At 41.1% G+C, this 126,670-nt stretch overlaps 6 protein-coding genes and 1 long non-coding RNA gene across 15 annotated transcripts; 2 read left to right on the top strand and 5 right to left on the bottom strand.

Annotated features, from left to right (window-relative positions):
- Window positions 1–6,653: 6,653 nt before the first annotated feature.
- Window positions 6,654–39,568, bottom strand: LOC109888671 (tetraspanin-15). 2 transcript variants are annotated; one of them, XM_020479834.2, is made up of 8 exons: window positions 39,361–39,551; window positions 31,428–31,613; window positions 29,671–29,745; window positions 26,917–27,012; window positions 23,590–23,706; window positions 17,156–17,206; window positions 13,482–13,598; window positions 6,654–6,976 (listed from the first exon to the last, which is right to left on the bottom strand). In XM_020479834.2, exons 1-8 carry the CDS (start codon window positions 39,442–39,444, stop codon window positions 6,803–6,805), a joined length of 900 nt encoding a protein of 299 aa, XP_020335423.1. In that variant the 5' UTR covers window positions 39,445–39,551; the 3' UTR covers window positions 6,654–6,802. The 2 variants fall into 2 exon arrangements, with proteins under 2 accessions (XP_020335423.1, XP_020335425.1); XM_020479836.2 differs by lacking the exons at window positions 26,917–27,012; window positions 29,671–29,745 and having other exon boundaries at window positions 39,361–39,568.
- A 1,236-nt stretch (window positions 39,569–40,804) lies between these two features.
- Window positions 40,805–42,300, top strand: LOC116357467 (uncharacterized). The gene is made up of 2 exons (XR_004205455.1): window positions 40,805–41,057; window positions 42,085–42,300. It is a non-coding gene; the product is annotated as an uncharacterized LOC116357467 (long non-coding RNA).
- An 897-nt stretch (window positions 42,301–43,197) lies between these two features.
- Window positions 43,198–51,219, top strand: LOC109888672 (neuromedin-K receptor-like). Its single transcript, XM_020479837.2, has 5 exons — window positions 43,198–43,750; window positions 46,163–46,357; window positions 47,609–47,759; window positions 48,385–48,581; window positions 48,863–51,219. The coding sequence occupies exons 1-5, from the start codon at window positions 43,350–43,352 to the stop codon at window positions 49,020–49,022; spliced, it is 1,104 nt and encodes a 367-aa protein (XP_020335426.2). The 5' UTR covers window positions 43,198–43,349; the 3' UTR covers window positions 49,023–51,219.
- Window positions 51,098–90,136, bottom strand: LOC109889444 (hexokinase-1-like). Of its 3 annotated transcripts, none has more exons than XM_031804962.1 (18): window positions 75,803–76,085; window positions 71,571–71,733; window positions 63,127–63,275; window positions 62,082–62,201; window positions 61,758–61,853; window positions 61,527–61,626; window positions 60,460–60,643; window positions 60,090–60,245; window positions 59,717–59,950; window positions 58,950–59,254; window positions 57,909–58,057; window positions 57,557–57,676; window positions 55,524–55,619; window positions 55,099–55,198; window positions 53,565–53,748; window positions 53,314–53,469; window positions 52,976–53,209; window positions 51,098–52,688 (listed from the first exon to the last, which is right to left on the bottom strand). In XM_031804962.1, the coding sequence occupies exons 1-18, from the start codon at window positions 75,863–75,865 to the stop codon at window positions 52,541–52,543; spliced, it is 2,757 nt and encodes a 918-aa protein (XP_031660822.1). In that variant the 5' UTR covers window positions 75,866–76,085; the 3' UTR covers window positions 51,098–52,540. The 3 variants fall into 3 exon arrangements, with proteins under 3 accessions (XP_031660822.1, XP_031660824.1, XP_031660823.1); XM_031804964.1 differs by lacking the exon at window positions 75,803–76,085 and adding an exon at window positions 90,022–90,136 and having other exon boundaries at window positions 51,182–52,688; XM_031804963.1 differs by lacking the exon at window positions 75,803–76,085 and adding an exon at window positions 79,409–79,483 and having other exon boundaries at window positions 51,182–52,688.
- Window positions 90,137–99,154: 9,018 nt separating this feature from the next.
- Window positions 99,155–100,351, bottom strand: LOC109889445 (hexokinase HKDC1-like). The gene is made up of 2 exons (XM_020480875.2): window positions 100,229–100,351; window positions 99,155–99,947 (listed from the first exon to the last, which is right to left on the bottom strand). The coding sequence occupies exons 1-2, from the start codon at window positions 100,283–100,285 to the stop codon at window positions 99,807–99,809; spliced, it is 198 nt and encodes a 65-aa protein (XP_020336464.1). The 5' UTR covers window positions 100,286–100,351; the 3' UTR covers window positions 99,155–99,806.
- Window positions 100,352–103,319: 2,968 nt separating this feature from the next.
- Window positions 103,320–111,710, bottom strand: LOC109889446 (ATP-dependent RNA helicase SUPV3L1, mitochondrial). 3 transcript variants are annotated; one of them, XM_020480876.2, is made up of 15 exons: window positions 111,242–111,710; window positions 109,549–109,626; window positions 109,311–109,418; window positions 109,072–109,186; window positions 108,570–108,738; window positions 108,295–108,406; window positions 108,040–108,117; window positions 107,818–107,909; window positions 107,456–107,636; window positions 107,146–107,239; window positions 106,499–106,718; window positions 106,297–106,377; window positions 105,995–106,171; window positions 104,591–104,739; window positions 103,320–104,399 (listed from the first exon to the last, which is right to left on the bottom strand). In XM_020480876.2, the coding sequence occupies exons 1-15, from the start codon at window positions 111,525–111,527 to the stop codon at window positions 103,991–103,993; spliced, it is 2,349 nt and encodes a 782-aa protein (XP_020336465.1). In that variant the 5' UTR covers window positions 111,528–111,710; the 3' UTR covers window positions 103,320–103,990. The 3 variants fall into 3 exon arrangements, with proteins under 3 accessions (XP_020336465.1, XP_020336466.1, XP_031660817.1); XM_020480877.2 differs by lacking the exon at window positions 111,242–111,710 and adding an exon at window positions 110,309–111,206 and having other exon boundaries at window positions 103,798–104,399; XM_031804957.1 differs by lacking the exon at window positions 111,242–111,710 and adding an exon at window positions 110,142–110,274 and having other exon boundaries at window positions 103,798–104,399.
- An 818-nt stretch (window positions 111,711–112,528) lies between these two features.
- LOC109889447 (vacuolar protein sorting-associated protein 26A) lies at window positions 112,529–124,141 on the bottom strand. 4 transcript variants are annotated; one of them, XM_031804960.1, is made up of 9 exons: window positions 124,047–124,139; window positions 117,299–117,448; window positions 116,531–116,606; window positions 115,878–116,034; window positions 115,509–115,673; window positions 115,228–115,334; window positions 114,950–115,018; window positions 114,623–114,765; window positions 112,529–113,740 (listed from the first exon to the last, which is right to left on the bottom strand). In XM_031804960.1, the coding sequence occupies exons 1-9, from the start codon at window positions 124,047–124,049 to the stop codon at window positions 113,627–113,629; spliced, it is 984 nt and encodes a 327-aa protein (XP_031660820.1). In that variant the 5' UTR covers window positions 124,050–124,139; the 3' UTR covers window positions 112,529–113,626. The 4 variants fall into 4 exon arrangements, with proteins under 4 accessions (XP_031660820.1, XP_031660821.1, XP_031660818.1 ...); XM_031804959.1 differs by lacking the exon at window positions 112,529–113,740 and adding an exon at window positions 114,058–114,285 and having other exon boundaries at window positions 124,047–124,141; XM_031804961.1 differs by having other exon boundaries at window positions 116,531–117,448; window positions 124,047–124,131.
- Between the last annotated feature and the right edge of the window lie 2,529 nt (window positions 124,142–126,670).

Genomic DNA, 126,670 nt, shown 5'->3' with positions numbered 1-126,670 from the left:
GACAGGGACACAAAAGAAGACTGGTGGCTGGTATTAAGCATTAGGTCCCAATTGGTTTAGTCATTGTATTTCTGGGCACGCTCCATTCTCTCTAAATATGGAAATGTCACTGAGTGCAGTAATTGGTCTTTAGATAGATAGACAGATTTGGTGTGCATATTCAAGTGGCAATAAAGTGTGAAAGAAAAACAAAATGTCCCTTCTGTCAGACATGATTATCTGTGTAAGACATCAATACTGTAGAAAAATAGGCTCATATTTGTGATTGTGGTGATGCATTATATTCAAATTTTTAGACATTAAACTGGTAATCCTCCCTCTCTCTGGGGTTTGTCTTAAAGTTGTGCTTTACGGAGAGTTAGACAATTCTAGTATAACAGTATCCATAGAGCCCTTTATAAGATGATTATTTTAACAAATATTCTTGATTCTGCTGATGTTTAACATTATTTCAGCTAAGAAGGCACCAGACAGATGCCAACTTGGGTATCATAAGTATTCAACCCCCTTGTATTCTTTTCCAAATTGCGTTATTGTGATTTTTTTTTGTTCATCTACACAAAATAGTCCATAATGTCAAAGTGTAAAAGAAATTCAACTTTGTTATTTTATTTTATTTTTGGGAAATTAATAAAAATGTAATATCTCAAATATAGTATTTTTATTTAGGCAACCTAAATTAGTTCAGGAGGAACATTTGGCTTTACAAATTACATAATAAGTTACATTAGGCTCATTCTGTGTGAAATAATAGGGGTTGACATGATTTTTAAAAATGACTACTCCTTCCTCTGTCCCCCATACACACAACATCTGTAGGGTCCCTCAGTCAACTATTGAATTTCAAACAGATACAACTACAAAGACCAGGGAGCTTTGCGAAAGCCTCAGAAAGAAAAGCAGTGATTGGTAGATGGGTAACAATAACAAATCAAATATTGAATACCTATTTAAGCATGGTCAAGTTAATAATGATGCCGTGGATGATGTATTAAACCACCCAGACACAAAGTTGTCCTTCTGAACTGAGCTGCAGGACAGGAAGGAAACTGTTCAGGGATGGCAACATTGAGGCCATTGGTAATTTTGAAACAGCTACAGAGTTCAATGGCCGTGATGGGAGAAAACTGAGGATGGATCAACAACATGGTAGTGACCTAAATGACAGAGTGAAAATCATCAACATATATAGAATCTAAATATTCCCAAACATACATCCTGTATGCAACAAGGCACTAAAGTGATACTACAAGGAAACACAGCAAAGGAATACACTTTTTGGCCTAAATGCAAAGCCTTATGTTTGGGGCAAATCTAACACACCACATCATTGAGTAACAGCCTCCTTATTTTCAACAGTGTGTGAAAACCTTGTGAAGACTTACAGAAAACATTTGACCTCTGTCATTGCCAACAAAGGGTATATAACAAAGTATTGAGATAAACTTTTGTTATTGACCAAATACTTATTTTCCACCATAATTTGCAAATAAATTCATAAAAAATCCTACAATGTGATTTTCGGGATTTTTTTCTCTAATTTTGTCTGTCATAGTTGAAGTGTACCTATGATGAAAATTACAGGCCTCTCTCATCTTTTTAAGTGGGAGAACTTGCACAATTGGTGGCTGACTAAATACTTTTTTGCCCCACTGTATTAGGCTCCCACTATTTGTTTTACAGTAGCCATAGCACCATCGCCACAGATGAAGATGTCTCTTTTAGGGCACGTACAACATCATCAGACAAACATGACAAATACGATGACTGACTCCACCCCACTGAGTGAAAATCTCCAGCAGTACCATGGGGTTATCAAGCTGTATCGCAACTGGTCGTGATTGGGAGTCCCATAGGGATGCGCACAATTGGCCCAGCGTCTTCCGGGTTTGGCCGGCCATTGTAAATAAGAATTTGTTCTTAACTGACTTGCCTAGTTAAATAATGGTAAAAAAAAAACTCCTGATAAGAAATATCACATTCATTTATAGCCAATCATTTACATGTTATTTTTCAAGACATGACTGGGTATTTACAGTAGTATGACACACATTGGATACTTATATAAATATGTTAGATGTCATTCTACATGCTTTTTGTCCTCAATGCATTTGATGTCCTCTAAAAGCCCATCAGTATATCAGTGGTGGTTGGGATGAGGATGGGTGTCCTACAGACAGTAATGATGAATAGGAGTCCTCGGGAAGCAGAGCGGATGAGTGTTGTCTGAGATCTATAACAACCCCGAAAGAGGTGCCAAATTTCCACTTTAAAAACCATTTAACTGCAGACAAAACAAGCCATTTGTTCCCACAAACTCTGTTGGTAATCTGGAAGACACCAAGGCTGTATATGATTGAGTGTGTGCCATCCTTAGAGCTCATCTCCTTGATTTGTGGTGTAAACAAAATAACAATTGTTTGTTGTGCCACAGAAATCCTGTGGGTACAGGGCACCATTTCTGAAATAAAAAAATCAATTCCCAATTAGTATCTCTCAAATGTGACAGCAGAAGGATAGCTTGAGGGCCCAATTCTTCCTCTGGAAAGAAGGGTACAGATTTTAGCTGCAGGCCATTTTCAGAACTTACCTGATTAAAATAGAACTTCTCCAGATGCTCTGTTGTACAAAATCCAAAAGCTGACAAAAAAAATTTTCACTGTCATTTTACGGGTTTCTTTTTCTTTTGTATTTCTTTCCCTATATATTATTTACCTAATACCTATTTTTTACTTATTAAAAATTGCACGGTTGGTTAGGGCTTGTAAGTAAGAATTTCACTGTAAGGTGTGAAACAGTGAAAGACCAGGGAGAGAGAGGGAGGGTACTGGACGTGCTTTGATGTCATGACAAAGACCATGCAAGAATGTCTACACCTATTGTATTTGGCGTACGTGACAAACTTTGATTAGATTTTTAATGTTTTGCTGTTAAAATTGCAGTGTTGCTGGCAGGGCCAAATAATGACAGGCTATCACACATTTGTACAAACATTTGAATAAGTGTACCAAATCCCGATTCATACATTACGTAGCATAAATATCAAGTGAAATGATCCTGTCGTTAAGGGGTCAAGTGCTGAATAGTGTCATCACAAGCTATAAAGTACTTTCTAGGTGTCCTTCATGGTCATTTAGATGTTTCATCTGTACTTATGGCCATTTACCCATTGGAGCACTAACAGTACATAGCATTTTACCTCCGATGTTAATTGTGAGTGAAGGGTAAAGAGATAAAGAACAGTGAAAGACCAGGGAGAGAGAGGGAGGGTACTGGACGTGCTTTGATGTCATGACAAAGACCATCTAAGAATGTCTACACCTTTTTAAAAAAAGGCTCAGTACACAGGGCATACAGGGCATAGGAGAAATGTCAGTATTTGTCTTAAGAAAAACTGAAGGCATCATGGAAAAAACTAACATGGGTTTTGTGTTAGAAAGGTGTTTGAAAATGTTGAAGAGGGTAAAGTATACTCATGATGACTGTAATGGGTTTGTAGTGGGACAGAGAATAACAATTACACCAAGGGTTATTTTGGGTGGGCTGGGCTCCATGAAAGAGTAAAATATTTAGTGTCACAGCCGGACGCCCTCTGCATAGGCAGACAAACCAGCAGGACAGGAAGAGCAACGAAAAACACCACTACCGAGGCTGCTCAACAGGACTGTAATTATGATTTATTTATTCACCAGATCGCTATATAATGCTCAAAAGTATTACAGTGAGCTCACACAAAAAAAATAAACAGCATAAAAAAAGACAACTTTATAACCTCCACCACAACTGAACAGTAAGAAGATTTCAAAGCAAGATCTAAAAAAATTATAAATAAATCTGATGGCACCTTAAAAGTTTGTCACAAATACATAATCAATAGTTTTGACTGACATTCATTTGATGTAATTTGAGTCGAAAATTAGTTTGAAAACAAGTTGACCATTTGTTTAACTTCCCATTTGGTGTGGATGGATTCAAATATGAAGTCATTCATCGTTCTGTCTCAGGAGAACCATCACATTTAGTCCTTTTCCATAGAAACAGGCTGCGGATTGCACTTGTGGTCTGGATAAGTATGTAACAGTTAGCCTTTAAAACTAGGCATGCAATCCCATACGACCATACTTTTAACAGACATACAGTACCAGTCAAAAGTTTGGACACACCTACTCATTGAGGGTTTTGTGAAGACATCAAAAAACTATGAAATAACACGTGTGGAATCATGTAGTAACCAAAAAGTGCTATACAAAATCTAAATACATTTTGGATTTGAGATTCTTCAAAGTAGCCACCCTTTGCCTTGATGACAGCTTTGCACACGCTTGGCATTCTCTCAACCAGTTTCATGAGAAATGCCTTTACAACAGTGGAGTTCCCACATATGATGAGCACTTGTTAGCTGCTTTTCCTTCACTCTGCCGTCCAACTCATTCTAAACCATCTCAATTGGGTTGAGGTTGGGTGATTGTGAAGGCCAGCTCATCTGATGCAGCACTCCATCACTCTCCTTCTTGGTCGAATAGCCCTTACACAGCCTGGAGGTGTGTTGGGTCATTGTCCTGTTGAAAAACAAATGATAGTCCCAATAAACCCAAACCAGATGGGATGGTGTATCGCTGCGGAATGCGGTGGTAGCCATGCTGGTTAAGTGTGCCTTGAATTCAACATAAATCACTGACATTGTCACCGGCAAAGCACCCCCATACCATCACACCTCCACCTCCATGCTTCACGGTGGGAACCACACATACAGAGATGATCTGTTCACTTACTCTGCGTCTCACAAAGACTTGACGGTTGAAACCAAAAAAATCTCAAATTTGGAGTCATCAGACTAAAGGACAGATTTCCACCGGTCTAATGTCCATTGCTCGTGTTTCTTGTCCCAAGCAAGTCTCTTCTTATTATTATTGGTGTCCTTTAGTAGTAGTTTCTTTGCAGCAATTCGACCATGAAGGCTTGATTCACACAGTCTCCTCTGAACAGTTGATGTTGAGATGTATCTGTTACTTGAACTCTGTGAAGCATTTATTTGGGCTGCAATTTTTGATGTTGGTAACTCTAATAAATTATGCTCTGCAGCAGAGGTAACTCTGGGTCTTCTTGTCCTGTGGCAGTCCTCATGAGAGCCAGTTTCATCACAGCGCTTGGTGTTTGCGTCTGCACTTGAAGAAACGTTCAAAGTTCCTGACATTTTCCACATTGACTGACCTTCGTGTCTTAAATTAATGATGGACTGTCATTTCTCTTTGCTTATTTGAGCTGTTTTTGCCATAATATGGACTTGGTCTTCTACCAAATAGGGATATCTTCTGTATACCACCCATACCTTGTCACAACATAACTGATTGGCTCAAACACATTAAGGAAGAAATTCCACAAATTAACAAGAAACACCTGTTAATTAAAATGCATTCCAGGTGACTACCTCATGAGGCTGGTTGGGAGAATGCCAAGAGTGTGCAGAGCTGTCATCAAGGCAAAGGTACCTTGAAGAATCTCAAATATAAAATGTATTTAGATTTGTTTAACACTTTTTTGGTTACTACATGATTCCATGTGTTATTTCATAGTTGATGTCTTCACTATTATTCTACGATGTAGAAAATAGTTTTAAAAAAATAAAAAAACCTGGAATGAGTAGGTGTCCAAACTTTTGACTGATACTGTATACAATCATTGGCAGGAATACCAAGTACATGATGCTGCTCTGCAAAGAGCTTAAGAGGCTCACTAGCAGATCCCACAACAGGTAAATGTCACTGACTGAGCAAAGCCATAAAACGCTTCCAAACCATTTAACAGTACAAAATCCTAATAAAATGTGGGCAATAGACCATGTGTATGCTGTACATCATTAACAACGTTGGTATTCTTAACTCAAATGAAGCCACATTGTGTGACTGATCATAAACTTACTGTAAGTTCATTCGATTTTTACTCACCTAAACCATTAAAGGGATAGTTCGTGATTTTAGCAGAGGCCCTTTATTTACTTCCCCAGAGTCAGATGAACTCATGGAAGTCCAGTATAAAAGGACTTTAATAGGTAGTTTCGCGAGCCAAGGCTAACTAGCGTTAGCGCAATGACTGGAAGTTTACGCAAACAGCTAGCATCCAGTCATTGCGCTAACGCTAGATAACGATTGTGCTAATGCTAGTTAATAACTTCCTTAAAACTGCACGCAGGTACATACAAATGGTATCCACCAGTTAATCGGACTCTGGGGAAGTAGATGGAGGGCCTCCTCATTACCAAAATCGTGAACTACTCCTTTAAATGTGTTGAACCCATGACATCTCCAATGATTATGAAAAATCAAGGTAGGTACCCTCCATAAAATTCACCATAGAAAATATATCTCTTTGAACAGCTAAAAATGTCCCATTTAATTAATTGGCATCAATACAGGAGTCTGAGGTAATAATGATTGAAATATTGGTATTCCTATGAGGGGCTGGCTAGTGAGCTACATATTTGTATTTAGTATTACAGAAAATGTTAAATGTTTTTGCTGTAAATCTATATATAAAATCGATACTTCACCAATGAGGAAAAATAATAAAAAGCCATTTATTTTTCACACAGCACAGGCACATACCGGTATGTATACCCTTCCATCCTAATAAAACCTTAATAAATGAGCCCCTGAAAAAAAAGAATCCCTGAATAGAACCAAAAACACACACTAAAAAGGTCTCTGAACAGTGGTTGTAAAACTCGAGCTGATAGCTCCAGTGTGTTGGAAGGCTGAGGCAGGCACAGCAGTGTTTTAGGCTAGTTAGATAACATGAGGCACGCTCAGTCGATCTCTGGCATGCACCTGCAACATTTGGCCATTCTGCTCTGCTTCTTGGGTTCCCTGAAGCCATCACTGTCCCCTGCGTCCAGCAGTCCATCCTGGTAGTTACCATACTCAGCAATGGCATCCTCCACTCGTGTGATGTAGAGCCAGCTAATGATCACGCCCAAGAACTGCAAACACAAGGAGATTCAGAGATGGGAAATAGAGTCTTGAACTACACCCTTGTGGAAGATGACCTTGCTTTAGCAAGCACTAGTTCAATGTCAAATCGGCATAGGCAAGGTGCAATAGATGGTATAAAATACAGTATATACATATATGAGTAATGTTAGATATGTAAACATTATTAAAAGTGGCATTATTTAAAGTGGCATGGTTTAAAGTGACTAGGTCTCAGTGTAGGCAGCAGCCTCTCTGAGTTAGTGATAGCTGTTTAACAGTCAGATGGCCTTGAGATAGAAGTTGTTCTTCAGTCTCTCGGTCTCTGCTTCGATGCTCCTGTAACGACCTCGCCTTCTGGATGGTAGCGGTGTGAACAGGCAGTGGATTGGGTTGTTGTTGTCCTTGAGTATCTTTTTTGCCTTCCTGTGACATCGGGGTGCTATAGGTGTCATGGAGGGCAGGTAGTTTGCCCCCAGTGATGTGTTGTGCAGACCACACCACCCTCTGGAGAGCCTTGCGGTTGAGGGCGAAGCAGTTGCCGTACAGCCCGACAGGATGCTCTCGATTGTGGATCTGTTAAAGTTAGTCAGGGTTTTTGGTGACTAGCCACATTTCATCCTCCTGAGGTTGAAGAGGAGCTGTTGCGCCTTCTTCATCACAATGTCTGTGTGGGTGGACTATTTGAGTTTGTCGTTGATGTGTACGCTGAGGAACTTAACTTTCCACTTTCTCCACTGCTGTCCCTTCGATGTGGATAGGGGGGTGCTCCCTCTGCTGTTTCCTTAAGTCCACGATCATCTCCATTGTTTTGTTGATGTTGAGTGAGAAAGATTGGGGTACTTTGGATCTACAGGGCATTTACCAACCACTGCCTTTTTTCTTTGGGGGAGGTGGTTGTCAATAAGCAATTTGTTCTGTTTCACATCATGACATTTTGTCCTTGATACAAAATACATTTCAAAAACGTTAACAAAATTGTCTGAAGCATGCATTTAACCAAAAGCACAGACCTGAGACAGACGAGAGCTACAATGATCTATGAACAGACAGCCACAGCTTGTGCTGATTCTAGAGCTTAAGCTACATTATGTTCTCTTACTGCCAGCAGCCTCTTAGATGGAATCCTTGTGGGTGTATGTTGAAAGTATTCAACATAACATCAGTAGAAGAGCTGTAGCCAGCAAGTCAAGTCAGCTATATCATTTTAGTTTCATAACTCATTGACTGAGGGGTCTGAAACTCAGACATAAGAAAAGTCTTGAACAGATGGCTAATCAAATCTAAGGCTGTCTGTCCACTTGTTCAACCTTGGCCTGTTTCAAATAAACAAGTATCTGACAACTTCTAGAAAACGATGTGCAGAAGTCCATGTGTTGTTGTGATTCTGGATGGCCAGATAGAGAGCAACAATGACAAGAAGCTGCCATGTGAGGAATCGTAGGTGCCTCGTTTCAGCTAGTTTTATCTTGTTGTTGATGTCTTGTTTTGAAGTGTTTTAACTCAAATTCGCTAACTAGCCACCAATTGTAACAATGTATTTGAGAGACAAGTGCTGATTTGTGCAAATGTAATTACATTTTCATTGTCAACAATCTAAACCAACCCTGTCTGTTTAGCCCCATAGTCGCGCATAAAACGAGTTTGCTGCTCAACAACCAACCCGTCTATGAAAACCAACCTCATTTTATCAGACAGTCTCAAAGTATATAATGTACAGTATGTGGGAGGATTGCTCAAATGACTAGATTACATTGAATGATTAATCCTGTGGCAACATCAATAAAGCATTAGTAGCTCAATCGAAATACCCTCAAATCAATAACATATGGGATCTCAGGGAAAGACTTCATTCGACGACTCACTTTTGCCTAGATGTACTATAGCTTCAGGTGATAGAGATCATCATTTATTCCCAGAGACAGGCAGCCACAGCTCCTTCCAATCAATAGAAAGTGAGTAGACAATGGACTTATTGATTAAAAGTGCCAGTCAGAAGACTTAACCCTTTTTACAGCCCTTACTGTGAAAAATAGCTGTCTTTGGTCAATACCGTCTTTGGTCAATACCGTCTTTGGTCAATACCGTCTTTGGTCAATACCGTCTTTGGTCAATACCGTCTTTGGTCAATACAGTCTTTGGTCAATACAGTCTTTGGTCAATACCGTCTTTGGTCAATACCGTCTTTGGTCAATACCGTCTTTGGTCAATACAGTCTTTGGTCAATACCGTCTTTAGTCAATACCGTCTTTGGTCAATACAGTCTTTGGTCAATACAGTCTTTGGTCAATACCGTCTTTAGTCAATACCGTCTTTGGTCAATACAGTCTTTGGTCAATACAGTCTTTGGTCAATACAGTCTTTGGTCAATACAGTCTTTGGTCAATACAGTCTTTGGTCAATACCGTCTTTGGTCAATACAGTCTTTAGTCAATACCGTCTTTGGTCAATACAGTCTTTGGTCAATACAGTCTTTGGTCAATACCGTCTTTGGTCAATACCGTCTTTGGTCAATACCGTCTTTGGTCAATACAGTCTTTGGTCAATACAGTCTTTGGTCAATACAGTCTTTGGTCAATACAGTCTTTGGTCAATACAGTCTTTAGTCAATACCGTCTTTGGTCAATACAGTCTTTAGTCAATACCGTCTTTGGTCAATACAGTCTTTGGTCAATACAGTCTTTGGTCAATACCGTCTTTAGTCAATACCCTCCAAGTTGTGTTCCCTCCAATGCTACATGTGATTGTAAATATGGGGAACCATCTACAGGGCCTTCAGAAAGTATTCACACCACTTTACTTTTGCCACATTTTGTTGTGTTACAGCCTGAATTTAAAAGTAATTCAATTGGTCACTGGGGCTTACCATAATGTCAAAGTGGAATTATGTTTTAATTTTTTTTATTTTTACCAGTTAATTCAAAATGAAACAACCCTGAAATGTCTGTAGTCAATAAGTCTTCAACCCCTTTGTGTAGTAAAAATAAAGAAACCGTGTAAGGAGTAAGTGTGTCCAAACTTTTGACTGGTACTGTATATAGTTATTAAATATGAGGATGTTGAATCAACGTAGAAAACTGTTTGGATATACTAAAAGTAAGGGAATATAATATTTTTTTCACCCAACTTTGAACCTAAATCCAATGTCATGGTGACATTTTTTGTTGTTTTGACTTGAATTCAGGTTACTTGACAACTGAACCGAATGTAAATCAAAAATAGACATCTGATAGACAAATGACATCTGTGCCCAGGGGGTTGTGTTTTGAAAGGAGATCTGTAGTATTTTCTTAATTGGCTCGAGGTGAAAATGTAGCGGCCAATAAAGATTTCTAATTATTTAATATTTAAAAACAACAAAAGTCCCTCTAGATAAACTTAAAATTGTATTTGTATTCCTTGTTTTCAGAGGAACAGATTGCATTTGGACACATAATTAACATGTGACGTATTCTGTCCTTCACAACAAAGTCTCAAAGACACTGACGCATACAATTTTCAAACTTTTTGGTAACCAAAGAACAATCTCCATCTTTAAATATCTACAAAAGGTGTATCCCTGTAGCGCTCTCCATCCCTTTTTCTACAAGATACAAGTGGTAATATTGCTAATAAAACATAGCTAATTATCAGGACATTTTATGGAGCATGTGGTGAAGCAAGGCTCGTGGGACCATTATGAAACACCTTCTCATCTGCATCTTCACCTTCTCATCCGGAGAAAATGTTCCTTCCGGACTTAAGTGCCTAACTAATCACAGCTATGGTAGATGAGCATGTAACAAGGAAGCCCTTCAGGTTCCCTTACTCATGAAGGTCACACTTCAACAGAGAGGCTTCAACATCGAACCTACATGGACAACAATAGATTTCTTCAATGCATTCAGCTCAAGTCAGTTATTGAGAAGATTCTTGCTTATGTCCCCCAACCTCCCTTACCCCAAAACGGCCTCATGATTAGTTCTAAGCTGTAAGGGTGGAACAAGTTATACACTCATCGAGACTCACTGCTGTGGAAATACTGCTCTGTCTCGGCCCATCTATAAGACACTGTGGAAAACAACAAATTAAAGCTATGTCTCCATAGGGAATTCATGTGTATGGGGAGATCAACCAAATATGTATTCTATGCAGTGGAGAAGCATTCCTAACTGGGAGGCCCATCCAGCATGCCAAACACACTCATATTCAGAATGTATATACAGCGCATTTGGAAAGTATTTAGACCCCTTGTCTTTTGCACAGTTTGTTACATTACAGCCTTATTCTGAAATGGATTACATTTTAAAACAGCTCATCAATCTAGACACAATACCCCATACTGACAAGGTGAAAACAGGTTTTTAGACATGTTTGCAAATGTTTAAAAAAACAATACCTAATTTAGACCCTTTGCTGTGAGACTTAAAATTGAGCTCAGGTGCATCCTGTTTCTATTGATTATCTTTGAGATGTTTCTACAACTTGATTGGAGTCCATCTGTGGTATATTCAATTGATTGGATATGATTTGGAAAAACACACCACTGTCTATATAAGGTCCCACAGTTGACAGTGTACGTCAGAGCAAAAACCAAGCCATGAGGTCGAAGGAATTGTCCGTAGAGATCAAAGACAGGATTGTGTCGAGGCACAGATCTGGGGAAGGGTACCAAAATATGTCCGCAGCATTGAAGGTCCCCAAGGACACAGTGGCCTCCATCATTCTTAAAATAAAGATATCGTTTGGAACCACCAAGACTCTTCCTAGAGCTGGCCGCCCAGGCAAACTGAGCAATCGGGGTAGAAGGGCCTTGGTCAGAGAGGTGACCAAGAACCCGATGGTCACTGACAGAGATCCAGAGTTCCTCTGTTGAGATGAGAGAACCTTCCATAAGGACAACCATCTCTGAAGCCCTCCACCAATCAGGCCTTTATGGTAGAGTTGCCAGACGGAAGGCACTCCTCAGTAAAAAGGCACAAGACAGCCCACTAGGAGTTTGCCAAAAGGCACCTAAAGGACTCTCATGGAGCCCTGTTTCATAATATTACCTTTTATCCGAGCTGCTTGCCGTAGTTCTGAAGTAATTGCGAGAAGAAGAAAAAACAGGCCTTATTTCAGGGCATTTTTCACCCTGTCACCTCCTATTAGTTACATTTGTGCCAACAGCTAGAATAACTCAAAAAGCTCTTAATACGATCTGAGAAACTACGCTCACAGAATTTGAAGGTGTAAATTCAATGTTGCACATTTGTCCCATTTTCCCTCTGTCCTTGATAATATGGACATGGAATTGGAAACCAATAGAAAGTGTCTAATGTGCCAATCCATGACTTGTTCTGAGAGTCTGAGTTTAGAAACTGATAAGGAGGATGCATCCTCCTCTCTAGTCGAGATATGAGACCACTATAGATGAGACCATTATAGATATAGTTGAAGTCGGAAGATTACATACACCTTAGCCAAATACATTTAAACTCAGTTTCACAATTCCTGACATTTAATACTAGTAAAAATTCTCTGTCTTATGCCAGTTAGGATCACCACTTTATTTTAAGAATGTGAAATGTCAGAATAATAGTAGAGAGAATGCTTAATTTGAGCTTTTATTTATTTCATCGCATTCCCAGTGGGTCAGAAGTTTACATACACTCAATTAGTATTTGGTAGCATTGCCTTTAAATTGTTTCACTTGGGTCAAAAATTTCAGGTAGCCTTCCACAAGCTTCCCACAATAAGTTGGGTGAATTCTGGCCCATTCCTCCTGACAGAGCTGGTAAATCTGAGTCAGGTTTGTAGGCCTCCTTGCTCGCACACACTTTTTCAGTTCTGCCCACAAATCTTCTATAGGATTGAGGTCAGGGCATTGTGATGGCCACTCTAATACCTTGACTTTGTTGTTCTTAAGCCATTTTGCCACAACTTTGGAAGTATGCTTGGGGTCAGTGTCCATTTGGAAGACCCATTTGCGACCAAGCTTTAACTTCCTGACTGATGTCTTGAGATGTTGCTTCGATATATCCACAATTTTCTTTCCTCATGATGCCATCTATTTTGTGAAGTGCACCAGTCCCTCCTGCAGCAAAGGACCCCCACAACATGATGCTGCCAACGCCGTGCTTCACGATTGGGATGGTGTTCTTCGGCTTGCAAGCGTTCCCCTTTTTCCTTCCCCCAGTTGTTGGAAAAATGACTTGTGTCATGCACAAAGTAGATGTCCAAACCGACTTGCCAAAACTATAGTTTGTTAACAAGAAATGTGTGGAGTGGTTGAAAAACTAGTTTTAATGCCTCCAATCTAAGTGTATGTAAACTTCCGGCTTCAACTGAAAATTATAAAGATGAATCCATTATAGAAACCGATAAACTCCACCACAAAAAAACACATTTTTTCATACCATTATGTGGAAACCTGTACCTGCCTTCTGCTAGAGCCATTAACCAAGGTTCTGAGCCCATGACATCGCTGTGTTAATCATTAACTGTGTAATATTGGTGAACATCAAATGTCAGTCTGACATGGTGGTTAACTCTTACCTGGGGGAATAAGATGCCAAGCAGCAAGCCAGCCATTATCTTATAGTTATCCATGAGCCAGATGAAGACAGCATCAGTACAACCTCTGATGTAGATGACATTCTGCAAGGCCAGCCTCTGACAGGAGGGACAGAATGTAGTGTAAACATGTGAATGGCAGGCCTTTATGGGGATAGGGGTTTGCAGCATCCTCAGCACCACTACTTGTAGCCTTCCTAACAAAATACATGAGGTTTTTAACTTGGTCAACATAAATAATATTCATCATTTTGGCTTTGACCGAAACGCATTTAGATGCATCTGTAAATGATGGGCAAATTAACATTCATGGATATAGTCTACTGAGAAGAGACAGGAATAGGAATGGTGGGGGTGGAGCACTGTACATTCAGAATCATATACCTTTTAAGAGAAGGGATGACCTTAATGTATGTCAAATAGAGGCACTATGGGCTCAGGTACATCTGCCTCACCAGGCACCCATATTGGGAGGATGTGTGTATAGACCAGATAGGTGTCCTATCTGGATAACTTATGTACTGGGTTTGACCAGGCCACAGATACCAACAGAGATGTATTTATATTGGGTGATTTTACTATAAATTGAAAGGATCACAATAATTCGAATATAACAAAATTGATGAGATATGCCAAGAACTGTGATTTGAAACAAATGGTTAATGATACTACTAGATCATCAATTAAGCAGGGTAGCCTAGTGGTTAGAGCGTTGGACTAGTAACCGAAAGGTTGCAAGTTCGAATCCCCGAGCTGACAAGGTACAAATCTGTCGTTCTGCCCCTGAACAGGCAGTTAACCCACTGTTCCTAGGCAGTCATTGAAAATAAGAATTTGTTCTTAACTGACTTGCCTAGTTAAATAAAGGTAAAATAAAAAAACATGCATTGATCTGATTTTCTGTAATATACCATTGCAATGCTTATAATCCAGATCAATGCCAGTGGGCTGGACAGACCATAATATTGTGACCATAACCATGAACACCAAGGTTCCAAAGAAACCCCCTAGGATTATGGTTAAGAGAAATGTTTAAATGTTTTATCATGAGCTATTTCTAAATGATTTGGCTGCTGTACCCTGGGAGCTGATTCATCTAGAGGATGATTTAAATCACGCTACAGAATGTTTTATTGATTTGCTCATTGAGGTAATGGACCATCATGCCCCTATAATAAAGAGTACAGTTGGTGCCCGTCCATCTCCATGGATTGATGATAAACTGGGTGAGGCTTTTTCTCAAAGAAATATGGCAAAAGTCTTAGCAGTCAAGTCAAAATTAGAAATTGATGAACAGAATTATAGAACATTACGTAATTATGCAGTTAAATTGAATCGAAAGGGGAAAAAAGTTATTTTACAGCAATGCTTTAACTGATTGTAAAAATGATTCTAAAAAGGTATGGAACACATTTAAGGGCTTACTTGGTACATCTAGCTCATGCCCATCTAGTGTGGAGGTTGACGGGAAAATAATAACAAAACCAGTTGATATTGCCAATCATTTTGCAGATTTTTTAACAAAGAACATGTATTTACTGAGCAACAATGTAAACATACATTATTCCAAACAAGCTATTGTCCAATGGATTGATGATCATATTATGAGCAACAAGATCTGCTCTTTTAGTCTGCAAACGGTGTCAGTGGAGGAGGTGTTAAACCCATTAAAGTCATTACCTGATGGTAAATCTACAGGTTATGGTCTTATGGACAATTTTTTGCTTCGCTGTGCTGCTCCACAGATTGCAGTTCCACTGAGATACATATTTAATTGGTCACTGGAAAAGGGGATGTTTGGAAATGTATGGAAGCATGCTAAACTGTCCTATTCCGAAAGACTGCAAAGAACCCATTACTCCTGCCAATAGTCGACCAATTAGTCTACTCCCTACACTCAGTAAGATATTGGAAGGTATTGTGAGTAGACAAACATGGGAGTACATGGAAAAGAATGATCTGATTACAGCCAATCAGCATGCTTATCGCAAAAACCATTCCACTACCACTGCATTGGTGGACATGACTGACCAGTGGCTCAATGCTATGGATAATGGCAGGTTCGCTGCATTGGTTGACATGACTGACCAGTGGCTCAATGCTATGGATAATGGCAGGTTCGCTGCATTGGTTGACATGACTGACCAGTGGCTCAATGCTATGGATAATGGCAGGTTCGCTGCATTGGTTGACATGACTGACCAGTGGCTCAATGCTATGGATAATGGCAGGTTCGCTGCATTGGTTGACATGACTGACCAGTGGCTCAATGCTATGGATAATGGCAGGTTCGCTGCATTGGTTGACATGACTGACCAGTGGCTCAATGCTATGGATAATGGCAGGTTCGCTGCATTGGTTGACATGACTGACCAGTGGCTCAATGCTATGGATAATGGCAGGTTCGCTGCATTGGTTGACATGACTGACCAGTGGCTCAATGCTATGGATAATGGCAGGTTCGCTGCATTGGTTGACATGACTGACCAGTGGCTCAATGCTATGGATAATGGCAGGTTTGTAGGTGTACTATTTTTAGATTTCAGTGCAGCATTTGATTTAGTGGATCATGAAATAATTTTGACCAAATTAATGCATTATGATTTTAAGGAGGTAGCATTGAATTGGGTACAGTCATATCTAACTAACAGGAAACAGTCCACCTATATCAATGGTTAATTTTCTTCCCCTCATGTGTTAAACTGTGGAATAGCACAGGGCAGCTGCCTTGGGCCACTTCTCTATTTCATATATACCAACGACCTTCCCTATACCTTAGCCGAAACTCAAGCTACTATATTTGCAGATGATACTACAATTTATGGAGCAAGACAATCGGTTCAACAGGTACAGCAAGCTTTACAAGGAGATTTGGAGAATATTAGGGAGTGGGTTTGGATTGTTTTAAGGTGGAGATATGGTTCTTCTGTTGCAGTCATGTGCAGTGTTCTTGGTTGGTCATCAATCAACAAGATAATTGAAAAAACATGCTTATTTTATTTCATAATTTCATCATTTAAAATGGCCATGTTCTATTCACAACGGTATTCAGTTGGTAAGAGACAGACATTCCGTAAATACTAGGAATAGATTGTCCACCATCTATGTGTTATCCAGACAGAAAAAAGAAATAGGCAAAATAACATTTTGATTTAGAGCAATAAAGAAATGTAATAAATTAACTGAGCAAACTAGAAACCTTTAAATATATACATGTAAACATTATTTTAAACCTATTTAAATATAATACATAGAAATGCTGTGGGACTGTAGTAGATGAAGAATCAATCTTTTTTTAGATTGAGTATTTATTGGGTCATTATTTTATAGTATATTATGTATGTTTGTAATAGTGTGTTATATGTGAAAATGTGTTTGTATTATAAATTGTATTTTAATGTTTAAGGACCCTTGGAAGATTAGTCCAAATGGGGACTAAAAGAGATACAAATCAAAGGAAATAAAAAAATGAACTATGAATACATGTGATATGGTCTTTCAGACATGTTTAAAAAGCAAAGATTCATTTGACACTTTGGTTATTGGTCGCCACTGTTCCTGACAGCGGTACACATAGGTTTCACATTTAGACTTTCACATTTAGAAATTGAGCAGGTGAGAGACATTGAGACAACATTTCGATCAGACAGTCTTACCTCATTTTCAAGGACCTTATATCCACATAGTGTGTTGGCAACTTCATTAGGCTGAAAAGGAGCAAGATAATACTATGTTAAACGGATGTAACATATTTCTGAACATTATTGGCAGGTTACACAAGCATATTTGAAGTTAGGATACATCTTTTGATGAGGATTATCCAAATAATGTGGCATTTAAGAATCAACAATCTCCACTTGCTTTTCTCAAACAGAGAATCAAACAGTCTGATGCTTGTGTGTAAAAAGTTGTGGGAAAGTGAATAAAATGTCTAAACGTGGGAACCCTTTGACTTGTCGATCTTCTAAACAGATGTTAGAAATATTAGATCTCATGTCAAAACAGGCTCAGAAGCCCTGGTGTAGTTGAACTATTTTAGAAGTTTGGTCCTTTGGGATGTAGCCTGGGCAAACATTCCACTCTTTGTCATGCTAATTACACAGAGTACAAGGAGTGGAATGTCAGCAAAACAGGTTCTGGATTTCAGGCTACTTGGCTCATGGGAGTCCAGCTAATAGCTATTATCCTTCAGAGAGAGAGCGCACAAAAATCAGTCATCGCATTAGGGAACGCAAAACTCGGCATGTTCATGTTATTAAATGGACATGTAGGCCAATATCCAGCCAGAGGACAAACTCAAAAGAGCAATCAATAAACCTAATTTAAAATATTAGCTAAGACCTTGATTTAAATATTAGTAAGCAATGCTACAGAATGCTCAGTTTTTCAACATTTTTGAAAGAAAAGGCAAGTTGAAACAAGTTGTTAAACATTGCCAAAACCACCGCTGGGGCCCACAATCCATTAAAAGGTACAAACAGTAGATGATAATAAGTGAGGGAAAACACACAACCCATCAATGCAGCCCTGAATGACCTACACCAGAGAAATCGACTGTCCCTCAAAAACAGACACCTACCTCTTTTTATAGACAAAATGATGCTGTTAGAACTTGTCCATTATATTTTACTTGAATGAATTCCACTTGAATGATAAAAGGTATACATTATTGAGGGTATTTTGACAGAAATATCCCCGAGCAACTGTGGTCTTTCAATCTCTTGCTCATTAATGACAGCTACCGTGGAGGAGGAAATGTGTGATATGATAGCCAGCCCATGGGCATTTTGACAGGCATTTATTTTTATTTTTTGGAAACTTCAGGAGAGTTGTCAAGTACAGGCATTTCTCAATAGACTGAATTTATGCTTGGCATAAAACGACAAGAACTAAGATAGACATGGTCCAGACTGTTTTTTATTCCTTTCAGAGACCGGATTTGAATTGTGGACAAACAATGCAAGATTTTTTGTCTCACGCTTTTCTGTGAAGCCTTGTGAGGTGTCAATATCTGGAGTTTAGAGATGAGAGAATACATTAAGCCAGATAGGTAGGGGATTTTCCCTGAAGTTTCTCTGCTACTATATCTCAGATCCCAGCGACTGACTGAATATATATATATATATTTTTATTACATTTTTTTTATTTAAATGCAACCTTTAACTAGGCAAGTCAGTTAAGAACAAATATACAGTATATCACAAAAGTGAGTACACCCCTCACATTTTTGTAAATATTTGAGTATATCTTTTCATGTGACAACACTGAAGAAATGACACTTTGCTACAATGTAAAGTAGTGAGTGTACCAGCTTGTATAACAGTGTAAATTTGCTGTCCCCTCAAAATAACTCACACAGCCATTAATGTCTAAATCTCTGGCAACAAAAGTGAGTACACCCCTAAGTGAAAATGTCCAAATTGGGCCCAAAGTATCAATATTTTGTGTGGCCACCATCATTTTCCAGCACTGCCTTAACCCTCTTAGGGATAGAGTTCACCAGAGCTTCACAGGTTGCCACTGGAGTCCTCTTCCACTCCTCCATGACGACATCACGGAGCTGGTGGATGTTAGAGACCTTGCACTCCTCCACCTTCCGTTTGAGGATGCTCCACAGATGCTCAATAGGGTTTAGGTCTGGAGACATGCTTGGCCAGTCCATCACCTTTCTCTCAGCTTCTTTAGCAAGGCAGTGGTCGCCTTGGAGGTGTGTTTGGGGTCGTTATCATGTTGGAATACTGCCCTGTGGCCCAGTCTCTGAAGGGAGGGGGATCATGCTCTGCTTCAGTATGTCACAGTACATGTTGGCATTCACGGTTCCCTCAATGAACTGTAGCTCCCCAGTGCCGGCAGCACTCATGCAGCCCCAGACCATGACACTCCCACCACCATGCTTGACTGTAGGCAAGACACACTTGTCTTTGTACTCCTCACCTGGTTGTCGCCACACACGCTTGACACCATCTGAACCAAATAAGTTTAGCTTGGTCTCATCAGACCACAGGATATGGTTCCAGTAATCCATGTCCTTAGTCTGCTTGTCTTCAGCAAACTGGTTGCGGCCTTTCTTGTACATCATCTTTAGAAGAGGCTTCCTCCTGGGACGACAGCCATGCAGACCAATTTGATGCAGGGTATGGCATATGGTCTGAGCACTGACAAGCTGACCCCCCACCCCTTCAACCTCTGCAGCAATGCTGGCAGCACTCATATGTCTATTTCCCAAAGACAACCTCTGGATATGACGCGGAGCACGTGCACTCAACTTCTTTGGTCGACCATGGCGAGGCCTGGTCTGAGTGGAACCTGTCCAGTTATACCGCTGTATGGCCTTGGCCACCGTGCTGCAGCTCAGTTTCAGGTTCTTGGCAATCTTCTTATAGCCCAGGCCATCTTTATATAGAGCAACAATTATTTTTCTCAGATCCTCAGAGAGGTCTTTGCCATGAGGTGCCATATTGAACTTCCAGTGACCAGGATGAGGGAGTGTGAGAGCGATGACACCAAATTTAACGCACCTGCTCCCCATTCACACCTGAGACCTTGTAACACTAACAAGTCACATGACACCGGGGAGGGAAAATGGCCAATTGGGCCCAATTTGGACATTTTCACTTAGGGGTGTACTCACTTTTGTTGCCAGTGGTTTAGACATTAATGGCTGTGTGAGTTATTTTGAGGGGACAGCAAATTTACACTGTTATACAAGCTGGTACACTCACTACTTTACATTGTAGCAAAGTGTCATTTCTTCAGCGTTGTCACATGAAAAGATATACTCAAATATTTACAAAAATTTGAGGGGTGTACTCACTTTTGTGACATACTGTATATATGGAGAAAGGTCAGAGGTGCACAGCTGGAGAAAATCATGAGCTTGAATTAGAAAACATGCACATTTTGACTTGCTATTTCAGCCACAGGTTAAAACTTGAAATCTTTGAGACAACATTAGATAAAAAGGTTTGCATGTCCATAAGCAATTTAATAAAATAGACTGAGTCTTTTTTTACCTTGCCATTTAAAATCAACACAACATATTAGGGTTGAGAGCCATCAACACAACATATTAGGGTTGAGAGCCATCAACACAACATATTAGGGTTGAGAGCCATCAACACAACATATTAGGGTTGAGAGCCATCAACACAACATATTAGGATTGAGAGCCATCAACACAACATATTAGGGTTGAGAGCCATCAACACAACATATTAGGGTTGAGAGCCATCAACACAACATATTAGGGTTGAGAGCCATCAACACAACATATTAGGGTTGAGAGCCATCAACACAACATATTAGGATTGAGAGCCATCAACACAACATATTAGGGTTGAGAGCCATCAACACAACATATTAGGGTTGAGAGCCATCAACACAACATATTAGGATTGAGAGCCATCAACACAACATATTAGGGTTGAGAGCCATCAACACAACATATTAGGGTTGAGAGCCATCAACACAACATATTAGGGTTGAGAGCCATCAACACAACATATTAGGTTTGAGAGCCATCAACACAACATATTAGGGTTGAGAGCCATCAACACAACATATTAGGGTTGAGAGCCATCAACACAACATATTAGGGTTGAGAGCCATCAACACAACATATTAGGCTTGAGAGCCAGATCCTCGTACAGCAGCATGTCAGCATAAGCCCCCTGTCCCCACCTGCCTTATGTTCTCTTTGTACTTTTTAAGAGCACAAAGTGGTGAGTGACACCCTACTCTCAGAGAGAGAGGGAGAGGAGATGGTAAAGGCTCACATCCACAGACCACATGTTTTGTGAGTGCTACGTCTCCCCTCCCAGAGGGCCGGCGCACCGTGCCTGAGGACAGCCTGACCTGATGATTCCTGGCAGTTCCTGTTGCCAGCTGTTCCAGCTGATGATCCAGGGCTGTTTTTACCTGACTGCAGCTGTGCACCCCTGACCTAACTTCACCTGGCGCGCTACCTTGTCCCGGACCCCTGCTGATTGATGGATTGTGCGTACCTTACTTAAACATTCAATTGCTTTCTCAGCAAATGAATAATGCAATGTTTTTTCACAGTCAGATTTTTTTTGTCAGAGTTCACAACATTAATATTTTCAATAAATGTTTCTATTTAGCTATGACTGAGAACCAACTCACAGCCCCATGATATTGATTAACAAAGATCCCGATGACCCTCTTTCCCCATGTGGAATGCTTCTGGCAATGGTTGATGACATTAAAACAAGTAAAATGTTGACTGCTGCCTCTCACCAGATAAATTAAAAGCAATACAATTGCAAGTATTGCAAGCTGTGATAGTGAATTGTGATGGCATTTGAGCCCCTCGGCCTCAGAAACAATGAAAAACACTTTAAAATGACTGGTTTGTGTTTATATGGAACTGTTAATCAATAATAAAACATAATGCAAGTCCTTTATACTTCAAAACCTATATGTTGATGCATTGTTTAAAGTACTAAGGGCAAGCAAATTGGCTTGTCCCAGTAGTGATGAGTTCTAGTGACATTTTTCAGATTTAGAGATATTTATTTTAAATGCTAGAAAATAAACAATATATTGTATAGCTCAATAAAAGCAAATAAAGCTATTAAAATACTTTAAAACAAACATATGTCCAAGTTGTCATTGGTGTTACCAGGGGCTCCCGAGAGGCACAGCGGTCTATGGCACTGCATCTCATTGCTAGAGGCGTCACTACAGACCCTGGTTCGATTCCAGGCTGTATCACAACCGTCCGTGATTGGGAGTCCTATAGGGCGGTGCACAATTGGCCCAGTGTCGTCCGGGTTAAGGTTTGGCTGGGGTAGGCCGTCATTGAAAATAATAATGTTCTTAACTGACTTGCCTAGTTAAGTAAAAGGTTAAATAAAATACTGCCTTGAAAAATCACTTATTATAAAGGTATACAAGGACCTTGAGCATTCCCTCCAGTGGCAAACTTATCAGAGGGGTCTTTACTAAAGAAATGCATTAGTTAATCCCAGCCTTCTAGTAGGTCATCCATTTGAGGATTCCATTGATAATTTGGTGTGCCTAAATAATTATTTTTGGTGTTACTCAATTTAATTGAAGAGAAATTATATTGTGAGCAAAATCATTAAATCATATCACTTTAGTAAATTATTTTGAAATGGTTACGGACCTTAGATTTGAGCATCTGTGGCCTCCATTTAAGAAAATCCTCAATTACCTATTTGTTATTGTCGTTACTACTCCTACTGGTGACACAACGTTATCATCATGATAACAATAGTCGATTTAGAATGGGAAGAGGTACCCAAATAAATTACAATGAAAAGAATGCAATGCCAAAATGCCACCGCAATTAAAGAATGTGTTGTTGTTCAACATACTGTTGAATGTAGGGCTCAGAATAACAGAGGGGAACAAATGTCATAGGAGGCATCTAGAGATACAGAGATCAAATCTAAGCTACTGATGAATAGTTTTCGACAAGTATGCAAATGTATTAGGGGACATACAGTGCTGCTATGGATGTGGTCTCCAACAAGGCGGCAGGTAGCTAGGCGGTTGGAGCGTTAGGCCAGTAACCAAAAGGTTGCTGATTCGAATACCCGAGCTGACAAGGTGAAAAATATGTCGATATGCCCCTTGAGCACTTAATCCTAATCTGCTCCAGAGGTGCCATATGACTATGGCTGACCCCGTAAAACACATTTCACTGCCCCGGTGTATGTGACAATAAAACATTCTCTGCTGAAACAATACAAGGCTAAACAGTTCAGTTGAGTGTAAATAACCAAAACCTGATTCAGTTTTCTTTCCACCAGACACTTGTCAGAAGAAAATGTGAAAATGTGAAAACGGAGGGTTGCTGGCATCATTATCCCCTATGCTACCTACCCGCTGTTTTGTCCTTAAGCAAGAAACTCAACCCCCCAAAACTGCTCCACGGTCACTGCTCTGCTGAGTTGACCCCAGCCTGTCATGTGTGTTTGGTTGGGTACTGTGACAGATTTATTATATATTTTTTTCATCCAAATTTGCATTAAAATGGATTTAAATAACAATCTATTATATTGTAATTTGCATTATGAGCTCTCGATGGAAGAGCAGCAGAGACCTTGTTTTCGAGGCAGCAGGTGTAAGGCACTCCACAAGCCAGCGGTCCAGGAGCTGTACAGTTATGGTACATGTTCACTTCCCAGTCTTTGTACTCCTGCCCTCCACAACATTTGAACTGTAAAGACAGAACAACAGACAGAAACAAACATAGTTGTATTAACAATCAAAACAGTTATAGAATGGTAGGCCGATAGCAATATTCCAAAACATCCTGTTTGCAACAGCACACTAAAGTAATACTGCAAAAAACATGTGTTATGTTTGGGGTAATTCCAATACAATACTGAGCACCACTCTCCATATATTCAAGCATAGGGGTGGCTGCATCATGCTATGGGTATGCTTGTAATGATTAAGGACTGGGGGGGGGGGTTTCCAGGATTAAAAAAAACAAACAGAATGAAGCACAGGCAAAATCCTAGAGGAAAACCTGGTTCAGCTTGCTTTCTACCACTAGGAGATGAATTCACCTTTCAGCAGGACAATAACCTAAAACACAAGGCCAAATCTACACTGGAGTTGCTTACCAAGACAGTGAATGTTCCTGAGTGGCCGAGTTACAGTTTTGACTTAAATCTGCTTGAAAATCTATGGCAAGACCTGAAAATGGTTGTCTAGCAATGATCAACAAACTATTTGACAAAGCTGAAGAATCAAACAAATAATAATGTGAAGATATTGTAATATCCAGGTGTGCAAAGCTTTTAGAGACTTACCTAGAAAGACTCAACTGTAACCGCTTCCAAACTGCGCTACGCCACTGGCCTATACCTTGATCCCGCTTTAAAAACACACAACTTTAAAGCCTTAATTAAGAGGTCAAAAACTATTTTATGCCTACACAGATACACATACTCAATATGTTTTTAACAGGTCCTTACATCATGCACAACAAGTGGCATAACTCTCAGCTTTACCACACTCTAGCATGCCATTTGCTTATACATTATTTTTGAAGCATAGAACTATAGCCTTATAAAGGGCTTCAAATCGTTGTTAGTTTGAACTTCAAGTACAATTTCTAACTTTTCTGCTCTGGTACAGCACGGTTGGTTACACGTTGAGCTTTTGCAATTACTATAATTTACAAGAGCTGAGATACACACTGTGGGTCTGTTTTGTCTTCAATACCTTAAAAAGGCTCTTAAAAACACGTAGAGCAATTTGCTAGTACCTATTTCAATTAGCTGGATAGGATTCTCTGAAAGTTTTAAGTGTACTTTGCCAGAAGCTATAGCATGATGGGTGTGAAACATCATTTGGTCATTTAGAACCCTGTAAAGTTTCAGTGAAGGGATCAAAATTAAAACTTATTGAGAATGTCCAGAGGTAAATTCCATATTTTACTTGAATAATATGGATATTCACTATTCTGCATTCATTCATTGAGCCAACTGCTCTCATGGCGGAATGTATGAATAAATATTAGTCCGCTTTTTTTAAAAAAATTTACGAGCAGCAGGATTCCTATGGCAGTCCCCCAACTCATTTGAATGTCTCTCTGAATCTCAAATGCAGCTAGGGTAATTACCTCAGCATTTAGATAGTTCCAGTAAACTAGACACTCTTAGTAGAGTGGCTTTTTAAATGGAGATTGTAAGAGAATCATTTAGAAATCAGGGCATCTTTACATATAAACATATTTATTCCTGAAGAAACCCCCCCCCCAAAACAACATGGTTGTAATGATGGAGAACTAATGAGGTGGAGTGGCTCTGACATGATTGAGTTACAAGCACATGAGGTAGAGAGCTTGTTTGTGCTTAGGGAGATTAGCAAGTAACCTTTTTCTCCAGCAGATTCTACAAGCGCTATGCACCAACTCAATGGTTCACCACAGAGACCATGTAGGCAGTACAGACTAACATCAGAGTGTAGGAACTAACCCAAGCTAAAGCAATACTAGGCCTACTCTAGAGATCAAGAAACAAAAACCGGCCTGTGCTAAAAGTCAAATGTTTGTTTTGGACACACGCAAAACCTTGAAGCGAAATATCACACCGCGAGCTAGAAATCTAATTCAGCCATCTAGGGTTCTGGCAAAGAGGCTTGAGATACATGCATCCATTTGAGTGCTATTAAAATACCCTGCTATAATTACAGCCATTAGATACATAAGCAATGACTTGGAATAGCAGAGACCTTTGCTTAAAAGCATAAAGACTGTCATTGAACATTCACAAATGTTTTGCATGTGGTTGCAAACTCATTTTAATAGTGTACCTTTTCACAGTCCTGTGAAGTGAACATTTTTTATGCAAATACATTTGCAGATGCCTCAATCCAGTGGCAGAAAGTCACGTCTCCCTAAAAAGCTGTGCCTCGGACGCCACTAAACCCATCATGAAAGACATCCTACGGTACACAGTACAATCATTTCCCCCATCGAACCTGCTTCCATCCGAGTGACCACTTCCAGAGGCCGTCTCCAACTTGGCTGGCGAAACGCCTCCGAGTTAAAAGCAAATTGAACTACACTTACTCCCTCGCACTCTAAAAATAAGTCCAACGTAGACTCAAACACTGTCTAATCTGAAGCAGTTCAACATCTCACCATAAACCTGCACTTAAGAAAAAAAAAATCTGCGAAAATCCTGTCAAAGTACCTAGGGGGGGGGGGGGGGGGCTACTACAAACTCTTATTCAATAGTCAGTTTAGAAACAGTTTTCCTTTCTATTGACTGGAAGGGTTTTCAAGGCTATAACAAGGAGACAGCAGCATTCACTCAATGCAGTTGTATTGATTTACCTCCCATCAACAAGTCCAAACTAACACCACTACCTTCCTCAGTGGGGATTGTCAAAGCTCCTGTGTTTGACGTGGTTCAGGATATGGCAAACACGTCACAGTTGGAGAGAATTGAGACAGAATGACACATTAATATTCTATTATGGGAGACAGACCTGTCCTCCAACATTCACAGAAATAAGTAGTTATTTCCTTCAACGTTTTCCATCCTACAAATGGCTTGGTGTTTCTCATGGAATAAAATATTTATAAGTATAATGCTCAAAATAAATCCCATTGCTTGTGTTTGATTTAAACATAGGTGACTTTTCGATCATCAGTAGTGAAAAAGAGTTCAACACATTTGGTCAAGGTTAGGTGTGAGAATGAGAACTCCAAACGCTGCATGGACAGCATCCATCGCCCTCCAACCCAGTAGGAATCTTCTAATTACAAACTGCTCTTCGCCCTTGAGTTGGGCAACCATCATGTCACAAAGTGAATAATCCCAAATTACATTTGATCAACAGAAATGGAGGGAAAAGTTGGCAAACAGTTTCAAAGAAAATCCACTTATTTTTCAAACAGAAATCTTACCTTTCTCTGAACAAAGTCCATGATGTTTTTGAAATCCAGATCATCGTAGTAATTCACCATTCCTTTGCGAATGTTTTTGTTTAAGAGATCCACTGTCTATGGTGGGAAAGTAAAATAGAGGGTGAAATGTATTAAGACTGTAGGATTGAGATATTAGTGTGTAGGCAGCATTATAACAATTGAATAATTTAAAAAATGGGGAACTCTTTACTGACAGACACTCTTCCTTTATTCCTCCTCTCAATGAAAATTATCCTGACTTATGCATTTGACCATTGGAGGATTAGTTACTGTTGAGATTTGAAAATGGCAATTCTCTCTACAGATTAGACTAGTCATTGCTGTTTAAACATTTACCTTAAATATTTATGAAATAGTGAAATGCTGTGCTATTATTTTTTTCTATTTGTTCTAGAACTTTCTCCCTTGTTTTTCATCTTCTCCCAAAAAGACTACTAGGTTTTCTACATCTAATCTTCAATACAGATCAAATGGAAGTGTGCTTATCACACTGATCTTGTTCTTGTCATTGACACATCAGGAAAGGGTCATAATACAAGAAAAAATATGAACTCGTTGATTTTGTATTATTGATATCAGCAGATCAAATTAAGGGTCTCACATTCTCAGAAGTTTGTGGCTTAACAATGTAAAGGCCAGAATTTCAAAACGCAAATGGTAATTGGAATATCATAGACAATACATTTGAAAATGCCCCTACATGGAAACCACAAGTGGCAATCTGATATCAAATTTGCGGTCAGTATCCATGCCTGAAATCAACAACTGATTTTGTCCCACTACGTTGACATATTGTAATGTATACGTTTCATAAACTTGTTGGCTCTCCAATGTAAAGTGGCAATCAGCAGTAGAAACAATAACAAAGTGTCTCCCAGCCACCGTTTCGGTAAAAAGCTGAAGGATGGGTCTGGAAAAATATAATAACACTCAAAGTCAGACAGAGCCATGCAAGGATCCATGATATGAACATTATAGTTTTCACCATCTTGAGGCTATATAGTGTTTGTTTACATTCACTTTGTTTACAAACACTGGAGTAAAACAAGCTTATATTTTGGGCTCTCATGAGGCATTTAGAAGTTATATTCTTCAAGAAGAAATGTGTACATATCATTAATGTATATGTCCAAAAATGGATGTAGCAGCTGGTGATTGCCCCTTTAAAATCAGAACTTTGCACAAGCCCAGGTAAATGTTTCCAATAAGAGACAGCATGTATATAAATACAAAGATAATTTGTAAGAATTCAAATAGCGTCACAGATCTTCATTGTAAAAGGGTTTAAACACTGTTTCCCATGCTTGTTCAATGAACCATAAACAATTAATGAACATGAACCTGTTGAACGGTCGTAAAGACACTAACAGCTTACAGACGGTAGGCAACTTAGGTCACAGTTATGAAAACTTAGGACACTAAAGAGGCCTTTCTAATGACTCTGAAAAACACCGAAAGAAAGATGCCCAGGGTCCCTGCTCATCTGTGTGAACGTGCCTTAGGCATGCTGCAAGGGGGCATGAGGACTGCAGATGTGGCCAGGGCAATAAACTGCAGTGTCCGTACTGTGAGACGCCTAAGACAGCGCTACAGGGAGACGTGACGGACAGCTGATTGTCCTCGCAGTGGCAGACCACGCGTCACAACACCTGCACAGGATCGGTACATCCGAACATCACATCTGCGGGACAGGTACAGGATGGCAACAACAACTGCCCGAGTTACACCAGGAGTGCACAATCCCTCCATCAGTGCTCAGACTGTCTGCAATAGGCTGAGAGAAGCTGGACTGAAGGCTTGCAGGTCTGTTGTAAGGCAGGTCCTCACCAGACATCACCGGCAACAACATCGCCTATGGGCACAAACCCACCGTCGCTGGACCAGACAGGACTGGCAAAAAGTGCTCTTCACTGAAGAGTCGCGGTTTTGTCTCACCAGGGGTGATGGTCGGATTCGCGTTTATCATCGAAGGAATGTACTTGTACTCTGGAGCGGGATCGATTTGGAGGTGGAGGGTTCGTCATGGTCTGGGGCGGTGTGTCACAGCATCATCGGACTGAGCTTGTTGTCATTGCAGGCAATCTCAACGCGATGCATTACAGGGAAGACATCCTCCTCCCTCGTGTGGTACCCTTCCTGCAGGCTCATCCTGACATGACCCTCCAGCATGACAATGCCACCAGCCATACTGCTTGTTCTGTGCATGATTCCCTGCAAGACAAGAATGTCAGTGTTCTGCCATGGCCAACGAAAAGTCCGGATCTCAATCCCATTGAGCACGTCTGGGACCTGTTGGATCAGAGGGTGAGGGCTTGGGCCATTCCACCCAGAAATGTCAGGGAACTTGCAAGTGCCTTGGTGGAAGAGTGGGGTAACATCGCACAGCAAAAACGGGCAAATCTGGTGCAGTCCATGAGGAGGAGATGCACTGCAGTACTTAATGCAGCTGGTGGCCACAACAGATACTGACTTTTACTTTTGATTTTGATCCCCCCTTTGTTCAGGGACATATTTATCAATTTCTGTTAGTCACATGTCTGTGGAACTTCTTCAGTTTATGTTACAGTTGTTGAATCTTGTTATGTTCATACAAATATTTACACATGTTTAAGTTGGCTGAAAAAAAATGCAGTTGACAGTGAGAGGACATTTCTTTTTTTGCTGAGTTTAGAGATTAAACTCGTAATCATAGATTTTCTCTCAATAACGTGATATAATTGGGATTTACAGTACCTGATGCCTGAAAACCAGAGCCAGGATGCCACCGAGGAGCTCCAGAATAAGACAGACTGTCAAGGTGTAGAGAAACTAAAAAAACACATTTAAAAAGGTTAATCCACAGAACAGTCAAGTTTAAATGGTTTAATGGACATTTGGTTAGAGTCCTTTTGATCTGACACAGCACCAGCTGTGCCATCAGAGACTCTGGGTTCGCGCCCAGGCTCTGTCGTAACCGGCCGCGACCTGGAGGTCCATGGGGCGACGCACAATTGGCCTAGCGTCGTCCGGGTTAGGGAGGGCTTGGTCGGTAGGGATGTCCTTGTCTCATCGCGCACCAGCAACTCCTGTGGCGGGCCGGGAGCAGTGCGCGCTAATCAAGGTTGCCAGGTGCACGGTGTTTCCTCCGACACATTGGTGCGGCTGGCTTCCGGGTTGGATGCGTGCTGTGTTAAGAAGCAGTGCGGCTAGGTTGGGTTGTGTATCGGAGGACGCATGACTTTCAACATTCGTCTCTCCCAAGCCCGTACGGGAGTTGTAGCGATGAGACAAGATAGTAGCTACTAAACAATTGGATACCACGAAATTGGGGAGAAAAAAAATATATATATATTTTTTAATTTTTTAAATAAAGGTCGTCTTGATAAGATACTATAGTGTATATTTGGCCTTGTGTTTTAGGTTATTATCCTGCTTTAAAGTGAATGTGTCCCAGTGTCTGTTGGAAAGCAGACAACCAGGTTTTGCCTGTGCTTAGCTCTATTACATTTATTTTTATCAACAACAACACAAATATCCCTAGCCGATGACAAGCATACCCATAACATGATGCAGCCACCACCATGCTTGAAAATATGAAGGGTGGTACTCAGTAATGTGTTGTGTTGGATTTGCCCCAAAACATAATGCGTTGTATTCAGATCATAAAGTTAATTTCTTTGACACCATTTTTACAATTTTACTTAGTGCCTTATTGCAAACAGGATGCATGTTTTGGAATATTTTTATTCTGTACAGGTTTCCTTCCTTTCACTCTGTAATTTAGGTTAGTATTGTGGAGTAACTACAATGTTGTTCATCCATCCTCAGTTGTCTTATCACAGCCATTAAACCCTGTAACTGTTTAAAGTCACCATTGGCCTCATGGTGAAATCCCTAAAAGGTTTCCTTCCTCTTCAGCAACTGAGTTACAAGGACACCTTTATCTTTGTAGTGACTGGGTGTATTGATATACAATCCAAAGTGTAATTAATAACTTCACCATGCTCAAAGAGATATTCAATGTCTGCTTTTTTTTTTTAACTCATCTACCAATAGGTACCATTCTTTGTGAGGCATTGGAAAACCTTACTGGTCTTGGTTATTGAATCTGCTTGCAATTCACTGCTCAACTGAGCGACCTTACAGAAGATTGTATGTGTGGGGTACAGAGATGAGGTAGTCATTGAAAAATCATGTTAAACACCATTATTGCACACCTAGTGAGTTCATATAATTTATTATGTGACTTAGTAAGCACATTTGGACTTATTTAGGCTTGCCATAACAAAGGGGTTGAATACATTTAAAAACATAATTCCACTTTGACATGATGGGGTATTAACACATTTTAAATTCAGGCTGTAACAAACCAAATGTGTAATAAGTCATTGGGGTGTGAATACTTTGAAGGAACTGTATGTATTTGAACCAGGTCTGATGTGTAGTGAACCTGATAAACCTCAAGCTTTATATCCCAGTCCTGCATGCAATTGTGTGAGTCTACTACTCACCACTTTGAGGAGCAGCAGGTTGTCCCTGAGGGAGGCTAACACACCGATGAAGGAGACAATGAACATCACCACCCCCAGGACGATGAGGATGATGGCGGGGGCCAGGAACACCCCCTGCAGGGTTTTGTAACGCTGTCGCTCCACCTCCGCATAGATACCGATGGCTAGGACGAACCCCCCAACCAGCTACCGGAAATAGAAACATGGAGATCAGAGATATTAGTATAGGGGACAAGTATGGTTGCCTGTACTGAAAGGTTACTTATAAAATGGGTTGATCCACCCCACCGGTATCCATGTTCCATGCCCTTTTTGACTGGTGTAACTTAGTATTATTTCACCTAATTTTAAACATTCTGTCATAAAGAGCACATATTCAACTTAATAAAAAACAGATTTTTTTTATTAAGTTTAGACCGCAGCGCCACTCTGGATGCCAATTTGAATTATTTTTGAATGACAATGACATGAATATATTCAGCATGACATTCATGTGAGTATTATAATATAATTACACAACCCAAAAGTAACATGAAAAGTAACATGAAATGCAATCATAACTTGACAGCAACATATTTAGACTACTTTTGTCTGTGCTTGCTAGCAGTAGCCTGTAGCAGCCAGAAGCCCTGGGCGGAGCATTGCACCCTGGGAAGTGAAATGCACTCTGGGAATCGTAGTATACGTTTCGTAGGCACCAACTCCGCTATGGTTCGCTGGACATGGGTAAATGTATTTATTTAACTATTTTACACGTTTTGTTTAATGAGATTAAAAAAAGGCACAAAGGCGTCACAATATATACAGTGGGGAGAACAAGTATTTGATACACTGCTGATTTTTGCAGGTTTTCCTACTTACAAAGCATGTGGAGGTCTGTAATTTTTATCATAGGTACACTTCAACTGTGAGAGACGGAATCTAAAACAAAAATCCAGAAAATCACATTGTATGATTTTTAAGTAATTCATTTGCATTTTATTGCATGACAAAAGTAGGGAAACCTGCAAAATCGGCAGTGTATCAAATACTTGTTCTCCCCACTGTATGTATGTATGTATGCATGCATGCATGCATGCATGCATGTATGTATGTATGTATGTATGTATGTATGTATGTATGTATGTATGTATGTATGTATGTATGTATGCATGCATGTATGTATGTATGCATGCATGCATGCATGCATGCATGCATGCATGTATGTGTGTATGCATGTATGTATGTATGTATGCATGTATGTATGCATGCATGCATGCATGCATGTATGTATGTATGTATGTATGTATGTATGTATGTATGCATGCATGTATGCATGCATGCATGCATGTATGTATGCATGTATGTATGTATGTATGTATGTATGTATGTATGTATGTATGTATGTATGTATGTATGCATGTATGTATGCATGTATGTATGTATATGTATGTATGTATGTATGTATGTATGTTCTACTAATTATCAACACATTCAATGTAAAAAAAATATATATTCTGTCAATTTAGCTAATACACTTCCTTTTTTTGCCATTGTATCGTCTCAGTATCGAGAATTGTGATACTAAATCTGGTATCGAAGTAAATAAATCTGGTATTGTGACAACACTACCAAGTGGTGATGCAGCCAGTCAAGAAGCTCTCGATGGTGCAGCTGTAGAACTTTGAGGACATGAGGGTCCATGCCAAATCTTTTCAGCCTGCTGAAGGGGAAGAGGCATTGTTGTGCCCTCTTCCAAGACTGTGTTGATGGGTTTGGACAATGATAGGTCCTTAGTGAAGTGGACACCGGGGGACTTGAAGCTCTCGACCCGCTCCACTACAGCCTCTGTGATGTGAATGGGGGTGTGCTCGGCTACTTTGTCTTGCTGACAATGAGGGAGAGGTTGTTGTCCTGGCACCTCATAGTTGCAGAGGGTAGTGTTTAGTCTCAGGGTCCTTAGCTTAGTGTTGAGCTTGGAGGGCACTATGGTGTTTAATGCTGAGCTGTAGTCAATAAACAGCATTTTCATGTAGGTGTTCCTTTTGTCCAGGTGGGAAAGGGCTGTGTGGAGTGCAATAGAGATTGTATTATGTGTGCACCTGTTGGGGCGGTATGCGAATTGGACTGGATCCAGGGTGTCTGGGATGGTGGCGTTTATGTGGGCCATGACCAGCCTTTCAAAACATTTCATGGCTACAGATGTCGCATTGGAGATTCTGGCCTACTTTACCCATATTTTATTTTATTTTTGCAGGGGGAAAAAAGTGTGTAGTTCCAGTAGTTAGCTACATGGCGAGAATATAACTAACTATGTGTATTGGCTGTCCATTGCCATTTCAATTAGCTGATTAGTTTGCTAAGCATTAGCAGAAAAGCAATACATCTGATCTTTTACTGAAAGTGTCAAAATAATTCCAGCAAGGAGAAGGGCTCACTCTTTAAAAGTAATGAAAGTTAATAGGAAACAATCTATTTAAAATCACTTATTCACAGCACGTTAATGCAAGAGAAACACATTGGTTTAACAGTAAGTGAAAGATCACATTTTCTTCCAGCTTCACTGTTGGTTGGAAAGCAACTGCGAGGTAGTGATAGTATTCATTTTCCATTGGGAATAGTAACTCCTGCAGCACTAATGAACCAGTATGTAATCCTGATGTAGTGTTACAAAGGTGACGTTCTCCGGTGTTCATTAGATCTTATACCTGTGACAACTAATCAGTGTCTCTGGGTCTATGAATGTCTGTTTCCCCAGGTGGCAGGTGGGCCACAGGCAGCTGATTGGACAGCTTTCCCCACTTCAGGGCCAATTAGATTTTCTCTTCAAACATCAATGCAGCAATTCTGGCTTTGTTAGTAATTCAAAGAAACTGGCTGTGCACATAATGCCAGAGGTTTTAATTGCAAGTAGAACACAGCTCTGCTGTTGTGATTGTGACTGTTCTGATGCTACAGGTGGTCGGTAATTGAAAGAGACACACCAAACAGCTATGAGGCGGCACTGCGTTCTGAACTGACATTGATACCACAATGTAGGCCTACACAGGAAAGTACAAGGCTTTTCGATCCCTTGATACCAGTCCAAATGGAGGGCGCTATATGTGGTTGCTAGGTAAAACTCCTCATCTACATGCAAACACCTAAGGGAGGAACAGAGTTTGGCAGTAAACAGACCATAGGCCTATAAAGTACTGTATAATACAGTCACTATACAATCCATACAAAACACGATGGCTGTCACTCTCAGTGCCTTTCCCTTACAGTTTTGAAACTGCAGTAAAAGTGCAGTAACTGCAGTCAACTGTGGTATTTTGGATGCAGTAATTTCAGAATAACTGCAGTGTGAAGCAGTTGAACTGCAGTTATACTGCACTGTAACTGCAGTTACACTGAAAAAAAGTACTGCAGTAAAAAAAAGTTATTTTGGATGCAGTATTTGTATACTACACTCTGACTGGAATTTTCTGTAAGGGTTTGTATTTGTTTCTGTGCTCACAACACATTAAAATGTTGTCCTAATGTCAAACAGACCATGTGGAATTGTGCACCAAAGGGTAAGGCAGCTTGTCTGTCTGCTGGTCTAGACAGGAACATCAGCAGGGACAAGGGACCATGACATCAAGTTGTTGTGAGTTGTAGAAGTTGTAAATTAGCGGAATCTAAAAGGCAGTACTCAAAGACAGTGCTGGTACGCATGAGTGTTCATCCAGGGAAAAAAGTGCAATCTACCCTGCCCTGTCCTCTCACTGTCCTCTTAACAGAACCAATTTTAGTGGAACAAAATACCATCCTTGGTTCTATTCATGAACCTCTTGATAATAGCGACTTGCTTTTTAATGACTTATGTGACTTTATATGGCATGAAGGCAGGCTACTAAAAGCATCCAAGATGTAAGCATTGACGTCAGAGTCGGAACGTTTCAGTGACTGTGTGAGTGCATTAAGCATCACTACTAGATATATTTAACAGGACACTCAAGGCACATAAAATAACACAAATTATTCTAATTGCTGAGGAATATAAGAACCTATTGACTCGCATGTGCATCAGATAATCACGTCAAATCCTTAAATGAAACACATCCGTAAAAGACATTTAGCTTCTCTTCTTTGATATCTGAGTCGTAAAATAATACGTTTTGCTGCAAATACTAGATTTCTTTCCACAGGTCAAACTGTAAAAAAATATATAATATGCATATCTAGTTGTTGAGCAAATACGCACACTGTTGTTTAAAACAATACTGACAAATCCATAATCCAATACCTATCTGGTATTAGAGGGGCTAGCACGTTGACTAGCACGTTGGTATGGCGCTGTGGATTCTCAACTATCTCCAGGGGCACACATTCATCAGCATGATTTTGTGGTCTGACTCTCTACTTCCCCATTCTTCCCTATGGCAAAGTACTCAGTAACTGTATCAACAGTGAGCAAAAATAATACAAATAAAACTAATAAAGCATGTTTCTATTAAAAAAAATGGACATCAGCAGAACTACTACTATCCATGCACACACTGAAGCCTTGTACCTATTGCCATAGAGTCAACGGACTGGAACACCCTGACAGAAATGCCTGCGAGGAGAAATCCAACAGATTAGTGAGAAAATAATGTGGGAGGTCCTTGCAGCCTTTTGTTTATGTTCACAGGAGGTTGGTGGCTACTTCATTGGGGAGGACGGGCTCATGGTAAAGGCTGGAGCGGAGTCAGTGGAATGGTATCGAATACAGAAAACACCTGGTTTCCATATATTTGATGCTGTTCCGTTCCGGACATTATTATGAGCCGTACTCTCCTCAGCAGCCTCCTGTTGAAGGCCCCTAACATGTGTATGCCTGCTTCCTGATGGCTCTGCCGTTAAGGAGCAGCGAGGGCAATCAAAATAACATTCCTGGTATTAACAAGCCCACAATACGAAACATGAAATTATAAATCATTATTGGACTATAGGCTTTTCGTGCAGGATTCCTGATGGATGACCTGCAGGATTTCCTGTCAATTTTCCAAACACTCAAAATCACAACAATGGGTGAATTCGTCACTGAATGCAGTCCCTTCTTTGAATAACTGTTTGATTGTTCAGATAATCTACTGTGTGTACAATAAAATCAAAAGATATTTCCAACCAACTTGAACTTTTAAAGTTTGTTATGTTGCCAGACTTGGCAGGTTGTTCCGAGCCAATAATAAATAAATTAAATATATATTTATATAGATATGTGTGTGTGTGAGAGAGAGAGAATGTGTGGTAGAGAAAGCACTAAAGATGCCCACATTTGAATCCATTATGCCCAGTAGTGGCCCACACAGCCATTATCAACAAAATACTGTGTAGAAATATTGTTAACCCTAACAATGTAGAAACCTTGATCTGTTCAGGCTCAAATCTACAGTTGAAGTCAGAAGTTTACATACACTTAGGTGTATTAACCACTTCACAAGTTTCTTGTTAACAAACTGTAGTTTTGACAAGTAATTTTTCCAACAATTGTTTAGACAGATTATTTCACTTAGAATTCACTGTATCACAATTCCAGTGAGTCAGAAGTTTACATACACTAAGTTGACTGTGCCTTTAAACAGCTTGGAAAATTACAGAAAATTGTGTCATGGCTTTGGAAGCTTCTGATAGGCTAATTGACATCATTTGAGTCAATTGGAGGTCTACCTGTGGATGTATTTCAAGGCCTACCTTCAAACTCAGTGCCTCTTTGCTTGACATCATGGGAAAATCAAAAGAAATCAGCAAAGACCTCAGAATAAATATTGTAGACCTCCACAAGTCTGGTTCATCCTTGGGAGCAATTTCCAAATGCCTGAAGGTACCACGTTCATCTGTACAAACAATAGTACGCAAATATAAACACCATGGGACCAAGCAGCTGTCATACCGCTCAGAAAGGAGACACGTTCTGTCTCCTAGAGATGAACGTACTTTGGTGTGAAAAGTGCAAATCAATCCCAGAACAGAAGCAAAGGACCTTGTGAAGATGCTGGAGGAAACAGGTACTAAAGTATCTATATCCACAGTAAAACCAGTCCTATATCAGCATAACCTGAAAGGCCGCTCAGCAAGGAAGAAGCCACTGCTCCAAAACCGCCATAAAACAGACCGACTATAGTTTGCAACTGCACATGGGGACAAAGATCATACGTTTTGGAGAAATGTCCTCTGGTCTGATGAAACAAAAATAGAACTGTTTGGCCATAATGACCATCGTTACATTTGGAGGAAAAAAGGGGAGACTTGCAAACTGGCGAACAACATCCCAACAGTGAAGCACGGGGGTGGCAGCATCATGTTGTGGGGTTGCTTTACTGCAGGAGAGACTGGTGTACTTCACAAATTAGATGGCATCATGAGGGAAAATGTTGGATATATTGAAGCAACATCTCAAGACATCAGTCAGGAAGTTAAAGCTTGGTTGCAAATGGGTCTTCCAAATGGACAATGACCCCAAGCATACTTCCAAAGTTGTGGCAAAATGGCTTAAGGACAACAAAGTCAAGGTATTGGAGTGGCCATCACAAAGTCCTGACCTCAATCCATTGGAAAATGTGTGGACAGAACTGACAACGGCATGTGCGAATAAGGAGGCCAACAAACCTAACTCAATTACACCAACTCTGTCAGGAGGAATGGGCCCAAATTCACCCAACTTATTGTGGGAAGCTTATGGTAGGCTACCTGAAACGTTCGACTCAAGTTAAACAATTTAAAGGCAATGCTACTAAATACTAATTGAGTATGTAAACTGCTGACCCACTTGGAATGTGTTGAAAGAAATAAAAGCTGAAATGGTTCTCTACTATTATTCTGACATTTCACATTCTTAAAATGAAGTGGTGATCCAAACTGACCCAAGATAGTTTTTACTAGGATTAAATGTCAGGAATTGTAAACTAAACTAATACTAAATCAATGTATTTGGCTAAGGTGTATGTAAACTTCCAACTTCAACTGTATTTGCTTTATTGAACCCAAATATGGACTGTTTCACCCTGTACAGTCTATTTGAATAACTGAAAACTCCTGAGCAATGATTTTCTTTACTATGCCAAGCATGAATTTAAGGATCACCAATAAATATTTAAGTACATTTGGATTCAGATCATCCATCAAGATCACAAAACATTGGTTCCATTGAACTGTTGAAGAAAATAACCATGAAAGACATGTATTGCTTGTTTAACGAATTTAAATGGCAACCTTCTGAGAGTATAGCAGGCATAATGCACTTTGTGCACTAACAATTTATTCACAAGCCATTGTAAATCTCATTCTACTGACAGATAAAATAGGATGGACTTTAAAGATATCCTATGGACTAACTCTTTTCATAATCCTCTATTTATCCAAACATGACATGGCATTTATTAGCACTTCTACTGTTCGACAGCACACACTGTAAAATGTGCATTCCACTAGACTCAGGAGTGAGGCACCAGCAAAAACAAACATTGTACCAAATTAATACCCATGGCATTTTTTTAGCATAAGGTATTGTGTATTGGCAAATGCTCTAGAAAATGCCATTCCATGAGACCATCTATAGGCCTACATTTTTTGTTTGTTATGGTAGCGAAACCTATGTGATATTCCTTCAAATGAATCGTGTGTATCACGACAACAGTAGCCAGTGTGCAAAATGTCACTTCCAGAGGGTGTGGTTACGATACGACGTTCAGATGCCTATCAAACCACTAGCCCCAAAATGAACCGTGTGTAGACTACAATATCGGACACCTGTCGATCCAAACTAACTTTTAAGTTATTGACAATCCTAATAGGCAATTGGATAATATTTTGTGTTTCAAACACCAGCAAGGGCGAATATTAATGTGTTTTTTGCGGAATGCGCGAGTCCGTTTATACGCCCTCTGTTATTTGCATCGAGTCTGCCTGTATTTGGCGACACGGGGGATATTAAGCATAGACTACTCACCCAGAAGATAGTGGAATATACAATGAGGGTGAACTTTAGGAAGACGTAGGAGAACTTCTCACAATATCTGACATCATTGGACATGTTTGATCCCTCTTTCGATTCTGAAAGATGAACTTCCTGTTTCTCGTCCCACACACCTGGAACTCTGTTAAAGCACCACCTGCCAGCAGTAAATATTTTTTGACTGATAGTCAGACGCCCCAATTAGGACACTGCGAGGAATGAATGTGAGCACTTCTGCCACTGTGGCTTCTGTTTCAGTAGGGTCATTTAGTCGGTTTAATTCACAAGTTTCCATTTTTGCGTTTCCCTGAAAGTGCCTGTATTCCAGTTGTTAAGGCAACATATGACGTTTTATGTTGCACTGTTGATATAAATTCAAAGATGTAGCCCAATGTTTCTACATTACAGACCAAACATATTTACTCGTAATGAACCTTTTAGTATTTTTTTTATATACACAATGTAGGCTACATCCATATAACGCCTGGTTTTAATATAGGCCTATACCAATACTATTGTTGCTTCCCCTGAGTTATAGTTCATATAAGGAAATCAGTAATCTGAAATGATATCTATAGATTTCACCTGACTGGGAATACAGATAAGCATCTGTTGGTCACAAAACCCTTTTTAAAAAAGGTAGGGGTGTGGATCAGAAATCCAGTCAGTATCTGGTTCGACCACCATTTGCCTCATGCTGCACAACACATCCCCATCGCAGAGAGTTGATCAAACGGGTGATTGTGGCCTGTGGAATGTTGTCCTACTCCTCTTCAATGGCTGTGCAAAGTTGGCGGGGACATTTTCAGCTTCCAGGAATTGTATACAGATCCTTGCAAAAGGATCATGCTGAAACATGAGGTGATGGAGGTGGATGAATGGCACGACAATGGGCCTCAGGATCTGGTTACGGTATCTCTGTGCATTCAAATTGCCATCGATAAAATGCAATTGTGTTTATTGTCCGTAGCTTATGCCTGCCCATACCATAACCCCACCGCCACCATGGGGCACTCTGACAATGTTGACATCAACAAACTGCTCGCCCACACGACGCCATCGAATGTGAGCATTTTCCCACTAAAGTCAGTTACCACGCCGAACAGCAGTCAGGTCAAGGCCCTGGTGAGGACGACGAGCACGCAGATGAGCTTCCCTGGAACGGTTTCTGACAGTTTGTGTAGTAATTCTTCAGTTGTGCAAACCCACAGTTTCATCAGTTGTCCGAGTGGCTGGTTTCAGACGATCCCACAGGTGAAGAAACCGGATGGGGAGATCCGGGGCTGGTGTGGTTACACGTGGTCTGTGGTAGTGAGGCCGGTTGAACGTACTGCCAAATTCTCTAAAACAACATTGGAGGTGGCTTATGGTAGGGAAATTAACATTACATTTTCAGGAAACAGCTCTGGTGGACATTCCTGCAGTCAGCACAGAATTTGAGAGAAATAAGCTTTTTGTGCGTATGGAACATTTCTGAGCTCTTATTTCAGCTCATGAAACATGGGACCAACACTTCACATGTTGTGTTTATATTTTTATATGTGGTTATTTGTATAATTGTCTATAGATGGGAAAGCGGACAATGTCACGAAAACGATGCACACGCTTCAATTGGGCAGAAGTCTGTAAATTGTGATTCTGGATGGCTAGATAGCTACCAACAATGACATGAAACTGCCATGTGGGGAATTGTAAGTAGCTCATTTCAGCTAGTTTCATCTTGTTCTTGATACCATGTCTTTTTTTGGTGTTTTGACAGATTTCATGTCAATACTAATATAGCAAAAATTCGCTAGCTAGATAACCAACTGTAACGATATATTTGCAAGACAACAAGTGCTCAATGTGCAAATTTGTTTATGTTTTCAATAAACATTGGAGACTAAATATAGTTTACATGTTGTCAACCATCTAAGCCAACCACACATGTTTTGCCCCATAGTTGTGCACGTATCGGTTTTGTTGCTAAACAACCAACATGTATATAGCGTGGTGCCTCGCGGGCATCCCTTTTGAAGGCCCTCGGATCAATTTCCTTATAGTAATAATCTAATTACCGCCTGGGGGTCCCCATTGATTTTGTTAGTCAGTCTCACTCAGATATCATATTAAAAACTGCAAACATTTATCTCCACCCTATGGCAAATGTGTGGAATTGCAAAGAATTTGCTGTAAAGCAGCTGGTGGCTCAAATGCGGCACATTATGATGAGTTCAGAATTATTTGTGGCCCCCATCCCAATCAAAGTTGCCTATGTCTGGTCTATAAGGTACTGTCAAATGAAAATGTAATAGGGTAGGCCTACTGTCAAATGTGATAGGGTAGGCCTACTGTCAAATGTGATAGGGTAGGCCTACTGTCAAATGGGATATGGTAGGCCTACTGCCAAATGTGATATGGTTGGCCTGCCAAATGTGATATGGTAGGCCTACTGTCAAATGTGATAGGGTAGGTCTACTGCCAAATGTGATATGGTAGGCCTACTGTCAAATGTGATATGGTAGGCCTACTGCCAAATGTGATATGGTAGGCCTACTGTCAAATGTGGCAAAATTAGATCCTATTTTGAATTTAGACAAACCAAAACTTGAACTTCATGCAGAAAGGTCTTGCCCATTTTCCAATACCATGTCAACAGAGTTACTTTTCAGAGAAAATTGGGAATTTCACAATGTGGCGGAACAATATCTAAGGATTTTTTTATCTATTTTAACCCAGGTATTCTGAAAGAAGTCTGCTGAACCACTAGACCATGTCAACAATTCTATCCTTCTGTTTTTCCTGGATGGGAGGATTCATCACAGATCTATTTTGATTCATTTTGGCTTGCTGGTGTTTGTCTCATGTATGGATGGTGCCCGGACAGTGGATTAAATATTGTTGATTTTAGACAGTGAGTTGCAAGACACTATCATTAAACCTTTTCTAGCCACATACTGTATTGATTTTATGAGATGTTTCAGTTCTGGCAAGCTACTTGAAATAGAATGGCACTTATCTGGTATGCTGAGCCTGAGGCATTGGGGAGTAGTTGGACTCTGTAGCCTCCTCTGCATTCAGATATCATGTTTGGCTTTTCAAAACAACCCGGACATAGCACTAATCCCCAGACGTGTATAATCTAATATCAATCAATATGACATGCTATAGATAGACAGACAGTTATGTTACTACATGCATGATGACCCCGGTCTGCTCTGTTGCTACCTCCAGAATTAATTCCATTATTTTAATCAAATCTCATAAAGGAATGAAACTACCAAATTGAGGGCTAACCCAAAATATTCTAATGCTATGCTACACTAATGCAGTAAATCGCTAATGGCTTTAACCCATTTGAAATGGAGAAGTTCATACCTGAAGAAATTGCCAAATGTCAGACTACATGGAATCAATAGTGCAATATTAACCCATGGGTTTAAGGATATTTGGCCACATGATGTCATTGTGGTTAAATCTCTTCACCCCTATCACTTAGAATGAATGGAGCCATTTGGCCGAAGGAGCCCATTGCAGACTAATGTCACTCCTATCTGTGTGCCTGTTTTGCTTCATTGTGTTCTGGATGTTCCTGGACCTCTTTTGAGTGAGGCTATATTTGTAGGCTATATGTTATTGACAGCACTTCTAAAATCAGATGCTATTGTTGAAAGTGTGCATCTGTGCTATCACAGCTGTTGTATTATACTGAAACGTCAAACCCTACACTTTGATTACATTGTAGGTTCGTGCGCACATTCCAAACCGCTAGCTCTCCAATCACCGCTGGAAGCTCAGCTTTACGCACGCAGCCACTGGCAAGTCTGACAAAGTTCTGTGGCCATGAAGCGCATTTCAAAAATAGCAGGAGAGCCGGAGAGGGTCCTTGGACTTCACAACACCTGAATGGTTTTGAATTGCGATTTTTGTTCAAGAAGCGGACATCGGAACTAATCATTCATTGCCCAAAACGCTAAAGGGATTTTGTCTAGTGTGATATAGAGATGGCTACAACAACGTCGGAACCGGTCAACCTTTCAACAACCATACATTTTCAGGGTTATGGAAACAAGACGACAAACAATCGTTTTGAACAGCCGGATTGGCAAGTGGCATTGTGGGCAATTGCTTATTCACTGATAGTGATTGTGTCCGTCACAGGAAATGTCACTGTAATTTGGATAATTTTGGCCCACAAAAGAATGAGGACAGTGACTAACTATTTTATAGTAAATCTTGCATTCTCGGACTTGTCAATGGCTACTTTCAACACTGTCTTCAATTTTGTTTATGCTACACACAGCAACTGGTACTTCGGGTTGGGATACTGTAGGTTTCAGAACTTCTATCCCATCACAGCAATGTGCTCAAGCGTTTATTCTATGGCAGCTATTGCGGTTGACCGGTAAGAACATACGAGACTTGCTATTTACGTGAAACAGACTGATCTAGTCGGTAGAGACCACATAATTGTCAAGGGAAATAAAAAAAATTGCAAACCATGGTGAATGTCTTCAAATTACGCACGTTCCCAAGAAGACATATAATCAATCTTATCATCAATGTCTGTATCACTCAGATACATGCCAAATGAAGCTGAAGTGGACAATAATCCAATAATCTTCACATGCAGATTTTTAAATTATATTTCTGATTTATATTAATATTTTTTTCCAATATAGCCTACAGAGCACTGGAGATGATAAGAGTGCAATACATTATAATTCTGATACTGTTTTAATTTGCTTAACAACACGAGATTCTTTTTATATATTCAATTTATCGCTTCACCGGGTTTTATCGTCTTGTGTGTTCACCACAGTGCATGTCTGTGCGCGCATAAAAGAGCGCCCTAGCCTACCTAAATACACATATTCTGTTGATATCGGGACAATTCGTATATTATTCTGCATATAAATATGGATATACGCTGTTTAACTTTTGTGTTATACATTGGCTTAAAATCTCTCTCTGTTTCTCTCCCACTCAACGTGTGTGTGTGTGTGTGTGTGTGTGTTTTCACGATATTAATGACATTCAATCAGATATTTCGTTGACAGCCGGTTAATTCTGGTTGTAACATCACCCTTAAATCAGTACCACGTCCTTTTTGTATTCAATTATAAATATGTTAATGAGTTCAAACTACGGTTGTATTGTAGACATTGGTGTTTTCAAAGCTTTCATGAACAGAAGTTATGTCATGTCATATAAACTAACATCCCTTTTTCAGGACCCTGGTCTTTCAAAGATAATTTGTAAAAATCCAAATAACTTCACAGATCTTCATTGTAAAGGGTTTATACACTGTTTCCCATGCTTAAACAATTAATGAACATGCACCTGTGGAAGGGTTGTAAAGACACTAATAACTTACAGACGGTAGGCAATTAAGGTCACAGTTATGAAAACTTAGGACATTAGAGGCCTTTCTACTGACTCTGAAAAACACCAAAAGAAAGATGCCCAGGATCCCTGCTCATCTGCGTGAATGTGCCTTAGGCATGCTGCAAGGAGGCATGAGGACTGCAGGTGTGGCCAGGGCAATAAATTGCCAGGGCAATAAATAGCAATGTCCGTACTGTGAGACGCCTAAGACAGCGTTACAGGGAGACAGGACGGACAGCTGATCATCCTCGCAGTGGCAGACCACGCGTAACAACACCTGCACAGGATCGGTACATCCGAACATCACACCTGCGGGGCAGGTACAGGATGGCACAACAACTGCCCGAGTTACACCAGGAATGTACAATCCCTCCATCAGTGCTCAGACTGGCCTCAATAGGCTGAGAGAGACTGGACTGAGGACTTGTAGGCCTGTTGTAGTAAGGCAGGTCCTCACCAGACATCACCGGCAACAACGTCGCCTATGGGCACAAACCCACCATCGCTGGACCAGACAGGACTGGCAAAAAGTGCTCTTCACTGACGTGTCGCGGTTTTGTCTCACCAGGGGTGATGGTCAGATTCGCGTTTATCGTCGAAGGAATGAGCGTTACACCGAGGCCTGTACTCTGGAGCGGGATCAATTTGGAGGTGGAGGGTCCATCATGGTCTTGGGCAGTGTGTCACAGCATCATCGGACTGAGTTTGTTGTCTTTGCAGGCAATCTCAATGCTGTGCGTTACAGGGAAGACATCCTCCTCCCTCATGTGGTACCCTTCCTGCAGACTCATCCTGACATGACCCTCCAGCATGACAATGCCACCAGCCATGCTGCTCGTTCTGTGTGTGATTTCCTGCAATACAGGAATGTCAGTGTTCTGTCATGGCCAGCGAAGAGCCCTGATCTCAATCCCATTGAGCACGTCTGGGACCTGTTGGATCGGAGGGTGAGGGTTAAGGCCATTTCCCCCAGAAATGTCCAGGAACATGCAAGTGCCTTGGTGGAAGAGTTTGGTAACATCTTAGAGCAAGAACTGGCACATCTGGTGCAGTCCATGAGGAGGAGATGCACTGCAGTACTTAATGCAGCTGTTGGCCACACCAGATACTGACTGTTACTTTTGATTTTGATTACCTTTGTTCAGGGAAACATTATTCCATTTCTGTCTGTGGAACCTGCTCAGGTTATGTCTCAGTTGTTGAATCTTATGTTCATAGAAATATTTACACATGTTAAGTTTGCTGAAAATAAACGCAGTTGACAGTGAGAGGACATTTCTTTTTTTGCTGAGTTTATTACAGAATGAGGACCCTCCCATTCATTCAGGGTTTTCAGAACATTTCAGTCTTCAGCGGTCTAAGCAGCCAATGACATGCACTGTTATAGGTCTCGGACTGTACCTGACCTTTGCTTGGTTCTCTTCCACAGATACATGGCCATAATCTACCCTTTGAAACTAAGGCTATCCTCCACTTCTACCAAGATTGTGATTGGTGTCATCTGGGCGGTGGCATTCTCCCTGGCATTCCCCCAGTGTTACTACTCTGTCACCGAGTACTATCCACCACGGACTCTCTGTTTCGTCAACTGGCCTGATGACTATGGTGGGAAACACCATCTCACGTGAGACACCCACAGTACCGTTCTCAGTAATGTGTCTGTCTAGATCAGGGATGGGCAACTCCAGGCCTCAGGGGCCTAATTGGTGTCACACTTTTGCCCCAGCCCCAGCAAACACAGCAGACACCAATAATCAACTAATCATGATCTTGAGTTTAGAATATAATTAGTTTAATTAGCTGTGTTTGCTAGGGATAGGGGGAAAGTGTGACACCACTCCGGACCCCGAGGACTGGTGTTGCCCATCTCTGGTCTAAATGTAACAGTATAACTTTAGACCGTCCCCTCGCCCATACCCGGGCGTGAACCAGGGACCCTCTGCACACATCAACAACAGTCACTCACGAAGCATCGTTACCCATCGCTCCACAAAAGCTGCAGCCCTTGCAGAGCAAGGGGAACCACTACTTCAAGGTCTCAGAGCAAGTGACGTCACCGATTGAAACGCTATTTAGCGCACACCGCTAACTAGCTAGCCGTTTCACATCCGTTACATAAATGTACACTCTTAGAAAAAAGGGTTCCAAAAGGGTTCTGCGGATGTCCGCATAGGAGAACCCTTTTTGTTGCCAGGTAGTACTCTTTTTTGGGGTCCATGTAGATTATAACCTTATGTGGAAATGGTTCTATATGGAACCCAAAAGGGTTCTGCCTGGAACCAAAATGGGTCCTTCGAAGTGTTCTCCTTTGGGGACAGCCAAATAAACCTGTTTGGTTCTAGATAGCACCTTTTTTTGTTTGTATTTTTATTTTTATTTCACCTTTATTTAACCAGGTAGGCTAGTTGAGAACACCTTTATTTAACCAGGTAGGCTAGTTGAGAACACCTTTATTTAACCAGGTAGGCTAGTTGAGAACACCTTTATTTAACCAGGTAGGCTAGTTGAGAACACCTTTATTTAACCAGGTAGGCTAGTTGAGAACACCTTTATTTAACCAGGTAGGCTAGTTGAGAACACCTTTATTTAACCAGGCAGGCTAGTTGAGAACAAGTTCTCATTTGCAACTGCGACCTGGCCAAGATAAAGCAGTGTGAACAGACAACAACACAGAGTTACACATGGAGTAAACAATTAACAAGTCAATAACACAGTATTGTGTTATAGTCTATATACATTGTGTGCAGAAATACATGCTTAATTTTTTTATGTTCAATACTTCAAATTCTCCAATAGAAAAGGATGTTTCGAGCCCAAGCCCACGTTATCACATATTTGTGTCTGTAATACTTGACCTTCAACATTTGTCTCACAGATACCAGATAGCTTTGATCATACTGATCTACCTGCTCCCCCTGCTGGTGATGTTGGTCACCTACAGCCTTATTGGCCAGACACTGTGGGGCAGTGAGATACCGGGGGAGGCCTCAGACCACTTCCAGAACCAGATCCAGGCCAAACACAAGGTCAGCTATGTCATATTGATGCAAAGCCTTGACTGAATAGTTTATAATAACCTGTGTTCTCTATGTATCTCTATTTACTGAAAGTACTGCATCTAGTATTCTACCAGTATGGTCATTGCATATGCATACCAAACAAAGACAAACACTTCAAATGCTTGAGCTGCACTAAATCAAGAGTTTAGACCCAGGTCTGGTGCATGTATATGCCATGGTATCAGAGATGCTCTGCTGTCTCAGTGTGTTGTCTCAGTGTGTTGGGCTGTCTCAATGTGTTGTCTCAGTGTGTTGGGCTGTCCCAGTGTGCTGTGTTGTCTCAGTGTGCTGTGTTGTCTCAGTGTGTTGGGCTGTCTCAGTGTGTTGGGCTGTCTCTGTGCTGGGCTGTCTCAGTGTGTTGGGCTGTCTCAGTGTGCTGGGCTGTCTCAGTGTTCTGTGCTGTCTCAGTGCTCTGTGTTGTCTCAGTGTGTTGGGCTGTCTCAGTCTGTTGGGCTGTCTCAGTGTGTTGGGCTGTCTCAGTGTGTTGGGCTGTCTCAGTGTGTTGGGCTGTCTCAGTGTATTGGGCTGTCTCAGTGTGTTGTGTTGTCTCAGTGTGCTGTGCTGTCAGTGTGTTGTGTTGTGCTCCCTGTAGGTGGTGAAGATGATGATAGTGGTGGTGACGACCTTTGCCCTGTGCTGGCTGCCCTACCACATCTACTTCATCCTGGGCAGCTTCAACATTGAGATCTACATGCAGACATACATCCAGCAGATCTACCTGGCCATCTTCTGGCTGGCCATGAGTTCCACCATGTACAACCCCATCATCTACTGCTGCCTCAACCAAAGGTAAAGCTAGGCCACATCACAACCAAAGGTAAAGCTAGGCCACATCACAGCTAAAGGTAAAGCTAGGCCACATCACAACCAAAGGTACAGCTAGGCCACATCACTACACTCATCTTGTGGAAGTGGTATGATACTGTATCATAGATTCAACAACCTAAAACCTACATTCAAGCTGAACTTTTATTAATGAAGCAGAAATAATTCTAAATGTTTATCAAAGTTAGCTGGCTAACTTGCTGATCTTGCTTTGTGATATTCACATTGGAATCTCTCTTTTCTAGGTTTCGCTCGGGGTTCCGTCACGCTTTCAGCTGGGTCCCTTTCATCAAGGTGTCAGAGGAGGACAAGATGGAGCTACAGCACACACGGACCTTCAGGATGACCCGTAGCTATCGCACTGACAACACCAACAGCACTGTGGTCCACCACAACTCCACCTAACAAGATGACCACACCCCAGTCAAGATCATGAAAAGCTGAGGACATGAGGACATGCTAAAGCTCATGAGCTCAGCTGCTAGGAGAAGTGAAACAAATCATGTTATTATTGTGTACAGTCCATCAGTCAGTCGCACCAAACACCTTTATCGTCACACACACCAGATAGGTGCTGTGAAATGTGTTATTTTACAGGGTCAGACATAGAAGTACGGCCCCCCTGGAGCAAATTGAGGATAAGTGCCTTGCTCAAGGGCAGGATTCATTTACTGGCCCAACACTCTAACCACTAGGCTACCTGCTGCCCCAATGGGAAGGAAGAATAGGAAAGGGAACTCCCATGGTATAAGCACCAAGCCTTATCTGTTGCAGTATTAAGGTAGTGTTATTATTTGTGTTGTTTTTGTGTAATATTGGTTTTTGTTGTGTGTCACCTGACTTTGTAGACCATATTGTGAAATGTGCAAGTGAACCCAGGTTATTATTCCAATAACAGTACAGGCAGACAATGAGCAGTGAGCACTTGCAGAGCAACATAGGACAAGAAACACGTAGCAGACAGACAGAGCAACATAGGACAAGAAACACGTAGCAGACAGACAGAGCAACATAGGACAAGCAACACGTAGCAGACAGACAGAGCAACACAGGACAAGAAACACGTAGCAGACAGACAGAGCAACATAGGACAAGAAACACGTAGCAGACAGACAGAGCAACATAGGACAAGAAACACGTAGCAGACAGACAGAGCAACACAGGACAAGAAACACGTAGCAGACAGACAGAGCAACATAGGACAAGAAACGCGTAGCAGACAGACAGAGCAACATAGGACAGGCAACACGTAGCAAACAGACAGACAGAGCAATATAAGACAAGCAACACATAGCAGACAGACAGACAGACAGGCAGAGCAACAGCCTAAAAAGAAACAAAACAAATTGATAAAAGCAGCAGAGTGTTTCCACACCTCACAAGCTACAGACAACAGATATCATGGAAAGCTACAGACAACAGATATGGAAAGCGGAAATACACAGCTCGGGATTATGTTCACAAGTCGGATTGTCCTATAGCCATGTCTGCAACCTCTTCTACAGCCATATAACTGTCACCAAAATCAATATAGCACAGAACTTGACTTGTTTCGAGGCAACAACTTTTAAGTCGTTTTTAGATAACTCGAATTGGAAACCGTTGAGCAGACAGATTTTGTGGCAAGCAGATTGAAAGAGTTCTCAGGGACAGATGTCGTGTCCCATAGAGCCTATGTTTGCAGCTATGGTGTCAAATGTTGAAATAAGCTTTTCAACAAGTGTTTGTCAGTGCAAGGAAGTACAATTGAAATAGTCGTGGGGAGTATTCAATGGCGCAATGAAGTCAGAGAAAAAACATCAATAATTGTGTACAACATGAAAACAGCCAATCACAAAGCATGTGAATTTAAAAAGGATCATGTGATATTTGGTAAGTATTGCCTTTGTTGGATGTCACAGTGTGTATTTAATTTTAGTTTTGTACCATAAAGAGTACTTTCAATGTGTCCTTGCGATGTGCTCAAAAATTGTAATTTACATTTATATCCCACTACATGTTTATGTCAAATGATGTAGGTTTTGTTTTGTGTAGTTGATATTGATATAGTGTAATGTAGCATAGAAAAGTCACCCCACTGAGGAATTGTTCAATTTAAAGTATTGTAAAATGTTACACTGTGCATTATTATAATATGCTGGTGACTTTAGAAATGAATTACGTCTGTTGATAATAGACGATTTAAGTGAGATAACTTTCCACCTTAAGATAGTAGCATAATGCCAGTGTATTTCATAAATTACTTTTGAGTGTAAAGTTCGTGTTAAGTTATTTCTTTATAACATCTTGCTCATATACAGAATGCTATTTTAACGTAACCATAACTGAAAAATATATATAGCTTTAGACATATTGTAAGTGAAATTATTTCACAAAATAACAAAAATATGGCTGTTGCTAACATAGCATCCTTGTCCATGAGTTTAACTGTCTGTATTATATTATCAATGTCCTAACTATAACATCACTGGAACAAAAGCTCAGAAAGGAAGTCGACCTTTATTGGAAAAAAGTATTGCCATGATAATTAACATAGATATTCAAAGATAAGTAAAAGCTTCATATTTGCTTGCACATCAAAATAAAGTTTCATTTAATCCCATTTGCATCATTTGGACCAGCTTTAGTGCATCTCTATAATTGTACAAAATAAATGTATTCTAGACATCTGACACCAAATAAGGTAAGCATTTATCATGTTCTATCATTTATCATGTTCTATCATTTATCATGTTCTATGCATTTATCATGTTCTATCATTTATCATGTTCTATCATTTATCATGTTCTATGCATTTATCATGTTCTATGCATTTATCATGTTCTATCATTTATCATTTTCTATGCATTTATCATTTTCTATGCATTTATCATGTTCTATGCATTTATCATGTTCTATGCATTTATCATGTTCTATGCATTTATCATGTTCTATCATTTATCATGTTCTATGCATTTATCATGTTCTGTCATTTTTGTACAGTAAGACTCAAACATTCAACTGCAGTATGCAAACGTATACTCTTATTTTGTTCCCTTTATTCTGTTATAAGCATCTTTTTTTTATTTTACATTGTACACTGTTGGAATTTAAGTCATTATCTTGTTCACAAAAGACACTTTTATTGATCCAGTTGCTTTAGAGAGCTGGTTTTCAGGAGGAGTTGTTAGGTAAGAAGCATGATTTTTTACATTTACTTAATATGACTAAACCTGAGAGGTTTCACAAAGACTGCCAAAGCAATGTATTAAGGAACAAATCCTACAGGGTGGCTGTATAGACTTTTGAACAAGCTTGTGCAATGAAAATATACTCAAAGATCAAGGAACAATGGTGCATTCATGACAACCCTAGAAATTCTATCAAACAAAAGAAAAGTTGACATTTGACATTTTGGAAATACTTACAGAAGAATGCAATGTTAAAAATAAAAATAAATTTTGCAATAGAGATCTTTAACCTTACAATGATTATCCCCTATCACTCATTATGTCAAAACATCCACACTGTAAAATAAATAACATTTTACATACCTAGGCAAGGTACAAGACATTCAACGCAGAAATATTCCCTTTCTTCTCTTACATTAAAGCCCCAAATACCTACAGCAGTGTTCTAACATCACAAATAAGACTGAATCAAACAGAGCCCAGTTCCTTCCATCCGGTACAGCAGACCAACACAAACAGGAAAAAGGCTGGTAATAGCAGATGTAAGATTTAAATGGTTTAGAAGCATGTAATGTTCCGTCATTGGTGCCCACAACGGGTTGTGTCTGAAGCAGAGTGGCAGACACTTGAGCAGCGTCATCGTTAAATCAAATCATAAAATCTAATTTTATTGGACACATACTGTAGCATACCTCTCTAACCATGTGTAAGGAGAGGTGGAAGAGGACGAGGAGGGGGGCAGGCCAAACAGACTCAGCTTTTCTCCTCCTGCTCACGCATGCGACATCCCACAGCGGTGATGAGGGCTGCACCCTTGCCACTCCCGTCCTCAGAGAGAAAGAAGTTGACATTGCACTTAGGGGCCAACTCTTTCACTGTCTGGTTCATGATCCCCGAGAAGCTGTGAATGGATAGAAAAAGACATGGTTGGTCTCGCATAACACACTTAACTTTGTTCATGCTATTGTTACACTGAAAGTAAATGAATGAAGATGTAGAACTTGATAAACGAGAATAGAACGAAGATGAGCTATAAACATTTTATTTTATAACTGCAATAAAACTACACAACCATTGCTGGCCCATTCTCAACATTCACCATAATATCATTGTCAACTCGAATAACTCAGTCAATGACTGTGATACATGTTATTACAAGCCAATTGCAATCACATCATTATTACTCACTGTGGATGAAGCTTGTAGAGCGTTCCGTCCACCCCCACGGTGATGTCCATTTGGTCCAGCCCGCGGTTCTCTCGTATTTTGTCGACGACGGCGGCCATTCCAGCTCCACAGAGCTGGGCTGCCCGGTGAGACACTGTACCACACACCTCCTTGACAATGATACTGTCATCACATGTGCTGTCCAGACCTAGCTGCTGCAGAATGGACCTCACCTGCAGTAGCGCCAAGCGGTCACTGAAGGGAAAATGAAGACATTTTGTTGAGACCATTACACAACAAAAGGTAGTTATGACACAATCAGTTACCATTTCAATCGCAGATTCAATATGGCTGCCAACCTTTCAATCTGGGAGAGGAATTTAGTTTCGAAAATGCCTCTGGTCTTTAGGGTCTCTGATATCTGCCCTCTGAAGAGGAAGCCACGCTTCGTCAAGTCGATCAGGATGTTTCGCACAATCTCCCCTAGATACATACCGCTGCACATCTTCTCATACCTGAGATGAAAAAAACAACATAATCAATTACATATATCTAGATCTCTAATAACAAGACTATTCAATATCAAATAAAGAGAGAGCAGCCCAGTCACCTCTGCTTGCCAGGGTTGAGTGATAAGTCATCCACAGCTCTGTCATATTCTGTTCTGATGTCATCCAGACAGCCGTTGTCCCCGAAGGCGCCCCACTCCATGTTGACACACATCCTCCCCACATCTCCCTCCACCGTCTCAATGTTCCTCATCTCCTCCATGTAACAGGCGTTGCTGCCAGTTCCTGAAACCACAAACCATACATGTTGTTATGACTGTCCTGTGATGATCACAATGGGTCAGATCAGCTTGGCAATGATTGACAATAACCAGACCTTCGCTCACCCACAGAATAGGGGAAGAGGGAGCTGGGCCGGTTTGACAGGTCACACACACCCGGTTGTAAATTGCAGGAAGAAGGGGGGGGGGGCTCTGTCTCCCCCTTTAGTATCAACCAAAGGAATGTCTCTGTCTCCCCCTTTAGTATCAACCAAAGGAATGTCTCTGTCTCCCCCTTTAGTATCAACCAAAGGAATGTCTCTGTCTCCCCCTTTAGTATCAACCAAAGGAATGTCTTTGTTTCACAGACAGTTTTCATGCCAAAATTCGAACACGGTCAAAAGTGGAAACTGGAACAATATTTCTAACATAACAATGTGGGGAATGGTCAGTGATTACATAACAAAATTGTATGGACAAAATACTGTAACTTGGAAAGTGTATCCCCTTTATCTGTCAAGTTTCCATCCAATACGTTGTACATATAATATGAAACATTTGTTAAGATTAGAATGTGATTTTATGGGGGATAAGAGAATCTATCTCCTATAAACTGTTCATAGTATGTAGCCACGCCCCGAATGAGGTCAGAGAGCGTATCAGACTGACAGAACCATCCCCTTTTGACGAGAGTGCATAAAAGGATTGGCAACAGAAAGTAACATTAGACCAAGAAAGACAGGGAGTTGCAGCCCACGTCTAAAGTGGTTTAAACGTTGAATCTCAGAGACCAGGAAATGTGAGCCAGGAGCTACATTTTTTAAATGGTTGGAATTTTAGACCTCAACACGAGGTGAAGAAATAATCTCACGAGCGCAACTCTTGTCCATTGTGGTCCAAATCCTGAATACCAACACAAGGGTAAAATAAACTCCCGTCTCAGACAATCACTGTTACATCTGATTAGCTGTCCTGAGTCAAATATCTCAGCCTTTCAGAGGAGGGCTGGTTCCGACCAAACACAATAATAATAATGTTCTGTAGTTGTCTAGATATAGTGACATTGTTACTCTCGCAACCAGCTGTAATTCTGATAATTCCTACTTTCACTTGTCCTCTCCGTCGCTCAAATCTATATTGCCATGGTCTAGAATTAGTTTTGAAAGTACTGCACTTTGCCAGGTGCAGGAAACAAAATGTACATTGTAGAAAATAAATCGATACACCTGGACACTGTTGAGGGCTCCACAATACTTTGCGAAGACACAGGAACAGTCAACAGTGTGTGCGTGTCCATTTCCTGCCCATGCTCTATCATTAGGCAGAAATCATTTCGAATCAGCAATATGAAGGTGTCTGAAAACAGATGACCAACCTGCAATTAGGCCAACCTCACAGGTGGCTTCTTCATATGCACATGTCATCATGGTCCCAACTGTGTCGTTCACTACTGCCACTACGTCCAAGTCAAACTCCTGAAGTAAACACAGATGTAAAATCACATGTACAGGACGTCTTTGGGAAACATATGCAATGGGGAGATGAGCAGAACTGAATTTATAGAAATACCACTGACAAATATTGTATCACAACTTTCTAAATCATGGTAAAAACAAACAAAAAGAGCTGCCTCCAGCAACTTTTGATTGTCAATATATGCCCATAAGATCTCAGCTTGTATATATTATATACCCAAAGAACAGCCCCTTACAGCAGGGGCCTTCGTTATATCTAGGGCCAAGAGATTTTCCTGCTCAGGTCCGGGCTGAGGTTAAAGAATCATGCCACCTCTCCACTTACCTCTCTCCGTTTAATCCCCTCTCTGAGAAGCCCCACAACATCCTCCCCTTCACAGTCAGTGGCCTTGAATCCTTTGGTCCAGGTGACCAGGATGCCCTGAACAAAGACACAGGGATGTTCTATTAGTGATTCACACACACACTGACACACACACACACACACACACACACACACACACACACACACACACACACACACACACACACACACACACACACACACACACACACACACACACACACACTGTGTCAAGATTTAGAGGTTTGTTTGACACTCAATAAATAAATATATTAGCTACTATCTTTATAAAACATGCAACAGGACAAACAATGCACTTCTTTTGAGCCTAAAATGAAGAAAATCGGCGCAAAATTTAAAATGGGGATCCTGCCTTAGTTTTGTGGCGGTATTAAATCTCTCTCTCTAATATATATAGAGAGAGCGATATAATATATATATATATATATATATATATATATATATATATATATATACATACATACATACATACATACATACATACATACATACATATACACACAGTAGCTGAAGTCGGAAGTCTATATAGACCACAGCCAAATACATTTAAACTCAGTTTTTCACAATTCCTGACATTTAATCTTAGTAAAAATCCCCTGTCTTAGGTCAGTTAGGATCACCACTTTATTTTAAGAATGTGAAATGTCAGAATAATAGTTATTATTTATTTCAGCTTTTATTTCTTTCATCACATTCCCAGGGGGTCAGACGTTTACATACACTCAATTAGTATTTGGTAGCATTGCCGGTAAATTGCTTAACTTGGGTCAAACGTTTCAGGTAGCCTTCCACAAGCTTCCCACAATAAGTTGGGTGAATTTTGGCCCATTCATCCTGACAGAGCTGGTGTAACTGAGTCAGGTTTGTAAGCCTCCTTGCTCGCACACGCTTTTTCAATTCTGCCCACAAATTTTCTATGGGATTTGTGATGGCCACTCCAATACCTTGACTTTGCTGTCGTTAAGCCATTTTGCCACAACGTTGGAAGTATGCTTGGGGTCATTGTCCATTTGGAAGACCCATTTGCGACCAAGCTTTAACTTCCTGACTGATGTCTTGAGATGTTGCTTCAATATATCCACAATTTTCCCTCATGATGCCATCTATTTTATGAAGTGCACCAGTCCCTCCTGCAGCAAAGCACCCCCACAACATGATGCTGCCACCCCCGTGCTTCACGGTTGGGATGGTGTTCTTCAGCTTGCAAGCCTCCCCCTTTTTCCTCCAAACATAACGATGGTCATAATGGCCAAACAGTTCTATTTTTGTTTCATCAGACCAGAGGACATTTCTCCAAGAAGTACGATATTTGTCGCCATGTGCAGTTGCAAACCGTAGTCTGGCTTTTTTTTCCGGTTTTGGAGCAGTTGCTTCTTCCTTGCTGAGCGGCCTTTCAGGTCATGTCAATATAGGACTCGTTTTACTGTGGATATAGATACTTTTGTACCTGTTTCCTTCAGCATCTTCACAAGGTCCTTTACCTTTGTTCTGGGATTGACAGAACACATCTCCTTTCTGAGCGGTATGACAGCTGCTTGTTCCCAAGGTGTTTATACTTGCGTACTATTGTTTGTACAGATGAACGTGGTACCTTCAGGCATTTGGAAATTGCTCCTAAGGATGAACCAGACTTGTGGAGGTATACAATTCTTTTTCCTGAGGTCTTGGCTGATTTCTTTTGATTTTCCCATGATGTGAAGCAAAGAGGCACTGTGTTTGAAGGTAGGCCTTGAAGGCCTTGAAATACATCCACAGGTACACCTGGAATTGTGATACAGGGAATTATAAGTGAAATAATCTGTCTGTAAACAATTGTTGGAAAAATTACTTGTGTCATGCACAAAGTAGATGTCCTAACCGACTTGCCAAAACTATAGTTTGTTAACAAGAAATTTGTGGAGTAGTTGAAAAATGAGTTTTAATGACTCCAACCTAAGTGTATGTAAACTTCTGACTTCAACTTTATGTATGCATGTACACTAATGCATGCTCACCGCATCCAGGCTGGTTTGTCTACACGGGAACGAGAAGGTGAAGCCCAGAGGCAGGCGGGTGTTCTTCATGCCCATGTAGTCCAGGAAGTCAGAAATGCACTGGACAATGTGGTCAAAGAGCTAGAGGGGGGAAATGAAGGGTATGTTTCAACAAGCACATGTAACATTTACTTAAGTTACATAGGTAACAAAGGTTGTCTGTTAGAATGTGCTTAATGCGTGTTCTATTGTTTCTATGGAAATATAATAGAAGCTGTTGCGTTTACCTTTTCTAATATGTGAGAAAATGTTTATTGTTTTGGTACAGAATGAGATAAGTCCATACTCTATTGAAACTCCAAAACTAACTCACCTCCTCTCCGGTCCCTTGCATCACCTCCATAGGAATGGCATATATTTTGTTATGCATCTCTACTGTCCGCCGCTTGCCACTGCGGATCTTTACTAACAGCACTCTAAAGTTTGTCCCTCCTAAATCCAAAGCCAAGAAATCACCCTTTTCTGGAAAACACAACATAAAACAAAATAATATTGGATTTTCGATTTCATTTATGAGGCGACATAAGTGATTATAAATGGTTCATAAAAGCTTATGACAAGTCTTACAATGCATTGTACTTGTTCACTTTATGTAAAGTGTTACCACTGTCATAGCCAATTGAAATTAGGGCTCAGACAAGCAGTGTGTTATCAGAGTTTAATCTCTCATTAGAATTGGATTGATTTACATCAAGGTGTGGGAGTGCTGTGCAATAATTGTGCTAGTTTTAGAAACACATTGACCTTAATCAGGGCACTGCAAGAGGGGCTGAGCCAATAAAATGCACAATGTAATGTCCTTACATGGAAAGAGGCCATCATTATACAGCAGTGTGGCAAAGCATTAAGGATCTGTTAACCTGTTGATGTGGTTTTATACTGCATGGCGATCTGTCAACCTGTTGATGTGGTTTTATACTGCATGGAGATCTGTCAACCTGTTGATGTGGTTTTATACTGCATGGGTATCTGTCAACCTGTTGATGTGGTTTTATACTGCATGGGGATCTGTCAACCTGTTGATGTGGTTTTATACTGCATGGGGATCTGTCAACCTGTTGATGTGGTTTTATACTGCATGGGGATCTGTCAACCTGTTGATGTGGTTCTATACTGCATGGGGATCTGTCAACCTGTTGATGTGGTTTTATACTGCATGGGGATCTGTCAACCTGTTGATGTGGTTTTATACACAGCAGGCAGACCAGAGGAAGTGTAAAATTCCCATTGAGTTATAACGCATGTAAAATGTAATTCATCTCTAAATGTTTTGTCACAGAGCTAAACCACTGTGTTCAACAGGTAGAATCACAGCCTGGCTAACTAGTTTCAATCCCAGTTGAACTTTTCTTACCTGATCCATCCGGTGTGCTGCGTACATATGTGGGCCACATCTTGACGGTGGCGCTGTCATGGGTCTTTTTCCCCAGGCCGTTCTGGATCTCCGTTCTCATCCTCTTCTTTACCTCCAGCAGCTGGTCGTTGGTCAGTCTGAACTCATCCAGGGTCTCTGTGATCTGACGACGCTGGTCAGCCAGCCGGTAGGCCACGGCGGTCACCATGGCAGCGCCCTTGGAGCTGCCACTCTCTGAGAGCAGGAAGCGGACATCTGACTCGGGAACTAGGCGGCGGACGGTTTTGTGGAGACGCCGGGCATATCTGAGGAGATGGGCAGGGAGATTCTTAGCCAGACCAAAATCCTGACCTTAGACTCTCACGTGTAACTCAACCTTTCATGCAACTCAACAACTCAGACTTTTTGCCCGAGTACTTAAAATATAACGTTGATATCTGTATCAGTGTCTCTTTTTTCAAAGTTCATTATAGTATACCCCTAAACCATGACAGAATCACATATCTTCAAATCAAGGTACACAATTAAGATTCACAATAAGAGCTAGGTACATTATGCCTTGTATCCAGGGGGCCCTCTAGTGGTATAGGCTAATCACTGTATCCACAGGGCCCTCTAGTGGCACATGCTAATCACTGTATTCAGGGGGCCCTCTAGCGGTATAGGCTAAACACTGCATCCAGGGGGCCCTCAAGCCGTATAGGCCCTCTAGCGGTATAGGCTAATCACTGTATCTACGGGGCCCTCTTCTGGTATACACTACTCACTGCGGGTGCATCTTGTAGAGAGAGCCGTCGATTCCCACAGTAGTGCGAAGACGAGGATTCCCTTTGTTGTCCTTTAGCCTGGAGAGGATGCCTCCCAGAGTGGCAGCAATGAGGTTGGCTGATCTGTGGGAGACTATGGTGCATACGTGCTGCACGGCGATGCAGTCATCTGCAGATGGTTCTACACCTAGGCGACCTAGGATCTCCTTGGCTTTGGTAAGGCCTTCTTTACTCCTGGACAATGACAGGTACCGAGAAGGGATGAGCTCAGTGGTGGTAAATAACATTAAAGGTGTACAGTAGTAGTGTGCAGTCTTAAAACATGATACAAGTCGTCTGGACCCAAAGGAAAATAAAACTGATTGACACCTACTTTTCAATGGCAGAAACATGTTTTGTTTCAAATGTCCCTTTGGTAAGAAGTTCAGGGGTTATCCGACCCTCAAACAAAAATTCTTCTTTGGCCATCTTGACCAGGATGAGTCGCACAAGTTCGCCCATGTACATCCCACTGACCATCTTCTCAAACCTGGAGAGAAAAATATACAATACATTACTAAACACTGAGAGACTAAACACTGAGAGACTAAACACTGAGAGACTAAACACTGAGAGACTAAACACTGAGAGAAAAGGTAACACGTAAGACAACAACTACTACCAAAACACTAGACTGATCTTTTCAAGTCTTCAAGTCATTTGGTAAGATCTACTTTATAGTTTAATAATAACAGCAGACATACAGCTGTTTTCCTGGATTCAGAGATCCCCGGTCAATCTCTCTGTCAAACTCTGTGCGAATGTCCTCCAGCATCCCATTGTCCCCGAAGGCTCCCCACTCTGTGTTGATGCACATCCTGCCCTCGTCTCCCTCCACCAGGTCAATGTGCCTCAGCTCCTCCATGTAACAAGCATTAGTACCTGTGCCTGAGATGACATACCGAAGCAATGGTGAGGAAGAATCTGCCTTCAACACTGATACACAATGTTACAACACTGTACACAGCCAACAATATAACATTTTAAATATCTCTATTATTTAAAAACTGTTGTAATGTTTACTGATTGTTTATTTCCCTTGTGTTTGTTGTCTATTCCATTTGCTTTGGCAATGTAAACACATGTTTCCCATGCCAATAAAGGCTTTCAATTGAAAGACTGTTGGATAAGCTAGAGGTAAAGACTCATAATACTGACAATGAAACAGCCATTCTGAATGAGGGCGGCAAATGAATGCCAGGCTGACCTATGACAACCCCCACTTCACAAAGCTGGTCGTCATAGCCACAGGTCATCATGGTTCCCACTGTGTCATTAACAACGGCCAGGACATCCACTTCAATTCCCTATAAACAGTGTTGGCTGCAGTTTTAATTTACAACTGCATGTTTTAAAATTCTGTTGTATATCCAGAAATGAAGGAGAATGAGGAAACACCAAGAGACAACATATTAGTAGCGAGAGTACTACTTCCTGTATATACAGTGTAGCTTTGTATATTCATGATGCTCCATTCTTGTGCGTTTTATTTTATTACTTGAGTTACTCTATTATTTTTTATTTAAAAAAAGTAGTTTAAACCTTTAAAAAACTTTTTTAAGCGGAATATTTTTATTTTAAGCAAGCATTTCACGGTAAAGGCTACACCCGTTGTATTCGGCGCTTGTGACAAATAACATTTGATTTAAGAGTGTAACCAATGAGCTTCAGCCCGGCTTGAAAAAAACTGGGGTAAAAGGATAACAAGAAGGGAAACACTGAAATCCAACAGCGCTGTATCTGTCTGTTGGGAGGTAAGTGGATGTCCTACCTATGATGATACCAACTTCACACCGCTGGTCATCAAAGCCACAGGTCATCATGGTTCCAACTGTGTCATTGACCACTGCCATGATGTCTGCGTCATAGTCCTGAAAAAAAGCACAGGGTTACAATTATACAACCGTGGTGCAACAGATTTATTTCTAATCATTGCTTATGACTGAACTTCATTGTCATTGTCATTGCATCAGGCAAGGATGCTTGAAAACATCAAACCTACCCCACGCTTTTTGATGGCCTTGTTCAGAAGTGCCACAACGTCCAATCCCTCAACTCCACTGGCTTTAAAGCGTTTAGTCCAATTGAGCAAAAAACTCTGCAACAGACAAACAGGAAGTTAGGCTAAAGATGAATGAGCTATAATATATGAACAGTCTTTGAAACTGATACTCTTAGGTGTACTGTCCTATTGGTGTGTTCATTTTTAATCCCAGCCCCCTGTCCCTGCAGGAGGCCTTTTGCCTTTTGGTAGGCCGTCATTGTTCTTAACTGACTTGCCAAGTTAAATAAAGGTTCAATAAAAATAAATAAATAATTCTCTCACCTCATTCAGTTTGGTTTGTGCACAGGGAAATGAAAAGGTGAAGCCAACTGGAAGCTTCTTGTCCTTGATATTCTGCTTCTCCATGAAGTCACCCAGGCACTCTGCAACATGGTCAAACAGCTGCAAAAGGAAAACAATTCAGTGAGGGATATTTATCTCGAAAGCAATGTATGGACAAGGAGAGACTGCAATACACACTTTGGTTGTGTTTCCCTTGCCACTAGGCTTTTAGGGCTTTCACTGACGCACTGAAAATGATTAAAATCATTGAATAACGAAGTAAGCTTTAAACAGCAGTTTTTGTTGTTGTGCGAACCCGTTACACCTTATTGTTCATTTTAATCCTGCCCACAGCGCCCAAGTAATCATTTTGTAATGCCCATGGTCAATATCACTATGGGGCTAGTTAGGGACAATCAGTAAATGACATATTGTACATGGGACAATATTTTAAAATGTCAATAGCTTCAAATGTCAATGACTTAAAAACCTCAAACCAACTATAAATTGTAGAAATTCAAATATTGAAAGCATTTAATGAGACAACTAGAAGGTGTGCAACCTGAAATGATTGTCTCATTTACATTGTGCAATTTATTGACATTCCCAAACTATCTCCAGGGATAGGCTATCCACAGTCAAACTAATTTTCGCACCCCGGCCGGCTGAAGCTAATTGGCAACATAATTGGGCTAACTCTTCCCACCTGCGAACACACAAGAGACACCGACATCAAACCACACCCCGAAATCACCGCTGCGAAATATATTTTCTATAACAACATTTTTTCCCAGCTGTTTGAAGCTGGTGTACAAAACCGAAAGTAACAGACGCAAAAACAAAACTTAAAAACTAAGCACAGAAATAGCACACAAAGAACCTATCTACAGCCGCTTAGACTTGCTTTCAATGCAAATGACATATCTATAACATATTTCTGTGTGAATTTGATCGGGTTACCCAAAAAGTTGAGTCTACTTATCTCAAGTCTGAATCGGGCCCTTAGACATTTATATATGGTTTGAGTTTGAATGGTACTCCGTACCTGAGTGCCGCTGCCATGGATGATGTCCTCAGGAGTGTCATAGACCTGGCTCTCCATCTGAACCGTCTGCTTCTTCTCATGGGACACCTTTACTCGCAGGATGCGGAAAGCCGAGCCTCCCAGATCCAGAGCAATGAAGTCCCCCTTCTCTGTAACACGCAAAAACAATATGGATGTGTAACGTTCGTCGCACCTTCAAATGCATTTTATTATTATTCTGTGTTCCTCTGTTTTATGTACAGATGGAGTATCTTAATTTGAGCCAGTTTGCTACAGCTGGAAAATAATCCTGCAGAAACAGGAAATGTGAATTATTGTGTGGATTATAATGAATCATAATTTTTTGTAGGGGTTGACGCATTGCAGGAAAGTTCTCCTGCAACAGGGTGTTTAAATTAAGATCCTACATCTGTACTTTGTCTTTCTAAGAACACAACCAAATAAATGTTACCCTGGTGGGATAATAAAATTAATCTAATCTAATCTAATGTGGACACAGCAAGAACATATGAGCCACTGGCACATAGTACTGATAGAGATATGTAGGTTATAAATGTAGTTCTACAGTCACATTCCACAGAGACTGAACTCCTTGTGTTGCCCATGCCTGGGTTGACTATCCTTGTGTTGCCCATGCCTGGGTTGACTATCCTTGTGTTGCCCATGCCTGGGTTGACTATCCTTGTGTTGCCCATGCCTGGGTTGACTATCCTTGTGTTGCCCATGCCTGGGTTGACTATCCTTGTGTTGCCCATGCCTGTGTTGACTATCCTTGTGTTGCCCATGCCTGGGTTGACTATCCTTGGCATTGCCATGCAAGAGTATATCAGTTTGGCTAAAGCTCCTGGCAACTCTTGCCAAAACTCCACTCTCCTGGGAATGAAAGACATTGTCAAACTGTCTTGAGAACATGTTACAATTAAAGCAGTAGTACTTTATGGGCATGACAACTTCTCCTTTGAAAACCAACAGAACTGAAAAGTAAGAAAACTAAACAAGAGGAAATGCCACATTTGAACCCTAAAGAACTACTGCATATATGATCTCTTACTCTATTCACAAGCTAATACCCTGACAGTGTGATGTATGCCACATTTGAACCCTAAAGACCTACTGCATATATGATCTCTTACTCTATTCACAAGCTAATACCCTGACAGTGTGATGTATGCCACATTTGAACCCTAAAGACCTACTGCATATATGATCTCTTACTCTATTCACAAGCTAATACCCTGACAGTGTGATGTATGCAACATTTGAACCCTAAAGACCTACTGTATATATGATCTCTTACTCTATTCACAAGCTAATACCCTGACAGTGTGATGTATGCAACATTTGAACCCTAAAGACCTACTGCATATATGATCTCTAACTCTATTCACAAGCTAATACCCTGACAGTGTGATGTATGCCACATTTGAACCCTAAAGACCTACTGCATATATGATATCTTACTCTATTCACAAGCTAATACCCTGACAGTGTGATGTATGCCACATTTGAACCCTAAAGACCTACTGCATATATGATCTCTTACTCTATTCACAAGCTAATACCCTGACAGTGTGATGTATGCCACATTTGAACCCTAAAGACCTACTGCATATATGATCTCTTACTCTATTCACAAGCTAATACCCTGACAGTGTGATGTATGCCACATTTGAACCCTAAAGACCTACTGCATATATGATCTCTTACTCTATTCACAAGCTAATACCCTGACAGTGTGATGTATGCCACATTTGAACCCTAAAGACCTACTGCATATATGATCTCTTACTCTATTCACAAGCTAATACCCTGACAGTGTGATGTATGCCACATTTGAACCCTAAAGACCTACTGCATATATGATCTCTTACTCTATTCACAAGCTAATACCCTGACAGTGTGATGTATGCCACATTTGAACCCTAAAGACCTACTGCATATATGATCTCTTACTCTATTCACAAGCTAATACCCTGACAGTGTGATGTATGCAACATTTGAACCCTAAAGACCTACTGTATATATGATCTCTTACTCTATTCACAAGCTAATACCCTGACAGTGTGATGTATGCAACATTTGAACCCTAAAGACCTACTGCATATATGATCTCTAACTCTATTCACAAGCTAATACCCTGACAGTGTGATGTATGCCACATTTGAACCCTAAAGACCTACTGCATATATGATCTCTTACTCTATTCACAAGCTAATACCCTGACAGTGTGATGTATGCCACATTTGAACCCTAAAGACCTACTGCATATATGATCTCTTACTCTATTCACAAGCTAATACCCTGACAGTGTGATGTATGCCACATTTGAACCCTAAAGACCTACTGCATATATGATCTCTTACTCTATTCACAAGCTAATACCCTGACAGTGTGATGTATGCCACATTTGAACCCTAAAGACCTACTGCATATATGATCTCTTACTCTATTCACAAGCTAATACCCTGACAGTGTGATGTATGCCACATTTGAACCCTAAAGACCTACTGCATATATGATCTCTTACTCTATTCACAAGCTAATACCCTGACAGTGTGATGTATGCCACATTTGAACCCTAAAGACCTACTGCATATATGAACTCTTACTCTATTCACAAGCTAATACCCTGACAGTGTGATGTATGCCACATTTGAACCCTAAAGACCTACTGCATATATGATCTCTTACTCTATTCACAAGCTAATACCCTGACAGTGTGATGTATGCAACATTTGAACCCTAAAGACCTACTGCATATATGATCTCTTACTCTATTCACAAGCTAATACCCTGACAGTGTGATGTATGCAACATTTGAACCCTAAAGACCTACTGCATATATGATCTCTTACTCTATTCACAAGCTAATACCCTGACAGTGTGATGTATGCAACATTTGAACCCTAAAGACCTACTGCATATATGATCTCTTACTCTATTCACAAGCTAATACCCTGACAGTGTGATGTATGCCACATTTGAACCCTAAAGACCTACTGCATATATGATCTCTTACTCTATTCACAAGCTAATACCCTGACAGTGTGATGTATGCCACATTTGAACCCTAAGACCTACTGCATATATGATCTCTTACTCTATTCACAAGCTAATACCCTGACAGTGTGATGTATGCAACATTTGAACCCTAAAGACCTACTGCATATATGATCTCTTACTCTATTCACAAGCTAATACCCTGACAGTGTGATGTATGCCACATTTGAACCCTAAAGACCTACTGCATATATGATCTCTTACTCTATTCACAAGCTAATACCCTGACAGTGTGATGTATGCCACATTTGAACCCTAAAGACCTACTGCATATATGATCTCTTACTCTATTCACAAGCTAATACCCTGACAGTGTGATGTATGCCACATTTGAACCCTAAAGACCTACTGCATATATGATCTCTTACTCTATTCACAAGCTAATACCCTGACAGTGTGATGTATGCCACATTTGAACCCTAAAGACCTACTGCATATATGATCTCTTACTCTATTCACAAGCTAATACCCTGACAGTGTGATGTATGCCACATTTGAACCCTAAAGACCTACTGCATATATGATCTCTTACTCTATTCACAAGCTAATACCCTGACAGTGTGATGTATGCCACATTTGAACCCTAAAGACCTACTGCATATATGATCTCTTACTCTATTCACAAGCTAATACCCTGACAGTGTGATGTATGCAACATTTGAACCCTAAAGACCTACTGCATATATGATCTCTTACTCTATTCACAAGCTAATACCCTGACAGTGTGATGTATGCCACATTTGAACCCTAAAGACCTACTGCATATATGATCTCTTACTCTATTCACAAGCTAATACCCTGACAGTGTGATGTATGCAACATTTGAACCCTAAAGACCTACTGCATATATGATCTCTTACTCTATTCACAAGCTAATACCCTGACAGTGTGATGTATGCAACATTTGAACCCTAAAGACCTACTGCATATATGATCTCTTACTCTATTCACAAGCTAATACCCTGACAGTGTGATGTATGCCACATTTGAACCCTAAAGACCTACTGCATATATGATCTCTTACTCTATTCACAAGCTAATACCCTGACAGTGTGATGTATGCCACATTTGAACCCTAAAGACCTACTGCATATATGATCTCTTACTCTATTCACAAGCTAATACCCTGACAGTGTGATGTATGCAACATTTGAACCCTAAAGACCTACTGCATATATGATCTCTTACTCTATTCACAAGCTAATACCCTGACAGTGTGATGTATGCCACATTTGAACCCTAAAGACCTACTGCATATATGATCTCTTACTCTATTCACAAGCTAATACCCTGACAGTGTGATGTATGCAACATTTGAACCCTAAAGACCTACTGCATATATGATCTCTTACTCTATTCACAAGCTAATACCCTGACAGTGTGATGTATGCAACATTTGAACCCTAAAGACCTACTGCATATATGATCTCTTACTCTATTCACAAGCTAATACCCTGACAGTGTGATGTATGCCACATTTGCTGTGATTTACTTCAAAGGGATTGTTTGACAGGAAATGCTTTTTTTAAAATGTTTTTTTATTTTGACATCCAATCCTAAAACACTGAGTGCAGACAGACTAACAACCTAATTCACCCTACTGCTGTCGCCTGACAACAATAAATCATTGCTAGGTTGGCTATCCGCTAGTTTTCACAGTCTGACAAATTGGTCTGCTGATAGGGGAAAGTGAGAAAGCTTCACCGACCACTCGTCTCTGAATTGCGCTTTCCTGATAGGATGTTAATAGATACTGTTTAGCCTACCAGTAGTTGATTCATTAGGTAATGATTGCACTAAACAGTTGCACTAACTTCAGTCAGTGTAGCGTTGCAACATTAGGCTATGTCAAGAGGTAGTCAAACCCATTAGACTTCCTTAACTGCTTGCTTCCTTGTTAATGAATTAACAAATATTTAAAGTGTGAATGACAGCAGAATTCAGCAGCCTGGATGTTACTTATTAACACAGTAACAGTAGGAGTCTTAAAGGAGCAACTAAACTGTATTTACAATATCCATATTTATTAGTATCGTATTACTTACAAATGAAGACGCTGAAAATCACATGAAAGTATAGATAGCCTAGTGAAAACCATTGTTTGAAATCCAATTCTCCACTCCTTTCCACAATTCCCCAATAAATCATTGAAGGAAGTACCATGTCACTGACCGTAGGAAACATTTGTGTTGCCGTAGCTGATAGACGTATTCCATATAGTTGATAACACATAACACATATAGTTGATAATGTTGACCATGCTCACACATACAGTGGGGCCCAAAAGTATTTAGTCAGCCACCAATTGTGCAAGTTCTCCCACTTAAAAAGATGAGAGAGGCCTGTAATTTTCATCATAGGTACACTTCAACTATGACAGACAAAATGAGAGAAAAAAATCCAGAAAATCACATTGTAGGATTTTTTATGAATTTATTTGCAAATTATGGTAGAAAATAAGTATTTGGTCAATAACAAAAGTTTATCTCAATACTTTGTTATATACCCTTTGTTGGCAATGACAGAGGTCAACCATTTTCTGTAAGTCTTCACAAGGTTTTCACACACTGTTGCTGGTATTTTGTCCCATTTCTCCATGCAGATCTCCTCTAGAGCAGTGATGTTTTGGGGCTGTTGCTGGGCAACACGGACTTTCAACTCCTTACAAAGCTACTCCTTCGTTGCCCGGGCGGTGTGTTTGGGATCATTGTCATACTGAAAGACCCAGTCACGTTTCATCTTCAATGCCCTTGCTGATGGAAGGAGGTTTTCACTCAAAATCTCCCAATACATGGTCCCATTCATTTTGTCCTTTACACGGATCAGTCGTCCTGATCCCTTTAAAGAAAAACAGCCCCAAAGCATGATGTTTCCACCCCCATGCTTCACAGTATGTATGGTGTTCTTTGGATGCAACTCAGCATTCTTTGTCCTCCAAACACGAGGAGTTGAGTTTTTACCAAAAAGTTATATTTTGGTTTCATCTGACCATATGACATTCTCCCAATCTTCTTCTGGATCATCCAAATGCTCTCTAGCAAACTTCAGACGGGCCTGGACATGTACTAGCTTAAGCAGGGGGACACGTCTGGCACTGCAGGATTTGAGTCCCTGGCAGCGTAGTGTGTTACTGATGGTAGGCTTTGTTACTTTGGTCCCAGCTCTCTGTAGGTCATTCACTAGGTCCCCCCTTGTGGTTCTGGGATTTTTGCTCACGTTTCTTGTGATCATTTTGACCCCATGGGGTGAGATCTGGCGTGGAGCCCCAGATCGAGGGAGATTATCAGTGGTCTTGTATGTCTTACATTTCCTAATAATTGCTCCCACAGTTGATTTCTTCAAACCAAGCTGCTTACCTATTGCAGATTCAGTCTTCCCAGCCTGGTGCAGGTCTACAATTTTGTTTCTGGTGTCCTTTGACAGCTCTTTGGTCTTGGCCATAGTGGAGTTTGGAGTGTGACTGTTTGAGGTTGTGGACAGGTGTCTTTTATACTGATAACAAGTTCAAACAGGTGCCATTAATACAGGTAACGAGTGGAGGACAGAGGAGCCTTTTAAAGAAGAAGTTACAGGTCTGTGAGAGCCAGAAATCTTGCTTGTTTGTAGGTGACCAAATACTTATTTTACACCATAATTTGCAAATAAATTCATTAAAAATCCTACAATGTGATTTTCTGGATTTTTTTTCTAATTTTGTCTGTCACAGTTGAAGTGTACCTATGATGAAAATTACAGGCCACTCTCATATTTTGAAGTGGGAGAACTTGCACAATTGGTGGCTGACTAAATACTTTTTTGCCCCACTGTAGCTCCCCAAGCTAATGCCTATAGGCTTCAGCTCAATGGCTTACCACAATCTTGTGGCACACAGGAGACCCGGGTTCCAACCCCGCCGGTCACACACATAACACAGCCTTCCACCGAGTACAGACGGTAGAATCAGACACTGACTGCCTGTAAAAATCTGGAGGTGGGATTATGTGTAATCTATGATGTATTCACAAGCTTTTGATAGGGTGCTGGAGGGCTTGAATATAGAATGCTTACACGCTGCAGCAAAGGCAGATTCTACCATGATTACATGGCAAGCTTGTCGCTGCAGTAGGCCTACAGAAATTCAGACGACAACAGTTCATTCATCATTGAATGAATGCATTGATGAACCCACTGGATGCTTCATTTGTCAATTTGAAACAGTTGATCAAAAAATGTATCATCCTTCTGCTACTATAGATTAAGACACACCAGTTGTCACCAAATTCTAGCAAAGTTTACAAGTGTTGGACACAATAAGATGCAATTCTTCATGAATCAAACATTATTTCAACTTGCTGTATCAGGAACATCAGATAACCCTTTTCATTAAAATGATTTGATTTGAATGTTGGCAGATCGAATGTGCTGCCAACTCATATTGACCCGCCCTGAAAGATCATAGGAGAATTGATGAGGTGAGATGTATGAGATTGTGTCCTTTAATATTGGTAAAATTAAATGTAGGTTGTACTCAGGAAATCAGATCCTCAAATGTTTATTGTGACTGTAACTCTAGCCAATGGGAGAAAAAAACTGAAACAATGCCACTTGACCATCTGGGGTGTAAATCATTCCGCCGATTCTGTTGCAAAGCGTTTCTTAAACGAAAGCAAACGGAATGAAATGGGGAGGGACTTATCTGAATTTGTCCAATTAAAAACTCTAATTTTAACATCTCAGGCTAATGATTACACCCCAGGATTCTTTCTCACACCTAGATGTGTAGAGATGTACGATCTTCATTTCAGCAGTTTCTCACAGCAGGAAAATAATTATGCAGCAGAGGAAATGTGAATTATTAATGGACATTTTTGTAGGGGTTTATAAATGTTTTGGTTGAGCTAACCTAACATATAAGGCATAAAAGAAATGCCTGAAAATAGATCCCTTATATACTGGTCTTGACAAGAAGAAGAAAATAAGAATGAACGAGTGACAAATTTCCAGGCAAGAGTGGTCCATTTAAAATTGATTTATTCTTCCCTCGCTCCTTTCCCTGCAAGTGTCAGCTCGTCAGACGTCATAATACGTTATCAGAGGTGTCCACTTAATTTGGGGGCTGAGGGGAGAAGGTGTGTCTTAAGTGTTTGGAATGCAGCTTGTTGGGGGACTTAGCAGAGGTCAAATCAAGTCTGACATTCTAAAGTGGAAATTACGAACTTTAGAAGCCTTTTTTAAAGTTTGAATATACTACAAGTTTGTATTTCCTGGTGTGCAGTACATGTCCTGAAACTAATTAAGATCCTACACCAGTAACTGTACAAATCTTTAACATGTTACATCTTGTCCCTTTTAAAGAAAGGCATACATTTCCCACAATTCTTCTTCATCTGAATATCCATGCTCACCTGAACCGTCAGGAATGGACCTGACGAAGGTGGGCAGCATCTTGACGGTTGCTGTGGGGTTGGTGTCCTGGCCCAGCCCATTTCCCAGCTCCATCCTGAAGCGCTTCATGATGTCCAACAGCGTCTCGTCGGAGAAACGCATGGCGTACAGGTACTTATCGATCTGAAAGACATCAACACATCATCATCATTGATCACTCATGGCTCACATCAACACCATTATCCCAGAAACCCTAGAACCACTTAATTTGCAAACCGCTCCAACAGATCCTCAGATGATGCAATCTCTATTGCACTCAACACGGCCCTTTCCCACCAGGACAAAATAAACACCTATGTGAGAATGCTATTCATTGACTAAAGCTCAGCGTTCAACACCATAGTGCCCTCAAAGCTCAACACTAAGCTAAGGACCCTGGGACTAAACACCTCCCTCTGCAACTGGATCCTGGACTTCCTGACGGGCCGCCCCCAGGTGGTAAGGGTAGGTAACAACACATCTGCAACGTTGATCCTCAACACGGGGGCCCCTCAGGGGTGCGTTCTCAGTCCCCTCCTGTACTCCCTATTCACTCATGACTGCATGGCCAGGCACAAGTCCAACACCATCATCAAGTTTTCATATTACACAACAGTGGTATACCTGATCACCAACAATGATGAGACAGCCTATAGGAAGGTCAGAGACCTGGCCATGTGGTGCCAGGACAACAACCTCAACGTGATCAAGACAAAGGAGATGATTGTGGACTACAGGAAAAGGAGGACCGAGCACGCCCCATTCTCATCGACGGGGCTGTAGTGGAACAGGTTGAGAGCTTCAAGTTCCCTTGGTGTCCACATCACCAACAGACTGTCATGGTCCAAACACACTAAGACAGTTGTGAAGAGGGCACGACAAAGCCTATTCCCACTCAGGAAACTGAAAAGATTTGGTATGGGTCCTCAGATCCTCAAAAGGTTTTACACCTGCACCATCGTGAGCATCCTGACTGGTTGCATCATTGCCTGGTATGGCAACTGCTCGGTCTCCAACTGCAAGGCACTACAGAGGGTAGTGCGTACGGCCCAGTACATCACTGGGGCTAAGCTTCCTGCCATCCAGGACCTCTATACCAGGCTGTGTCAGAGGAAGGCCCTAAAAATTCTCAAAGACTCCAGCTACCTTAGTCATAGACTGTACGGCAAGCGGTACCGGAGCGCTAGAGTCTAGGTCCAAAAGGCTTCTTACCAGCTTCTACCACCAAGCCACAAGACTCCTGAACAGCTAATCAAAGGGCTACCCAGATACCTCTTTACGCTGCTGCTACTCTCTGTTTATTATCTATGCATAGTCACTTTAACTACATGTACATATTACCTCAATTACCTCAACTAACCGGTGCCCCCGCACATCAACTTTGTATCGGTACCCCGTGTATATAGCCCCGCTATTGTTATTTTACTACTGTTGTAGAATTATTTGTTACTTTCTATTTTACATTTTTTACTTAACACATATTTCAATTAAAACTTCATTGTTGGTTAAGGGCTTGTAAGTAAGCATTTCACTGTAAGGTCTACCTACACCTGTTGTATTCAGCGCATGTGACAAATACGGTTTGATTTGACAACCACCTTCTTGAGGGAAATGTTTTATTCAGTTTAATCCACTCATCATTCATACATAAACATTCAAAACATTAAGATTATTTTATCTGCTTTGTCCTTGAAATGGAACACAAATGGTCTCACAAACGACACCAAAATTTAGAAAACATTCAAGTAATACTCGTAATTCAGCAGTCCTTTTACATACTGGGCCTAGTGACATGAAGGCCACACCTCTGACCCTTAATCTTGGGAGAGTGAGCCGTTCTCTCTAAAGCCTTTCCACATCTGTCCATGTGAATGAAGGCAGTGAAATAAAACAGGAGTTTATTTGAGGACAGAGCTCTATTGAGCTACCTCGAGACATTCCAGTAACGAGCTAGACAGTACCAGTCTGTAACAAGAGGAATAAAAGTGAAAGGAATTTATGTGAGATATAAAATGTTTGGGTTAGCACTAACTGTATAAACTTTACTATTCCAATGCAGGAAATATAAAAAGCAAGTCATGATGATTGTCATGCAGTACATACAGTCAGCATTGCTATAAAACATTAGTAACACACACCATACAGTGCCTTCACACCCCTTGACTTTTTACACATTTTGTTGTGTAACAGCCTGGTTCAGATTGAGGAACAAAAGTTAAAACACATATATGCAAATATTGTACAATCCAGGTGTGCAAAGCTCTCAGAGACTTACCCAGAAAGACTCAAAACGGTCATCGCTGCCAAATGAGATTCTAGCATTTATTGTCTCAGAGATGTGAATACTTAAGTAAATTTTCAATAAATTTGCTGAAATTTATAAAACGTGTTTTCACTTTGTCATTATTGGATATTGTATTTAATACATTTTCAAATCAGGCTGAAACAAAATCAACATTGTGGAATAAGTCAAGAGGTATGAATACTTTCTGAAGGCACTAAATATATAAGTCATTTAAGAAGAATGCGTGGGGTTCCTGTTCCAGGGGTTAAATATTACACATATTTCCTGTTCTAACCATTTCATCAGCCTTGAGATTAGGCTGATGAAATTTGGTAATACGTTTTTTTACAAACATGTAGTATTATTTATAGTAGTTTTGTAGACACAATTAACCCTGTAAAGAATGCTTGGTATTGACTGAAAATGGCTGCCCGTTGAACCTTCATTGCATTGTGTTCAGAACACCGTTTGAGAGTTTAACCTGATAACCAAATGTAATATGGGTGTGTTTCTCTAGCCACAAGCTAAAAGCCTTCGAGTATGCCAAACAAATATTTCGATATGTCAATGTTTTTTTAACTACCACAGCACACATCGAAATAAAGGATTGAGGATATGTAAACCGAGCTTTCACTGGTGACTTTTTACAGTCGTCACATTGTTTCCTGTTTCCTAAAGATGTGGAATGGGAGTGTGGCCTATTAGCACGTATGACATATTAATCACGTAAATGAGTCAGTACAAATACACACAATCTATGTGATACCTATGCCGCATTCCTTATCCTTGATCATATTGCACATACTGTAAAAAAAAAAAAAAGTGAGAGGATATTGCACAATTAAGGAAGATTGGATTGTACAACACCTAAATGTTTTAGATTCCTTTTTAGAGTTGCGTCAATTGAGAACACATGGGTTCTCTTTCTAGCAGTTTCCTACATTAACTGAGTTGATGAGCAAAACAGCAGATTTAGAGGGGGAAATAACTCCCCAAAAAATGTACTTGCAGCTGACCAAACACGTAAAAGCACATACATCTTTTGATCGCTGTTTTGGCCTGTTACAAAACACTAGTTGAGCCCAACAACTTGCAACGGAATGTTTCATTCATTAGCACTACAAGTCATGCAGCAGCACATCTCAGACATCCACACAAATAACCTTCAGAGAATATATAACCTGTACCTCGCTGTAAATTGTTTACACGGATGTGCCAGAGAAATCTAAAGATGTTTGATACTTCTGAATAATTGCTGGTTTTAATCTAGTGACATTACATTTACCACAAGGATATAGGCTTGCCAGCTAGAGTATGTACTTGCTAGCTTTTCTTTAGGCACATTTGCCACTAACACACCCTAGCCAGTAGTCCTACAACAGCCAAGAGAGGGGGTATGGGGCAGTTCCAACATGCACATTCTCAACGTTTGCATTCCTTTCTCTCTCAACAATGACAGAGTGAAATCATTACAGCAAGGGCCTCCAGGAAGCTGGTGGAGGCAATGTCATTCGGTGGCTGAAACCTGACCCTCTGCTCATAAGAGGTGGGTAGCTTTAGATGCTCCTGACCTCTCACAGGGTTAGAGTTACCACACCCTACACATTCATTCACAACAGACGTGGAAAAACCCGTGGCCCACTGCTCAGGGCAGCCCACATCCTGGTTTCAAGGACATTGCATTGGTACAGACAAGATGCCCTGACCAACACTGTAAATGCTGCTGCACGCTATCACAACACAGGAAAACGTAACCATGACTCTAGTCAGAAAGAATTTAACTTCGGGGCACTCGATAAGCCCAGGGCTTCAGATTATGTCACATTTTGTCACATGGCCCTGAGCTCTGTGCCTCAAAGCTGTCCTATTTTTAGGAGGAAGGTAGCAACGGCTCTGCCTGCTGTAGCAAGGTCCCTACAGGGCACTCACCTTTTTGACTTTATCATCCTTCAACTCAGTGAAGAAGTAGGCCAGAAGCTGTGCTGCTATCATCCTGTCCACCGATGTGGTGAAGGAGAAATGGAGAGCTAAAAAAAAAGGGAAATCCCTATTGTCTCTTCTCACTGGTGAGGAGGTTAAAACAAGCTCACAGTTTCAAACAAAGCAGTCATGTATGGGGCTCCTACACAGATCAGTACTATCGCAACACTCTCTCCCTGGGTCCAGGAAGTCAGACTATGTGGAGTAAGTTTAGCTTGCATGAGATGCACGCAGTAGGGGGGCTGGGATGGGGACTGGTTTAAGCCCTTCCTTCTGCCTGTGCTCTGATTGGCTGAACTGCTGAAGGGCCTCCCGGGCAGAACCCAGCCGAAAGGGTGGCTGGCTGGCTGCCTGCAGTACACACTCTCTTTCACAAGAACATCGGGTGGGGGAGGAAACGAGGAAGTAGAGGAGAGAGGAGGAGGGGAAAAAGAGAACCGGTCTCAATCCTTTTTTTTAAACCAACAGGCATGTTCAGCACGTTGCTGTGGTGATGGCTCATAGGGGTTAAACAGTAGGCAGGGAGGGGTTAGGTTACGTTGAATTGTCCTTGCTCTTGGGTTGAGCCTGTATCACTCGAGTGTCCTCCTCTGACCCCCAAAGCGCTTTTTCTCTTTTTCTCTTTTCTCTGCATGTTGTCAGGGAGCTCTGTAAGCTGACTAATATATTTCTCTGGACTGCCCCTACTGGAGGCTGCTGCTGCATGTTACTGCACTGCTGCCTACAATAGGCAGTGGTACAATCTGCCTGAAGGACACTTGTAGGGTGTTGTAAAGGTTTAAGATGTGGCTTAGAGGTCCAGTTGTGTTGCAATGGCAAAGCAACTGACTGTATGACCACTACAAATTAATAATACGTTTGATTTTCAAATATACACAAAACAGAAAAAAAACGTGTTTTGTGTAATTTGGTAAGTCTGTTGTTAACAATTTAGAACGTCCCCCTCTGTCTCACACACTGTGAGTGGTGTGTATAAATGGATGTGGTTCAGCTCACGAGGGTCAGATGACACACCCCTGACGTGTGCTATTCTCTGAAACACGAGTCCTCTATCCAACCTCTCCCCCTCTTCCCCTGCTCCCCTCCCAACTGCTGTAATTGAGCAGGAGGGATTGTCACTGCATTTGTCTGGTAATTGCAGAGCTACCAGGGGAAGTTAAGTCATCAGGGGAAGTTAAGTTCTCTCTTACTCACTTCTTTTGAACAAGGTTCAGGGTTTTTGAACAAGGTTCAGAGTTTGCTCACACACTTTCTTTGGACACTGTCCTAACAAACCTTAAAACGAGCTTCAACGCCCTACAACACTCCTTCTTTGGCCTCCAACTTTTCTTAAATGCTAGTAAAAGTAAATGCATGCTCTTCAACCGATCAAGAGCCCGCATCCGCCCACCCGACTAACACCACTACTCTGGACGGTTCTACTACAAATATCTAGGTGTCTGGTTAGACTGTAAACTCTCCTTCCAGACTCACATTAAGCATCTCCAATCCAAAATGACATCTAGAATTGTCTTCCTATTTCGCAACAAAGCCTCCTTCATTCATGCTGCCAAACATACTCCCGTAAAACTGACTATCCTATCGATCCTTGATTTCGGCGATGTCATTTACAAAATAGCCTCCAACACTCTACTCAGCAAATTGTATGTAGTCTATCACAGCGTCATCCGTTTTGTCACTAAAGCCCCATATTCTACCTACCTCTGCGACCTGTATGCTCTCGTTGGCTGGCCCTCGCTACATATTCGTCGCCAAACCCACTGGCTCCAGGTCATCTATAAGTCTTTGCTAGGTAAAGCCCAACCTTATCTCAGCTCACTGGTCACCATAGCAACACCCACCCATGGCACGCGCTCCAGCAGGTATATTTCACTGGTCATCCCCAAAGCCAACACCTCCTTTCTCCGCCTTTCCTTCCAGTGCTCTGCTGCCAATGACTGGAACAAATTGCAAAAATCAGAAGCTGGAGACTTAATATCTCCCTCTCTAACTTTAAGCATTTGCTGTCAGAGCAGTTTGCCGATCACTGTACCTGTACACAGCCCATCTGTAAAAAGAACACCCAACTAATTCATCCCCATGTTGTTTTTGTTGTTGCTATTTTGCACCCCAGTATCTCTACTTGCACATCATCATCTACACATCTATCACTCCAGTGTTAATGCTAAATTGTAATTATTTCACCACTATGGCCTATTTATTGCCTTACCTCCCTAATCTTATTTGCACACACTATACATTGATTTTTCTATTGTGTTATTGACTGTACATTTGTTTATCCCATGTGTAACTGGGTTGTTGTTCTTGGTCGCACTGCTTTGTTTTATCTTGGCCAGGTCGCAGTTGTAAATGAGAACTTGTGTCAACTGGCCTACCTGGCTAAATAAAAGTGAAATAAAAATAGAATTAAAATATATTTCAGAAATATATTAGAAATAGTGAAAGAAGAACAGGTTGACGGGGGAAAATGTTTGTGTGTGTGTGGGGAACGTTAGAGAGAGACAGACTGAAAGCAGCGTAGAGAGAGGGCTCCAGCACACCTGCTGAACTCAATCATCGGTTTACAATTTTAAAGACAATGAAAGCAGATCTGCTACCATGTAGTTAACGCTTCAGTATTCACAGAAACCTAAATCCACTAGGCTTGCGTTTTCCATCAATACTAACAAAACAGGGAATTCATTAAAAATTGTAAAACTTATTACTCAGCTATAGTATACTATAGAGGCTGAGGTGTGATTGTTACATATTGGATATGCATGCACAGACACACAACCAATCAACAGACTTTACAAACATAAAGTGATTTCCTGTCAGTGGCAGTTTCAGTTAGAATCACCATGGTGACAACGTAAATGATGTTTACACAGTAGATAACGGAGAGGAAATGTTCCTCCAAAGAGCTGGGATGAGTAGGAATTCACACTGAGCAATAGAATGGGATTTTGATCATGTGCAATGTATGAGTCACGTTTTATGAGGTGACCATTCAAATATTCACTTTATTTTACAGCCACACATAGAGTGAACAGTTTGAACCTGGTGGGGAGAAAATCACAATAATATGTGTCCCACTATGCTGGGGTATTCATTTTAGATTTAAAAAATATATATATTTATTTTATTTTATTTTATTTATATATATATATATATTAATATGAGATTTTTTTTTACAGAAACGTTGAAATACTAGAAGTAATACTGTTACACAAATAATTTGCATTATACTTGTATATACTTGTCTATTGTCACATAAGTGATTCAGTTCGAGTGGTCCACAGAAGGTCAGTGGTGTTCATCAACAAAACATCTTCAGGCAATGTTGTGAACAAGCCATGTACATCAGTTTTCATACAAATTATCCAGCTCCCAACTTTTCTATCTATCACACAGCTAATGCCTTATGTTCCTGTCCAAGAATCCAATGAACAAACACTCACTACGATATTAAGCAATGGCTTCAGTTGAATTTGCTTTATTCAGCTAATTATAATGCACATTCATGATAAGCCTAGCATATCCCTCCACTTAATGAGATAGTTGAGTGATACGTACAGTAGGATGTGGTAAATTATCTGCATCATCTCTCACTTCGTCTATCTTCAATCTCTTCATGTTCTCCGTGGTTGAAGGAAAGGGGAAAGTCTTCTCCTCAATAAGATTAGGTAATCTCAAAGTAAATCAGTGCTACCAACTTGTTCCTCCAGATAGGATTGGCCGGGATTTGAGAGAGGGTGATTCATTATATAATCAAATGGTGACTATGCTACTTCGCCGGGGCCAGTGTGTCTGCAGTCCTTCAGAATCACATATCTATGCTAATTCCCCTTGTGATACTGTATTTCTAACTGAAAGCTCTTATTGTTACAACATGAAAAAAACAAGACTACTGAATGAATGCACCCAAATATCTTCAGCCAAAGGAGCAACAAAGGCTTCATTAAATCTGCCAGACACCTTGCCTCTCTTTAGAAATGCACAAAGAAATCACAGGTTGGCCCAATGCCATCGAAGGGACCATCACAATTCTTAAAATAGTCATAATCATCCTATACATTGAGGGGGCATGTACAGTATGTCAGTACATAGTGCTGTTTATATGCTGGTTTTGTGAGTGTGACCTACAGCATGCAGCAGCCCCTAAACCTGAATGAGCTGAATCATTAACCCAGGAGGCTAGGTCGTTACTAGGACAGAGAGGGATTACCGTGAGCAAGGTTTTCCCTCTACTACTGTGTATGGTCTTATGACGTAGCATGCAGCAGCCCTGGTTTAACTCTTCTATTTAATCCCACTAGGGGTCTAATTTAGCCAGCATACAGTTGAAGTCAGAAGTTTACATACACCTTAAACAAATAGATTTAAACTCAGTTTTTCACAATTCCTGACATTTAATCAGAGTAAAAATGACCTGTTTTAGGTCAGTTAGGATCACCACTTTATTTTAAGAATATGAAATGTAAGAATAATAGTACATAAAAGCTGAAATAAATCATTCTATTTCTTTCATCACATTCCCAGTGGGTCAGAAGTTTACATACACACAATTAGTATTTGGTAGCATTGCCTTTAAATTGTTTAACATGCGGTGAGCCTTCCACAAGCTTCCCACAATAAGTTGGCTGAATTTTGGACCATTCCTCCTGAGAGAGCTGATGTAACTGAGCTAGGTTTGTAGGCCTCCTTGCTCACACACGCTTTTTCAGTTGTGCCCAAACATCTTCTATAGGATTGAGGTCAGGGCTTTGTGACGGCCACTCCAATACCTTGACTTTGTTGTCCTTAAGTCATTTTGCCACAACGTTGGAAGTATACTTGGGGTCATTGTCCATTTGGAAGACCCATTTGCGACCAAGCTTTAACTTCCTGACGGATGTCTTGAGATGTTGCTTCAGTATATGCACATCATTTTCTTTCCTCATGATGCCATCTATTTTGTGAAGTGCACCAGGCCCTCCTGCAGCAATGCATTCCCACAACATGATGCTGCCACCCCCATGCTTCACTGTTGGGATGGTGTTCTTCGGCTTTGGAAGCCTCCCCCCCTTTTTCCTCCAAACACAACGATGGTCATTATGGCCAAACAGTTCTATTTTTGTTTCATCAGACCAGAGGACATTTCTCCAAAAAGTACAATCTTTGTCCCCATGTGCAGTTGCAAACCGTAGTCTGGCTTATGGCGGTTTTGGAGCAGTGGCTTCTTCCTTGCTGAGCGGACTTTCAGGTTGTCAATATAGGACTCATTTTACTGTGGATATAGATACTTTTGTACCTGTTTCCTCCATCATCTGCACAAGGCTCTTTGCTGTTGTTCTGGGATTGATTTGCACTTTTCACACCAAAATATGTTCATCTCTAGAAGACTAGAGCGTTATGACGGCTGTGTGGTGCCATGGTGTTTATACTTGCGTACTGTTGTTTGTACAGATGAACGTGGTACCTTCAGGCGTTTGGAAATTGCTCCCAAGGATGAACCAGACTTCTGGAGGTATACAATTTTTTTTCCTGAGGTCTTGGTTAATTTCTTTTGATTTTCCCATGATGTCAAGCAAAGAGGCACTGGGTTTGAAGGTACGCCTTGAAATACATCCACAGGTACACCTCCAATTGACTCAAATTATGTCAATTAGCCTATCAGAAGCTTCTAAAGTCATGACATAATTTTCTGGAATTTTCCAAGCTGTTTAAAGGCACAGTCAACTTAGTGTATGTAAACTTCCGACCCACTGGAATTGTGATACAGTGAATTATAAGTTAAATATTCTGTCTGTAAACAATTGTTGGAAAAATTACTTGTGTCATGCACAAAGTAGATGTCCTAACCGACTTCCCAAAACTATAGTTTGTTAACAAGTAATGAGTGGTTGAAAAACTAGTTTTAATGACTCCAACCTAAGTGTATGTAAACTTCCGACTTCAACTGTAATAGGGGACATTCCAATGTTGTAACACAGGATATGAATAAAAATGAATCACTTTACCTGACTGTGTAATTTAATTATACAGGAGGTGAAAATTTAATATAGATTTGTAAACCATTGGTAAGTGTCAATATGTCTTACTCAACACATGCTAAATACTAAGAAATTAGGTTTCCTCAGAGGTTCTTTGGGAAGGGTGATGGGTCAGTGTGGTTCCACAAATAACCCTTTGAGTACTTAAATGGTTCCTTGCAGTTAAAAAAAAACTGTTCTTTCCTCTTTTAGTGGTATTTCAAATGTAGGGGTGGCGGCTCATTGGAATATTTTGGGGTATGGTTTGAGCACTACTCGTTTTGTGCAACCATGAGTGAGCGTGTCATTCCAGTTTATCAATTCTGTTGTGTTATGCAATTATTACATGTTAGATAAAAGACAATGGACAGTAATGGTGTCTTGTGAAAGACTCACAAATGGCCTTGTGTCACTTGAAAATGGTTGACTACTGTAAATCTAATTCAGTAGTTCTCAAGTATCTCTGTTCCGGAGCTAGCACAACTGATTCAACTTGATAATAAACACAATAATAAAACCTATGTAACAGGCTATTAATGTAACAATGTAATAAGGCTATTAATCCAGAATAAAAAAGCTTGTTTTGTTCTTAAAAACTTTTTAGATTGAGAAAGGTAATTTATAGAACCATTTTCCATAAAGGTTCTATAAAGAGCTATAAAAAGGGTTCTATATAGCACTAAAAAGGGTTGTAACCATAGCGGAACCCTTTTTTGGTGCTATATATAACCTTTATGGTTCATTATAGAACCTTAGGTAAGGGTTATTTATAGCGCAATACAGGTTCCATTTAGAACCTTATGAGCATGGTTCTTTACAGAACCTTAAAAAAAGGTTCCATATAGATCCTTTGATAGGACAAACTCCACGACACACTGCGGCGCCAGAGCCTTGACTGTGTCCTTGAGGATTCTGGAGAAGCTGAACAGTTCAAGAGGTACTGTGTAAGATGTGTTCTGTTGTGCTTTAAAACTGTGCCAAAGTCTGGACTAGGTGTTAGTTTGACTCCTGACTACATGCTGTCAAAGTCTGGACTAGGTGTTAGTTTGACTCCAAACTACATGCTGTCAAAGTATGGACTAGGTGTTAGTTTGACTCCTGACTACATGTTGTAACTGGCTACGAGACTATTGCAGCTCTGTGCATGTAACATTTATTGACAATTTAGATAGCTTCTGGAAACAAAACTTGTTTTATAGGGAGGATGGGATCCACCCGAATCATTTGAGTTCCTAGATCCTTTCACAGCATTATAAGGCTGTGTTGAGACAATGACTTATCAATGACCTAAACCCAGCTCAGTTAATCCCTGCCATTGTGTCACTGAGTTGTTATAATCCTTCAGCAAATGTACATTATCCCGGGTACGTTGGAAGACACAATGTAAGGAACCTAATTTGTCCCCCTAAATGCACTGAATGCCTCTCCTAATCCTACAACTATTGTATGCAGTAATCATGTGCTTATGACCCAGAGTTATACTGTTAGCACTGAGGCGGTGTGCCCTAGTAGGATGTCCACTGTGTGCAGCTCACCCTGCACTAACATAAATAACATCAGCATGTCTACTTCTGCTAAGCTTCCCAGTAAAGCAATGAAAACAATCAAGCATCCCAGAAAAGCTTAAGAAACAAGAATAGCTTAAGAAACAAGGCTCATGAAATCAATACTTTACTAGTAACAGATGACATTCATATTCTGACAATCTCTGAAACTAACTTAGATAATACTTTGATGATACAGTGGTGGCAATACATGGTTATAACATCTACAGAAAAGACAGTAACTCCAAAGGTAGAGGTGTTGCCGTTTATATTCAGAATCACATTCCTGTAAAGCTTAGAGAGGATCTCATGTTAAATACGGTTGAAGTAATATGGCTACAGGTTCATCTGTCTCACCTAAAGCCCATTCTGGTGGGAAGCTGCTATAGACCACCAAGTGCTAACAGTCAGTATCTGGATAACATGTGTGAAATGCTTGATAATGTATGTGACATCAACAGTGAGGTATATTTTCTGGGTGATTTAAATATTGACTGGCTTTCATCAAGCTGCCCACTAAAGAAAAAGCTTCAAACTATAACTAGTGCCTGCAACCTGGTTCAGGTTATCAGTCAACCTACCAGGTTAGTTACAAAGAGCACATGAATGAAATCATCAACATCACATCTTTACTAATGCTGCAGAAATTAGGTGAGTAGAATGAGCCCACTGAAGAACCTCAGAACGAACTGAATCTGGCCCAAACACATCCTTACAAGGGCTGTTTCTAGGATCAGGCTGGTTTAGCTGAGCCTGACGAACACGGGACTCAATCTCCCAGGAGACGGCTGCAACGATGCAGGAGGAAGGCATCATGGTCTCAGGCTCTGAACTTTTGTTGTCTGCGGTGAACTGACGAGAGACGGCATCAGGCTTGGTATTCTTAGATCCGGGGTGATAAGTGAGTGTGAAGTTGAATCTTCCAAAAAGCTATGCCCATCTGGCATGCCGAGAGATGGGACTTTGGCGGTCTGGATGGAGGCTAGATTTTTATGATCTGTACACACAATGAAGGGAAGAACTGAACGCTCTAACCAGTGACGCCACTCCTCAAGAGCCAGCTTAACAGTCAAGTTCCCGGTTGCCAACGTCAATATTTCTCTCTGCAGGTGAGAGCTTGCGGGACAAGGCACAAGGATGAAGCTTCTGATCCACGGGAGAACGTTGAGACAGGACTGCACCTACCCCGGTATCGGAAGCATCCACCTCGAGGTCAAACTGGAGTTCTGGGTCTGGCTGGGTAAGGATTGGAGTAGAAGTGAAGCGGTGCTTCAGTTGCCAGAATGCTGCCTCTGACTCAGGGGACCAGAGTCAGAGGACCAGAGTCAGAGGACCAGAGTCAGGGGACCAGAGTCAGGGGACCAGAGTCAGGGGACCATAGTCAGAGGACCAGAGTCAGGGGACCAGAGTCAGGGGACCAGAGTCAGGGGACCAGAGTCAGAGGACCAGAGTCAGGGGACCAGAGTCAGAGGACCAGAGTCAGAGGACCAGAGTCAGGGGACCAGAGTCAGAGGACCAGAGTCAGAGGACCAGAGTCAGGGGACCAGAGTCAGAAGACCAGAGTCAGGGGACCAGAGTCAGGGGACAAGAGTCAGAGGCAGCATAAACCAGGTCTGCTGTTTATTTGAGCAATATGAGACAGAACGGAGAGATTGAGAGATTGACTTCATCACTACTTGTTTTTGTAAAAAGTGTAGACATGCTGAATGCACCGAGTTGTCTGTTTAAACTACCAGCACACAGCTCAGACACCCATGCATACCCCACAAGACATGCCACCAAAGGTCTCTTCACAATCCCCAAATGAAGTCTATGGGAGGCGCACAGTACTACATAAAGCCATGGCTATGTGGAACTCTATTCCACATCAGGTAACTGATGCAACTAGTACAGTTATTCCCAAACTGGGGTGCGTGCAATGCCGTCAGGGGTAACCCAAATAAAAAAATATAGTCCATTTATATTTTCCAACTGGGCTATACATTTGGGTGAGATTTTTTTCTTGCCCGAGTAGCCTTGTTTGTAGCCTTGTTTCACTGGCAAAAATAAAATTAAACCATCTAGTGTTCATCGAAATAACAACACAATGTCAAATACAGCTAGCGTAGTCAAATAATTAACATCTAATCACATTAACCGTTAACCGTTACGGTCCGTATGTAGCCAAACGTAGCTGCTGCTCATTCCGTTTGCTCGAAAATTGATAAATGGTCCAAAAGAAGTAAGGCCCGCATCCATAGAGACACATACCAGCTCTACTGGTAGTACTGCTACTACCGGCAGTACTACACCTGCACCTGTCAACAACACAAGTTCTGCTTCCACGAGCACATCCAATACTAGCATCAGTAATTCTTAATTTGTTGTTGGCACAGCTAGCATGGACACTGACAGTTGTGAATCTGATGCAGCCAAAGAGCTACTGCCCCCTTACCTGGGAAAGCACCGAACAACAGAGAGGGACATTAGGCCATCGAAGAGGCGCAAATATGATGAGAACTACATTGATTTGGGGTTCACTTATATTGGGAGTAGTGCCTTTCCTCAGCCACAGTGTGTTATATGTGCAAAAGTACTATCTCACAACTCGATGAAACCTTCACTCTTGCACAGACATTTAGAAACAAAACATGCCAATTTGAAAAATAAAGTATTACTACTTTCGAGTAGTAAGATGTATAATACCATAAATAAGGGGCTAGAAGCGTTTTTATATGGGGAGCTATATGTCCATTACAGTTTTGTGAGGGCCAATTAAGGAAGATATCCTCTTCTGGAAACCAGTACAACAGGAGAAGATATTTGTAAAGTACTGGAAAGCTTTGTGACATCAAATGGATTTCGGTGGTCAAGATGTGTTGGTGTCTGTACTGATGGCGCAAAAGCCATGACAGGGAGACATAGTGGAGTGGTAACGCGCGTGCAAGCAGTTGTTCCCGACGCCACTTGGGTACACTGCAGCATCCACCAAGAGGCTCTTGCTGCCAAAGAAATGCCTGACAGCTTGAAAGACATTTTGCACACTACAGTGAAAATGGTTAACTTTGTTGAAGCAAGGCCCCTGATCTCTTGTGTATTTTCTGCACTATGCAGTGAAAGGGCGGCGACCACGTAATACTTTTACAACATACAGAAGTGCGCTGGTTATCAAGGGGCAAAGTACTGACATGTTTTTTTATTGATAAATGAGCTTAAAGTTACTTTCTTTACTTTACTTCTTTCTTTACGTTCTTTACTGACCATCATTTTCACTTGTCTGACCGCTTGCATGATGAGTTTCTCACACGACTGGCCTACCTGAATGATCTGAATCTAGGATTACAGGGACTCTCTGCAACTATATTCAATGTGTGGGACAAAATTGAGGCTATGATTAAGAAGTTGGAGCTCTTCTCTGTCTGCATTAACAAGGGCAACACACAGGTCTTTCCATCATGGTATCGTTTTTTGTGTGCAAATTAACTCAATCTTACGGACAATGTCAAATGTGATAAAGCGAAGCACCTGAGTTGGGTGCGCAATTACCCAGGTACTTTCCTGAAACGGATGACATAAACAACTGGTTTCGTTATCCCTTTCATGCTCTGCCTCCAGTCCACTTACCGATATCTGAACAAGAGAGCCTCATCGAAATTGCAACAAGCGGTTCTGTGAAAATGTAATTTAAATTAGAAGCCACTGCCAGATTTCTGGATTTGTCTGCGCTCAGAGTATCCTGACTTGGCAAATCGCGCTGTTAAGACACCCCTCACGTTTTTGTAAATATTTGAGTATATCTTTTCATGTGACAACACTGAAGAAATTACACTTTGCTACAATGTAAAGTAGTGAGTGCAACAAAACTGAGTACACCCCCAAGTGAAAATGTCCAAATTGGGCCCAAAGTGTCAATATTTTGTGTGGCCACCATCATTTTCCAGCACTGCCTTAACCCTCTTGGGCATGGAGTTCACCAGAACTTCACAGGTTGCCACTGGAGTCCTCTTCCACTCCTCCATGACGACATCACGGAGCTGGTGGACGTTAGAGACCTTGCACTCCTCCACCTTCCGTTTGAGGATGCCCCACAGATGCTCAATAGGGTTTAGGTCTGGAGACATGCTTGGCCAATCCATCACCTTTACCCTCAGCTTCTTTAGCAAGGCAGTGGTCGACTTGGAGGTGTGTTTGGGGTCGTTATCATGTTGGAATACTGCCCTGCGGCCCAGTCTCCGAAGGGAGGGGAATCAGGCTCTGCTTCAGTATGTCACAGTACATGTTGGCATTCACGGTTCCCTCAATGAACTGTAGCTCCCCAGTGCCGGCAGCACTCATGCAGCCCCAGACCATGACACTCCCACCACCATGCTTGACTGTAGGCAAGACACACTTGTCTTTGTACTCCTCACCTGGTTGCCGCCACACACGCTTGACACCATCTGAACCAAATAAGTTTAGCTTGGTCTCATTAGACCACAGGACATGGTTCCAGTAATCCATGTCCTTAGTCTGCTTGTCTTCAGCAAACTGTTTGCGGCCTTTCTTGTACATCATCTTTAGAAGAGGCTTCCTCCTGGGACAACAGCCATGCAGACCAATTTGATGCAGTGTACGGTGTATGGTCTGAGCACTGACAGGCTGACCCCCCACCCCTTCAACCTCTGCAGCAATGCTGGCAGCACTCATACGTTTATTTCCCAAAGACAACCTCTGGATATGACGCTGAGCACATGCACTCAACTTCTTTGGTCGACCATGGCGAGGCCTGTTCTGAGTGGAACCTGTCCAGTTAAACCGCTGTATGGTCTTGGCCACCGTGCTGCAGCTCAGTTTCAGGGTCTTGGCAATCTTCTTATAGCCCAGGCCATCTTTATGTAGAGCAACAATTCTTTTTTTCAGATCCTCAGAGAGTTCTTTGCGTCACTTGAGTGGGTTGAGTCACTGATGTGACCTTCCTGTCTGGGTTGGCGCCCCCCCTTGAGTTATGCCGTGGCGGAGATCTTTGTGGGCTATACTCGGCCTTGTCTCAGGATGGTAAGTTGGTGGTTGAAGATATCCCTCTAGTGGTGTGGGGGCTGTGCTTTGGCAAAGTGGGTGGGGTTATATCCTTCCTGTTTGGCCCTGTCCGGGGGTGTCATCGGATGGGGCCACAGTGTCTCCTGAACCCTCCTGTCTCAGCCTCCAGTATTTATGCTGCAGTAGTTTATGTGTCGGGGGGCTAGGGTCAGTTTGTTATATGTGGAGTACTTCTCCTGTCCTATCCGGTGTCCTGTGTGAATTTAAGTATGTGTAACAGTATAACTTTAGACCGTCCCCTCGCCCATACCCGGGCGCGAACCAGGGACCCTCTGCACACATCAACAACAGTCACCCCTCGAAGCATCGTAAAGCAAGGGGAACAACTACTTCAAGGTCTCAGAGCAAGTGACGTCACCGATTGAAACAATATTTAGTGCGCACCACCGCTAACTAAGCTAGCCGTTTCACATCCGTTACATATGCTCTCTATAATTCTCTCTTTCTTCCTCTCGGAGGACATGAGCCCTAGGATCATGCCTCAGGACTACCTGACATGATGACTCCTTGCTGTCCCAGTCCACCTGGCCGTGCTGCTGCTCCAGTTTCAACTGTTCTGCCTGTGATTATTATTATTTGACCATGCTGGTCATTTATGAACATTTGAACATCTTGGCCATGTTCTGTTATAATCTCCACCCGGCACAGCCAGAAGAGGACTGGCCACCCCACATAGCCTGGTTCCTCTCTAGGTTTCTTCCTAGGTTTTGGCCTTTCTGGGGAGTTTTTCCTAGCCACTGTGCTTCTACACCTGCATTGCTTGCTGTTTGGGGTTTTAGGCTGGGTTTCTGTACAGCACTTTGAGATATCAGCTGATGTACGAAGGGCTATATAAATAAATTTGATTTGATTTGCCATGAGGTGCCATGTTGAACTTCCAGTGACCAGTCAGTATGTGGGAGTGTGAGAGCGATGACACCATCACTAGCATGAAAACTAAATACAAACCCAGACTGTGTGGGAAATTATTTAATATTGAGGCTCTCTCCAATACAACCCAAAATTGCAGAGTTATGTGCATCCTTTCAAGCACACCATTTCATTAACCTGTGGTGAGTTTACAGGCTTACAATGATGGCAAAAAACAACATTTGAGAGTGCGCTGACCCGGCTGCTAGAGGGGGTACGCAGCTGGAGGTTGAATGTTTGAAGGGCTACGGGAATATAAAACGTTTGGGAACCACTGAACTAGTAGAATCAGATTTGAAAAACAGATGAAAATACACCTTATGGAACAGCAGGGACTGTGAAGGGACACACACAGGCAGACACACATGATAAGACACGCACTCTACACACACGTACACATGGATGTTGTATTGTGAATATGTGATAGTAGCCTGAGGGAACACTCTAAATGTATAGGGTAAAGTGTTATGTAATGTTATGTAATATTTTTCACTGTATATAACTGCCCTGATGTTGCTGGACCCCAGGAAGAATAGCTGCTGCCTTGGCAACTTAAGGTGGATCCATAATAAATATATATTGTCTGGACTAGGTGTTGGTTTGACTCATGACTACAAGTTGTCAAAGTCTGGACTAGGCCTGCAGTTCAAACTCATAAAAGACACACCTTCACCTTGTGCCCTAGGTGGGATCCACGTCATCCTGGAGGGCAGTCCAAATTATTAGCCAAGCAAGGGAAGTTTGAAACGTAAGCCCCTCAGCCCTCGTTTACAGTTGAGTTTACAATCATCTTCACTCCGGGGCCTGAAACTCGCGACGATTGTACATCCGCTAAGAAAAGTCTGCGAATACTTAAAAACAACATCAATGGAGAAGTCGACATACAAGTGTAAGTAAAAACGAATGCAAATACATTAGAAATTGTGATAATAGTGCACATAACGGCACAAACACGTCTCGTAAAAAGTAAATATGTTTTGGTTATCTTTCGGAAATTGTAGAAATAAAACATATTCCTTCTTCTGAAGTTCCAGCTAGGCAGGCTAACGTCAGATAGTTAATTAATTTGCTAGCTATCATACAGTAGGCGTATATTAATAATTATATATGTAATATAAGTAGACATGCACTCATAATTGACTGTAGTGCATATAAAGCATCCACACTGAAAACAATCATCGCGGTATGAACGAGTGACCAATTTCCGGCCAATGGTGGATCTTTTAAAAATCATTATTTCCTTCAAATTTCATAGGCGTCACAATAGCTCTTTCCACTGTTTTTACAGAACAATTTAAGAAAATAAACAATAGAACAAATGATTAAGTTCACATATTTTATTTTGTGTGTTGACCTAATAGAAGTTAGTGATTACTTTCAAACGGTGTCTTTTGTCTCCTGAATGAGAAGATCTGATGTTGATTCAAAACATTTGGTATGTAATTAATTCATATTACTTGTACAATAAAAAACTAAAAGGAGTGGCAAAAACCCTATTCCTCTTAAACATTTTAGAAACACACTTTAGCTGCCTTTAATGTTTGGATTTATGTAGGAAAATAACATTCAGCAGTAAAAAAACAAAAAACAAAACAGGTTTAGAAGTTTTTTGTTGTTGGTTTTTAAAACTGACTGGATATGGATTCATTTAAACAAGGCATAAAATGGATATGAACGTGGCAACCCCTTGGAATAGCTTCATTTACGTCAAATGTAAGCCCACAATGAACTATAAATGATATATTTTAATATTACAAAAACAACCTGGTAAAAAATACTTATTTTTAAACTGTACAGTCACCAAGTACACAGAATGATCACAACTTCAAACAGTTCTTCATTTGGCGTCTCCAGCGGCTTCAACCTTCGCCTCAGCCTTGGCATCACCGTTCTCACCTGCCTTCTTTCCTTTGACTGGCTTTTTGGGTGCAGCTCTTTTTTGGGGTTTGGGCGCAGGTCTCGATGACAAACGTGCTGAACGTCTTGCAGGCTCATCTCCCTTGCTAGCACTCTTTCTTTTAGGCATGTTGATGATTGTTCGGGAATTGCAACACAATTTGTTTTAATGTGAGTTGTTGGTTATCTCACTAAGCTCTTCTAGCCACGTTAGCAATGCAACAATGGTGAATGTAAAATAATGACCGAAACAATTCTTCCTCGCCCCTTGCCTTGCAAGTGTATACTTGTCAGACGTCATGATACGTCATCAGAAGTCTCCACTTAATTTGAGGGCTGAGGGGATAGGGTGTGTCTTTTTAAGCGTTTTACTGCAACCTTCGTGTTAGTTTGACTCCTGACCACATGCTACCTCTAGAGGTTTGATTAGTCTTTCCTTGCTGTGTCTCATCTGACCAGAAATATTATATCCTCTTCTTTCTTCATACCAATTAAACGACACAAGTATAATTTATAATCCTGTGAAATCGAAAATTCCCTTGCCCCTGGAGACTACACACTGTGGATGCAACTTGTAGCGCGTTCCGTTCACCCCCACAGTGATGTCCATTTGGTTCGGCCCACGGTTCTATCGGATTGTGTCGACAACGTTGGCCACCAGGCGGAGACAATGTACCACAATGTTCCCTTTCTCAGAGGTCCCCAGCCGACCTCTCTGGGAGGAGAAGATGAAACTGATTGAGTTGCAAAATAAACTGGATAATATATATAGATTAAATAAACTGGATAATATATATATATATGAAATAAATTGGATAATATATAGAGATGAAATAAAATTGATAATATATATAGAAGCTGGATAATCTGGATAATATATAGAGATTAAAAGCAGAAGGAGACATTATTAGATATAGGAAAAAATGGATTGAGGGGGGAGAACAGAATTCATCCTATTTCTTTAGACTTGAGCAATTTCACTCTACAAGTAACACTATCCACAAGTTAAACATTAATGGTGTTATTACACATGAGCAAAAATGAATCGCTAAATATTGTAGCAATTTTTACAGGAAATTGTATAGATCTACTTACTATCAGGAATCCACAGATATGTTTTTTTGACTCACTAAATAATGTTCTCTCTATCAGTGATAAAGAATCTAAACAGTGTGATGAACCCATCAACGTTGAAGAGATTATAGAGTCTATCAAACATCTAAAGAACAATAAATCACCAGATGTTGATGGAATTACTTCAGAATTTTACAAAAAAAAATCTGAACAAGTAGCTCCCTTCCTATTTGAAGTCTTTTTTAGAGAGTATTAAAAACAATGTTCTCCCTTCTATAATGAGTCAGGGGTTAATAACACTGATACCTAAGCCTAAAAAAGAAGTGCTGTTCATCGATAACTGGTGTCCAATTTGTCTTCTTAATAATGACTATAAGATATTAACCTTACTACTTGCAAAAATAATTAAAGAAGTCCTGGATGCAATCATTGATGAAACACAGTCTGGCTTTATGAGGAACAGACATATTTCTAACAATATCAGACTAGTATTAGACCTACTTGACTACTCAGACCTAATAACTGAGGATAGCTTCATATTATTTGTAGGTTTTTTTCATAAAGCATTTGACACAGTAGAGCATCAGTTCCTCTTCCACTCCCTTAAGAAATTTAGCTTTGGGGATTTTTTTCTGTAAGGCTATTAAGACTCTCTATACAAATGGTAACAGCTCTATCAACTTGACATATGGCACCTCTTCTAGATTTGAGTTAAAGAGAGGAATTTGGCTTCGTTGTCCTATCTCTCTGTATCTGTTTTTATTCATCACCCAACTTCTCACAAATGATTTAAATAATAGTCCTGTACAAGGTATTTCCATTGCTGGTAAAGAAATTATAAGCCAGCTGGCTGACGAAACTACATTCTTTTCTGAAAGATGCAAACCAAATTCCCATATTGACCAATGTGACACAATCCTTTTCCAAAGTGTCTGGTCTATATCTTAACATTAATAAATGTGAACTCATAGCTGTCAAATATTGTGTGAAACCTTCATATTATGGTATTCCAGTGAAAGAAGAACTTACAGTTGAAGTCGGAAGTTTACATACACTTAGGTTGGAGTCATTAAAACTCATTTTTCAACCACTCCACAAATTTCTTGTTAATTAACAAACTATAGTTTTGGCAAGTCGGTTAGGACATATACTATGCGCATGACACAAGTAATTTTACCAACAATTGTTTACAGACAGATTATTTAATTTATAATTCACTGTATCACAATTCCAGTGGGTCAGAAGTTTACATACACTAAGTTGACTGTGCCTTTAAACAGCTTGGGAAATTCCAGAAAATTATGTCATGGCTTTAGAAGCTTCTGATAGGCTAATTGAAATCATTTGAGTCAATTGGAGGTGTACCTGTGGATGCATTTCAAGGTCTACCTTCAAACTCAGTGTCTCTTTGCTTGACGACAATGGAAAATCAAAAGAAATCAGCCAAGACCTCAGAAAAAAAATGGTAGACCTCCACAAGTCTGGTTCATCCTTGGCAGCAATTTTAAAAACGCCTGAAGGTACCATGTTCATCTGTACAAACAATAGTACGCAAGTATAAACACCATGGGACCACGCAGCCGTCATACCGCTCAGGAAGGCGACACATTTTGTCTCCTCGAAATGAACGTACTTTGGTGAAAAAAGTGCAAATCAATCCCAGAACAACAGCAAATGACCTTGTGAAGATGCTGGAGGGACTGGTGCCCTTCAAAAAATAGATGGCATCATGAGGAGGGGAACATTTTGTGGATATATTGAAGCAAAATCTCAAGACATCAGTTAAGTTAAAGCTTGGTCGCAAATGGGTCTTCAAAATGGACAATGACCCCAAGCATACTTCCAAAGTTGTGGCAAAATGGCTTAAGGACAACAAAGTCAAGGTATTGGAGTGGCCATCACAAAGCCCTCAATCCTATAGAAAATGTTTGGGCAGAACTGAAAAAGTGTGTTCGAGCAAGGAGGCCTACAAACCTGACTCAGCTACACCAGCTCTGTCAGGAGAAATGGGCCAAAATTCACCCAACTTATTGTGGGAAGCTAGTGGAAGGCAACCTGACATTTTTGACCCAAGTTAAACAATTTAAAAGCAATGCTACCAAATACTAATTGAGTGTATGTAAACTTCTGACCCACTGGGAATGTGATGAAAGAAATAAAAGCTGAAATAAATCACCCTCTCTACTATTACTCTGACATTTCACATCCTATAAATAAACGGTGATCCTAACTGACCTAAGACAGGGAATTTTTACGAGGATTAAATGTCATGAATTGTTAACTGTTTAAATGTATTTGGCTAAGGTGTATGTAAACTTTTGAATTCAACTGTACATATTTAGGTATAACCATTATTAAGGAGCAGAAGTCGAGAGGCTTACTCAATTTTAAACATCTTATAAAAAAAACAGAATAAACTAAATCAATGGCTACAGAGGGACTTAATCTTTAAAAGGAAGAGTCCTAATAACCAAGGCTGAAGGTATCTCTAGACTAACATATGGCACTCTGTCTTTATATCTTGACTGTAAAATAAGCGAGGAGATAGACCAGATCCTTTTCAACTATCTGTGGAGAAACCGTACACATTACATTAGGAAAACTGTTGTAATGAATACTTATGTGTATGGTGGGCTGAATTTTCTGGACATTACTACCTTTACTACTTTTAAGATCAATTGGATAAAACAATTCATAAGAAGACCCACTTCTATGTGGAATTTTATTCCTCGTCATGTCTTCTCTACTTTTGGTGGCCTTAACTTCATGTTGGTTTGCAATTCTAATATTGACAAAGTTCCAGTGACTCTGCTTTTCATCGGCAGGTTTTCTTATCATGGTCCTTAATTTATAAGCATAATGTTTCTCAACACAGGTATTATATATGGAATAATCGTGATATATTGTATAAAAATACTTATTTGTTTTTAGAATATTGGTTCTGAAATAATATCCTATTGGTGAGCCAACTTGTAAATGCAGAGGGTCTTTTACTTAGTTATAAGGAATTCTTATCACTTTACAAGGTCCCCGTAACACCTAAAGATTTTGCAATTGTTTTAGATGCCATTCCCTCAGGTGTTGCTTTATTATTCAGGAATGTGTCAAGACCCTCAGAGCCTACCTTCTATTGACTCTGTTGACTCATCAGTAGGAAAGATTTGTTTCTCTTTTGGTCCATTCAACAAGAGCAATATGAATCTTGTTTCAGCAAGATGTTGTATCTATACCTTATGTCATGCCTTATTGGAACAGATCTATTGATAATATCTTTTGGAAAAAAAGTTTGGATGTTGCTGCACACATGCCTACTTGTTAACAAAATTAAGGAAGTTTCCTTTAAAATGGTTCATAAATATTATCCTGCCAACCACTATATGAAGAAGTTTAAGGAAAACATCAACTCAAATTGTACCTTTTGTAATGACCACCCAGAAACAGTGTTGCATCTTTTTTGGCGTTGTATTCATGTAAGGAAACTGTGGCAAGACATCAGTAGATTTATAATTGAACATATTTATGAAGATTTTACACTATTGTGGAGAGATGTACTGCTTGGATTATTTACCTACAATAGAAATAAGATGAAACAATTTTATGTAATTCTTTTGACCAAATGTCATATTCATGAATGTAAATTTTACAAACAAAACACCACATTTTTTTTACCTTACAAAAATAAATGGAACTATATTTTAAGACAATTAAATACTCTACTAACAAAAAAAGCTGTTAGAATTATAAGTGTTAGGTCCTTGTTTAATGTGATATTGTACACCCTAGCCCCGCCTCCAGCCCCGCACCCTATACCCCCTAGCCCAATTGTCCTTTGTATATTATTTATTTATACTTGCGTTCCCACATGTTCTTCCTGTATTGATTTGTTGTTATTTTTTTTTTAAATATATAAAAAAATGGACCACACCACCTTGACGATGACGCTGTCATCACGTATGCTGCCCAGACGCAGCTGCAGCAGAATGGACCGCACCTGCAGTAGCGCCAAGCGGTCACTGGGGGGAAATATAGAGGAGTATCAAACTTGATTTTCTTGTACGCCTGGGGTGTATTCACTACATTTTACATTTTAGTCCTTCAGCAGATGCTTTTATCCAAAGCGACTTACAGTTAATGCATTCATTTTAAGGTAGCTAGGTGGGACAACCACAAATCACAGTCATAGTTAGTCATCTTTCCTCAACAAAGCAGCAAAGTCTATACTAGTAAGAAAATACAGTTTAGTCACCTCAACTTGCAAAATTTCCACATTATTAATTACAAGTTTATTGTTAAGTGAATGATTTGTCTCAAATACAATGCTTTTAGTTTTGGATATATTTAGGACTAACTTATTTCTTGCTACCTATTCTGAAACTGACTGCAGCTCTTTGTTAAGTGTTGCATTCATTTCACTTGCTGTAGTAGCAGACATGCCTAGTGTTGAGTCATCCACAGGCTTTATTCAGAGCCAGTGGCAGGTCATTAGTAAATATGTTAACGAAAGAAACGTAGGGGTGAGGGTGTGCTGTGGGATTCATCAAGATACTTAGTGAATAGGTAGGTTTTTTAGACATTTTTGGAAGACCAAAGTAACCTAACAGAAGCAGCAAACAGAACAAAATGGGGAGGCAGTGTTGCCAACTCCTCAGTAAGGAAAGTAGCTATTGGCTGCCCTAAAACTAATTTGCATAATTGGCCATGTGCATGTAATTGTAATGGATGCTGTAGGAGAGAGGAACAACGTTGTGGGAGAGACAAAAAGGGAGTAAAAAACACCCTAAATATGTTTAGAACTACAAATTAACTTTCTTCTGTCGATTCTTGTTTCTGTTTTTTATGTCACAATTCCAACCCTCCTCCTTTATCCGGGCTTGGGACCGGCAAAAGTGACCCAAAAGAGACACTCTGGCGGAGTTACTTTGTTTTTTATTTAAAAAAATTTTTTTTGTTGTTTTGTTTTTTACATTTACATCCCACCCTGAATGTAAGCCAGGGCGGGATCAGCCAGCGGCGGCTTCCCCCCTCACCAAACGCGATCACAACACGCAGGTTAAAATATCAAAACAAACTCTAATTTCAAAACAAACATTAATTTGGGGACAGGTCGAAAAGCATTAAACATGTATGGAAATTTAGCTAGTTAGCTTGCACTTGCTAGCTAATTTGTCCTATTTAGCTAGCTTGCTGTTGCTAGCTAATTTGTCATGGGATATAAACATTGAGTTGTTATTTTATCTGAAATGCACAAGGTCCTCTACTCCGACAATTAATCCACACATAAAAAGGCCAACCGAATCGTTTCTAGTCATCTCTCCTCTCAGGCTTTTTCATCTTTGAACTTATATGGTGATCGGTATCTACACTTTCATAGTATTACCACGACAACCGGCAAAACATTTCGTCTTTCAATCACCCATATGGGTATAACCAATGAGGAGATGGCACGTTGGCACCTGCTTCTATAAACCAATGAGGAGATGGGAGAGGCAGGACTTGCAGCACGATCTGCGTCAGAAATAGAAAGGATTTCTATTTTGGCCCTTGGCATCGCAGATGCTCGTGAGAAGTGTGGGCGCAATAATTGAATAACATGGATTTCTAAATGTATTTTGCGACGCTCGCGCATGCGACGTGTCCGGTCTGGTCAGCATGTAAGAAAGATATGTGCTTTCACGTCAGAGTCTCCAAAAGTCTCCAATAACACCAGAAAAAGTCGCTAGAGGGGTCTGAATACTCGCTAAATATAGCGACGAAGTCGCTAAGTTGGCAACACTGCGGGGAGGGGCATACCTGAATTTGTCCAATAGAAACTCTAGTTGGAAGGGATGATATCACAATGGAGAGAACCCTGGTATGAAAGCCTACTTCACTTATGCAAGTGTAAACACTTACTGTAACTAACCCTAACCAGCATTAAAAGCACATATTCATTTTACTAATCTTATATTTCCCATGTGGATTTACGTTGGATCTGTCTACTATTACTACAGACCTTAGTAGCTGTACTACTTGGTCTCTCTTCAGAAGCTCTGTGATGTGGCCTCGGAATAGAAGACCTCTCCTGGTTGGTCGATGAGAATCTGTCTCACTATCTCCCTGAAGTACATACCGCTGGTCAACTTCTCAAACCTGGGGGGAAACAGGATATGACATGGATATGACAGGATATGACAACATGCAAAAAAAGCTTAAATTGTTCAATATTTCACTGTATTGCCAGGGCAATAGTCTGGACCTTTTTATTTACTAATATGGGGACATTGTCATGCAGAATTTGAAACAAGCCTTTTTAAATGATTATGGGTCAGGGAAAATTCCCATAAGCATAATGAAGCATAATGTATCTCTCTTTAACATGGTTGAATAATTCATTTGTATTAGATTTAGACTGAACTATGGATAAGAAACTAATTGAATGACAATCCCTGGCAGCAGGGTGTCCTCTAGTAGCACAGTAAGTTATGATATATTATTATTATTGTTATAAAATTATTATTATAAAATTATTTTTGTGCATGAAGTGTTCAGTCAGATCTGGTACCAGGGTGTCCTCTACATCAGAGGTTCTTAAACCTTTTCAGCGCGAGACCCAAATGAGAAATTGACCTTCGTCCCGTGACCTAAATTGTCCTCCATCAACCCAAATGAAGAGTAACTCGTGGCCCACCTCTCACATGCCCAGGGCCCACTTTGGGTCCTGAACCAATAGTTTTAGAAACCCTGGTCAGTCTGATCTGGATATTAACAACTTGCCTTTGTTTGTCGTTGTTCAATGACCCCTCATCTACTTCTCTGTCAAGCTTGGTCCAGATGTCCTCTAGGGAGTCATTCTCCCCTAAACCGACCCACTCTGTGTTTACACACGTCCATCCCTTGTTCCACTCCACCATCTCCATGTTTCTCATTTCCTCCATGTAACACACGTTACTCCTCGTCCCTAGGGGGCAGCATTTCACTCTGAGATCATACACATCTCACTGTTTTGTTAGTGTAGTGCAGTATAAAATCACCAGGATGAGAATAGCTAGAACCTACATACCAGCAATGAGTCCCATCTCACACTTGGGGTCTTCATATGAACACATCATTGTGCACGCTGTGTCATTCACCACAGCAAGAATATCGAGCTCAAATTGCTACTGGAAACAAAATATTACATTTGGCCTATGGATACTTTTAAAATTGGCGATAGTATAGTTATTTCCATCCAGACTAGCTATTACAGAGCACAGTAGGGCTTGTTCCATTTCACTCACATTCCTTGTTCTTATAAGCTTCTCGCAGCATTTCCACCACATCACTTCCTTCACAGTCTGTGGCTTTGAACCCTTTTGGTCTAGCTAACCAAACTTCCCTAAGGAAGGAAGTATTACAATGGAGAGCTGTTACATACTCGAAAAATAATGTAATGTCTTACCCTGATTAAGCAGACAGGACATTGAAATAACTGCCATTCTTTGGCATTAAGGTTGCTGATCTTTATCATGACGATTCTACTTTTACCTTATCGATTCCTGTCTGTCTGCAGGGGAAGGAGAAGGTAAAACCAAGCGGGAGGTGAGTATTCTTCACCCCCATGTTGTCCAGAAAATCTGAGATGCACTGGAAATCGTGGTTGAACACCTGGAAACAGAGAATCGGGTCAGGTTAAGGTTAGGCACCACAGGGGTATCCTGCAAAGCAGGATAAATGAGTTAGCCAGCTAACTTGCCTAAATATTCTGAAATAACATTACTTTTTAGAAAGATAAGCTCGAAATGGGCTGATCGACTCTACAATCAAAACACATATCTACGTTTTGATTTCTTAATGAAGCAGAAAATCAATAGTTCTTTCTGGTTGTTTATCAAAGTTAGCTGGATAACTCATTGATCCTCCAGTACACCCCTCAGTGGCAGCCTCACCTCCTCTCCTGTGCCCTGCATGATCTCCAGAGGGATGGCGTAGATCTTGTTGTACATGCGGACAGACTTGCTTATTCCACTCCGGATCTTCACTCCGGATCTTCACCACCAGTACCCGGAAGTTAGTTCCTCCCAGGTCCAAAGCCAAGTACTTTCCTTGCTCTGCAATAATAAACGTGTAATCACTCAAATTTGAATCACTCAAATTTGAATCTAATTATATGATTTTAAACCGCAACGTCTCATAAACTGTTTCAGTGACGGTTCAGAATAAAGTGTGATAAAGGATATTAGCATGGTAATAACATGATCATGTTCCGCATTATGAATAACAAGGTAAACCTTCAATCTGTAGCCAGTCCTCTCACCTGTCCCATCAGTTGTCCTGTACACGAAGGAGAGCAGCATTTTAACGTAGGCCGTGCTGTGGGAATCCTAAGGCCTCTTTCTAAGGGTACCTGGGAGGATGGCGGAGAGAGTGAGTGAGTGAGAGAGGGGGGGGGAGAAAGGGAGAAAGAACTAGGGAGATTTAACTATCATTGTTCACAGGCAAAGAGGAAAACTGCCACCCTGAGCAGAAACCTTACACTCTGAATATATAGTCACACGATGACCATGTTTGTCAGTGCAGTTCACACCTACTGTTAAGTCACATGTAAGTGGCTTTGCAGGTAGCTAGTTCGATTGATAATTCATTGGAGACTGTCTGATGTTTTTGGAATGATAATACTCATTAAGAAAAGACTCCCATTTCAGGTGTCTAGAGTAAACATGGATTGAATCATTAACCTAGGCTGCATTGCTAAATACTTCAGACTAAATACCTAAACTACTTTGGACTGTCCACAAGTGAAAGAAAAGGTGAAGCCCAAAACTGTCCTCTTGACTACAGTATTTATGTTGAAAATTATGTAAAAGTCATCAATTATGGGGATAGTTTCAGAACCAAATAATAATTCAACCCCTGATGACAACCACACAGCTGACTATTTGAAATTACAACATACTGTAGTTAATGTGCACTACCGTTCAAAAGTTTGGGGTCACTTAGAAATGTCCTTGTTTTTGAAAGAAAAGCAAATTTTTGTCCATTAAATTAACATCAAATTGATCCGAAATAGTGTAGACATTGTTAATGTTTAAATTACTATTGTAGCTGGAAATGGCAGATTTTTGGGGGAATATCTACATAGGCGTACAGAGGCCCATTATCAACAACCATCACTCTTGTGTTCCAATGGCACGTTGTGTTAGCTAATCCAAGTTTATAATTTTAAAAGGCTAATTGATCATTAGAAACCCCTTTTGAAAACTGTTGATGATTAAAGAAACAATAAAACTGTTCTTCTTTAGACTAGTTGAGTATCTGGAGCATCTGCATTTGTGGGTTCGATTACAGGCTCAAAATGGCCAGAAGGCGGCCAGCATCCCGGAGTCGCCCCTTCACTGTTGACAATGAGACTGGTGTTTTGCGGGTACTATTTAATGAAGCTGCCAGTTGAGTACTTGAAAGGCATCTGTTTCTCATACTAGACACTAATGTACTTGACCCCTTGCTCAGTTGTGCACCGGGGCCTCCCACTCTTTCTATTCTGGTTAGTGCCAGTTTGCGTTGTTCTGTGAAGGGAGTAGTACAGAGCGTTGTATGAGATCTTCAGTTTCTCACATGGAATAGCCTTCATTTCTCAGAACAAGAATAGACTGACAGTTTCAGAAGAAAGTTCTTTGTTTCTGACCATTTTGAGCCTGTAATTGAACATACAAATGCTGATGCTCCAGATACTCAACTAGTCTAAAGAAGGCTAGTTTTATTGTTTCTTTAATTAGAACAACAGTTTTCAGCTGTGCTAACAATAGCATAAGGATTTTCTAATGATCAATTAGCCAACATCTGTATTTCTATAGCAACTAGGCTACTTACAGTATGTACACATAACCCCAAAAAACGAGTTTCTTATCAAATACAATCCTTCACACATCAGAAATGTGTCACATTTTTGATTTGGTCCTCCTGAGGCTTAGAGGAATGGAAAGAGAGCAAGTGCACAGCAAACATGTTCACTTCTGGTACCTGTCAATTCTATCCTGCAACTACAAATGTGTCTACTCAAAGCAATACAACCTTAATCAGAACAATCTCACAAACTTCGAGAGGAAACTGTTTCAGTCCTTGAGCTTGTGGCTCTGTGTTCCCTCAGCTACAATGTGAGTGTTGTATGAGTGTTTTTCTTCCTCAACTAGTTGTTTTCCTAATCCATGGCCCCTCCATTGGCTCAGTAATGAGTAGCCTAGCTCTAGTCTTTCTCTCTCACTACTCCTAGCAATGCCTTGGCTCGGGTTCCAAAGAGCACTTTCCTTTGGAACCATGGGACCTTTTACTGTGTCCAATTCAAAAGCAAAGGATGGGTTCAACAACAGAAATGGAAGCCTAGATCTATATACGGTATCAAGCCCATGTTTTCCTAGGAGGACCTTGGTTGGAGGATCCAGGGTCATTTCAGTCACAGTAGAAGAGTGATCACTGCTTTAATTTCTAACAATTCAGAAGGTTGAAACATCATATCCCCTCTCTCAAATAACAGCTTCAATTAGTTCACAAATGTTATTGTATTGTAACAAATTAGGAAATAATGAAATTCTGTCTCCATTCCCACTCTGTGGCTCTTGGGTTTTGAAAGTGGCTAAAGCTAATCCCAGTGGCTATTGTTTTGAAAGTGGCTAAAGCTAATTCCAGTGGCTGTTGTGTTTTGAAACTGGCTAAAGCTAATTCCAGTGGCTGTTGTGTTTTGAAACTGGCTAAAGCTAATCCCAGTGGCTGTTGTGTTTTGAAACTGGCTAAAGCTAATCCCAGTGGCTGTTGTGTTTTGAAACTGGCTAAAGCTAATCCCAGTGGCTTTTGTGTTTTGAAACGGGCTAAAGCTAATCCCAGTGGCTTTTGTGTTTTGAAACGGGCTAAAGCTAATCCCAGTGGCTTTTGTGTTTTGAAACGGGCTAAAGCTAATCCCAGTGGCTGTTGTGTTTTGAAACGGGCTAAAGCTAATCCCAGTTCAGAGAGAACACTTAGAACGCAGCACAAGGTCTCAGCATGGTATAAGTGTCACATAACCTTTATCATGTGGTATGAAGTGTTCAATATAAAAGACCTTAATCAGTGTCATAAGGCAAGAAAATCACTGACATGACATCTTATAACCATTTGTGATAAAGCTTGAGGACATGTTTACATTGTCGTTACGAGTAAAATAAAGAATTAGAGATTTGTCACCTCATGTCTCACATAAAATAAATACAAAGACCTTGTCAAAAGAAAAATCACATCACTTATACTGTCAGTTTCACAAATCATACATAGGAGCATATAATTAGTGGTGTAAAGTGCAAGAGACTGTCTCATAACATTTAAGTTTGTTACCATAGTGTAGCAGAAGCATAGGGTGGGCACAAATTGCTCAAGGAATGTTGCCTCAGTGTAAAAATTAGTCATTGCTTGCTGCATGAGACAGACTATCTACGTGATGCAGTCAACCATTTTACTTTTCAAGTGATAAAAATAAAATAAGAGTACAAAATGACTTTGTAATAACATATTTATTTACCCTTTGGCTCACAAAATGACTGTTTTTGAGCAGTTATAGACAGGAGCTGGGACACACACAGTCCAATTGGTCAACAGCTGCATAATGCAGCCTGGAATGAAGTCTCGTCAAAATAACAGGAAACAGATCCTGTTTTTCACAACAACTAAGTCAGAGACTGGAGCGGTCACTTTTTCTTCCTCCCTTTCATTTTATTATTCAAAGTTTCCGCAACCAGTTTGACTCCTACTTCCTCTTGACGGTGCTCCTTGGACCACTCCTTCTGCAATTGCCTTAGGAGGTCGGGAGTCAGTAAGCCCTCCTGTACTAGGCGGGAGCCTAGGGACTTGTCCAGCTGCCTAGCCTCTACTCCACTGTCCTGGGCCTTGGGAGCTCCTCGAACCCTCCTTGGGGATACTGGGCTGGGCCCCGGCCTCCTCTGGCTGGAGAGGGGGTCTATCCCAGGGGTGGCGCTGGTCTCCGTTGCTCGGATAAGTCGTGTGATGTTGCGCACGCCCAACTGAATGATGCTGTCCAGCTCCTGCTGGATCTCCCGGACATAATTGGCATCCGGGAACATGCCCATGAAGCGGTAGCTGGAGACAAAGTCCAAAAGAGAGTGTTATTAATATCTGATTGAGAATAATTGCAATAAAGACAATCAATGACCTTATTAGGCACATTGTGTTACTGAATTCTGTGATTGACCTTTAGCACAACAAGAACACGTGGTCATTGTGATTGGTGAATGGTTTTGGTAAGGTAGAGTGGTGAGAGACGGGATCACCTGAGCCAGAGGTAGAGGTCTAGCACATCATGGACAGCCTCCAGGTGCACCAGGTCCTTGATGTTCTTGGGTGGGACCAAGGGCCAGCTGACAAGCCGACACACCCAGTCAAAGGTCAGAGGCTCATCTCTGCTGAACTGTCTGGCAAACTGGAGACGGAGAGAGTGTCACCTCAGACACTCAGTGCCTCATCATCCAGACCCAATTACCATAGGATTACCTTTAGACGTAATTCACCCAACCCACAATAGATCTTATCAATACTGCTGCCGTAACAACACTGATGTCATGTTCCTTAAAGCCCAACAACTAACAAAAGCTTATCAATGAGGTTGAGGTTAGAGCCCGTATTCACAAAGCGTCTCAGAGGAGGAGTGCTGATCTAGAGTCAGGTTCCCCCTGTCCATACAATCTTGTTAACTCTTTACACTCTTGGGAATTGGCCTGTAGGGCTACATTTGAAATGTTTCTTACGGAATAAATATGGAAAAGAATGTGCATATAGGGCAGAAATAAAACATTAACAGTTCAGAGATCATGGGAAAATTATTTTAAAAGTTGAGGCCAACAGTTCACCTGACAAGATTGAATCCAAACATTATAACGTTGATTTTGCCACATTTTATAATGAAATCTGAAAATATGCTGGACATGGAGTTACATAATAACAATATCCATGACAATTTTGGGGTAGGTGCAACATAAGACAAAATAATTACAAGAGTTTGAGTGTGAGGTCTAACTGGTGTCTCCAAGTGGACACACCTCTCCAGACTGGACACAGTTCATATGGAATTTAAATGTACTTTTATGGCTCAAGGAAAGAGCCTTCAGCTATAAGGTGCTTTTTTGATCTCTCCTAGCTTTCCCATTGAGGAACTGAAGCAAACATATTTGTAGTTTGTTTGGAACACAGCCCTGCATCCCCACCTTTACACAATTACGGTTGTTGTTTAAGCAATCCAAAAAAAGTCCATTATAAATAGCATGTTACTGTACAGCCAATGCATTCCAATTTAGGGCACTTATCAGTGTCCAAATTTGCCATGTTCAACCTGTATACATACGGGTACGAGTGTAAAGGGTTGATAATGGCCTAAAAGGTGATACCGTATATGACCACTCCTACATTGTGAATGCGGGCCCAGACGTTTTAACCAGTGTTGCTAATGGAATGGGGATTTTTTTATTTATTTAACTAGGCAGGTCAGTTAAGAACAGATTCTTATTTTCAATGACGGCCTAGGAACAGTGGGTTAACTGCCTGTTCAGGGGCAGAACGACAGATCTGTACCTTGTCAGCTCGGGGATTCGAACTTGCAACCGTTCGGTTACTAGTCCAACACTCTAACCACTAGGCTACCCTGCCGGATGATTCTGCTGTAAAGATGTCTCTGCTCCTACCTTCAGGAAGGAGGTGCACACGAAGGGCTGCTTCTTGTTGATGGGCGCAGTGCAGAACACATATCGAGAGCGCAGGTTGAGGGGAATGTGCTGGATCATGTCAGCAAGGAACTTGAAGTCATCAATGTTACACACAAAGTACATACCATCAACTTGCGAGAGGCTCACAAATATATCCTGGGGATAGAAAGAAAAAGGGTTACTTTTAAATTAACACAAATAAATCTATACTAATCTGTGAATTTAACAGTAAATCTTAATTTTCATTACAGAGTAATTTATAGTGAAGTAAAGTTACTTACTATCAGATTGGACAAGGTGGCATCAGGTAAGTGGTAGGCAAACATTTCAATCTGCTCTGCTGTAGGGTGCAGCCCAGCTATCTAGGATTCGGAAAATTAACAATGTCATACTTCATTGTCATTAAATTAAATAAAGGATATTAAATAGTCAGATATACCACACACAGGAGATCAAAGGTCAGAAACAGTCCATATTCCTCACCTCGATGGCGTGGACGGTCCTGCTGAGTATCTCCTTGAGGATAGGCAGGTCGTCGCGGTGCATGGTGGTGACCTCGCCCTCTTTAAAGATGGAGCTGAAGCGTCCGGCCCGCCCGGCGATCTGGAGAGCCTGAGACGTGGAGATGGTGTTTAGCTCCTTCTCACCCTTCTCATTGATGTTGGGTTTCACCAAGGAGTTGAAGATGATTCTCCTGATACTCCTAATGTGGGAGGGGCATGGTAGACAGAGCTTATACAGCTGTAGGATCTTACATTTGAGCCAGTGTGCTACAGCAGCAAAATAATCCTGCAGCAAGAGGAAATGTGAATTATTACGTGGACTATAATTAATGGACATTTTTGTAGGGGTTGATAGATTTTTTTGGTAAAGGAAAAATAAATGAAAATTCAAAGTAAAAATTACAAATGTCGTACATTTCAATTACAAGTTGTACATTTCGTGCATTGCAACAACTACAACGCTGCAGCAAACTGAAATCAACTAATCATGCAAGAAATTAGTTTATTTTCTTCTGTTTTAGTAGTTTTATGACAATGTGTAGAACAATGTACTTCAAACATAATATGGATTGTCAGAGGTCAATTAAAACAATAAGCTAATAAGATCAGCTTCAACGCTCAACTCACAGGTTTAGTCCCATCCCGATGGCATCCGTTGCAACCAGGATCTTACATGGGTCCTCTGGGTCATTGAACTTCTTTGCTTGAGATAGCTTGGTCCCTGTTGAGCGGATGATTGACAGTGCTTTAATGATGCACACTATTACACCTCAAGGATTGAGTGATGTCACGGCGGGAGTACATCAGCCATTTTGTTTTTCTGTCCAGCACCCGAACAAGTTGAATGTCCATATTTTACATTTTTCACTCCATTCTAAATCTCCATCATCTCAATCACTGTGCTCTGTGGACATATAAGAACAGAGGAAAGCCTTACCGGGTGGAAGGCTTCCATAGATGACGGCACACTCCAGGCCTCGGCTCTCGATCTGCCTACTGATGGAGTAAATATCGTTTTTGCTGAAGCAGACAACACAGTCGCCTGGTCTCAGGTTATCCAGAGACTCCACAGCACGGTCCAGAATTGAGCACGGACTGAGCCTCTTGTAGTTACGAACCTGCCAGTAGAATATGTCAACTGTAAGACACTTGGCTTTTTTTTTTTAACACTAGAAGTCAAGAGTTTTTAATTGATATTCAGCAGAATCATGTAAATGACAAGCAGGCCTCTACCCCAAATGACTGACAGTCTCATTAGAAGCCGAACACACTAATGTTCAGCAGACTGGCAAGACTCACCTCCACCTCTTCACCAGTTGTGTACATGAGCTCTGTGACAAAGTTAATCACAGCAGGCTCTCCACACACATGGATCTCCTCAGCACACAAACCTATTCCCAGACAGAGAAAAACAAATAATCCATTAGTTAAAACTGTGAAATTATAATTTTACCATATTGTTATTGACCTAGTAAATAGCTGGTAATTTCTATACAATAACAATACAGTGAAGTTACTGACCGAGAAGAGCCCTGGTCCAAGCCCATCCCCTCGATATGTCCCTAATCATCTGGATCTCATCAATAACCGCTACTTCATCTGGACAGAACACAGAGGACGACACGTTTCACACGTTAGTGAACACAGCAGGTGATAACCAATGTCAACAAATATCTAGCTCTAGCAGAACATGAACCCAATACTTACATGGAAGTGATAAAATAAACATATTTCATGTACATGAGGTTAAGTTGAGAGGTAAGAGAAGACACTGACATGGAGTTGTGACACTGCACATCTCGATAGTACAGGCCACATGCTCAGCTTGTCCCCCCTCCGCATCCACAAATGTTCTCTCTTCTCCTGTCACCAAATCACATGGCACGCCCTGGGGAGAAAGAAACTTTGATTTAACGTCCTCCTTCGACATAGAGCTCTGAGAATTAAATTAAACATTTTTGCTTCAATTGTTTCAAGGTATTAGCTACACAAAAAGCTTTCTTAATGTCTTCTCTATGGAGGTTTACTAGTGAAAGAGGAGTCATACTAACAGCAGTGTTGCTCTTTTCAAAGATCTCGTGGGCCAACAGCTTCAGCGGTCCACAGTAGACACCAGACTTGGCAGCCAGGTATCTCTGAATTGCATGATGGGTCTTTCCACTGTTGGTTGGACCAGCATGGAATATCACCTTCCTCTGGATGGCTCTAGCCTCTGGGTACCTGGGAAACATTCAGGTGCATGGCTGAAAGACACTTGTGTGGAGTATTGTGTGAACACAGCGCTGTATGTATACATATCTTGAGCGTTGGGCGAGTAACCGAAAGGTCGCTGGTTCGAATACATGAGCCGACAAGGTGAAAAATTTGTCAATGTGCATTTGAACAAGGCACTTAACCCTAATTTGCCCTTGGGGCACTGCATTACTATGGCTGACCCTTTTAAAAACAACACATTTCACTGCACCTATCCCTGTGTATGTGACAATAAAACCACAAAAACGATTGTAAAATGTGTTTAATGTTGAGATCACACGAAGATGAGGTGATACTTACCAATTAGCTGGTACACGCAGATCACTGATTTTTCGTAGATCCTCCATGCAGTCCAGCATGGGGAAAATCTGCTTTGCATGTCTCATGAAGTAAGGATAAAGGTCATCTATGTGGCCTGGTGAACACAAGCAAACACACTCAGCAGTTGAGAGGGTGTGATGGGGTTGGAATTCAGTTCCAACTCACAGTTGCTTTCAATCACCTGATTCATTACGTCATAAGAAGAGTGTTGTACTCACCTGCTCCACAGCATATATCATTGAGGATGATATGAAGGTCTGCACTGAGTGTAGAGATTTCCAGCACATACTTCCGAAAACTGATGAAGGCTTGGTGAAAGAGACGAGCTAACAACACAGAGATGAATGTTTTGGTATGCCCATGAGGCTTGGTTGGAAGAGTATGATCACTAAACATATATTTGATGAGGGTACCATACCAGTAGGCCAACTAGTTGAAAATGATTGTTGTTCTCACCATCGAGACCTTGATCCGCAGCTATTTTTTGCATCTCGTTCCTCTTGTAGAACTTATTCAGTATTTTTAGAAGTTCACCTGTTAGGAGAAACCACATAGTAATGACTGATAAAACAGCCATGTAGAGCAGGCCTACTCTTGAAGCTATAAACATTATAGGAAGAGAGTCCCAGCAAACAGCTTTTACATAATATATATTGACAGGGAATGTGACCAAACGTTCACAAGTCTCAGACTCATAGCGAGCTGTTACTGAGACATGGCTATAAGGCTCCATAGTATACTGTTAGAATACAGCCCCCATGTCTCAGGGCCATGGCTGCCCCAGTATACCGTTAGAATACAGCCCCCATGTCTCAGGGCCATGGCTGCCCCAGTATACCGTTAAAATACAGCCCCCATGTCTCAGGGCCATGGCTGCCCCAGTATACTGTTAGAATACAGCCCCCATGTCTCAGGGCCATGGCTGCCCCAGTATACCGTTAGAATACAGCCCCCATGTCTCAGGGCCATGGCTGCCCCAGTATACCGTTAGAATACAGCCCCCATGTCTCAGGGCCATGGCTGCCCCAGTATACTGTTAGAATACAGACCCCATGTCTCAGGGCCATGGCTGCCCCAGTATACCGTTACTCTTAGCCAAAGGACTTTACATCGTCTGCTTAAAGGCGAATTGGCTCTGGAAGCCACGCAAATATTGCATCCAAACATGAAACCATTCTCAATTGCAGCACGGTTCTAGAAACATAAATCCCCTTACTTCCATATCACATTGTTACAGGTTTTGGTTTTCCCATTTAGATTTCGAGGTCGGACGTTACCACTTTGGGTGCACCGATCGGTGGCACCTCGTTAGTCAGTATGTGTTACACCTGTGCTGACTTGTCATCCTCGTTAGTCAGAAGGCGTTTCACTTTTGCTGGCACTGAGGATATTTAAGAGCACCTGGTTCAGTGCTCCAGTTAGCTTGAGCGATTTGGAGGGTTAACACCTTTAGTTGGCCCTCCCTATTAGATTTTTTTTTAAAGGATATCCTTTATCAGATCTTCATTAAGAGTGTGGAGTCGGTGCTAGATATAGGTTGGGAAACATACCTCAATGCAGGGATGGGATATGCCACTGAACTCAATTGTACCTTTATCCACACTGCTCCATCAAGAAGATTGAAGTACTGCTAGTTTTCCTGGACAACTGCCCTTTTCATCCTTAGCAGCAGCCATTATGGAATGGCACGTTGCATTGAACAAAGGGGTTGGTTGGCTGACACGGCCATTCCAAAATGCCTCGGTGGCTACTGCTAGCTAGCATGAGGGCAAAAAGGGTTGTTTCTGGGAAACTAGCAGTATTTCAATCTTCTTGATCATAGTGTGGATAAAGGTACAATGGCCTATTCCATCTCTGCATTGAGGTACGTTTTCCCACCCATATCTCGTGCCAGCTCCATGGTGTCTTCATGTAAACGTGATTGCCTTGTGACCTCAGTGCAGCTTATTGTAAACAAGCATAGTGGTACATGATCTTCCAATAGTGTATAACCCTGGAAGACAGACAGGGGCTGCTGTATTGAAGCCACCTCGCAGCCATCTTGGCACTAAATTACAAAAATGTCAATTTCAGCTATACTAACAGCTCATGTCTAATTGGCACTCAACATTAACATAACGCAACAATATAGATGTTAAAAATACAGTACTTCTGTCCAAGGGTTGCGTGAGCTCAGCTCCCACAGCCCAACCATCGTCGACATCACTCTTGATGTTGAGAGGCACAAATAGTGAGGTGTCTGGTGATCGTGACGAACTGTTCGAATAAACATCTCGCCTGGAGGTCAGAGGACCAGACCAGGGGTCTTTCAATAACGTTGTCGATCCAAAGTTTCCACAACGACTGTCCACCAGAGCGTTTTTGTTTCGTACAGATATGGCGCATATTCTGGGCTGTACTCTTGAGAACAACAGCATACAGCGGTTTACTGACATCCTTGGTTGCTAGATACAGTCCGCGATTATGTTGCCTTGTCTGGTGTGTCAATTAACACATTTCAATGTCCCATTTTATGCAATGTGTCATAATCTTTTGCTGGTACGTTTTTGCACAGTATTGTAGCAGAGGACTGTCTAAATGGGCTTCATTCTGTGATACAACGTGCAGGAGGACCCTTGTTTGCATTGGAGTCGAAAAATATGCCTGTAGCAATATGTAAAAATATATATCATAGTAATTCAGAAAATGCGTTGATTTAATTAGAAAACATATAATTGTGTCTATAAAAATACCGTGATTATACGTTCAAATGATATATGTACTATATGAGCACACATCTACTGATAATACTCTGGCATGTCTGTGGTGCCTACATTTCACAAATCAAAAGGTCCTTGAAAAGGTCAAAGCCGGATCGAAGGTTAAAGTGCGCATCGCTAAAAACCTGAAAACAAATGTTAATTATAAATGATGATCGCGGTTGGGGAGGTGCTGCCTTCATATTCATACCTGAACACATTTCCTGGAAATAAAGCACAAAAAAAACCACATTTCTGGGATTCAGCGTGATATAAGAGGTGTAGCGTGAGTTTGCGTGATCGATGTCAATTACATGTGTCTCATGGTGAATGCGTGAGAGTTAGCAGCTCTAGTTATACACAAATGCAAACGTTAACTTCATGCACGAAATTAAAATGCCTACTATAACTTCCGGCAACAGCTCTGGTGGTCATTACTGCAGTCAGCATGCCAATTGCACACTCAAAACTTGAAACATCTGTGGCATTGTGTTGTGTGACAAAACTGCACATTTTAGTGGCCTTTTTTGTCCCCAGCACAAGGTGCACCTGTGTAATGATCATGCTGTTTAATCAGCTTCTTGATATGCCACACTTGTCAGGTGGATGGATTATCTTGTCAAAGGAGAAATGCTCACTAACAGGGATGTAAACAAATTTGTGCTCAACATTTGAGAGAAATAAGCTTTTTGTGCATATTGGACAATTTCGGGGATCTTTTATTTCAGCTCATGAAACATGGGACCAACACTTTACATGTTGCATTTATATTGTTATTCAGTGCATAAGTAATCAAAACGTATTAAAGACATCACTCCAATACATACAAGTCTAAATTCGCATTTCCTTTGAGTCGATGACGGATGGATATAGACAGGTTGGATATATACAAATGTTCAACGTCCACACAAGTCTTACATTGGACCCAGTATAAAAATGAACATGCAGTGGTGGGTCAGGGCAGTATTTGGCATAACAGTTTCTTCATGATCTTACAGGCACTTAAAACATATATTGCCTGTATAGTGTTCAGATGTAGCACAGCCCCATCTGAGCTTAAATATTTAACCTTAGAGAAATTATGTAAAGTGATATTTCCCTAAATCTAGTCCCCAAAAATGTTTAAGTACCCATTAAACAGCATTTTGTGTCACCTCAATCCAATGCCACTAGCAAAAGCATTTATTGATATATAATATATTTGAAGAAAGATAGCGCAAATTACAAGAAAACGTGAAGTGAAAAAAAGAATCAAACTACAGGTTGTAGCTACACTAAAAGACTTAAGATGTAAAAGATTTCTAACTCCTAAGGTGAATTATAAACAAGGTACTATTTGAGCTCAAATAATGCCTATTGTCTTACAGCTTGACCTTAGAAATTGAACCGACTGTCAGCATTGACATGATACTAACCCATCACATTCAATTTGACCTGCTTACATGCACTGGAACATCCTTTGAAATATCTAGAAGTGAATGATTGTATGCCAGTGTTGAGCCAAACCAAGTGCCTCTTTTACAGAGAGGGTAGGTCCCCCAAAAATGTGATGGTAGCTCCCATTCCAGTGCTATTTATTGTGTGTCAAAGAGACGAGTCCATACAGTACGCTAACAGAGTAGACCCAGCACAGTCAGATGCACCAGTAGGTCACTGTCACATTGCAGAAGGTAGATGTATTAAATGGCTGACTCTTTATTTTCTCCTTGCGTGTCAAGTTGCTCTCTCTTCTCATTTGCTTTAGGCTATAATCAGAAGCATTCTCAGCATTTTTCCGTTTCACTCAGATTTGGCTTTCACATTTCGGGTTGCTGCTCAGCAGTAAGCGTCGGCCGTGGCTCCGGCGACTCGTAGCGTTGGAAGTTCCGCTTCCTTATTTTCTCAGGAGCTTTCCTCCAGAGAACGACCTCCTAGTAATAGAGAAGAATTACATCAACACTAGTCACAGTGATCCTCTCATAGGTTATTGTAAATGTGCATACTGAGATGAGACGATCGCTTTCAATAATACTATAGGCCTACTTCCTCGTTTTGAGTTCAAACTACTATAATATTTAGCTGCCACAGATATACACTACATGACCAAAGGTATATGGACACCATCGAGCATCTCATTCCAAAATCATATGCATTAATATGGAGTTGGTCCCCTTTTGCTGCTACAACAGCCTCCACTCTTCTGGGAAGGTTTTCCAGTAGATGTTGAAAGATTGCTGCATGGACTTACATTCAGCCACAAGAACATTAGTGAGGTCGGCACTGATGTTAGGCGATTAGGCCTGGCTCACAGTCCGCGTTCCAATTCATCCCAAAGGTGTTTGATGGGGTTGAGGTCAGGGCTCCGTGCAGGCCAGTAAAGGTCTTCCACGCCGATCTCGACAACCCATTTCTGTATGGACCTCGCTAGGTGCACGGGGGCATTGTCATGCTGAAACAGGAAAGGTCCTTCCCCAAACTGTTGCCACAAAGTTGGAAGCACAGAATCGTATGCTGTAGCGTTAACATTTCCATTCACTAGCCCGAACTATGAAAAACAACCCAAACCATTATTCCTCCTCCACCAAACTTTACAGTTGGCACTATGCAGGTAGCATTCTCCTAGCATCCGCGAAATCCAGATGAGTTTGTTGGACTGCCAGATGGCGGCGAGCTTTACACCACTTCAAATAAAGAAAAACCCTTGAATGAGTAGGTGTGTCCAAACTTCTGTCTGGTACTCTATGTAGTGTATCTGCAGTCTTGGAACAATAACTACAGACCGGTAAATAGAGGTTGGCTTTGATGTTCTGTACCTGCTGTTTGAAGTATCTCCTGTCCTCCTCATCCACCAGCACCAGGTTGAGGAAGTACCGCACAGAGAACTTCTTGTTGACATCCCTCATGGTGGCTGTCAGGTCGTAGCCAGCCAAAAACAGACGGATGGGAATGGACTCTCCTAAGAGTGAAAGAACAGGCATGAAGAGGATTGTGAAACAAGTTCCATGGCAAGAAGAGAGATGTACACTACAAGTCCTGAAAACATTCAACTGCTTTGGTGGGGCGGAATAACAAAATAAAATAGATAATGAAATAAAATCATAATATTGGGACAAATCGACACCATATTGTGCTGTGCATACCTTTCACAGGGGCGCCATCCATTATGTCATACTTGGCAACAGTGTCCGTCTCTGTAGTTGTGCTAGGCCCTGCGAAGGAATATCACATGACCAAATACATACATTTCACACGGTTCTTAAAGCAAACGCAGAGATTACAGGGAAGTTTTAGGTTTTCACAAAATTTGAAATCTGAAGAATCTGGAACATTCAATAATTTAAAATAAAAATGTTATTTAAAAGAGTAACATCTTATGCCGTTTTAAGTGAACTTTCCCTTTAAGTAAACCTCATCTCACCTATTCCAGTCATCTCCTTCTTTATCAATTGAAGTTCCATGTGTTGGATTTTGATTCTCACCAGAAGGAAATAGATTTTACCCACAATGACATCTTTCAAGTGGTATCTGAGAAGACAGTTGAGGTCAGGTCAAGTTATACATTTATAATAACGTATATATAAATTCTAATCATTTATTTAATTTCTGAATTCTGAATCTGAAACCGATTTTGACATGTATTTGCTACTGTGCTATGGTTTGAATGCATAAATGTCTTATAGTGATATATATATATCTTACTTGGACTTGTTGTATTCAAACTCTATGTGTAGACAGTCTTCAATGCCAACTTCCATTTTAATGGAATTATTCACATCAGGGTAAGTAGCCAGCTGATGGACAATGAGCTCATACTCTTTCACCAGATCAGACAGTCTCCTCATTACTGTCACTTTGAGGAAATATCTACAGGAAATAACAAAAGGAGAGTTATGGATTGTTTACAACAATGCAAATGACATTAAACCGACACACTGCTTATATTCATAAGGTGGATGCAGCAATGACAACAAGAAGCCATCTGATGCAGTTTCACTGATCATCTCAAGCTGTGCCAATAGAAAAGGACGATGCAGAGGACATCTGGTTATGACAGAGTTGTGCGCTAACCTCAGTCGGACATTGGTTCCAACGTAAGATTCATAGGGCTTCTCCACCTGCGTGAACTCAAAGTCGTAGCTTCGGTTCTGGGTCAACTCCCCTGGCAGGGCAAGCTCCTTCACCAGGTTAACAAACTCATGTGTGTTGCTTTTATCACTGAAGAGCTCTGAAAGAAATACACCACATGTTTAAACACCTCTGTTAGGTTCATCACAAACAGGAACCTCACATTTCCAATAAGCACATCCGCTGTAACAAGGGAAACATTTATTTTAACAAAAGTATAAATAGAGTCCTAAATCTATTAACCTAGATTGTCCTGTATTAGATTTTAACTTTTGTCCTATGATCAGACATTCAGATATTAATATGGTATTTGTAGGCTTCCCCAAACTTCCTCAGTCAGTTTGACAACATTGAAACAACACTTCGTCATGGTTGAGGAATCCTCACAGAAACACTTTGCCACCAGACTAGAGTGTGTGCTGTGGAGTGTGGACAACTGCGGTTTTCACATGACAAGCACATGCTTTGCTAAGCGGTTTAGCATAAATGAGACTGATACAACACTTGGTTTGTGAACCAATGAACAATGCATGGTTTGTGTTTGAGGCGGCCGCTTTTAGGTTACAATGTCAAAATATACATTTACACAAACTCACCAATCTGCCCAACAAACTCAATTCGAATCCCCTGGTGTTCTAGTCTCTTGCCCGTCTGCCTCACATTGAGATTCACCTTACAAGAAAACACAAACAAGTTATGGGGTATTGGCATAGGACACAGTAGGTATGTTTCCATTAGCTTGTCAACATTCAGAAAGTTTGCATAAAAAAAATAGATGCGACAATTGCCTGCTAAGGTGCGTTTCCATTTAACTATCCAGACGATAAAAACACATGGACGTAATGACATCATACCTAAAGAAAACCTACAGTGTTGAATAAAAATGAAGTGTTTCCATTAGCCATTTACGCAAATAACCTAATAAATTGGCGACAGTCTGTAGCCAATGCCATCCCACCTATCTGTTCCATGTCTCAAGTAGCCCCGGGAAAACCTGCATGTATAGAATGAAATTGGCAAATATTTGCCATGTTCTAATAATTCTTGTGTCAACATATCCACACGGCCCATGCCATGTTGAAACTTCAACTGTAATAATTATTTGACAGTGAAACTTGCCAACCAACCAGAAAAGCAACGCGAAGCAATTTAGGCATTCCTGAAAGTCAGGACAATCACTGTCCTGCAAAACAACATTACTTTTCTAGTTGAACATTTTATTTGAAAGCAGTAGGCATTTAGAATGAAATGTGGGATGGCACTTTAGAGTGACGCGATGAGGTCACGTGCCCCGCGTACCTTCAAAATGATTTGTTGCAATAAAGAAATGTCATGTCACGTGTGTGTATGTACGCAACGCTCACCTTCCCAGAGACAGATTCTCCATCATAAAAAAGGTAGTTCTTCTCCACTTTTCCATCCTCTGTTTTGAGTTCTGCGGTCTTCCTAGTCTCTGCATCATTGAGTAGGACATCAATTTCACACACAGGACCAAATAAACCACCCAGGAAACTCTGAAACACAGGAAGACTTAATAAGTATACAATCATCTCAAAGGCACATACAATCATACAACATTACACAGGCACAGAATCGGCTAACCTGACAGCTGACGTTAACACAGTCAACATTTCTAGTAGTTTTGACTGGACTGAGCGCTCCGCGTACCCTCGATAAAGATGGAGGATTGTTCATGCATTGTGTGCAAACTGACGGTTTTCCTAGCTGACGATTGTATACCAGCCATGTCCAACTCTGATTATGAGATGGAGTTACGTCAGGATGTCACTGGGCCGCTTAGCAAAGCCGGGAGAAGAGGAATGCAGGGAAAGGGATACGGAAAGGTGGATTTCGAGGGAGCAATGGGGGAAGAAAATTAGAAGGAAGTAGGTTGAATAGAATGAAGCAGAGGTTGAGTGTGAATCTGTTGAACGTTGGCGGAAAAGAGGGAGATGGTGTATCGAAGAAGATTGGGGTCAAGTACAAACAGAGTGAACTGTGACCCCAGAGTTCTGGAGGTGAAATGGAAGTGAATGAGGGAGATTTAAGTTAGGTGGAAGGTGTGGTGAGGAGTGCAGAGCCCGAGCCTTACATTGATGGGCATGGTTATGATGAAGACGAGGTTGGTCCAGTGGGAGTGAGATTTTAAGAAAGTGGAGCCAGGCCTTTTGACTGATTCACTACATGGAACAGATAGTTCCACACAAAAAAAATGTGTGGTATCAGGTTAGGCGGAATATATGTTGGTTGCTGTTGAGTTGTTGAAGGTAACCCGAAGAGGTGATGTTTGCTTGTGTCCCCCCCACACCTGTTGTCCCACACCTATTCAATGGCTGTGCGAAGTTACTGGATATTGAAGGGAACTGGAACACACAGTCAAAAACGTCAATCTAGAGCATCCCAAAATGCTCAATGGGTGCAGTGCATTCAGAAAGTATTCAGTCCTCTTGACTTTTTTCCACCTTTTGTTACAATACAGCCTTATTCTAAAATTGAAAAAAATGTTTTCTCCCTCATCAATCTACACATAATGACATAGCAAAATAGGTTTTTAGAAATGTTAGTACATTTATTAATAATACAAATTTAGAAACAATACATTTCCATAAGTATTCAGACCCTTTAATCAGTACTTTGTTGAAGCACCTTTGGCAGCAATTACAGCTGAGTCTTGAGTAGGACGCTAAAACCTTGTGTTTGGGGAGTTACTCCCATTCTTCTCTGCAGAGCCTCAAGCTCTGTCAGGTTGGATGGGGAGTGTCGCTGCACAGCTATTTTCAGTTCTCTCCAGAGATGTTCAATTGGGTTCAAGTCTGGGCTCTTGCTGGGCGACTGAAGGTCATTCAGCGACTTGTCCCGAGGCCACTCCTGCTTTGTCTTGGCTTTGTGTTTAGGGTCGTTGTCCTGTTGGAAGGTGAACCAGTCTGATGTCCTGTGCGCTCTGAAGCAGGTTTCATCAATGATCTTCTCTGTACTTTGCTCTGTTCATCTTTCCCTCGATCCTGACTAGTCTCCCAGCCCCTGCCGCTGAAAAACATCCCCACAGCATGACCACCATGCTTCACCGTAGGGATGGTGCCAGGTTTCTTCCAAACGTGACGCTTGGCATTCAGGCCAAAGAGTTCAATCTTCGTTTCATCAGACCAGGGAATCAGAGCCTGATTGGTGGAGTGCTGCAGAGATCGGTGTCCTTCTGGAAGATTCTCCCATCTCCACAGAGGAACCCTGAAGCTTTGTCAGAGTGACCATCGGGTTCTTGGTCACCTCCCTGACCAAGGCCCTACTCCCCCGATTGCTCAGTTTGGCCATGCGGCCAGCTCTAGCTGGAGTCTAAGTGGTTCCAAACTTCTTCCATTTAAGAATGGAGGAGGCCACTGTATCCTTGGGGACCTTCAATTTTTTGGTACCCTTCCCCAGATCTATGCCTCGACACAATCCTGTCTCGGAGCTCTACAGACAATTCCTTTGACCTCATGGCTTGGTTTTTGCTCTGACATGCACTGTCAAGTGTGGGACCTTATATAAACAGGTATGTGCCTTACCAAATCATGTCCAATCAATTCAATTTACCACTGGTGGACTCCCATTTGTAGAAACATCAAGGATGATCAATGGAAATAGGATGCACCTGAGCTTAATTTCAAGACTCATAGCAAAGGGTCTGAATACTTGTGTAAATAAGGTCATTTCTAAAAACTTGTTTTCATTTTGTCATTATTGGGTAGTGTGTGTAGATTGAGGAAAATGTTTTCTTTAATGCATTTTAGAATAAGGCTGTAACGTAACAAAATGTGGTAAAAAATAATAATATTTTTTTATTTCACCTTTATTTAACCAGGTAGGCTAGTTGAGAACAAGTTCTCATTTGCAACTGCGACCTGGCCAAGATAAAGCATAGCAGTGTGAGCATACAACAAAGAGTTACACATGGAGTAAACCATTAACAAGTCAATAACACAGTAGAAAACAAAGGGGGGGTCTATATACAATGTGTGCAAAAGGCATGAGGAGGTAGGCAAATAATTACAATTTTGCAGATTAACACTGGAGTGATAAATGATCAGATGGTCATGTACAGGTAGAGATATTGGTGTGCAGAAGAGCAGAAAAGTAAATAAATAAAAACAGTATGGGGATGAGGTAGGTGAAAAGGGTGGGCTATTTACCAATAGACTATGTACAGCTGCAGCGATCGGTTAGCTGCTCAGATAGCTGATGTTTGAAGTTGGTGAGGGAGATAAAAGTCTCCAACTTCAGCGATTTTTGCAATTCGTTCCAGTCACAGGCAGCAGAGTACTGGAACGAAAGGCGGCCAAATGAGGTGTTGGCTTTAGGGATGATCAGTGAGATACACCTGCTGGAGCGCGTGCTACGGATGGGTGTTGCCATCGTGACCAGTGAGCTGAGATAAGGCGGAGCTTTACCTAGCATAGACTTGTAGATGACCTGGAGCCAGTGGGTCTGGCGACGAATATGTAGCGAGGGCCAGACGACTAGAGCATACAAGTCGCAGTGGTGGGTGGTATAAGGTGCTTTAGTGACAAAACGGATGGCACTGTGATAGACTGCATCCAGTTTGCTGAGTAGAGTGTTGGAAGCCATTTTGTAGATGACATCGCCGAAGTCGAGGATCGGTAGGATAGTCAGTTTTACTAGGGTAAGCTTGGCGGCGTGAGTGAAGGAGGCTTTGTTGCGGAATAGAAAGCCGACTCTTGATTTGATTTTCGATTGGAGATGTTTGATATGAGTCTGGAAGGAGAGTTTGCAGTCTAGCCAGACACCTAGGTACTTATAGACGTCCACATATTCTAGGTCGGAACCATCCAGGGTGGTGATGCTAGTCGGGCATGCAGGTGCAGGCAGCGACCGGTTGAAAAGCATGCATTTGGTTTTACTAGCGTTTATGAGCAGTTGGAGGCCACGGAAGGAGTGTTGTATGGCATTGAAGCTTGTTTGGAGGTTAGATAGCACAGTGTCCAAAGACAGGCCGAAAGTATATAGAATGGTGTCGTCTGCGTAGAGGTGGATCAGGGAATCGCCCGCAGCAAGAGCAACATCATTGATAAGGTATTCAAGGTGTCTGAATACATTTGCCGATTGCACTGCATGTCTGGTAGTGAGAATGCAGGCCATGGAAGAACTGGGACATTTTCAGCTTCCAGGAATTGTGTAAAGATCCTTGCGACATGGGGCTGTGTATTATCCTGCTGAAACATGTGATCTCTGTGTACTCAAATTGCCGACGATAAAATGGATGTGTTAGTTGTCCGTGGCTTATGCCTTCCCATACCATAACCCCACGGCCACCATGGGGCACTCTTCACAGTTGACATCAGCAAACAGCTCGAAGACATGTATGCTGTGAAGACACTGGTAAATGTCTTCACTGACATTTTCAACCTCTCTCTGACCAAGTCTGTAATACCAACATGTTTCAAGCAGACCATCATAGTCCCTGTGCCCAAGAAAGTGAAGGTAACCTGCCTTAATGACTACTACCCTGTGGCACTCACTTCAGTAGCCATGAAGTGCTTTGAAAGGCTGGTCATGGCTCATCAACACCATCATCCCGGAAAACCTAGATCCACTACAATTCGCATACCGCCCAAACAGATCCACAGCTGACGCAATCTCAATCACACTCCACACTGCCCTTTCCCACCTGGACAAAAGCAACACCTATGTGAACATGCTGTTCATTGACTACAGCTCAGCGTTCAACACCATAGTGCCCATAAAGATCATCATTAAGCTAAGGTCTCTGGGACTAAACACCTCCCTCTGCAACTGGATCCTGGACTTCCTGACGGGCCACCCCCAGGTGGTAAGGGTAGGCAACAACACATCTGCCACGCTGATCCTCAACACGGGGGCCCTTCAGGGGTGTGTGCTTAGTCCCCTCCTGTACTCCCTGTTCACCCACGACTGTATGGTCAAACAACTCCAACACCATCATTACGTTTGCTGAAGACACAATGGTGGTAGGCCTGATCACCGACAACGATGAAACAGCCTATAGGGAGGAGGTCAGCGCACTGCCAGGACAACCACCTCTCCCTCAACGTGAGCAAGACAAAGGAGATTATCGTGGACTACAGGAAAAGGAGGGCCGAACATGCTCCCATTCACATCGACAGGGCTGTAGTGGAGCAGGTCGAGAGTTAAGTTCCTTGGTGTCCACATCACCAACAAACTTTAGAGGTTCAAACACACCAAGAAAGTCACACCAAAAGATCTGGCATGGGTCCCCAGATCCTCAAAAAGTTATACAGCTGCACCATTGAGAGCATCCTCACTGGTTGCATCACCGCCCGGTATGGCAACTGCTCGACATCCAACCGTAAGGCGCTACAGAGGGTAGTGCGTACAGCCTAGTACATCACTGGGGCCAAGAGGCTCCTTAACAGCTTCTACCCCCAAGCTAAAGAACTGATGAACAATTCATCAAAATGGCAAAACTGACTAATTGCATTGACACCCTTCTCCCTTTGTTTTTATACTGCTGCTACTCGCTGTTTATTATCTATGCATAGTCATTTTACACCTGCCTAAATATACAAATGATCTCGACTAACCTGTATATAGCCTCATTGTTTTTGTGTTACTTTTTTTACTTTATTTTGTAAATATTTTCTTAATCCTATTTTTTTTAAACTGCATTGTTGGTTACGGGCTTGCTTGTAAGTAAGCATTTCACGGTAAGGTCTACACCTACACAGTAAGGTGTGTCTGCCATCTGCCTGCTACAGTTGAAACCTGGGATTCATCCATTAGGAGCACACTTCACCAGCGTGCTAGTGGCCATCAAATGTGAGCATTTGCCTACTGGAGTCGGTTACGACGCCGAACTCCAGTCAGGTCAAGATACGATCCTGGTGAGGACAAGCATGCAGATGAGCTTCCCTGAGACGATTTCTGACAGTTTGTGCAGAAATTCTTTGGTTGTGCAAACCCAGTTTCTAACGATCCCGCAGATGAAAAGGCCGGATGTGGAGGTCCTGGGCTGGTGTGGTTACATGTCGTCTGCTGTTGTGAGGCCACTTGGACATACTGCCAAATTCTCTAAAACAACATTGGAGGCAGCTTATGGTAGAGAGATGAGCATTAAATTATCTGGCAACAGCTCTGGTGGACATTCTTGCAGTCAGCATGCCAATTGCATGCTCTCTCAAAACTTGAGATATCAACTTTAGAGTGGCCTTTTGACCACAGCACAAGGCACACCTATGTAATGATCATGCTGTTTAATCAGCTTCTTGATATGTCACACCTTTCAGGTGGATGGATTATCTTGGCAAATGAGAAATCCTCTATAACAGGGATGTGCACATTTGAGAGAAATATTCATTTTGAGAGTATGGAACATTTCTGGGATCTTTTTTTTCAGCTCATGAAACATGGCACCAACCCTTTACATGTTGCATTTATATTTTTTGTTCAGTATAGATCTGTGCCAGCACAGAGGGATAGTCCAACGAGTGATATATGCTTCAGTGAAGTTGGCTTCTTAGCAATGGTTATCAACTGTACGGCAGAGATGGGGCGTAAGTCACAGAAAGTAATGTTGTGGCAGCTGTAGAGAAGTACTTGAGTGTACTAGATTTGACTTCAGAAGAGTTACAGGGTGTGCGAAGTGGTGGCGTCCCGTCCTCCCAAGCCATTGGCATAGTGCAAGACAATATGGGGTTAAATAGTGGAATAGGGTTTTAACTTGTGTAGAATTACAAAGTATAATTGAGTTATACTCCAGTCTAGTTGGTGGCGGTAATGCAACAGCAATTAAACCTCATCGAAAAATACATTTTCTCGTGACATCCAGCAATTTTGCGTAGCTTTCATCGATAATCACCACAAAGTGATCAATTATATAACTGCTACATTAGCAAATTGCCGCCAACTAAAACGTGTTAGTTATCTAGCTACAGCTGGAAGAACACAGTGGGCCTCCGACCCCTGTCTGTGTTGATACCTAACCTAACGTCGTTATGCTAGACTAGCTATCCGTTAGCCAAGCTAGCTAACGAAGTAGGGGAAAAACGAAGCAAATGGTCAGAATGACAGCTTTAGCACATCTTTATGTATGTGTTGCTACTTCTTTCATTTTTAACTCACCATTTCAGCTGTTTAAACTGCTGTGACAGCTAGCTAGCCTCCGTGTTGCTAATTCCTGTGTCGATACACAAAACAGAGAAGCAGTATATCTGTGAATACAGAAGCAATGGCAACACATACATTTCAAAATAAAAGTCCAACGTCTAGCGATATAATTGGTTTAGTCCACTGCTGCTGCAAATTTTCACATTCACTGTTTGCAGATGATTGAGTACTTTTCTGAAGGTTTTGGCAAAATCTCTATTGTCTACAGTAACTTTCTTTAGAAGAGGCAGTTTATCGGTAATATCTTTTGACTTTGATATAGCAGCACGTTGTGTATCAAGCCAGCGTTACTTGGGGTGCATTTATAAATTCACACTGGTTATCCACTTCAATTTCAGAGCACTCTCGTTTGAGTGTGCCTGAGCGCACAATAACTGATGAATTTACTAACCCACAACAATATTTTAATATGACCAGTGTCATGAAACTTCGGCAACAAAACGCAATTAAATTGTTGCCAGCAGCACAGTTAGTCACCATCAGTGGCGATTTTAGCATGTAAATCTCAGTGCCAGCAAAGCCACTACGCAATACAACACTAAACAATACATTAATTGCACTATAACGTTGACAAACGGTGGCCACAAACTGTTAGGACCAACATAAAGCTGTCCCAACAGCAGAGCTTTCTTTATAGTATGATGGAGTGAAACCTTACCCCGCTACACCTGGCTATCAGCAGAGACTTGTTTGGCAGCAAAACGGTTAATTCAGCCTTATTTACTGCCTTCTTAAAAAACATAGCTGATATTGCTGAATTGCTTAAACTAATGTGGGTTCTACTGACAATTGAGATGTACAAATATGGCATAAAAGAGGATGAGGCCATCCATAATTTCAATTAAGAAATTAATGAGCGAGATAAGACGGATGTAGTCACTAACTATTTGTTCAGCACTTTTGAAATGTAAAGTGACAGAATTCAGAACATGGGCTGTTTTTACAGTATTCTCCCTGTACACCAAGTCAGAACTATAGGATAAATAAAGGGGGCATAAAAGCAGACAATGTAAGTTCTTACAATATTAGATCATGACATATCTCTAAAACAGGCTATAGGCTACATGTGCACCACCAAGTCAGAACAGTAGGCTAAGTTATGAGTGGGAAAGGGACCAAATTATTAGGGGAAGGCACGTGGGCAACTAACAGCTTACTCCACAACATGTATGACTTTCTTAGCTACAGTATACATATCTCCCTGACATATTACATCAATTATGCAGCAGAATACCGCAACATTGTCATGAGACTTTGTCATCAAAGTCTGGAATTCTCTGGATTTATGGTGCTTTCAAGACAACTTGGAACTCGTAAAAGAAACAAGGTCTAATCATGACATCAGTGATCTCAAGGTCGGAGCTCGAGAAAGAGGCCCAGGTACCCAACTTGGAATTCTGAGTTGGATGACAGTTCAAAACGTATTTTCCCAGTCGGAGCTAGTTTTTTCCCAGTTATCTTGAACTCACTGAAGTCTGGGATTTCCCAGTTCAGAGTTTCCAGTTGTTTTGAACTCAGCAGAAGTCATGCTGGATTGACAGCATGGCCAATGTATTCAACCTTTTCTGGCCCATGGTGTTGCGTGTGAATGTTTATCATTTTAAGCTTGGATAAAGAGACCCTTAAACCCAGACTTGGACCACACACCCTCTCCACAAACAGCAGGCAGGGGAAGCAAAATAGTGATTGCTTTGAAACGCTTGCAGTTAGCCACTCATTCCTTCCAAAACACTCATTGTGTTTGCGATTTCCAACTTATTGTGTAATGTTTATGTTCAATGGCCGATGAGCACCGATACATTTTATCTGTAATTTCTCTTCATACGACAGGGATTGAAGAGGATTTGCAAGTAGATTGTCGACATGATTCATGATAATGACTGCTTGTCAGCTTCCTAACTAAGATCCAATCAAAGCTACAGTCCAATCAAAGCTACGGTAGATTTGACGTAATTTTATCTGTGGCCAATGACCTTGAGCCTTTTTGGATGGGCACTTCTAATGAAACTCTAAGGCAGCACCCAAGGGGGCTTGAACTGCCTAGCTCTCCCTATAGATTCTGCAGTGACATAGTGTCCCCATGAGTGACAGAACACTGAGCCAATCACGGCGCAACTAGAGAAGATGACCAATGCCTACGCTCTGTATTTTCCGCTGGCTGCCTCACCACTACAGAAAGCACTGATCTAGGCTGAAACACCTGTATTTTGGAGCTGCCTCACTCAAGAAAGCACAAAAGAGACCATGTTTGTATGAGGCTTTATTAACTCAATAATTGTTTTTACATTGTTTGCAAAAAGATAAGTGACACGCTGTACAACATTAAAACCTATTCAGTCTGTCTACAAACAGGCTCTCAAAGTGCTTGATAGGAAGCCCAATAGCCATCATCATTGTCACATCCTTAGAAAGCATGAGCTCTTGAGTTGGGAAAATCTTGTGCAATACACCGACGCATGTCTTGTATTCAAGATCCTCAATGGCCTGGCTCCCCCTCCACTCAATATTTTTGTTAAACAGAAAACCCAGACATATGGCAGCAGATCCACAAGGTCTGCCATGAGAGGTGACTGTATAGT

Source organism: Oncorhynchus kisutch, linkage group LG25 (assembly GCF_002021735.2).
Source record: "Oncorhynchus kisutch isolate 150728-3 linkage group LG25, Okis_V2, whole genome shotgun sequence".
Lineage (NCBI taxonomy): Eukaryota > Metazoa > Chordata > Actinopteri > Salmoniformes > Salmonidae > Oncorhynchus > Oncorhynchus kisutch.
This window is presented reverse-complemented; position numbering and strand designations above follow the sequence as displayed.

Excerpts from the sequence above, each read along its gene's own strand:
- LOC109888671 (XM_020479834.2), bottom strand. The coding sequence starts at position 39,444 with ATGTCCAATGATGTCAGATATTGTGAGAAGTTCTCCTACGTCTTCCTA. Across the intron at positions 23,707-26,916 it reads TGGACTTTGTTCAGAGAAAG|TTCAAATGTTGTGGAGGGCA; the intron begins GTAAGATTTCTG and ends CTGTCTTTACAG. Across the intron at positions 6,977-13,481 it reads TTGGCATCTTATTCCCCCAG|TTCTTGGGCGTGATCATTAG; the intron begins GTAAGAGTTAAC and ends TTGTGTTTGCAG.
- LOC109888672 (XM_020479837.2), top strand. The coding sequence starts at position 43,350 with ATGGCTACAACAACGTCGGAACCGGTCAACCTTTCAACAACCATACAT. Across the intron at positions 47,760-48,384 it reads AGATCCAGGCCAAACACAAG|GTGGTGAAGATGATGATAGT; the intron begins GTCAGCTATGTC and ends TGCTCCCTGTAG. Across the intron at positions 48,582-48,862 it reads TACTGCTGCCTCAACCAAAG|GTTTCGCTCGGGGTTCCGTC; the intron begins GTAAAGCTAGGC and ends TCTCTTTTCTAG.
- LOC109889444 (XM_031804962.1), bottom strand. The coding sequence starts at position 75,865 with ATGATAGCAGCACAGCTTCTGGCCTACTTCTTCACTGAGTTGAAGGAT. Across the intron at positions 60,644-61,526 it reads TGAAGTTGGTATCATCATAG|GCACAGGTACTAATGCTTGT; the intron begins GTAGGACATCCA and ends ATGTCATCTCAG. Across the intron at positions 55,199-55,523 it reads AGGGGATTAAACGGAGAGAG|GAGTTTGACTTGGACGTAGT; the intron begins GTAAGTGGAGAG and ends TGTTTACTTCAG.
- LOC109889445 (XM_020480875.2), bottom strand. The coding sequence starts at position 100,285 with ATGTACAACAAGATCTACGCCATCCCTCTGGAGATCATGCAGGGCACA. Across the intron at positions 99,948-100,228 it reads TGCAGGGCACAGGAGAGGAG|GTGTTCAACCACGATTTCCA; the intron begins GTGAGGCTGCCA and ends CTCTGTTTCCAG.
- LOC109889446 (XM_020480876.2), bottom strand. The coding sequence starts at position 111,527 with ATGTCAGTAAACCGCTGTATGCTGTTGTTCTCAAGAGTACAGCCCAGA. Across the intron at positions 108,407-108,569 it reads TTGAAAAGAGCAACACTGCT|GGCGTGCCATGTGATTTGGT; the intron begins GTTAGTATGACT and ends CTTTCTCCCCAG. Across the intron at positions 107,637-107,817 it reads CAACTGGTGAAGAGGTGGAG|GTTCGTAACTACAAGAGGCT; the intron begins GTGAGTCTTGCC and ends TTCTACTGGCAG.
- LOC109889447 (XM_031804958.1), bottom strand. The coding sequence starts at position 116,786 with ATGATGTCATTACGTCCATGTGTTTTTATCGTCTGGATAGTTAAATGG. Across the intron at positions 115,335-115,508 it reads TTTGAATACAACAAGTCCAA|ATACCACTTGAAAGATGTCA; the intron begins GTAAGATATATA and ends CTGTCTTCTCAG. Across the intron at positions 115,019-115,227 it reads GAAGGAGATGACTGGAATAG|GGCCTAGCACAACTACAGAG; the intron begins GTGAGATGAGGT and ends ATTCCTTCGCAG.